General features: G+C 40.8%; 5 protein-coding genes across 16 annotated transcripts in view; 2 read left to right on the forward strand and 3 right to left on the reverse strand.

Annotated features, from left to right (window-relative positions):
* Window positions 1-2,952: 2,952 nt before the first annotated feature.
* Window positions 2,953-40,148, reverse strand: PIP5K1C (phosphatidylinositol-4-phosphate 5-kinase type 1 gamma). Of its 6 annotated transcripts, none has more exons than XR_011847895.1 (20): window positions 39,988-40,148; window positions 32,101-32,129; window positions 31,891-31,956; window positions 31,677-31,807; window positions 31,483-31,600; window positions 30,348-30,500; window positions 29,768-30,067; window positions 29,271-29,476; window positions 27,098-27,181; window positions 24,614-24,662; window positions 23,635-23,719; window positions 22,357-22,518; window positions 20,043-20,181; window positions 19,684-19,716; window positions 18,030-18,134; window positions 17,822-17,912; window positions 9,366-9,396; window positions 8,779-8,853; window positions 8,510-8,593; window positions 2,953-5,172 (listed from the first exon to the last, which is right to left on the reverse strand). XR_011847895.1 is itself a non-coding variant. In XM_072113038.1 (19 exons), the coding sequence occupies exons 1-19, from the start codon at window positions 40,067-40,069 to the stop codon at window positions 5,170-5,172; spliced, it is 1,995 nt and encodes a 664-aa protein (XP_071969139.1). In that variant the 5' UTR covers window positions 40,070-40,148; the 3' UTR covers window positions 2,953-5,169. The 6 variants fall into 6 exon arrangements, 4 of the variants coding, with proteins under 4 accessions (XP_071969139.1, XP_071969153.1, XP_071969159.1 ...); XR_011847894.1 differs by having other exon boundaries at window positions 8,779-8,856; XM_072113038.1 differs by lacking the exon at window positions 9,366-9,396.
* A 145-nt stretch (window positions 40,149-40,293) lies between these two features.
* Window positions 40,294-86,236, forward strand: TJP3 (tight junction protein 3). 3 transcript variants are annotated; one of them, XM_072113020.1, is made up of 21 exons: window positions 40,294-40,566; window positions 62,832-62,888; window positions 66,225-66,349; window positions 66,547-66,649; window positions 67,145-67,718; window positions 67,826-67,929; window positions 68,049-68,217; window positions 68,794-68,893; window positions 68,994-69,055; window positions 69,270-69,354; window positions 71,034-71,190; window positions 77,021-77,129; window positions 77,214-77,433; window positions 77,521-77,708; window positions 80,852-80,947; window positions 81,503-81,573; window positions 82,979-83,189; window positions 83,299-83,399; window positions 83,471-83,836; window positions 84,133-84,173; window positions 86,032-86,236. In XM_072113020.1, exons 2-21 carry the CDS (start codon window positions 62,841-62,843, stop codon window positions 86,132-86,134), a joined length of 3,033 nt encoding a protein of 1,010 aa, XP_071969121.1. In that variant the 5' UTR covers window positions 40,294-40,566; window positions 62,832-62,840; the 3' UTR covers window positions 86,135-86,236. The 3 variants fall into 3 exon arrangements, with proteins under 3 accessions (XP_071969121.1, XP_071969129.1, XP_071969113.1); XM_072113028.1 differs by lacking the exon at window positions 40,294-40,566 and adding an exon at window positions 41,498-41,615; XM_072113012.1 differs by lacking the exon at window positions 40,294-40,566 and adding an exon at window positions 62,285-62,409.
* Window positions 86,237-100,029: 13,793 nt separating this feature from the next.
* Window positions 100,030-110,879, reverse strand: APBA3 (amyloid beta precursor protein binding family A member 3). The gene is made up of 10 exons (XM_072113060.1): window positions 109,873-110,879; window positions 108,863-108,902; window positions 107,334-107,479; window positions 107,154-107,240; window positions 106,709-106,867; window positions 104,954-105,118; window positions 101,390-101,602; window positions 100,991-101,110; window positions 100,634-100,774; window positions 100,030-100,559 (listed from the first exon to the last, which is right to left on the reverse strand). The coding sequence occupies exons 1-10, from the start codon at window positions 110,548-110,550 to the stop codon at window positions 100,488-100,490; spliced, it is 1,821 nt and encodes a 606-aa protein (XP_071969161.1). The 5' UTR covers window positions 110,551-110,879; the 3' UTR covers window positions 100,030-100,487.
* An 11-nt stretch (window positions 110,880-110,890) lies between these two features.
* MRPL54 (mitochondrial ribosomal protein L54) lies at window positions 110,891-128,612 on the forward strand. Its single transcript, XM_072113098.1, has 3 exons — window positions 110,891-111,099; window positions 119,109-119,265; window positions 128,431-128,612. Exons 1-3 carry the CDS (start codon window positions 111,012-111,014, stop codon window positions 128,561-128,563), a joined length of 378 nt encoding a protein of 125 aa, XP_071969199.1. The 5' UTR covers window positions 110,891-111,011; the 3' UTR covers window positions 128,564-128,612.
* A 1,345-nt stretch (window positions 128,613-129,957) lies between these two features.
* The window catches only part of RAX2 (retina and anterior neural fold homeobox 2), a 52,775-nt gene continuing 38,553 nt past the window's right edge, over window positions 129,958-144,179 (reverse strand). The window contains exons 1-4 of one of the 5 annotated variants that reach the window (XM_072113081.1): window positions 141,352-141,431; window positions 140,362-140,509; window positions 133,026-133,276; window positions 129,958-130,673 (exon numbers count right to left, since the gene is read on the reverse strand). In XM_072113081.1, coding sequence (XP_071969182.1) covers window positions 130,233-130,673; window positions 133,026-133,268 — 684 coding nt within the window. In that variant the 5' untranslated portion in view covers window positions 133,269-133,276; window positions 140,362-140,509; window positions 141,352-141,431 and the 3' untranslated portion in view covers window positions 129,958-130,232. Of the gene's footprint in view, window positions 130,674-133,025; window positions 133,277-134,128; window positions 134,294-134,887; window positions 135,242-140,052; window positions 140,185-140,361; window positions 140,510-141,351; window positions 141,432-144,179 lie in introns of those variants that run through there. The other 4 variants (XM_072113082.1, XM_072113077.1, XM_072113061.1 and 1 more) reach the window with 4 other exon arrangements.

Below are 144,179 nucleotides of genomic sequence, written 5' to 3' on the forward strand. Positions count from 1 at the left end.
CCGACTGGCCAAGTTAGAGGCCCTCTTTTCCAAGTTCATCTTGTCATCTTCTGAACCTAGGGTACCTAGATCAATCTTAGCTAGAAATAAAGATGACAGGGGTCTTGGCACTCCGAACTGTAGGGCTTACTATATTTCTAGGATTCTAGATTGCTTCTGACGTCCTCTGACAAAATTCTGGGTGCTGTTAGCTCAAGCTCTCTCGGAAGTCCCTCTGTCAAACCTCCCATTGCTCCCTCTGCATATAAACCTTTAAAAATTCCTTTTGCCGAGTTCCAAACAATGCTAACTCTCAGGTTGCAGGCGGAGTTGTACTCCCCATTCTCAAGGCAGTCCCCTTACCCCAATTTCCAGAAATCTTTCATTTCAACCTAGCATGTCGATGGGATTTCTGAACAAACAATCTGATGACCCTCCGGTAACTTTTTTGTGCCTGACTACAACTATGGACCTAAAGCCCCTGGAGTCTCTTCCGGCTGGTCAACCAAGCTCTTTTTAAGAGCGAGTGGGAGTATCGCCAACTTGGTCACCTCTACAAAGTCTCTAAAGCCCTCCTGAAACTGTATAGGAACCTACTAGACGTTAAACTAGACACCGACCTACGAGCTCTCTGATAAGTCACCTGTTGGCAGTGGCAAGGACTGTGATCCCAAGAAGGTGAAAAACGGTAGTTGCACATGGGCCTTCTACCATGAATGTTGGGCCCCTTGAATTGCTTTTTAACAATCTTCTAAATTCTTTATCCTTTCTCTTCTTACCCAGCCTTCCTACCCATCTCCCCTCTATTTGTTCCCCTTCTCTCCTATATTAAAGGATTGGTTGCTGAACTGCAAGATACTTTGTACCTATATGATAACGTTATCTGTATATTTTAGCTTTTTGATGCCTACTGATGTTCTTGGTAACATGTCTTTTTGTAATCTATTGCATGATTCCCTGATTACATTATCCTATGGTCATTACCTTGCCTGTGTGTATCTACATGCATTGAATGATCAATAAAGCTTTCAAACAAAAAACAAAAACAGGAGGCTTTGCTACTACAAAAAGAATCGCCAGCATTTCCTAATCTAGGCTTATACTCCAGTTACTACGTTTTCCCAGGGTTTTTTTGTGGTAAAATTAGATACCTTGAACTATGAACAGTTATATATGATATATTTTTTTTTAACTCATAGTGAAAGACAAGGAGACATTGTAGGTGTGTGGGGGGCTATACAAAAAGGGTTAGTGTTATAATCGCCCCTTTTCTGTAGCCCCATCTGAGCACTGTCAGCTCGGGCTACAGAAAAGAGGCAGGTCCAGGAAAGGGGGCTGTTTAGACTTGGGACTGTTGGAAATGGCACATTATATGGCAGGGATCATGTGTGACCAGCTTCTCTATAGATTTTGTGATCTGTGGGTACCACAATTGAATATTTTACCACTAAGCACAGTATATAACTTTTTGACCTGGGAAAGGGAGGGGGGTGTCTTTCTATAATATCTATCACTCTGTGATATGGGAGACGACTGTATATAAGGTGAATAAGGTATAAGGTGAAAAAATGTCAATTGAAACAAATGGACCCGAGTCTTTGAATACATACATATACATTTTCATTAACTTCATACTTAATAATGTGGGAATAAAGTGGGAACCTGATGAGGGGCAAAGTTAGAGATGGGTGGGCTGCAGTCTCAACAATTTTTTTTGTACATATAAGATTAGTTTGGTTTTAATGTGACCTCGGCCTAAGGTTGTGTTCAGTTGTTTTTTTTTTGTTTGTTTTTTTTAATGCCATTTTCAAAGGTCCTCTTTTTTCACTCCATTCCTGGTTTAGAGATCATAAACTGCATATGGAAAAACTGCATTTATGGTCCGCTCTTGGTGCATTTTAAAATGCATGTTTACATTGTATTTGACTGGTTTGAATCAGTTTTGCCTTCATTTCAGGAAGTGTAAGCAGCGGTTACATTTTCATAGCAGCTTACATTTTCCAGAAATTAAGAAAAAAATATTTAAACGAGCCAAACATATGGTAAACATGCAAAAATGCATGCATTTTAGAACAAATGCCTTTACAGTGCATTTAAAAATGCCACAAGAAATCGCTATGTGACCGTGTTTTGTAGACACAAATTTTAACAGCAATTTAGGCAAATCTCTCTTCATCTTTTGCATTGCGATTTAAAACGCATGAATTAAAGGCCTCAGATCACGTTCACATGCTGCGTTTTGGTTTCCCAATTACATAACTGTTAACATTTGCAAAACACTATGTAAAAGCAATGTTAAAACATAGGTTAACAATCCATTACCATGTGTTTTGTTAAGATCAAGTTAACAGTTGCAGTTTGTAAATGCAAATCTTAACAGTAATGTATTTCAACAACTGAGGAGAGGAGATTTGTTTAATTACATTTCTAAACACAACCAAAACACGTGTGAACGCACCCTCAAGAGCTTCACAGCTTGTTACACAATTGCTCCTGGCTACAGAAATAAAGCACACATGGTCATAAACTCACTGTGAGGCTGAAAGGGAAGGAGTGGCAATTTGTTTTAAGGTTCTGGTCACACAGGGCATTTTTGAAAGCATTGCAAAGCGCATACATTTTAAATTGTATGCGTTTTTGCCATGTACCATGCCATTGGCTGGTTTAAATCTGTTTATTAATGAATATAATGAAAAATGTTAACACAGCTTCTTACAACTCCAGAAATGAAGAAAATGGATTTAAACCAGCCAAAGTGCACCTTGTCATCGTAGCCTAATAGAACCTCCATCATCTCTGTGAAGCCTCTTCTCCTGCTTTTGACTAACAAAACTAAAGAAAAACAAAAAAAAAACCAGCTAAATAATTTAGGTGCAACTGGACCCAATGTGTTCATCAGTCCCATTGTGTGTGTGTGGATTATGACATGACAGACCATAGTGCATAAGGAAAATAAAACAATGACACGAGACACAGCAGCGGAATGCTTTAATACAGTATGATAATTTTGATAAATTCACTCTATTATAGCAGCCATCAGAAGAAAAAGACACAGCCACAAGAAAACACAAAGTCAAACATTATTTACATCCATTTACAACCCGCTTACAACTATGTCCAACCTTTATTTCTCAGTTACATCAATGATACTAAAACACAACACAATTCTAAATAAAAAATAAAACATTATGCACAGTAAAGAAGATGAATACTTAAAATGTAACAGAACAAAAAAACACAGTTCTATAGTGCACCTCATTTACAGGAGCCAAGAAGAATCCTAGTCATGATGGAGATCACAGACATGAGTTTTCAATTTTTACCATCTCATGGAATAAAAAGGACACATTCTTAAACCTAAAATGCTTATATAGCAGTATCAGGGCACACATACTGTTCACATGTTGTAATTTACACATCCATATATCCATATATATAATTAGATATAGATATATATCTCAAAACAGTTTAAAAATATTGACATCATAAGAATGAAAGCTGATTAGTGACTGATGTCTTCCTTCTTCAGGTAGCCCCAGCACCTAACAAGACTCCTAAGTATCCCAGCATGTGTAAACAGTGCATGGAATGATCTAGAAGAACAAGAACCTGTATCCCGCATGGAGATTACTTAGCAATCACAAATGGACATATAATAAACAAGGTGCATGGAGAAAATCCAACCAAGTGAGATTACTTTTCTAAATGTTTCAGTGACAGAGGATCAAGAAAGCTAAAAAACAACATAAGAGTCTATGCTAATAGTACTGGCCTTTTCTTGCAGGGATATCCGTGATGGGCTAAGATCACACTAAACCAATCCTCCTCCATGAATCTATGCTATATAAAGACTGCATTTCATTTTTTGGAATTATCCAGTTGGTGACATTTTCTGACAACTTTCCTCAACTCCTTTGTAATACTTATGTCCGTTATCTTCATTGGTCAATATGTGCAAATATTTAAAATATAACATTGAAGTTGAATGGTAAAAAAAAAAAAAAACACAAGCAGCTTGAATATGCCACAGTAAAAAGTAGATGAAGAGATTGTGAGCAAGAGGGGATGTTGCTCTCAACTGACCCAATAATTCTACATTTATTTAATGATAAAAACAATATTCCATAATGATAATGCCAATAACCTCTGTGTTTATACAGTATATGTGACTGCAGAGGGGCCAATAGGAATGTGTCAACACTGGCTGTTGACTCAAGAAAATCGAACTGCTTATTATGCAGTAGATTATTAAATAGGAATAAAAAGATCTTTAATATTTACATAAAAATATAGAAAGTAGACTGTTCTCAAAAACAAACCAGAAAACAAGATGTGCCTGAAATGTGGCCATGTGCCTGAAATAAAACACAAACATGGATGGAAAACATTTTCATTGTCTAGAAAAAGAAGTCTTTATCCCCAATAAAGACCGCTTTAAGATAAACTTACAGATCATCATGGAAGCTATTCAAGAATAAAAATAAAATACAGCCAGCATTTCACATGGCTTCATATTCCTCAGGTCTGGCTTGATCTTTTATGCCATCAGACTCCAGTAGTCCATGCCACAAATATATATGTGGCAGTGCAAATGACAAGACAAAACCAAAATATTTATATATCCTGAGTGATCCGGTCTAAATCCAAATCACTGAACCAGTCTTACAATGTAAACAGTAAACAGGTAAAATGCAGATAGTCTTTAAATACTCCTATCACCAGTTTACTCCACACAATATAAATAATACTAAAAAGGATTAAATATCAAAATATACAAAACAAGTGTTAAAATGAGCCAGAGATGCAGCATAGTAGGTCCAACCAGGTGCTTTACATCTGTAGTGTACAGGAACTTTTCACCATCACCAGAGTGAATAAGCCTCGTGTATAAATAGTTCCCGATTCCCATGCCAGATGCAGCAGATGAGCTTCTCTCCCAAGTCGAGGCCAGACTAGGCATCTGGCAAGGAAATTAATTTGACGGAAAACAAGAGGGAATGTTTGGCAAAGCACTCGCACATCAGGAAAGAGATAATACTACAAATACACATAACAGCATAGTAGATTCTAGGAGTCCAGTAACTGGTCACAACTTTGTATCCATGGTTGATCTTCACTCTTCTATAGTTTGTTTCTGAGGCTGGGTTGGAGGGAGACACAGGGATTCCTTATCAGGTATCTGCATAGTAATTACTGGAAGGAGAAGAAAATTGTCACCTAAAAGCCGGATAAGCAGTCTGGAGACATGAACACATTTCTGTAGAAGAATAAGGCAACTGTAAGTGTACATCTGTGTTGCAGTTCCTCACAGATGAAAGTCCAGTCAGCAGGACTATCACTAAGAAAAATGAAGCCCGTTGTACCCCACTGTGGTCAGTTAAATAAATTTTTGTTTCACAAATAGTGTTTCACAAATAGTGAATACATGGAAGTCCCAAACAACAAAAGCTCCTGTGCAAATATGCACATAGTGCTTCCACAAAGTTTGAAAAAAGTCAAGGCAAAGGACAATATTTTGTATGACAATATTGCCCCTTACGGATCGGACATCACCATATTTGGGATTCTTTGTATTTGGATCAGACATACAGCACCCAAAGATCGGCAAAACGCATCCTGCCACTGGCTATATTATCTGTTACAATGAAACAACATTGAGAAAGGACCTTGTGAGTGCCGGGTGCAAAAATTTGTCTAGGAGCCTTTTCCATTAACATAAATGAACAAAATACTGTACATTACTGGGTGGTGAAAATTTGCAATCAAACAAGCCATCCATTCAACTGAGCTAATCTACATGTGGCCCACTGGACAGAATCTGCCATGATAATTGACATGTCAGTTCCCCTTCCACACTCACAGAAAATTTCAAATCCATATGCAGCTCCCGATTTTTCAAGCATGGACGTATTCAGCAAATGCTTAGGAAATTCTTACATTTGAGGAGTGGATTTCCACACGGTACAAGTTAAACTTCTTATCCGATCACTGTAAGCCCCCTGTCTTAAACCCCTGGTAATTGACAGATATTAGCAGTAGAACTCTGTATAGTACCTTCCTCTGAAGCAGGTACTAGATGGGTGATCGAGAAAGGGTGCCCCAAAATGTAGCACAGGTGTGACAAATGGCCAGTCCTGTCTAGCAAACCAACTTCCCTGATGGACACTACTTCTGAGATTGCAAGTTAAGGATTTTATGGCTTCTATCTATCTCATGTTATGATGATGCAGCTTATGAGTCAATACAAGTTTAAAATATACTAAAGCATTGGAAAAGAAACTTAGAGAGCATTATCTTTTTTGTTATCTAACCCAATATTATTTATGTGTTTTTTTTTTATTATTATATTGTAGAGTGAGACCTTTGAATACACAACCCAAATTTGTACAGAAAAAAATTTCAAGGGCTTATCTGCTACAATACAAATCAAGAATACATAATACATGATAAAGAGTCCAATGGAGTCAGCAAACATGTACACTAACCAAAACACAAAAATAATGATAAAAAGGACCATAGTCAGAACACAGTTGTTCCACTGGAGCAATGATGCCAACAGGCCACATGTGAGTAGGTTATCACGTTTATTGGCCTCACAGCACAGAGGAAGATGAGAATAGGAAAACTGCTGGGGAATATGGAAAGGTTAGTAGCATAATGGAGGCCCTAAGTCCATTATCTTAAGATTGAGTTGAGTACTTCAAGAGCTTCTGAAGCGTCTCCTCCCTGAACACAGACATGTTTAGATCTAAATGCCTGTGTTTAGCAAGTTGCAATAAGTGTCTTTACTACATACCGGACACAAGCATTAAGGTCTAAACCCTAAATTGTGAAAATGGCCATAGGCTGTGCTCATGCAATGTGTTTGCATCTCAAAATAATTAGCATTTTTTAACCTGATGTCCTTTGTGATGCATTTTGGCGTAATGCGTTCACTGTGCCTTTCTAATGCAATGGCCCCCAATCTGACCCATATAGGGTCCCTAATCATTTTATACCAACAACATAAAAAATTAATTGCGCAGAATTTACCCGGAACCAAGACTGATACAAGTACAGACAATACTATGAACTAGAAAATGGATAGGTCTCCATGACAGAGGAAAAAAAAAAAAATTGCCATGGACTATGGGTCTGTGTTGGGATGACTTGTTTAGGGATGGCTTTCATACTTTCGCAATTTTGCTCTAAATATCTTAGTCCACCACACGGCTCATGAATAGCAATTGTTCCGGTGACTTCTTGTTTCTAGGCCCCAAAGTGCCCGAAACATTCTCTGACATGCCTTCCCTCTCATTTCTGAGAACTCACATGGTTCAATTATCTTTTCTGGACCTAAGCATGGCTGATCTCCACTGCCAGATGGGCAGAGACAGGCTTGCTGCCCCAGCAGAATGAAAACCATTCGACTAGACTATTGTATAATGAAACTACCAAGCCTACTGAGGAGGAGAAAATATTGATAAGGTTGGGAATGATGGGTACCACAGACAAAACCATTTTAGGTTACATGTACACATGTGATTGGTTCCAAATCAACTTCTGTAAAATTAGGTATTACTTTTAAATTGTGGTTCACCAGAAAAAAAAGTTAGACTGGTCTGGACAAAAATGATGCTAGGAGTATGTGTTCATGGGGGTCATAAAAGGTCAGTTTTCAAAAGTTTACAAAATGGCCAATTATTTATTGTAGGCTACTGTATAAAATTTCAGATTAATGGAGACTTTTCACATATATTGGCATTAAAACTGCGTGCTCAACTCTTTCTCAACTACTTTTCTAGAAGTTAAATGTAGAAAACAACGCACAACTGTGAGATAATGGTGTCAGACCAGGGAAAATATTAAAAAACAGAAAACAAAAAGAAGGCACTTACCCTGCTCCCTGTTCCTGTAACAAAGCCTCTGGTCACTACTTATTTTAGGGTACTTAATGGGGGTTCAACATTTGCATAGGGTATTAATATTATGCTACCTGACAGTCTCAAAGCCAAGCCCTCAATTATTGTGGATTAAAACCACTGATGGCTAACTTTCACAGCAATTTTGAATGGAAATCCCATTTTCATGCTGCATACCAAACACCTGAAGAGGAAAATGATTAGAGTTGTAGGTTTTGAATCCATATGTTAAATATTGCTGAGGATTCTCCTCCCGGATTCCTCCGCAAATCATGGGCTGCAGTGAAATAACAGCTGAACGAGGTGGCAAAAAGGTTGTTTTTCAGTTGGTTTTTGCCATGGCAGAAATAACTCCACAATGTAAAATTCTGCAATGAAGCTGACCAGTGTGTCCCCAGCAATAAAGTGTTTTATAGAAGATATTGTTAGAAAAAGACACAGGTCCATCAAGTCCAACCAAAACCACAAACTGAATTATCACAGGATCAGCTCTCTATTCCTAAAAGGTACTCTGCTTTCTAACCAATGAACATAATTTAATGTCAAATTTTTTATGTCATTTTGACACTTAAATTATGCGAAGACAAAAACACAGAACAAGAGCTAATGTGCTTCCTTAATGAACTTACTGTGTCACTCTCCTCGTCCGAGACAGACTGAACCTGGGGACTATAGTGGAGTGGAGAATAAACCCAGCTCCGGTCATCTGGAGGCTACACAAGTGTTGAGGAGAAAAGTTAAGGTAGAAGAGGAAGTGGGAAGGGGGGGGAAAGACAGAAGAAAATAAGAACAAAATAAAATATGCATACTGGTGGCCCCTCTAACACTGCTATAGAAGATACTTGTTTAAGACTCAGGTCATCATCTTAAATGAAATGATTGGACCGATCGTACTCACAGAGTCAGTGGATGATGAAGGAGAATGCATCCTGCTGAGGCGGGGGGAATACACCCAGTATCGCCCATCCGTGAACTACTTGAAGGGTGAGATGCAGCCAACACACAGAGGTAAGAGATAGATGAATGAAGTGATTCAGAGAATGGGATGAGATTGCCATAAATAACATGATACATAGCCAGGAAGAGCACAGAATCTCTTCTATTCACAAGCAATTTCAAATGTATTCAAGACAAGGGGTGTAAGGGTGCATGCAATAAAGGAGAAGAGAAATGAAATGACGGATTATGAGAACCGTAGGACATGCCAAATCATAAAATAAGCCAAATGCTTGCAGTACCGATGAGTCAACTATGTTTGTTACATTAAAATGCTTGGATTTATTTAAAACTAGGATCACAATAGATTGATTGGTGCAATTAGATTTACACAAAAGAAAAAAAAGTTAGAAATGATCTCTCAAAATCTGGAAAATCTCAAATATTGTCAAACCATTGTTAAAAGAGCATCAATGGTGTTTTTGTAAATAGAAAAGGTTAATTGAACAGCCAGGCACTGCACACGTATGACAAGTATATAGCACTTACGTGTGCCAGGGAGTAGCATTAGTGTCAGTGTCTGTAGGATGGTAAAATGAAAGATGTAGCCTGCATATACACTGCGTTATTATACACAGAAATAATATTACAAAAATGCTTACAATATCAGATATAAAAGCCAAAGCAATAACAAAAGAACATTGCTTCAAGCTCTTCCGTCACAAGCAACTTACAAGTATATAAAAAAAAATGAATGAAGATATTTCTGTATTGCATATAAGAATATGAAACAATCATGAAAATCATAGAAATATAGTAGTTAACACTTTACAGAAACTTGCAGGTCCATAATATATGATCTGTTTCACACGTTGAAAAGGCACATTCTGTAGAGAGCGCTCCTCCCCCTCCACTGAAAGCTGAGCATCCGCGCCTCACATCACAGAAATTATATATGTTCTATATTTTGTGGCACAGTTTCCCAGCTCAGTCATGGACAGTATGTGCTTACCAGACCATAACCAGGTGCCAGAGACTGATCTGGCCACAATTCATGCTGTGGGATCATGGCCACGTGAATAGGGCTTCAACAGGATAATTAAGTAGTCCACACTGACTGCAAGTATTTTATAACGTGAAGGACAGCAACTCGTAGGGTGCTCCTATTGTAACACTGAGGCTAGTTGCCCATGAAAGTGTAAATTCATCCAATTCTGTAAAAATTATCCAATTTTTTGATATCCAAAACAACTCCAACTGCATACCAATCAACAGAAAGTATCAGAAACAGCACTTACCATACACTACAACATACAGTAGGTACAGTCACCAATTACACTCAGAGTCACCAAGACTGTGAGAGTGGTAAGCAGGGCAGAAAGCTTTCTAGGAGTCCTGGTTTTTTTTTTCTTTTTAAACAAAATCATAGCTCATCTACGATGCCCAATCATAAGAGGATAGAAGTTCTGACATTACGATTATCAGAAGGCAGACGGTCAGCCATACATTTAGATTGCTTGTGTGAACATTTATTTAAAAAATAAATAAATGAAGGGGCGTGGCCTGGCTTCCTGCAACTAGAAGAAGCTCCCTTACTTAGCCAGCTTTTCCCCATCATCCTGCCGATATGTCACCGGAAAACAGACCTGACCCGAAGCTTAGAAGGTCCTCCCAACGGGGTGCTGCTAAAAATATGCAAATCCAGATGCTCCAGTGTGGTGGAGGAGCTCAAAGAATATGCTAGATGCGGTCAATCCCAAGATGGCGTGGGCGCACCGGGAGACGGCCGCGATGCAGATGATGACATAGCAACTAATACAGATCCGGAGCTGGAGCCAACACCAAAAGAGATGTCAGTACAACTGCTTTCAGTGATACAAAAGTCTACTACCTCCCTGACCACCAAGATTGAAGAAATCCGAGTGGATGTGGGTTTAATAAGACATGACATGCAAAAGCTATGGGACCGGGTGAAAGACAGCGCATATCCTAAATAGAGGATGACACAGCCCAGGTTCCCGCAGAAATAGCCAGTCTAGATAGAGCAGCGCAATTATAGTCACAGAAAGTGGATGACCTAGAAAATTGCCTTCGGTGTAACAATGTACACATATTGAGCCTTTCGGAGAGGGTGGAGGGAGCAGACCACAAAAGCTTCATGGATCCTGGATACAAGAGGTACTGCCCATCTTAAGAGTAGTATATGCTGAAAAAGGTGTCATTTTTTTACTTCACCGGTAGTTGTAATTGCTGCAAGTTATGGTACTATGCCTGGGAGATTTTAATTGTCTGCACAACGCAAGTACGGACAAGTATAATCCTGATACTGTTCACCTGTACACAATTAGCTATTTTCTCAAAAATTGGCTGAATAAATTTATGGAGAGTGTCATCCCACAAATCGTGAATACACCTGCCATACCCCAGGGCGAGGCTTCTTATCCCGCATAGATTATATATGATGTGGTAACTCAATAGCTGTAATAAGTGACAAAGTTTTCCCCACTTTCTCCAGAGAGCAACGTGAGATGTTAGACGCCAAGATCACCTGCAATGGCTAAGGGAAAGGTGTCCGGCCCAAACGTGGATAAAATATCAGGAGGAACTATTACCTGCTATGCTAGCATTGTTACAGGCCTCATTTGATAACGGTGCCTTGCCATTCTTAAACCAGATAAAGAACCTACGGAATGTGGATCGTACAGACCCATTTTGCTATTGAATATGGAATATAAAATACTTATAAAAGTCTTGGCAATGCGTCTAAACAAGGTGGTAACATCCTTCGTACAATGCAACCAATCTGGCTTTATCCCAGGCAGAAGTACCTCAGATAATTCGAGACAAGCCCAGATAATAGCAAAGGTGGGATATAATTGGCAGGAGGATTGGGCCTTGGTTTCGTTGGACGCAGCCAAGGCCTTTGACTCCGTTGAGTGGAATTTTCTTCCAGCTGTACTGGGAAAATTTGGTATAGGTTACAGGGATCACTGAATGGGTTTCCCTTTGCTATTCGGGCTCGAGGGCAAATATACAAATTAATAGTAACCTATCAGACTCCTCTACCTTGGCCCGGGGCACCCACTAGGGCTGCCCTTTATCACCGCTTCTTTTCATGCTAGCTATAGAGCCTCTTGCAATTAGACTAAGAACTGACACCCTATATGTAGGGGTGCCACATGATCTTCTCCTGTTCATGTCGCACCCATCTTTACCCAGAGCTATAGAACTGATGGGATATGGGAACTTCTCAGGTTTACATATAAACTGGGGGAAATCTTGTCTTATGTAACAGGACAACATTAACAACAGGAGAGCAGCAGAGTCACCATCTCAGATTCATGATATAGCAGTAGTGGACAAGTATATGGACATCAAGGTTTCTGGTGGTTGTCTGGAAATAATAGAGGTTAACATCATCTCCCTGTTGGGCCTCTTTAGAGATAAGTTTAAGGTATGGGTGTCATTACCCCTCTCTGTAGCAGGTAGAATCAATTTTGTAAAAATGGTGGTGCTACCCAAATGATTATATGTATTCCAACTACACGATTCCTAAGTGTTTCTTCAAAAATCTGGATTCTATGATTATATCATTACTGTATGCCCTACAGCCATCCTGTTGTAATCAACGCGGAAGCCAGTTAGTCATGCAGGACTCAATAGTGCATGTCTGACCACCGCTGCCAGAGTGTGGGGTGGTCGTATCCGAGGAAGCTATCTTGTTTCTAAGGGACAACATGGCTACATTTATGAAATTTTTTTACACAGGAATATTTTATTTTTAATAACATCCAATTTAAATGTTTACATATGGCAGATGAATTAAATTAAATGTAAATGCCCAGATGGGAATACCCCTTTAACCCCTGGCACCCCCCCCCCCCCCACACCACAAGAGTAGGCTAGCTGAATATTTAGGATAGACCAAAGGCATTTGGCATCCGACGACAGAGTGGCGAACAAAATAATTACTTCCTGTCCATAAGGTGGCTAAGACTGTGTGGAAAGAGGCAGGAGCCCTATGTCCATTCAATGAGATTCCTGAGGAGACCCCACAATGGTATAAGGATGGCTTACCACAGCTAAAACAGTTACGTGTTACCAGACTTGTGGCAGACCTTAGGAGTACAATATCAATATCCGGTAACTGCCACCCCACTGATTTGCCTCTTTGGTCTCACCTCCAACCTGCTCACAATGGAAGAAAAAGGTCAACCAAATTGTCCCATATAACAAAATAGTTTATAAAAAAAAAATAAAAAAAAATAGTGGGCGGCCAGATAAATTTAATAAAGTATGGGGGAAATGGCGTGACTCCCCACTAACATCTTATACCACAGCCGAAGTTCAACACAGCTAAGGCTTGTTATAGGCACCCTGAGCCTTAATCTCAATTTGCAATTCAAGAGTAGAGCTCCTCACCCCCATGGACCACACCCCCTACATTGCTGTTAAGAGGGCATGTTGCTTCAACTTTTTATGCTAGATCTTAAGGATGTAAGGCACTATGCTAGAATTAGGCTTTTATAACTGTCAGATGCTTGTATTACTTCATAGTCTATTGCAGCGGTGGCGAACCTATGGCACGCGTGCCAGAGAGGGCACGCAGAGCCCTCACTGCTGGCACGCGCCCCATCCCCCAAACCACTGCCAGGTGCGGACAGGCAATGTGTCAGTGCCGACTGAACACTGGTCGCTAAGGCAGCTGTTCTTTCTGTCCCTAAGGTACCTGCTCTCTACCAAATTTACTGCAGGCTCCGTAGCGCTGCTGTCTTCTCACAGATTAACGCACGTTACAAGAATTTATGCAGGCAGCAGCACGGAGCCCGTCACAGGTCAGAGGTTGTGTGGGAGGAATCACTGACGCTGGATACTCACCCAGCGTCTGCTTTATGGTTCCTTTCCACGTGCTGTCAGAACGATCTACAGATGATTTGAACTGCAGGACAGAGTTCTGGCTGTGAGAAGGTGAGCGGGTGAGCTTTCAGATCTGCTCAATCTCCTGTGTCCTGTTTGGCCATCTGTGTCACTCGACCCTACAATCTGCCCTGATCTCAGTCATTGAGTGTATAAATGACTGCTGTAAACCAAGCTCAGACAGTCCTGTGTAAAACTTTACCTTATCATACTTGATTACACAGGACTACCTCCTTATGTGTAGGAAAAAGCACCAGTCCTATGTAAGAACATAAGACTGCTGCCTCTTCCTACCATAAATGTCAGACAGTCCTGTTTAAGTAACACTGTAAAATTTTACACAGCACTGTGATTCAGGGAACTACAACAGTCCTTAGTAAGTGTGTGGTCACAAATACCACCAGGCTTTGGTCCGATTGCGCATGTGTTTCTATGGAAATGCAAGTGATCGGTAACCAGAACCCAGTGTAATGCATTGTTTTAATGGACGACACCATGTTCTGGTTACTGATTGCATGCGTTTCCATAGAAATGCATCTGGATCAGGCCAAAGCCTGCCCCCATACTGTAGTGCTGCGTTTGTATATGCAGCGCTAGCAGTCTGCATTAATAGGGCTGCTGCCTCTTCTTCAATGTCACACGTATGAAACAAATATAGGAGTTTTGAAATGCAAATAAAACGCAATGGGAGGGAACCTACCTCTGATTGGGAATGTATAATTTTATTGATTCTAAACTAAACCGTCAGTTTTTAGGTTAAATTGCCGTACTGGCACTTTGCGATAAGTAATTAGGTTTTGGGTTGCAGTTTGGGCACTCGGTCTCTAAAAGGTTCGCCATCACTGGTCTATTGTAACATGATGCAGAAGATGTAAGACACTGAAAGCAACTGTGACATTGTTGCTTTATTGATTTAAATTGTATTGTACAGTCATAGATCGTTCAATAAACAGTTTAAAAAAATAAATAAATGAAATTACTGTGCTTGCACATAATGTAGAACGATGAGCTGTGATTGGTCAATCATGCCTCGGTACAGATGAAAGAACTCCACCATGACAGATCACCTATGAAGAGACTGTAGTCTGCTGTTGGCCATTGTAAAAAATGGTTGGTTTAAAACTATTAAAACTGTGGTGCGCAAAAATGATCAACATCATTCATTTCAGCTAACTTTCATGTTTTGTTATCTAGCATAACATTTCCTTCCAAAAATCTTACACTAACCATAATAAGGCTGGGTTCAAACTTATTACCCTCTGTTGTAAGATTCTTGACGTGTCATTACACCAGCGGGAGAAGCCGTATCTCGCTGTATGAAAGTACAGTCGTATACATAATTCTGTACCTCCCCCTGGAAGTGGGAGGAGCGAACATCGGCATTAGCAGATGAATGTCGAATCAGGAAGTTTCCCTTAGTGATGTCACAGTGACATAACAGGGGAACTCCCTCTGCTAAGAGATGCATGCACTCAGCGTAGGACAAAGTATTGCATCCATCCCCACAGGCTCAAATGGCGTCTGCTCGGCGTATTTGGAACTCAGCAAGAGAAAGCAGGACGGAGAGATGCAGCTAGCTACGTCTTTTTATTCTGTGTTTATTCCACAGTGGCTCATGTTTTCTGTATGTATATATTCTACAGTGCCATTACTGTCCACGTATACGCTCAGCATATATACCAGGAGCTTACCTGGTATATAAGCCAAGTATGAGGTGCAGATGTTTCCTAAATTGAATTTAATGTATTTTCTCTCTACAAAAATGCACCTCTGACAGGGTTCCCAGTCAGTGTTTTTATGTGGCCCCAGCAATGTTCCATAGTCCCAGGTCTAGCTTCTCACATCAAACCAATGACTGTGGGACAACACTGTTCAGCCACATGCTTCCCACCTCATAACAAAGATTGTGTGCACCATTGGAGCTGCAATGTTAGAACTGGAGGGAAATAAGGAAAAAAAAACCTCACTCGGGCAACCCCGTTAAAAGATTATTTGCAAAAAGTATAGACTAATCTGATATAGGACTTATGATCTGATACATGATTTAGTATGCAGTCAGGCGTCATAGGTAATATATAGGTATTACATCAGGGCATTTGTGACACCAAAATAGTACAGGTCCTTGACTCAAATTCTATAAAACTTGAGTATAATCAAGAATATACAACTTCCATACAGTTCTTTGAATTTTGCACTGCTAAGAAACTGCTATAGAAATGACGCAAAGCCATTAGTCATATATTGGATTTTGTTATGGTATATGAGTGAGGATCTCTCTCTTCTGGTAAAGGCAAGAAATGTTGACAACTGCAGGCATGCAGACAGACAGACAGATGAAAGGGGGGACAGATTATATGAATAAACAAAATGAAAAACTGAAGCGGATGAGAAACCTGCAACATTAGGCGTTAAATGGAAAGGAGAAATTTTTCTAAAGAAATTTAAAAATTATAGGCATTTATTTACACCAACAAAACTCATATGTAATAAATATTTTTTATTTATTGCCAACTTGTTTCCACTTTAACCCAATTCAGGAGTTTCATCATCTACAACCAACTCAGATATTTACCTATTAAGCTCCTGTAAGCGGTCTGTGCATACAAATCTGTGGGTCAGTTTAGTTATAATTGGTTTTAAGTTATGTGTAGTGTGTACACAAAGACCAAGTTGGAAGTGTATGCTCAAAACAGGGAAAAGGTTTGCATAAATCATGAATAATTGTGCTTTGTCCCGTTTTCTTACCCTTGAAGCTAGCCACTTTACACAGAGAATAGTTTTCAATAGGAAATTAAAAAGGTGGTTGGGGTATAAAGTTAGCACGGGCCAGACAATTCTGTTAGGCTCTGCATGATAAATGTGGAGCACAGTTCGACTGTGCACTGGAAGACCCATTTCAGTGACAAAACTTGTCTTGCATGAAGAATAGTGCAGCCGCGACACAAAAGGGTCAAGTGCGACACATAAGTGGCACGGGCATTTCTTAAATATATGTGCAAGGTCCATAGTATACGTGCCCCAAGGTTCCTGACAGTTGCTGAACCCCCACTACTTTTATTGATATTGACAGTAGGGGTATGGAACTAAGAGACATTTTGTATAGGATGGTCTTAACATGGACTCATCAACTTCTGTTCTACTAATGAAGATATTTGTGGAGCATAATTTTTTAGAATCCTCCCTGTGAATCTACAAGGAACTGGGCTTAATATTTCCCATGTAAAAAAAGCGTGTGACATTTTGTTGTTCACTGTCGGATTTGTGCAAAGACCAACCTGAGACATAGAGCACATGAACCCCCAGGTCTCAATTCATTCATTCCTTTCGAGTTGTAGTAAAATTTACAATTAAAATATTTTTCTAAAACCAACATGTTAGGAGAGCAGATCAGTCATCTTTATATGAATCATGGATAAAGGGCAGATCTACCAAAAACCACACCAGAGTATGTCCAGTGAAATTTGCACTGCATCCACCCTACTGAGGTGGGCACCTACAGTTAAATATATCGCAGTCAACAATTTTCCGTTTAAGTGCTACCAAGTAGAGTGCCACCCGAGTGTGCTTGTGTGGCGTAAGTTAACATTATAACCTAAAGAGCTGGGTACGCACACTGCCATGATCGAAAAGCAAATCTCAAAGGAAAAGGGGAAAGGTACGATCATTCCTTTTCTACAAGTAAACCTTGCTGCGTAGTCATGTTTTAATACTATGGTTAGTGCTCTTCCAGGTCAATCTGAGCATACAAGTATAAAAATCCCAAAGATACTGACCCAAAGTATACAGTATCATTAATTTCTTGTTCAACATTTATGTTTATATACACAGATTTCTAGATGTCTAGAACAAAATGCCTAAAACTCTTTATAAGGGTACCTGCAATCCTGACGGGATGCAAGTGTAAGAGACGGCACCCTTTTGGTGCTTGACCAGATTTCTTTGCCAGTTAAAACGCATATATTTATTGACAAAGAATTTTAAAATGTTAAATGTATTAACATTACAAAGAAAGTTATCTGTCCCAGCACCGATCAAAAGGTGTATTTTATTTTCAAGTCTTAGCTAAAACAAAAGTAATAAGAACTTACAAAATAAATGTCAGTCACAGGCACCTCCTCATCTTCCTCAGATCGTTGACTTCCCGTTTCCTCAACTGGACATGAACAGCCCGAGGCTTCACTGTGTGGTGAAAGAGCCATAGTAAATTCATTGGAAAAAATACTCCCCTATATCAATTTTTATATCAAATTCTCCTTTTGAAGATAAATCACCCATGCATTGGTTTGTCTTCCTTACCCATGCTTTTCCTCCTCCGGTAGAATCACAGTTTCAGATGGTCTATGCTCTACCTCTACTGAAATCTGCTGAATGTCTTCTTCTGCCCGTGTCTCCTCATAGGTCCTTAACAGAAACACAGAGTATAGGTCATTGATTTCAGAGTATTAAAACATGTACCAACAATTGTTGGGGTTATCCACGATTAGAAAATTCAATATATATGGCTTGGGTGAGGTGCAGTGGCAGTTTGGTGGTGGTGCTGTCCGTTACGGCCGAGCCTTTGTATACAATCAACATGCATCTTAAATTTTCCATTCTTTGCAGTCTTAAAAGGGGTTGTCAAGTCTTTTAACCAGAGATCTTTTGCACTTTATACTACAATGCACCTAAACCAAAAAGGAACTCGGCAGATTTGAAAAGAAAGTCAATACTCACCTTTTCTGACACCCCCACAAGTTGTCTTTTCTTCCATCCGGCGGCAGCAGGTCCATGCAATGTTGCGTGGCCAGCTGGACGACTATACACGGAGGACATGCTATATATTGGGACAGTGGGCTGGGGCTGACCAGACTTTTTTTTTTTTTTAATTTAAACAGATTGATCTTTATTAATTTTATAATTTTTTCCAAACATGACAACAAACAAGAAAAACCCCATTTGGGGAAAAACATCCCCTCCCAACCTAGGATGAGTCTTGTGCGCTAATTCCCAACTCATAAGGTAGGTCATGCCCCAGCCCTTCAGGTCTTATCAAAACATACGAAATCACTCATACCCCGACACTAGGGCTGACCAGACTAAGAAGCTGGTCAGTATTTTCGTGTATGAATGCTGTCATATACTCTAATATTCACATGTGTCTTAAACAGGAATAGAGATCTAGCAAAAAGGGGAGCACAGTGCGCCTCCAATATAGAGATATCAGTGTATTTGCTTGGCTCAAACCTTTCCCAATTCTGGGGGCCGGGAGTCCCAAAGGAAATGCGACTAGGTCTCTGGTCATTCCAACCCCTAAAATTGCCTCCAGCACCAAGCGAACATTCTCCCAGGAAGGTTGTATGGCTACCCAATCTGAGATAATATGGTATATAGTGGCCTCAGGGGCGTCACATCTTTAACAGATATGAGGGATGAGCGGGTTCAGCTTGTGTAGGAGCCCCGGGGTGTGGTACCAGTTCATCAGAATCTTGTATTGATCCAACTACCTCTATAAATGCCTGTATCTACAGTTATATAGTACACATACCTAATGCAATCTAAAAGGAGAGATTCTCATCTCTTAAAGCATGGTTCTAGGTTACAACACTGCAACCCTATTGGGAAAATGGGCTGCAGGATACTGCATGGAACCTCTATAGCCTTCTTTCAATTTTAATTTTCGCAAGTAAGCATTATTATTCACTAACATTCTAATCATTTTCATATCGAATCATTACATTTACAAATACAACGTTTAATTCTGTTACACCAAACTCCCTTCTGTACGGCCTGAAGAGGTTTTCAAATATGCACAAATAAAGAATACAAACCACAGTGCCTGCGGATCCATTTGTTCATTACAACAACTCTTTCCTGGTACATTATTTTTATTTTGGGCAAGGAGTGCATCTATATGTACAAACAAATATACACATATATCCAGCCACACATATGCTGTGCAGAGCGCACTTACCTGACATCATATCCCGATGACTGAGTACGCCTTCTGTTAGCAGGGAGACAAATATTAAACACAGTAAATTTAGACCTTCAAAATACTAGCAAGTCTACAAATACTAGTCAGCAAAACCCATTATAACACATCCAGCAGGAGAATTTTTGAAGTTCTAGTTTTGTTATAATAAGGAGGGTAATTTTTGTGTCACAGATGCCATTGTACACTACTCAGTTGTTATTATTATTGTATACATCAAAAAATATTAGAATGAACTGTAACTTGGAAAAACTACTTTTTATTATTTTTGTATGTGGGATACCCGTCATGAAAGGCAGTTTACATAAGCAGCTTTGGACACACACAACCAAACTTACCGGTAACGGGGGTGTTCTGAGGTTTCAGATGGAGAACGTTCAGGAATAGACAGAGAGGTGGAAGACAGCGTTGTAGCAATAGAAGCAGTAGTGGCCTCCTCAAATGACGGAGGTGTGCAGGGCAGTAAATCTGCACGACCTGAGGGAACAATGATATGATTGTAAACACAAATATATATATACACATACATACATACATACATATATATATATATTTATTTATATTACACTCACCAGCCACTTTATTAGGTACACCTGTCCAACTGCTCATTAACACTTAATTTCTAATCAGCCAATCGCATAACGGCAACTAGACATTTAGGCATGTAGACATGGTCAAGACAATCTCCTGCAGTTCAAACCGAGCATCAGTATGGGGAAGAAAGGTGATTTGAGTGCCTTTGAACGTGGCATGGTTGTTGGTGCCAGAAGGGCTGGTCTGAGTATTTCAGAAACTGCTGATCTACTGGAATTTTCACGCACAACCATCTCTAGGGTTTACAGAGAATGGTCCGAAAAAGAAAAAGCATCCAGTGAGCGGCAGTTCTGTGGGCAGAAATGCCTTGTTGATGCCAGAGGTCAGAGGAGAATGGGCAAACTGGTTTGAGCTGATAGAAAGGCAACAGTGACTCAAATCGCCACCCGTTACGACCAAGGTAGGCAGAAGAGCATCTCTGAACGCACAGTACGTCGAACTTTGAGGCAGATGGGCTACAGCAGCAGAAGACCACACTGGGTGCCACTCCTTTCAGCTAAGAACAGGAAACTGAGGCTACAATTTGCACAAGCTCATCGAAATTGGACAGTAGAAGATTGGAAAAACCTTGCCTGGTCTGATGAGTCTCGATTTCTGCTGCGACATTCGGATGGTAGGGTCAGAATTTGGCGTCAACAACATGAAAGCATGGATCCGTCTTGCCTTGTATCAACGGTTCAGGCTGGTGGTGGTGGTGTCATGGTGTGGGGAATATTTTCTTGGCAATCTTTGGGCCCCTTGGTACCAATTGAGCATCGTTGCATTGCCACAGCCTACCTGAGTATTGTTGCTGACCATGTCCATCCCTTTATGACCACAATGTACCCAACATCTGATGGCTACTTTCAGCAGGATAATGCGCCATGTCATAAAGCTGGAATCATCTTAGACTGGTTTCTTGAACATGACAATGAGTTCACTGTACTCAAATGGCCTCCACAGTCACCAGATCTCAATCCAATAGAGCATCTTTGGGATGTGGTGGAACGGGAGATTCGCATCATGGATGTGCAGCCGACAAATCTGCGGCAACTGTGTGATGCCATCATGTCAATATGGACCAAAATCTCTGAGGAATGCTTCCAGCACCTTTTTGAATCTATGCCACGAAGAATTGAGGCAGTTCTAAAGGCAAAAGGGGGTCCAACCTGTTACTAGCATTGTGTACCTAATAAAGTGGCCGGTGAGTGATATATATATTAAATTCTGCTTGGTAAAACATTTCAACTCCATCTTTAACAGAAGAGAAGATTTAAATTCTGTATTCACTTCTCTTTCACTGGGTTTTAAAAGGTTTATTATTTCTGTCCATCATGTCATTTTCAAGATATCCCAAGTTTACGGCTATTTCTGCCTAAATTAAAGGGGTTGGCACCTTACCTAATGTTTTTGTAACCTATATGCAAGTGTGGGGGAAGGGTATTAGGTAATTTACCAATAGACATCTATTAAGAGTTCTGCTCTTCTTCCCTGCCAAGTAAAGTGAAGCATCCTGTCTTTTCCCATATGAGCCAGACCAAATGGCCAAAATGGCTGCAAATCTGTCCATGCACAATGGCCCTGTCAGGACTGATCAGATCACATAATCCTCCATCCATTTTATGGTTAGGATTGTCTGGCTTTTAATAGATGTACATTGGTAAAGTGGCCAACTCCTTTAGGTCCCACCATTACAGTTTCCAATGCCTCTAGCGGAAGGAGCTGGAGCAGTTTTGCAATGAGGAGTGGGAAAAAAGAGACTCATCAATATCTATGGTATCAATGTATGGCAATGCAGCTGAAATTGTCAAATGGTGGCTCTACAAAGTACTGATTTGTTTGCTTCAAAATAAAAATTTCAAAGTTTTAATCAGACCTTCAATGTTATCCTCTAACATTTTGCTCCATTAGTTGCTGGTGTCGAGAGCTAACCCACTGCAGCACAAACCATTGGATACATGGTTCCAGTGAATTTACAGAATGCCTGCTTTGCATACAAGTATGCTGTGAAAAGCAGTTAAGGAATTTTGTCTACAAAAAAAAAAAAAAAAAAAAACACAACCACAATAAATACTTTACCATCATCCTCTAATGTAGGGTAGCTGCGCACTCCTCGTAGGTCATAATTGCCTTCTTCTTGTTCTGTAGGAATTTGTCCTGCGGAAAATGCGGCAGTTGGTCCCAAGGGTCGAGGTACTAGTAGAGCGCTTCTACCCTTCTTAGAAGGAGAAGACTTCAGGGCTGCAAAGCCAAAACAGAAAGCTATATGTATATGTAAAACCGAAAAGCTCTAAGGAGAAGCAAAAGGACAATAATAATAATAATAATAATAATAATAATAAATAGTTCTTTATTAATAAAGCGCACACGCAACGTTGCACAAATTGGTCCCTGTCCCCATGAGGCTCACAATTTAAACAACCTAACAGTATGTTTTGGAGTGTTGGAAGAAACCGGAGTACCCGGAGGAAACCCACGCAAACATGGAGAGAACATACAAACTCTTTGCAGATGTTGACCTGGGTGGGATTCGAACCCAGGTCCCCAGGGCTGCAAAGCAGAAGTGCTACTCACTCAGCCACCTTGCCACCAATCACCCTTTACAACAGAGGTGTTTACCACTCTATAAAATGCCCCCAGCAGTGCTCCTCACCCAATAAAATGCCCCCGAAAGTGCTCCCACACCCCGTGAAATGCCCCCAACTGTGCTTCCCCCCACCCCCATTAAAATGTCCACAGCGAAGACCCCAAAAAAATTAATAAAGACAATGCTTACCTCCGGTGCTCTTCTTCAACCCATGGCTCAGACTTAATCTCTCTGCTTATGTACAAACGTTATGATGCGGCCGTGTCTCCCGTTGATTACATCACAGCGGGTCTCTGCTGGCAGACAGCAGATACGTGCCTTGGTCCAGAACATGAAGAGAGATGAAGTCAGAGTCGTGGGATGAAGAGGAGCGCCGAGGCAAGCACTGATTTCTCTTCTCCCCTCTTCAGCTGTGCTCCGGCAATTGGGGACTGCTGGCTTAGATTACAGAAAAGGCCAAGCTGTCAATCTTATACTGTTTTGTTAAATTAAATTAACAGAACTGGAAGTGGAGTTACAGAAACAGTGTAGCTTACGGAGCTACCCAGTATGTGCAACTACCTTTTACTTATGAGAGCAATGGAAATGGCGTATAATAGATTGCTCATTCCCGACCACCTCAAGCAGTTTCAGAGAGGTGGAGAGGTGCTTTCAAGACGAAGTTAAGAATTCCACTTTATGGTCTCAAGTACGAGGGCACGCAAACACTCATGTTTTGGCATTTGCAGGAATAAGAGGCAAGTAATTAATAGGAGTCAAAAGTTACTTACAGGATGTTTTTCGGAACACTGTGTTGGTCATAAACTTAAAAAATCGTTCAGCATAAAAACCAGGTCGATGTACAGACACTGTGTCCTATAAGAAAAAAAAAAGTTACCTTTAAAAGGTAATCAGACAGTAGTGAAAAGTGCGAGTAAGGTATATTGTGCCAGTGCCTCTCTTTCCCCCTATAAGTCTCTCATCTGCCTCTACTCACTGCCAACCCCTTCACTGGTGAACCATAACTTACAAAGCCATCCACAACCTGCCACTTCCAGACCTTCTGCTTGAGGGTGCAGTCACACATTGCAGTTAAAACTGCATCGCAATCAGGTTTGAGGTCGTTTTAGGTGCAGTTTTTTCAATTTAATAGGTGAAAGACATGAACTGAACGAGTTAATTTGATTTTGAAGGGGAAACCTGCTCCACAAATGTCATTCTCTCGTTCAGTTCATGTCTTTCACCTGTTAAATTGAAAAAACTGCAGCTAAAACCACCTCAAAGTTGATTGCGATGCAGTTTTAACTGCAACGTGTGATCGCACCCTCACTCTCAAACTCACTCTAACCTCCATATAGTGCGAGAGCCCTCAACGGCGGTGTGCTCCCTCCACTTCTTCAAGATCACTATAGTTCTGCATCTTTTGTACTTTTATTTATGGAATGTAGGACAACATAAAATCAAAAGGAACACTCCACCACAGCGGATTCATTGAATTATACATGGTGCAGGGTCTAATGGGAGGAGCAGGATTCTAGATTCTAGCAAGGTTCTAGGAATACAGTGAAAATTAGTTATACTCCTCCCTTCAGGGCCTGCACCATGCATGATTCAATGAATTAGCTGTAAATGGAGTGTTCCTTTGATGGTGCTCTATAAATTAATAATTTCAAGACTGCTGATTTTACATGCATGGCCCTTCTAGGAACCTTAGCGTTATTTCACTACTGGTGAAAAAGGAAGCAATACTATTACATGGCTTCCACTCACCCCATCATGGACAAGAGCTTTCCATGTGTGTTCTAGCTTCTTTATTAACCTGTAAAAAACAAAAACAAAAATGTACACATGTAAGCATTTCTGTATCTAATAATATATAGAAGCTTACACTAGGGGTATATGAAAGTGCTGTATGAATTCTATGGTTTTATGCATCAGTCTCATCATTTTGGAGAAATTATGGCATACATTGCACACATATATGTTGGTTCCGTTAATTAGTTCACCGAGATGGTGGCCATTTGTTTATGCTCCACTAGGCTATATATAGTCATTTTGCCTATACCCCAAGCAGATACCACGCTTGGGGCTGTGTCCCACTTTCTGATCATATCTTCTGAACTGTGGCACATAGAAACACAGTTCTGGTGTCAAATTAAAAGGGAACACTAGGTGCCACAGTTCCAGAAATATGATAGTTTGAAGCGAGTCCCCATCCAGCCTGTCAGAAAGTATAAGGAGCTGCAGGAGACACTTTGCCGCTGAAGCTGGAAAATGGTGAGAATATACAATATACATGTTTCTAACATTTGGTAAAGGTTTATAAAATTTTACTGCTTATTAAAATAAAATTTAATAGGAAAATGATGACTAATAATGTGAAAAAAATATGTTTTTTTTATTTGTTTGCTAATTGTATAAAAAAAGTGTTAAAGCAATTGTTAAATAAATTTCTAATCTTACATATTATTTAAAAAAAAAAAAAAAAATTCATTCCATTACATTGCTGTGACAGAATGGTCTGTGTAGACATGCCTGTTGCAGCGGCTGGCAATGGACCTCTGCTATCAGTCCTTTGCTGGTGACTGGAGAGTGTTGGTTGTCCATGACAGCAGATCTCCCTGTTAACGGACACTGTCCGAAAAAACAGCGAGACCGTGAACCTACAGTCCCTGCACCGATGCTGACAATAGACCATTAGCTGCGGCCCATTGCCAGTGAGCGTGGAGTGTCAGCAGTCACAGGTGCACTCCGGGAGACAGGACGTTATAGTACATCCTGGTGCGCACTCACCAGGACATACTATAACATCCAGGTGCATGTAGGGGGTTAATGTCCTTTTTCAATTTGGTTGAGGTCTGGCCTTTGGCATTACAACATCACAATTCTGCTGTAGGTTTTCTGGTGTGCTTAACCCCTTAAGGACCAGGCCCTTTTGTTTTTGCGTTTTTATTTTTCACTCCCCACCTTAAAAAATCTATAACTTTTTAATTTTTCCATGTAAAGAGCTGTGTGGCGGCTTATTTTCTGCGTAACAAATAGCACTTCGTAGTGGTAGTATTCAATATTACATGCTATGTACTGGGAACCGGGAAAAAAATTCTAAATGCAGTGAAAATGATGAAAAAACACATTTGCGCCGTTTCTTATGGGCTTGGTTTTTACAGCTTTCACTGTGCGCCCCAAAGTCTACTTCATTCATTGGGTCAATACGATCACGGGGATACCAAATTTGTATAGGTTTTAAATTGTTTTCATACATTTACAAAAATTAAAATTCTTCATTTTGCCATATTCTTGCGCTTATAACTTTTTCATACTTTTTCATGTACGGATCTGTGGGTGGTGTCATTTTTTGCGACTTTTGATGACGTTTTCAATGCTTTTATTTTTAGGACTGTCCGACCTTTTGATCACTTTTTATAGAATTTTTTCTATTTTTCATAATGGCAAAAAAATGCCATTTGCGACTTCGGGCGCCATTTTCCGTTACGGGGTTAAACGCAGTGAAAAACGGTTATTATTTTTTGATAGATCGGGCATTTTAGGACGCGGTGATACCTAATGTGTTTATTATTTTTACTGTTTATTTATATTTATATCAGTTCTAGGGAAAAGGGGGTGATTTGAATTATGTTTTTTTAATATAATTTTTTTTTAACTTTTTTTAATTTATTTTTTTTTTACTATTTTTCAGACTCCCTAGGGTACTTTAACCCTAGGTTGTCTGATTGATCCTACTAACACTGCCATACTACAGTACGGCAGTATATGGGGATTTTGCTCACCATCTATTATAATGTGCAAATCGCACATTATAATAGATAGCCGAGATCATGATAGCCTCGGATCTTTGTGTGAAGTCACGGGGAGCGACGATCGGAGCCAAGATGGCGGCGCCCACGAACCGCCGGCTCTTTAATGCCGCCGGCAAAGCGATCAAAGGGTTAAAGGGCTAACCACATTTTTCAGCACACTATCTCACAGAACTAGAGGGAACATAATGCTTAGAAAGTCACTGCCCGCACTCTGGAATTTTACACTGACCAGCCTAATGAGTGATTGGAGCTAAAACCACAATAAAACGGGCGGTTAAAAATTATCGTTATTGTGTAATTATCACTTGGGGATTGAAATTTGCGAATTTTCTTTGATGAGCAACCCCTTTAAAGCCAATTGGCTGCTAGCCAAATGGAACTGCCTTATACGGCTTTACCTTGCTTCACACTTCTGAAGAGCAGACGACACGCTTACCTGTATGACTGCAGAATGTCAATAATTCCTATGTAGAGTAAAAGACGTTCCCCTTTGCCATTTACAGCTGGAATTCCGCCCATTCTGAAAAGATAGTTAAGCAGGTAGACTGATATTTGTGTACACACATTTAAGCAAATCTGTCAGGTTCCGATACCATATGCTATGCTGATTTTCTAAAAATGCCTTTGTCAGCATTCTGAATAATTTCAGTAGTTTATATATCTTCATATATATACACGTATATACTCGAGTATAAGCCTAGGGTGCAGCATACAGCCTGCCCCCGTGCAGCATACAGCCTGCCCCCGTGCAGCATACAGCCTGCCCCCGTGCAGCATACAGCCTGCCCCCGTGCAGCATACAGCCTGCCCCCGTGCAGCATACAGCCTGCCCCCGTGCAGCATACAGCCTGCCCCCGTGCAGCATACAGTCAAAAAAATAAATAAATAAACTTAATACTCACCCTCCGGTGTCCCCGGCGGCTTCTTCACTCTTCTAGCTTCTATCTTCTCTGGCCGGCAGATAGCGCCGGCCATCGCACACTGTGATGCATCACAGCGTGCGACGGCTGGCAGATTGAATGGACGCGACTCTGACGGCTAGAGAAGATAGAAGACAGAATAGGAGACACCGGGAGCCACAACAGGGATCGGGAGCCGTGACGAACATCGGGGACACCAGAGGCTGAGTATTTTTATTTTTTTTATCATTGACTCGTGTATAAGCCGAGGCGAGGTTTTTCAGCTGAAAAACTCGGCTTATACACGAGTATATACGGTAAGTTTAACTCACATGCTGCTGGCCGAGAGCCAGGTAATGTGTCTCCTCATGCATTCTTCCTTTACTACACACCATCCCACTCCCTTCCCTGCCTGCTCAATGCACATGACGGCGAAGAGAGGGCTGAGGGAGCTACACGAGTCAGGAGGAGAGGAGCTGTGCTCAACGTACCACGGACCTCTATGGGGGCCGTAATCTGGCCACAAATTGTGCGGTGAAATCAGTGCCCCCATACGTTTGTGTACATGAGGCCTTAGAATGAATAGATCATTACCAAAAAAGAAAATTGCCACTTTAACAATAAAAGATATAAAACTTTATTAGTATCTTATTAAAATACAAGAGATGACAATATGGATGGATACATAGAAAAGTGGTGTTGAGCAGCAGGTCAATGAAGGCATAGTTACATCATTGAATAGAATAGTATTTAGAAAAAAAGGACCTTGTACAAACACTAGTAGGATGTTGGTTACCATGGATGAATAAAGGCCTTTTGAACGAAACACGTGTCCGGGCTGATACTGTGCAGTGTGGTTTCCCTTAATTTATCATCTCTTATTCATCCAATGTCATCTATTTTAATAAGATACCAATAAACTTATACAGGCAGTCCACAGGTAAAGTACAGGATAGGTTCTGTTGGTTTGTTCTTAAGTTGAATTTGTATGTAAGTTGGAACTGTATATTTTATAATTTTAACCCCTGACAGGATTTTGGTCTCTGTGACAATTGGATTTTAATAATGTTGGATTGTCATAAGAACCAGGATTAAAAAAGATTAATTACAGACACCTTTGATAACTGTTAGAGCTGTTTATTGTAGCCAACGGCTAAAGTAATTGTGGCAATTCTCTCATTTTCTATTTTGTTAATAATGTCTCACGTTTGAGCCACTGTATATTGAGAACAGCCAATTTGCACCACTGAGTGCAGTACTTAACATTGTTTGCCATTGATTTCATTGTACTTAGGATGAATATATGCTGAATGCACATGCTAATTGTAAGAAAAACTTTATCAGAGCGTACTGTATTTTATTCAAGTACTTTTGCGGTTATATTCAGTGTATAAACACAAAGCTTTGACTTTAAACTGAGGTATTATCAGGTTATAATAGTAGAAGTTGTACTCGCCTCGGTACTCCTCACTTTCAGTGCAGTGCTCCATATACCTTGATTTCTGCTGATACCGAGGCAGCAGCAGTGACATGTTTGCAGCGCACAGCTTCCTACTTAAAGTACAACTACGTTCACCACTATTTATATGATTAATATAATGCATTATCAATATGATTATTCTCCCCCATGAACTAAACAGGTCAGCCAAAAGTTCTGTTTTTACGCTTTGATATTCACTTCAAAAAATAAAAAGTGAAAAATTTGCTCACGTGTCATCAGTATCTATGGACTCTCCGCGCGCTGCACCTCCCTGAATAGACTCCATTGCTGTGGAGTACAGTGCCTTCTGTGCCACGGGGCGCTTCTCATCTGCTTGACTCTGCGCTCCATCGGTTTGTCTCTCTTTTTCCTGTTGCTCCGTGTTGTGCACTCCTAGAAGAAGGCTGTAATCCATGATCTTGAAGCTTTCTAAGACCTGAGAACAGATAAAAGTAATACAATGATATTTGGTGCCTCAAGCAGGCAGCATTATCATTAACAATCCACTCCACAGAGGCCTAGCCGTGTAGATGCAGCCTAACAGTCATCAAAGCAAGAGGAATAAAAGTTGTTTTTAGAGAACATTGGAAACGTACGAAAACATTGGAATGCCTCTACACTGGTCTGTTTGGTGTTGTGCAAGGTTTAGCATAAATATTTGAGGTGACAGGTTCCCTTTTAGTAGTCATTTACATCCGCATACCCAGAAATATTAATGATTACTTACCAAGCAGTCTCTCTGAAGGGTTTTAACCAGTGCACTAAAGGTGTCATTATCGAGAAGCAAGCCCTCTGGAGAATCCTGCATGAAATCTAGGTCTTTGTACGTAGGACTGCGTTTCTCCCTTTCTTTCTTGGATGCACGTCTCTTGTAAGTGGAACCCTTCAGGTCATACTTGTAATGCATACGGACCACTCTCGGCAGGATATTGTTCATGACCACAACACGGATATTCTTTCCGCCAGACTGAACACAATATAAACCGTAGAACTTGGGCAAAAGTGTCCGTGGGTTCTGGTTCAGGTTCTGATTCAATATAACACAAAGACTTTAGTATATAAGCATAGAGGATATTCTGTTGAAATAATAAGGATTTGATATATTTTATGATGTAAGTATATGTGCCAATCAAATCTAAAATAAGGTTATAAATGGTTGGATACAAGTTAATACCAAACTAGGTGTAGGCATGGAGTGTATAGCTTAGTATCCATGGTCTATTTAATTGATGGGGTTTCTGCCCATCAATGGAGTGACTGCCCATTGTTGCAAAAGACCGTAAAATGAGCAGAAACAGCAGACTTACCATGTAATATCCAGGTAGCAGTTTCTGCAGGAACTCCGCTTCTTTATGCATAACCGTCTTGATAATGAACTCATCATCACTAGTTACATAAAACAGGGACCCACTTGCGCCAGGATTGGAAAGTTCAATGAGAGGCTCATTACACAGAGAATACTAGGGATGAAAGTGGCAAAGAAAAGATATTAAAAAAAATTGTAATTTACTTGCATTTAAAGCAAAGCTCAGATGGTAACTAGATCATATTTTTATATTTGGCATCTGTGGCCTCCATTGTTCTAAAATTAACTTTGAAAATTATGCTAATGAGTCAGAGGGACCCGGGTTATCAAAGCCTCCCCAGGATGCATCTTTACAGGCTGTTTAACTGTGCATAGAGCACTTGCCCCTCACACCACGTGCTGAAATGGTAATGCCCCCCAGAGCCATCCTGTCTCATTAACATAATATTAAAAGATGATTTTAGATGGAAGGAAGCCATAGATAACAAATATAAGATTACAAGTAAGTGAGGATTGCCTGGATCTATGAGTAAGTCTCCCTGGTTTATCACGCTTGATTTTGATTTTAGATTTCCTTTAAAATTACAAGCCCCCCACACACAATCTACAAAGAAGTGAATTATAGGAAACGTTATAGGTTTTAGGCCGAGCCACGTGCAGGAGAGAGGAGGGGCGAGTGCTCCTCACCCTTCCCCTCTCCATTCAAAGCCGAGCATTCATTGCCCTAACGCGGCAAAATGGAGGACATGTCCTATATTTCTTTGTTCGGCTGCCCAGTTCGGTCATGGTGCAATGAGACAGCATGTACTCACTGCGCTATGACATCTATGGGGGCCGTGATGAGGCAGCAAATTGTGTGGCAAAAGCAACGGCCCCATGTGTTTGCACGCAAGGGCCCTTACTCTGATGGACATAATCCTGTCATCCAGGACATTTATACAGATACATCTATTAGATAACCACATCCAAACTTCTAACAATGGTAGATGCCAAACAAGTAACAGCAGCAACTCTGGTGCTAGACAAAAAAGATCAAGGACATCTCTGGCTAGCAGAAGGATCATTATACTGGAATACAAGGTCACTTGCACATTCCTTTCCAATAGAGAAACAGTCTGTTATTCACTATGACTTACCAAATAGTCATCTGGGCGAATTCCAAAAAGTTCTCGAAAATATCGGAAAGCCACAGGGGCATAAGTCTTAAAGCGAAAGTCTGGGTAATGATGGGCAGGGGTAAGGTTACTGCCTTCACTGCAAATAACACAAAATGAGTCAAGATTAATAACTGGCTTAAGGAAACCCTACACCCTCAAGTCATTCACCTCACCTAGGAAAAAAGATGCTCTCAACCACGTAGAAATCTTGCATCAAGACATCCCTCTCAGGTTTGGAACTCAGATTCCCTACAGTATATCCAATACCCAATTGTATGGCACCTTTTAATGTGGTCGATGTAGTCTGTGGAAAACGTATGTGTGTGGTTACTGATATTGCATGAATGTCAGCTATTCATCTTGTTGCAGATATATAGGCACTCTAACCTTTTTATAGGTGGTCTCTCCTGAGGCATCAACTCCACGGTGCCCAATTTTCTTACCAGCTCCTGACTGCATGAATAAAGAAGAGACATAAGGTAAGACTCTAAGGTAGATGTAATACACGAATATCAGCCTAACTAAACTGAAAGACTTGAGGGCTCCAAAGTAATTTTTTTTTTTTACTGCATTATACCTAAAAAAAGAAATTCTTACCTCTGAAGCTACTCTCTTTGCAATTTCATCTATTAAGAAAGAAAAAAAAGAATTATTATCTTGTTTAAACTCTCTATAGATATCAATGATCAATGACCCTTGAAGCATCATTTTATGTCTTCTGTATTCATTCACAAATCTCCTGTTTAATATTAAATGAAAAGATAGTGCATGGCTTAAAGGGGTATTCCCATCAGGGCATTTACATTTAATTAAATTCATTTGACATATATAAACATTTCTTCAATTGGATGTTAATTAAAAAAATCTTCCTGTGTGAAGATAATTTCTCATAAATGTAGTCAAGTTGTCCCTTAGAAACGAGATAGCTTCCTCGGATACGACCACCCCACACTCTGGCAGCATTGGCCAGACTTGCGCTATAAAGCCCTGCCTGACCACCAGGATTCAGCTATCATTACCACAGGACGGCTGTGCGACATGTAGTAAGTCACGGACATTTCATATACAAAAACTTTTTGTTTCTTTGTGCAATCTCTCCAGCAGAGGTGGCCGTATCCGAGGAAGCTATCTCGTTTCTAAGGGACAACATGGCTACAATTATGGGAAATTATCTTCACAGAGGAACATTTTGTTTTAAATAACATCCAATTGAAAAAATGTTTATATATAGCAGATTAATGAAACTGAATGTGAGTGCCCAGGTGAGGTCTGTTTCTAAAATGCTGAAAGATAGTCATTCTTAATGATAAAACAGTATGCAATATGGCATAATTTAACCACTGAACAGGTAATAATTGCTAGATGGATGAGAGTCAAGTCTTCCTTATACACTCCACAAAACCATTGAGAGTAGGAGTAAAATAGACAAGCTTTTTCAATAAAAGTCTGAGAAAGAAGGTCATGTGCTATCCACATCAATCCCATAGAGACAAAATTGAGTTTTACCTTTACCTAGAAACAGAGGTTTTAAATACACCTGAATGTGAATTTTGGATGTGTTCTAGCCACTGTTTTAACATGTCCCCATTCACCTCTATGGGCTCTTATCTAGAGCCCTGTGCACGAGGAGACTGCCCCAGTCGCAAAAGATTCTGCCCGCATTGCCACTTGGACAGGTTCTTGTTACTGTCACAGGAGCAAGAGTGGTGCTCACATCCCGATGACAATGGGCTACAATGAATGGTCCAACAAGCATTTATAAATTTGGTGCCTGTGGTACAAACTTCAGTCATATATGTTGCAATCAAAGTTATAAATGATGCTCGATTTTTAGAAATAAGGACTACACTTCAATTCTTGGCATAACTTTGGCGCATAGTATTGCATCTGAAGCCTCGCCTCTTAAGGAAAGCCCCAGCTATTTTTCTGATAAATCTCAGCCTCTGTGCTTAGCCTATAGATCAGTTTCTTACAGGGTTTTCCACTGGACAGGACATTATTTAATAGATAATGGTTGGGGCTTAACAGCAAGATACAACACAGATGGAGCTAAAAGAACTAGGCTCTATCCATGATGTGGTGGCTGCAGCTGCTCACTGTAGGCACTGCTCGCATATACTATTAATATGGCAGTGCCTTCAATGAGCTGTGTTCACCTGGCTCATTCTGTAGTGTAAAACAGCTGGTGGGTTTCCTGTGGGTCCTATGGTTTTCTCCCACACTCCAAAACATACTGGTAGGTTGATTAAATTGTGAGCCCCATTGGGGACAGGGACTGATTTGGCAAACTCTGTGCAGTGCTGCAGGATCTGTGCGCGCTATATAAATAAAGAATTATTAATTATTATTATTATTATTGGTAGGCTGCTAGGTGGGTAGCAGAAGCATCTTGAACACTGCTACCCTCCCAATCCAGGAAACTTCCTTATGCTCAATCTTTCTAATATCTTTATTCAGTACGTCTCTAAGAGCTTTATAATTGAGGCGGTACACATCTTTGCTGGCGTTTGAGCTAATTGTATCCCTAAGTGTTGTACACTTATCCAATTTCCAAAAGTATATCTGTATTTTAAGCTTATTTCATAGACTGTATAAATTCTAAAGCGCATATTAATTATTTTAAAAGAATACTGATAAAATTAGAAAACACTTTCAGATACCTGCAAGTTATTGGTGTTAATTTGGCACCCTATTAACAAATCCTAAACACAGGTTAGTACAATTCGTGATGGATGTACTCACTGGAAGCAGCACGCTGACCAATCTGTTTTTTTTTTTCACCTTAATCCATCTGGTCTTGTCGCAGACCAGACCCCAGAAAGAAGCCGCAGCCCACTTGTCTAACCCCAATAAGACACTTGAAAACTGCAGAAGCACATCTAGTTTTAGCCATGTAATTGTTTACTTTCCCCTACTGTTTCCATTAAGTTTTTGCACTGTGTATAGCTCGGTTTTGGCAGTTCAGCACTGAAAAGGGTATGGCTGGGGTAACACGTTCTGCTAGCATTGCGTTCATAACGCAACGCTAGTGCACAAGGGGTGGGCCTTGGCCTGATCGCATATGTATTTCTACTCGCCTTTGCAGAGAAGCATGTAGTGTGAACAGAGGAGAAGTGGTCAACACTCATACATTGTTCTCCAGTGTACATGTCCTGTACACATCCCTCAATATTAAGACAAAATTCCTATTATTACGTAATACAAGCATCTTTTCGAAAGATGATCTTTGTGGTGACACGGCCTAACAGCAAGTAAACTTTAATAATAAAAAAACATTAGGTTGGCATCTCATCTAGGGAAATTAAAAAGAGAAATCAAGTTCCCTTATGTTATTCCAAAAAGCCTTTATTTCTTTCTTTAATGAAAACCCATATTACCTCCTGACCATAAGCAGGAGAGAGCAGATGAGGAGGATTAGACGAGAAGAGATTTAGGAGGGGAAGTTCAGGATGGCAGTAGCTGGATTTAGTCTCAGGAAGGAGGGAGTATGAAAGATTAATCGGCTGATGACGTCATCTCTATATACAATCTGTATGCCCTGCTAAGTCTTATGTGCAGAGAGCAAGCTCTGCTGCCCACATGAAACCTGGGCAACAAAATGCATAGATGCTTACACTAAATATACCAGGCGACACCAAACCTGCTGGCATTACCAGTTACATCTTGTCATCCATTAGGTTAGGGCTTTCTTTTTTTAACATCTAAAGTCAATCTTAACTTGACTGGGTTTACATTTAGGATGCCACCCTTGGGAAAATGATAAGTGATGGAGTGTTAGGAATGAGACATATAAAACCTGACTTAAAACAGGGTTAGTCAGGTCCCATTGGTTTCCATCAGTGTACAAGAATATATACTTCACACAGACTCTCTATAGCAGGGATGAATTGTGCACAGGGACCAAGCCCTCACTGTGGATAACTTTACAGGAGCCCAGGACAAGGAAGCACTCCATAGCTGTGTGTCCAGAGAAAACTTCTGTTGTGCACAGGTTGTTATAGCTTTTATAAGCTACAATTGGAGATATAGAGCCATAATTACAGAAATGTGTTTACATGTCTAGCTAGAACAATCTGAAGCGGTAAAATACATAAATTCTTATAACTCGTGTACTGTTTCCTTTTATTCCTCACAAGAAAGTATCCATTAATTGACAATGTGGTATAAGAAGTTTTGTCTAACACCCCATTATCTATTTATTCACCATTTCAAGGAGATGTAGTAGAGGAATGAGAAGAAAAGATGCCCCAGATATTAAACAGATATTACAATAAATGTGAGGAAGGCGGGTAGGTGATGTGGTATCTTGCACCTTTTTGTTTATTACTGTAATGCACAAAATGTTGACAAATATCACACCATTTTGTGTTTCCAGCATCTCCACTGTTAGGCTTTATGCACATAGGAGTCTACTGGTAGAATGCCTGCTGTTTTTCCAGTAGCTAGCACAAAACCCCAGTACGCTCTATGGGCTCACTAGGGCTCATTCCCCGGTCCCATGTATAAGCCGACTGTTCAGGCCACAAAAGACTGAGGCCGCACTCACATGATGCGCTCTGTCACGTTTTTTGTTGAGTTTTCGACACATTCCAAAGGCTTGAATCGTGATCACATGCGGAGATTACATTGTGTTTTAGCAAATGCAGTGGACACGTTGCGGTCATGTTGCCTTGTTTGCAGGCCGCAAAGAGCACACCTTAGGCTGATGCCACACATGGCGTTTTGAAACCGTCTGTTTTTAAGCAATCCATTAAAAAATGCATCCGGCTTTTAAAAACGCATGGTTTTCCGAATTTGCACAATAAAAAAACTGACAAAAACGGATGCGGTTTCAAAAAACCCGCATGCGGTTTCAAAAAACCCGCATGCGGTTTCAAAAAACCCGCATGCGGTTTCAAAAAACCCGCATGCGGTTTCAAAAAACCCGCATGCGGTTTCAAAAAACCCGCATGCGGTTTCAAAAAACCCGCATGCGGTTTCAAAAAACCCGCATGCGGTTTCAAAAAACCCGCATGCGGTTTCAAAAAACCCGCATGCGGTTTCAAAAAACCCGCATGCGGTTTCAAAAAACCCGCATGCGGTTCCAAAAAACCCGCATGCGGTTTCAAAAAACCCGCATGCGGTTCCAAAAAACCCGCATGCGGTTTCAAAAAACCCGCATGCGGTTCCAAAAAACCCGCATGCGGTTTCAAAAAACCCGCATGCGGTTCCAAAAAACCCGCATGCGGTTTCAAAAAACCCGCATGCGGTTCCAAAAAACCCGCATGCGGTTTCAAAAAACCCGCATGCGGTTTCAAAAAACCCGCATGCGGTTCCAAAAACACATGCGGTTCAAAAAACGCATGCGGTTTCAAAAACGCATGCGGTTTCAAAAAACGCATGCGGTTTCAAAAACGCATGCGGTTTCAAAAAACGCATGCGGTTTCAAAAAACGCATGCGGTTTCAAAAAACGCATGCGGTTTCAAAAAACGCATGCGGTTTCAAAAACGGAGTGCTTTAAAAGGACCAAAAACTGTTTCAAAACGCCATGTGTGGCATCACCCTTCGGGTTTTGCCACATGTCGCGTTCTTGGACCAATTAAAAACACACGGTTTTGAATGTTTACCATATGTTGGGATGCTTTGATCCTGTTTATCTTCATTTCTAGAAGTGTAGGCGGCTGTGAAACAGATTAAAACCAGCCAAACGCATGGTAAGCTTACAAAAACGCATCCGTTTAAAAACGCATTCATTTTCAGTCTGTTTAAAAACGGTCCAAAAAACTGTTCAAGAATGTGACGTGTGGAATTTCATCAGATTTTTTAAGAAAATCATGTACAATCATATGTAACCCACACGTAGATGGCAATAGAAAAAGAATACTTGTCTCATGAACAATACCAAGGCATAAGCCCATAGAAGTAAATGGAGACACTTAAATAGAGCATCTGCTAGTCGTTGCAGTGGCTACTGCACCCTCAAAACCAGCACTAGGAGCTTACTAAAGTAAGCAGCTTCTAGTGGCAAAACAAATGCTAACTAACGCTAACTAGCATGCTGCGCTGTACACAACAAACACCGGACCGCCCTCAAAGCGGTCCAGCATATTCATGAGGGGGCGGGATTAGGGGAGCATGACCCCCGGCAGTCACCTTGGCCTATGGATAGGGCGGGGCAATTGGGGAAGAGGCGGTGCATCGGACCTCCCTCTCCGATAACGCTAACAAACACTTCTGCGCTGTACACTGGAAACACCAGACCGCTCTCAAAGCGGTCCGGCGTTTCCAGTGTACAGCGCAGAAGTGTTTGTTAGCGTTATCGGAGGTTTCCGAAAACGCTAACATTGTAACACTGCTGCATTTGTTTTAGCACTAGGATCTGCTTACTTTAGTAAGCAGCTCCTAATTGTGGTTTTTAGGGCAACAGGTCCTCTTTAAAGGGGTTATCCGGGTTTAAATTTTTTTTTATGTCCGGGCTGGGGAGGGCTAGTTAAACATAATAAACATGTACTTACCTCCTCCGGTGCTGCCGATGTCCCGCGCCGTGGCCCGTCTTCTCTGTGCGCCGTTTTCATTACACCGGCGCACAGGGAGCTTCCGGCCGGCCGGAAGCTCCCATGCGCACCATCTCTCAGCGCTTACAACGCTAAGAGATAGGGACGCATGGGAGGAGCCGTCCACATCGTGGACCGGAAGCTCCCTGTGCGCGGCTTCCGTGCCCCTGTAAACAAACAGGGGCACGGATCGAAGGGACCGCGGCGCGGGACATCGGCGGAGCCGGAGGGGGTAAGTACATGTTTATTATGTTTAACTAGCCTTCCCCAGCCCGGACATAAAAAAAAATTTAAACCCGGATAACCCCTTTAAATATTTGTCTGCATGAGGCCTTATGTGCGGATACTTACCCTTAGGCCTGTGCAGTTTTTTTTAAATTCATGTGCTCTTATTGCTCAGTTGCATTTTTAAAATGCAATGTTTGATGTGTTTTGAGTAAATCAGCATTAACATGTTCCCTTTATAAGATGCAGTTTTTGATGTCCAAAGCAAGAGTGGAGTTAAAAATGAGGAGGAGTAACTCTTCTCAATTGGTACCTATTATAATCCACACTTGCTTATGGCTTCAAAAACTGCATCTGAAAAAGCGAAACGCATGAATGCACGCTAAAAACACAGTGATCTTGTTCTCCCTGCTGTTTGTGCATGTAATTGCATTTTAAAATGCACCTCACAAGTGCAGATCTAAATAATGCAAGAGAGAAAATGCAAAGTTAAGACACTATCAAAAATCCCATTTAAAAAAGCCAAGATGCAAATCTCATGCGTTTTTTCAAGAATGGAAAAACACAATGACAAAACACATCAAAAATGCCACGTGTAACAAACCGCACAGGAAAATAAACAAAAATTAAATGGCCCTGTACTGTTTAACCACTAGAAAGGCAACTGTAAACCTGTATAACAATAAGATAAAACAAAATAATTCCATTTATGGAGTCCTGTTATTTTGTGTACAAAACGGGAAGATGATATATCTGTAAGGTCACAAGTCTACATTTACACTTTATCGATTTCCCATTCCTTCATGACAAGACGTCGATCTGTAAAGTGAAATGTCTAGGGAAATGATCTGGAGGCCAGAGGAGCATCTTCTTTCCTATACTGGACACAGGGCAGGCAGACAGTCCAATAAACAGGGGACCTATGGCTGGATACCCTCATACTACTAAACCAAACACTGAAACATCACATCAGTCAGGGCCCAGCTTTTTTTTTTTATTAGATTCTGTATGTGATCCCAGGCATGTCAGCCCAGGAAATACATGCAGGGTGCATTCACATGTGGCAGAAAGGGTGCACAAGTTTCAGAGACTGACAACCACATCTAGTAACATGTAATAAATTACCAAAAGACATGCATTCCTGCAGGTACCATTCACATCAGAATGATCACAGCAGACATTTCAGCAACAGATTTACCATGTGTGAATAGTAATTTTGTAATGACTCAGTATAAAAACACTCCTACTGTTCTAAACTTGCTGGTCCAGTGATATTCTGATATAGGGCCACCCACTATAGGACCTCGTATCAGGACATCCCGACTGGTGTATGGACATCCCTTTGATCTCATCTAAATCAAGGTGGTATGACACATCTACTAAAGGACTGATACATGGAACAAAGTTAGAAAACCACCGTTTTGAACATTATTATTATAATACATTGCAGAAGTGACATGGATGGATGTGGGTACATAGAGCACAGCTGTAAGAAAGGATGGAGATAGAGGGCACACAAGATTCCATAGGAATGCCTAGAGCGCTCCTCCAGAAGTTTCATAGTGTTGCCCGGTGCTCCCGGGCCTCGCTTGGCATCCGGATTAATCGCCTGCCGTAATACGTGCCCTATCACCGGTGTGTGTAACTTGCACCTGCCGTCCTGCCTAATCAATGTCTATGTCAGCCGGGAGCGGAGCCGCGCTCTTACACAAGACGTCAGCTCACCTTCACCAAACTCCGCTGTGGACGCCCCAGCCGCCCGCTCCGGGCTTTCCCCGCACCCCTCCTCCTCTTCGGGCTCCTCCATCCTCTCGATCCTCTATGCCGTTCTCTTGACAGCTCCGCCAGAGGTCTTGCCGCTTACGCCATTACGTTGTACGGAGGTTTACGTCACTAGTCAGAAGAGTTCCCCGTTCTAGAGGTTGGGGTTTAGGAGTTCCTTTCCGCCATCTTTGTTATGGGCAAAATTGTTCCCGAACTATCGAAAGAGTTATTTAGTTATTATTATTATTCTTCATGTAACGTGCAGGGGATTCCGATGTAGTTCATGTGGATGTGTAATGTGTCCAATAATGAGAAATGGCCCCGTAACACATATGTATGTATGGCAGCCGGAGTCACTTTATGAATGTTTGAATAAAACCTGTGTGACAAACTCTGACAGTGGTAATAGTGAGGGTGCGCAGTCCCTGCGGCACGGACAGGGTTAACCTGCTTGAGAGTCTCAGGCGATACCAGGAAATGCACAGACACTGGAGGCACCTGTAGAGAGCGAGCACCTGCGGAGCCGAGGACACTGACCAGGTACACACTCAACACGGGGACAATCTATTATATCTTACCATCATTGCCAGTCTAATCTCTATGTGCAATAAGCTGAATGCAGGCTAGTGTTCTCTGTTATCAACCATGCCTTACTAAGTGGGAACACAGAAGGGAACTTTAGCGAATCCCTTTCCCTGTGATCCACACTTTATTGGGGTTGATTTTTTTTTTTTTTTCGCTCTAATTTGTTGTTGTTGTCTGGGTTCTTTGTTAAATCAGTTTTTTTGGGCGAGTAAATCGTGCACCATCATCAGGCAAAATACAAAGACCAATACGGCAAAAAACAGGCATACTCATACATTGCGAACTCCTGTGCATGATGGATTTTGTCACCTATAATTGCCCAAATACCACAATTCGCCTTAGGCTGTGTGCATATGTGGCGTTTACGTTGCGTTTTGAAACAAAATACAACAGCTGAGGAAAGGAGATTTGCCTAAATACATTGCTGTTAACATTTATTTTTACAAAAGGCAATGCATTAACAAAATGTCTTTGTGCATTTAACGGGCAAATCTCCTCTTTCAATACGCAATGTAAATGCCACATGTGAACGCAGCCTAAGAAGTCACTGCATATGTGAGTGGATGCTTAAGAGCCCTAGGGAGCTACAATACATTTTTGGTTGCGTATAGCAGGGCTGATACAGATTTTGTGTTAGGGTCCAACATATTTTGATTATGCCTCTTGGTCAGGTGCCAATACATTCTTGTGAGTTTTGTTTGCGTTGAGTCTTCCATTTGTCTTGGTGGTGACCTGCTGGGCAGTGCAGTGCTTCTTGCCAGCCTCCCCTTTTGTACACTTCCTGTGGGCAGCAGAGTTGGCCTCTCCACATGAAAAGCGCCCCCTCCTTATGTAAATAGAAGAGTCAAACAAAGGCACCTCACATGCTGCATGACAATTTCTGAACCTGATCTCCCCCCTACACTTCACTGTGACCAGGCTTGTTGTATGACCACCCCCTAACTAACATCACTCCCCAATCCAGAGAGCCAGCTCTAGTGCTGTGCCCATTCAGTGCCTGCAGGGTGAGTTTCGGTGGAATGTTTATCAGGACTCATTGTAACTAGTCAAACCAGCTGGGGAGGTTCTGTTCCCTGTGTTTCTCTGCCCTCCTAGTCATGAAAGTTTGCGCCACAATTTATACTTTTTATAGTGTAATGCTGTAAATAAGGCTCAGGAATGTGGCATTGTTAAACTTTAATAGGACTAGTAGAGATGTGCAAGGACTATAAACTGCTGTACGTGTCCTCGCCAGTCCCTAGACCGTGCTATTATGTGTGGCTTTTCACTGTCACTTATTCTTTCTGTAATGGTATGTCATTCTGTAAGGTTTTCAAGATGCTTCTTTGTATGATATAGAAAGTGAAAACCATTGACATTTCATAACCACTTCAGGCCACTGGTATGGTTTATATGCATGAAGGGGATTCCACTGCCCTGAACGGTTACTAAGTGCTTATATTTGGCATAGTATAACAGGGCCTATCCAATGGGACAGATCTGTTTCAGTTATCTGACCTGAATAAAATTTTCTGCATGTTCTGCGAATGAATTCACTCATCACAATCATACCCACACACATCTTGTATTACACGCAGAGTTAAAATCTCTATATACAATTGATGTTGCATCTATGCTTGAAAACTCTCAAGTAGTGTGTGATCCTGCTTTGCCTAAATGTTATACAACATTGTTTGAAATAGTACATAATGGGGCAGATTTATCAAGCTGTCTGAAAGTCAGAATATTTCTAGTTGCCCATGGCAACCAATCACAGCTCCCCTTTGAAATATTCATGAGCATTGGTAAAATGAAAGCTGAGCTGTGATTGGTTGCCATGGGCAACTAGAAATATTCTGACTTTCAGACAGCTTGATAAATCTGCCCCAATGTGTTCTTAGAAAAGGGAACTCAGACGCTGAAGTTTGCTAGTCTGTTCAAAGTCAAATATTGATAAGAAAAAAAGTATTAAAACGCAAATAAATTCCACTTAATCCACACAGGAGTTAGGAACATAGACAGCTTGTACTTACAGATAGTAGTATTGATTCCGACTTGTGTCCATGGACCTCTATATACGTTGCGTCCCGGAGGTTTTCCACAAGGTCCGGACAATGTCGGGTTCTTGCGCCTGTGTAGTAACACTATTTTGCGCATGCATGGTAGATGTGTCAGCTATACTGCAAGTACTAGGAAGACCTGCTTCCTGCTGAGCGGTTGGTAAGTGTATAGGGTCCTTGTAACAGGTTCCAAAAGTAATTTTTGGTTTTCAATGGTGGACAGGCCAATCCATAGTATATACTGTAAAGCTATATTGATTTTACCAAATTATTATGTGTGATTTCCCCTTTAAAAACAAACTGAACTATGCATACTTTGTGCTGCTCACCCTTTTCTTTCCAAAGTTATGGCATTTTCTCTTCTGAAAGTGCTTGACAAAAATCCTTCAAACTTGAGGTGAAGTGGACGGAGACTAATATCTGTCAATCTAGGCCAGCTAGCTTGCCCACAGATCCCATGATCATCCCATGATGATCTTTCCCTGTGTGTGCCGTCTTGCGCCGCTGTTCTCCATGGAGGGGTCACCTCCTCCACAAAGGTATGCCGGGCGGGATGTGCCCTAACGCTGTGGGGTTTTGTGACGGATTGCATAGTGTGCCATTCATTTTTCTTACAGCGTTAAGATCACAACCGCAAACGAGGGTGGCTAGAACACTGAGGTACTTGGCCATGTGTTTTGCGTAAAAAAGTTTAAAAAAGTAAATGTAAGGGCACGTTCACACATTGCGTTTTGTCCTGCGTTTTCATTGTGTTTGAAGCGCATTACAACAGCTGAGGAGAGGTGATTTGCCTAATTACATTACTGTTAACATTTCCATTTACAAAACACCCTAAAACGTGCTTGTTATCGATCGTATTAGTTGAAACGCATGTGTGATCTGGCCAAGCCCTTCCCTGTTCCAGTTTCTAAATGCAAGTGCACTTTTGGGTGTGAAGACAGTATGACCGTTTTCTTTTTAGGTCAGGGATGTACAAAGACTATTTATGGATATGTTGCCATTAACCTCTAAAAGTGGTATTCCCACGAAGACAAGTTTATTATATGTGCTCAGCATATCAAAATAACACGTTCTCTAATTCACTGTTATTAACAAAAATACAGCATTTCACAGATATAATTCCAACCTGTCTCTATCAGTCCTGGTGTACACAATTTCAGTTGCCCCTAGATCCCACCCTGTAACCTCAGATTTGGTGTCGGGCACATGTTGATTTTTGTGTGAGATCGTGCAGATGAGATTTCTATGGGCCTTATTTACTGAGAGTCGCAGATCACACTTTTGTCGGACTGTTGGCTGATTTTGGGATTTGCGCGGCTGTGACGGGTATTTAACAATTGTCTGTGCTGGGATTGTGTAGCACACTATCGGATTTTGGCACAGCTGCGCTGACTTTCATGCGACTTTCATTGTACAGCTAACACCAGGCGAGTATGAAGAGGGTTCCCTGCTTTCGCTACAGGACATTCAGGAACGTCCAAATGTGGTAAGGGTTTAACCCCTTCCCGCCGCAGCCCTTTTTTGTTTTTTTGTTTTCATTTTTCACTCCCCACCTTCAAAAATCTATAACTTTTTTTTTTATTTTTTCATATACAGAGCTGTGCTATGGATTATATTTTCTGCAAAACAAATTACACTTCAAAATGGTGATATTTATGCGGATTTCACTGTGCACCCCAAATGACGTGTCTACTTTATTCTTTTGGTCGGAACGATTACGGGGATACCAAATGTGTATAGGTTTTATAATGTTTTCATACATTTACAAAAATGAAAAACTCTTGCACTAAATTTTTTTGGGGGATTTTGTCATCTTCTGGCGCTAATAACTTTTTTAGATTTTAGTATACAGAGCTTTGAGAGGTGTTGTTTTTAGCGGCTTTTGATGACGTTTACAATGTTGTCATTTTTAGGACTGTACGTCCTTTTGATCACTTTTTATAGAATTTTCTTTTAAATGGCAAAAAAGTGCCATTTTTAATTTTGGGCTCCATTTTTTCCGTTACAGGGTTAAAGGCTGTGAAAAACCGTTATTTTACTGTCTATTTATATCAGTTGTAGGGAAAGGGGGGTGATTTGGGTTTCATGTTTTTTTTAATTATATATTTTTTTTTTTACTATTTTTCAGACTCCCTAGGGTACTTTAACCCTAGGCTGTCTGTATGATCCTATCATATACTGCCATACCACAGTATGGCAGTATATGGGGATCTTCCTCCTCATTCATTATAATGTGCTGATGCACATTGTAATGAATGGGTTAACGTGGAGACCCGAGGCTGTCATGGCGACGGATCGACGCTCCCCGATGACGTCACTGGGAGCGATGATCCCCGGGAATACGGTGGTGCTGGCGGCGATCAGCGGGAAAACCCGCGATATGGCAATATGCAGCAAAGACTTACCAGCTATGGAGAAGGCTCAGCCCGTAAGCCCCCTCCATGCACCCAAACCCGGCATGTGATGTAGTATTACGTCACATGTCGGTAAGGGTTAAACGGGTTTGCCACCAAAGAAATTTTAAAATTTCAATCCTTTAGTGATGTTTACACAATAAAGATCATTTTACTTTACAATTTTACTCAGTTTTATTACTGTTTTAGCTCCTATAACCCAGTGACACAGATTCCGGGCACTCGCCGGACCGCGGGGCTAAAGCACACCGGGGGGTCCGATCCACGGTGGGGACACTTACACTCCGCAGTCATGCTTGACCGTGGCGTGAAAGGGGTTAGACACCCGGTACCAGAGTTTTTCCGATCCCGAGTGTTAGTGCCGGGTCTGGCACTATACTGACCCGATGTCCCTAAATCTTCTACTGACGCGCCGCCATAGAAACGCGTTGCGTCAGAAGAAGTACCCTTAATGACCGCCGTAAAAAGCCGATAGGGCGGTCATTAAGGGGTTAAAGATCCCAGGGAGGATGACATGTCCATTAAACCCCCTGATAAGAGCCCCAGTACACAATATTTTTTCTCATCAAATGATCTACAGGATTTGCTTAACCGCTTAACGCTCTGCGCAGTAGCTCTACAGAGTCCTCTTCATACAAGGGTGGGGGTTGTTGTCCCCTCCGGTGGCATTTAAAAGACGGCGGCGCGTGGGCGCCTCCATCTTTGTTCCGATCGTTACTCCCCGAACGTCATCGGTTGCCATGGTAGCCTCAAGTCATCGTTTGACCCAAGGCTAAATGGCTTCTGCAGTGGCTCATTGTAACGAATACAATGCAAAAAAGCCTTATTTTGCAATACAGAAGTATTGCAGTATATGGTAGGAACGATCAGACCATCCAGGGTTAATGCACCCTAGATGGTCTAAGAAATAGTGAAAAAATGTAAAAAATTTATAAAATTTTAAAAATTCAAATCACCCCCCTTTCCCTAGAACTGATATAAAACATAATAAACAGTAAAAATCACAGATACATTGGGTATCGCCGCGTCCCAAAATGCCCAATCTATCAAAATATAAAACCGGTTACGGCCGGCGATGACCTCCGAGACGGGAAATGGCGCCCAAATTACATCACATAAAAAATGGAATAAAAAGTGATCAAAATGTCTAACAGACCTCAAAATGGTAGCTATGAAAACATCGGCTCATTTTGCAAAAAATGACACCTCACACAGCTCTATATACCAAAGTATGAAAAAGTTATCAGCGTCATAAGATTGCAAAAAATTTTTTTTGCTTTTTGTACACATTCGTTTAATTTTTGAAAATGTATTAAAACGCCATAAAACCTATATAAATTTGGTATCACTGCGATCGTACCGAACCAAAGAATAAAGTAGAGGTGTTATTTGTAGCGCCTAGTCAAAGTCGTAAAAACTAAGCCCACAAGAACGTGCATTTTTTTTTTTTTCAATTTTTCCACATTTGGAATTTGTTTTCAGCTTCGCAGTACACGGCATGTTAAAATAAAAAAACATTACAGGAAAGTAAAATGTGTTACGCACCAAATAAGCAGGTCTGTACACGTAAAAATGAAAAAGTTATGGATTTTTGAAGGTGGAGAGCTAGAAATGAGCGAAAAAACCCTGCATCCTTAAGGGGTTAAAGCTGTGCGGGATACTCTAAACTTAGAAGATGTTGTCTAGCCAAAATCCATACAGGTCGAGTTGTTTGGAGGGTTTAGGGATATGAAAAGACTTTTTTTCCTGTTAATGATGCACTTAAAGAGTTAATCAATCAAGAGTGGAAAGAAAAAAATTATCGGTCTCTAAAGAGTTCAGAAACAGGTTTTTATTTGAAGATAAAGAGATTTGGGACCTACAACGGAGTGTGGATGGTTCATTAACCACAATGACCAAAAAACTGATTTGCCTTTGAAGATTGGGCACAATTGAAAGATCCCATGGATCGAAAGTGTGACGCCCTGTTAAAACGTGCCTGGGAATCGGCTATTACAAACTTCCACACTAGCGTCTTTCATGCCCGAGTTCTGCGCGTGATTTTGACGCGCAGAACTTGCATTGCATTATGTCCCATTGTTTCCAATGGGCTTGTCCTTATTTGCATTTTTTTTCACGCGCGTGCATGCGTTTGTTTTGACGCGCGTCAAAATCGCAGCATGCTCTACTGTTGCGTTTCACGGGTGTTTTTCCCGCCCCATTCAAGTCTATGGAGACGCATCAAAAACGCATTGCACTCGCAATTATTGCGAGTGCAATGCGTTTTAAACGGATGGGTTGCTAGGTAAATAATTCCCCTGCTCGAGATCGAGCATTTAATTAAAAAAACACAATGAAGAACAGTGAAGAATAGAATAAAAACAGTGAACACATGATCATTTAAGTGAAAAACAGTGAAAAACACAGTGAAGAATAGATTGCAGATGTTCGGCACATCTGCTTACTTGTCGGGAGATACGCGCGGAATGGTGCAAACAAAATAGTATGTGAAGAACACATTGCAGATGTATGGAAACATAAGCAAATGTGCCGAACATCTGCAATCTATTCTTCACTGTGTTTTTCACTTAAATGATCCTGTGTTCACTGTGTTCAGTTTTTATTCTATTCTTCACTGTTCTTCACATCTGCTAACTTGTCGGGAGATAATATACGCTCGGAACAGTGAAGAATAGATTACAGATGTTTGGATACATCTGCTAACTTATCAGAAAACATTCTTTTTCAATTAAATAAGACATTTTATTCCCGAACCATGGTCCCTTTGAAAAATGCTCGAGTCTCCCATTGACTTAAGAAAAATGAAAAATGCACCGAAAACGCTAATGACTCCAAGGAAAAATGGAACACAAACGCAGCCAAAAACGTCATTTTTTCATGCATTGCACTCTGACGTGAAATGCAACGCTAGTGTGGAAGGGGACTTAAAGTTGAACGTAGTCGAATCCATCGTAATGACAGCCTCGGATCTTCAGAAGAAGCTTCATATTAACCTATTCATTACACTGTGCTATCAATGAGGAGCAAAATCCCCATATGCTGCCATACTGTAGTATGGCAGTATATGATAGGATCTTACAGACAACCGGGAGTTAAAGTCCCCTAGGGAGTCTGGAAAAAAGTAAAAATTAAAAAAAAAAGTTTAAAAACATAAAAATTCTAATCATCCCCTTTCCCTAGAACTGATATAAATAAACAGTAAAAAATCATAAACACATTTGGTATCGCCGCATCCGAAATTGCCCGGTCTAGGAAAATATAATAACAGTTTTTCACTGTGTTTAAACCTGTAACGGAAAGTCAAAAATGGCACTTTTTTGCCATTTTAAAAAATAAAAAAAAATCAGTGATCAAAAGGTCGTACAGTCCTAAAAATGATAACATTGAAAACGTCATCAAAAGTCGCAAAAAAAACATCTCCCATAGCTCTGTATACAAAAGTATAAAAAAGTTATTAGCGCCAGAAAATGGCAAAATCCCCCAAAAATTTTTGTGTAATTTATGTAAATGTATGAAAACATTACAAAACCTATACAAATTTGGCATCCCCGTAGTCGTACCGACCCAAAGAATAAAGTAGACCTGTCATTTGGGGCGTACAGTGAAATTCACCAATTTAACTGCATTTGGAATTTTTTTCCCGCTTCCCAGTACACGGCATGAAATATTAAATACCACCATTTTGAAGTGTAATTTTTTACGCAGAAAATAAGTAATAACAAAGCTCTGTACATGGAAAAAGTTATAGATTTTTGAAGGTGGGCAGTGAAAAATGAAAACGCAAAAACGGTGGGAAGGGGTTAAGACAGTGGGAAGGTGATTTCAAGTCTAAGAACAAATTATGTGGCATCTCCTACCAGGGTAATTTATTGTTTGGGCTGGAGTTGGAATCTATTATTGAAAGAGTTTCCAACAAGAAAAAAGGTTTTCCTGAAAATAAAACAAATAAAAAGTAAGTTTTTTCCCCCTTTAGGAAAAAATAAAGATACTTTCATGGGGAGTGTAAGTCAGAGGTCATAAAGGTTGGGGGGGGGGGCTTCTACCATTTGCTCCAGTCTGAGAGGACATGACACAAAACTCATGGGTCTTGAACATCCCTGGATTGGAAGATTCATGAAAAGGATGCCTTCAACTTAAGCCTACAATTAGAAATACAGTCCCTCCTTGGGACCTGAAACTTGCTTTGGAAGCCCTAACAAATCCGCCATTTGAGCCAATACTGGATATAGATCTTAAACACCTCACCTTTTTTAAGAGTGTTTTTCTTGTAGTGATTACAACGGCTCGCAGACGCGATGAACTACAGGCCTTATCATGTTAATACCTATTTTTACGTATTTTTGATGAAAGAATTATCCTAAAATTTGACAATTTTTTTTCTTCCAAAAGTGGTGTAATAGTAAGAAATAGTCTTGCCGTCTTTTTACAGTGATCCATTCTCAGGAGAAATGGAGTTGTTTGGACGTTAGAAGATAAGTCATGCAGTATCTAGAAGCAACAAAGAGCTGTAGGACGGACTCTAATCTCTTTCTTCAGTCTTCAGTTCACAGAGAAAAGCAAAGGCGCCAAAGCCTCTAAAAGATCAATTGCAAGATGGCTGAAGTTAAACTGTTAGGGAATGGTACAGGTTATCAAATGTACCTTCTCAAGACTCACTGAAAGCACATTCTACTAGGACAGTGGCAGCCTCCTGGGCGGAGTACCTGGGGTCTGCTATTATCGCTGGGATGTGGAGTCTTCAAAGAATCTAGCCTTTGGAAAAAAGATTCTTCAAGCTTTTTTGATCTTTATTATTTTTATGGTGTTTTTTGTGTGATTGGATGCCCAAAAATGCATAGACTGACAGTTGCAGTTCTTGCTCCGACCCAGAAGGCAGTAAGACAAGGCAGCGATGCGGTCCTTCATCTGACCCCAGGATTGCCATGGAAGCAATCAGCACCCCCATACCGGGGAGGGGGGGGCGATAGGTGGCCGATCGCTGGCTGAAGAGGTGGGTGGGTGCTTTGGTCATGTTTGACTATCGCGATCCCGGCTGCTTGTCTGCTGGCTCTGCTGTCAAGTACAGCTGGCCTCCTGCACGGGTTGTACAGGATCTGCAACATCGTGATCCCTGTGACGTTGGGTAACGTCATGGTGGTGCAAACAGAAGCTCAGCATGATGTTCCCCAACATCACGGTGGCTTAAGGGGTTAAGGGCTTCTTCTGCAGGTATGTGGATACCTGCAGCCATTGAGCTCCACCCGGGGGATTCTAGGAAATATACAAATACATTTTCCCGGATGGAATACGGAAAACAAAAATAGAAGTCTATAATGTGTAAAAGCATCCATTTTACGTATACATGTGTGGTGGTGAATACATAGAAACTCAAAATGGCAAGATTCATTCCATCTAAATAAACTCCCAAGGAATTTTACCGTATATACTCGTGTATAAGCCGAGTTTTTCAGCACAAAAAATGTGCTGAAAAACATCCCCTCGGCTTATACACGAGTCTATTACAAAAAATTTACCCACTTAAAAAAATAAACTTATATACTCACCCTCCGATGTCAGCGCGTCCCGTCTTCTTTCTTCTCAGCGGCTCCTGTTCTTTCTTCTTGCTTCTCTCATGCGCCTGCTAGAAGAAAACATGGGGGGCAGGCTGTATACTACTAGGGGCAGGCTGTATACTACTAGGGGCAGGCTGTATACTACTAGGGGCAGGCTGTATACTACTAGGGGCAGGCTGTATACTACTAGGGGCAGGCTGTATACTACTAGGGCTCTGGCAGGCTGTATACTACTAGGGGGCTGGCAGGCAGGCTGTATACTACTAGGGGGCTGGCAGGCTGGCTGTATACTACATGGGGGCTGGCAGGCTGGCTGTATACTACATGGGGGCTGGCAGGCTGGCTGTATACTACATGGGGGCTGGCAGGCTGGCTGTATACTACATGGGGGCTGGCAGGCTGGCTGTATACTACATGGGGGCTGGCAGGCTGGCTGTATACTACATGGGGGATGGCAGGCTGGCTGTATACTACATGGGGGCTGGCAGGCTGGCTGTATACTACATGGGGCCTGGCAGGCTGGCTGTATACTACATGGGGGCTGGCAGGCTGGCTGTATACTACATGGGGGCTGGCAGGCTGGCTGTATACTGGGGGGGGGGCTGTGACCAATGCAATTCCCACCCTCGGCTTATACTCGAGTCAATAGTTTTTCCCAGTTTTTGGTGGTAAAATTGGGGGTCTCGGCTTCTACTCGGGTCGGCTTATACTCCAGTATATACGGTAATTAAAAATGACAGTTTCACATATACAGTACACACCCTGGTGTAACTTTGAGAGGCTGATCCCTATGGATGACGCCTTCATGACCCTCCCCCTAAAAAAAAAACCCATTCAAACACATTTTATACAATTTTATCAATTACATACATTTATGTAGTTATATACACACATATTCATACTTGGTCATGTGCAATCATATACATTTATACATTCATACGTGGTTTATGTACATTCACACATTTATACACAACATTGCGTAGAGGGGGTATAAGTCGCAATTCTTGGCCTATTCCCGGTACAGGTGTATAATAAATAATGCTAAATGTGCTCCGTTCTGCGTATACATACATATAGCATATAAATACAGTATATAGACATCATGCACACATACACAGCATATATACACCATATACACTCATACACCATATAAATGCATACAGAGAGAAGGACTGGAACGAGTGGTCCGCAGCTGGAATGGGTGGGCCTCACCGCAGATTAGAAGAGCGAGCAGGCACAGATGGAAAGGAGGGACATGCAGCTGCAGATGTAAACGGTGAACCCGGCTGCAGGGTCTCAGATGAAAGGTGCTTGGCAGGCATCTGCAGATGGGATGGGCGGCCGAGCGGGTGCGGATGGAACTAGTGGGCCTGACCGCGGATGAGTTGGGCGGGCAGCCGCAAATGGAACGGAAGGTCGGGGTGGCCGTAGATGTGAAGGGAGGGTGTCACCGCAGATGTGAAGGGCAGGCCCAGCTGCAGATGATACGGATGGGCAGCCGGAGATGTAACGGGCGGGCCCGGCTGTGGATGACATGGGAGAGGCGCGGGCGGCCGCACATGGATAAGGCAGGATGGGCTGTTGTTACGCCTCTGCTCCACGACCTTTATGCTGTGGTTTCCTGGAAGAGGAGAGGAGTGACAGCTACACAGAGGATAAAGTAACACAGCCCCCCTTCTCCCCTTACTGCTGTTCTCCTCATTTCTGTGCCGAGTTGCCAGGACTGCCACACTGTTTCTGTAGTAGAAAAGGGGGAAGCAGAGCCAGATCGCAGTCCAGAGCTCTCAGAGCTGCCTGTAAATTGGGCAACTGGCTCAGGCGACCCAGAGAGCCGATCGGAGAGACAGTTGTTACCCTTACAAAGGGATATATCACAATTCTTTAGAAAATACAAGGCTAGAGATTTTTTTTTTTTTACCAGAGAAGGCTGGGAAATACAAGGGGATCAGACAGAAGTCTTTCCCTACAATTTATGTAGGAAAGCATAAGGATGAGCAGTAGTCAATGAGAAGAGCCAGTAGTTAATAGTCGGCCTCTCTCTGTTAGGCTGTGGATATCAACGAACAATGGGTGGCATTCACCTACCCTGCAAATGGCCAGCATGTCATCATCCCTTAATATTAGATGAGTGATAATACTTTGCTGTTTACTATATACCAAGGGTTGGGTGTGTGTATTAACACCTTAACCCTTTCACACCTACCATATGGCTACATAAGAGGCGTAGCTTTGGGTTCAGCATAGGGGGGGGGGACAAAACTCACCCAAGTGGGCCCCCAACTCAAGTATACCAGTATTGCACCATAGAGTGACAGATATTGGATCTCCTCAAGCCTTAATAATCATAGTATACAACAACGTAGTGACTTATAGGAGACCTTGTTGTACTATACACATTTCCTGTCTCATGCCGCTCTGACAGAGCCTCTCTGATTTCTACCAGCGGGATCTTGGGATTGTTGAAGAGAATTTGTCAGTTGGATTTGGGACACTTAAATAGTCACAGGTCCTTATGGGGTGTTTTTACTTATCTGGAGCCCTTGCGTCTTCTCATGTTTCACTGAAGGTACATCATAGTACATGCTGCATATCTACAGCGCTTGTGCAGTGAAGCCAGGATATACTACTCCGGCGTCACTATCAGTATCACACAGGCACTGAGAGCCCCGGACCAAGGAATTTTTTTTTTAATGCCTTTATGGACAGTAATCACACATTGTGATTTGGAACACTAAACCATTAGTCCATAAAGACCTGTGGGTGGTTTAGTGTCCCAAATCCACCTGACTAGTTTCCTGTAAGTTTATGACAAAATATATCTATTGAAAGTCGTTACTTTAATGTTACAGGTCTGTGCATGATGACAAATATAAAAGGAAAATCTTTATATCCATCAACCTTGATTATCATTACTTGTACTGTTCCCATATATACAGGATATGAGTAGTAGTACGGAGCTGTGCTGTGCCCATATATACAGAGTAGGAGTAGTAGTACTGATCTGTGTTCCTTCTCCTCCTCAACCCCGCCTCTCCCAATAATGTGGCCCCTCTACTCTCCCCCGCCCCTCTTGCACCTTTTCATACATCTCCCTCACATGTCTCACCACAGTGTGACCCAGCTGTGTGGAATTTCTGTAAAGGATGGAGCAGGCCCTATTCCAATTTGCGGCACAGTCGCAAAGCTTTCATGGAAATGGGAGGTGTGAGGAGCCCATCTCCAACTGACCTCTAAATTATCATGCTTGCGGCCCATGTGAAGCTCATGGTCATATACACTTAGCATTGCACATTGGTTTTAATTCTGATTAATTTGGATTGACTACATTTGAATGGCAGACCCATAACTGTTCTCACGTTAGATCATACCAGCTCTTGTTATGTTCATGTTTTCAAAATTGTGTAAAAATACTTTTATAAGTGTCTGTATTCGAATTTTTTTTTTTTTTTTTTTTTTGCTGAATGAGCACGTGCAGGTTATTTGTAAATGTCATGTGATCACACCCTCAAGGACTTGTTAAAACACACTGGGGGGAATATATTAATGTGTCGCTAGCTCCCACAGTGCAGAGCTCAACAAGTCTTTTGCAACAAATTCATTGTGATGATGAATCTATCGAGTTCTACTTTTAGGGTATGGTCACCCGGGGTGAGGATCCGCACGATCAAATCTGAGTTTTCATTCAATGACCTGGTGTTTTGTATTTACAAGTAAAACACTGGGGGCTTGAAACGCTGATGTGATCGGGCCTAGCTCCACCACCTTTGTAAACCCATTGCAAGCGCTGTATGTGACTTTCCCCTATGTTCAAAAAGTTTTAAAAGTAAATTTAAAAAAAAAGGTCTTAAAGCCTTCATAAATGTTTTGGAAGGCATTCTTTTTTTACAGCAAGTTACTTTGGGTGTGTTAAAACGTTTTCATATGCAGTTTTTCAAACCAAAAGCAGGAGTGGCTCACAATGGGTGAGAACATATCACTGAGAGAAGCTGCTCCTTCTCTCTTTCTACTCCACTCCTGGTATGGACATAGAAAACTGCATCTGAAAAACTGAATGAACGAATGCACCCTCCAAAGTGGCTTAATGAATTCCCCATTATCTGCCTACACCCATAAAATGTTAAACACTTATGGTATCTAGTGTATATTGCCATTGTTATAGCTCACAGCAATCTGCTGTTTGAGACCCTAATACAAATCTTGGCTTGGCTTAATGCAAAAATACGTTCCTGAACGTCCTGTAGCGGAGGGGGGAGTATAAGGGCGGTGGCACAGGTAGCGTTTTGAACCTGTTTTTAGGCCGTTTTTAAGTAGTCCATTAAAAAAACGTATTCATTTTTGAAAGCGCATCAATTTTTGACCGTTTTTCCCAATTATCAAAAATGCATGCATTTAACACACTGCTTAAAAACTGACTAAAAGCGCCATGTGTGTCCCCACCCTAAAGCGGCCTCTTCATGCTCAATGGGTGTTTGCTGCACAATGGAGCAAACACTCGTTGCTAAAACCCGCGATTGGTGCTAGAACCGATTGCGGGTGTTAACCCTTTGATCGCATTAACAAGCCTGGAGGCACGCATCACCGCCATCTTGGCTCTGATCCGTCACTCCCCATTGCCATGACAGCCTCGGGTCACACAAAGATCAAAGGCTGTCATGTTTTAGGCTATCTATTACAATGTGCAAAATCCCTATATACTGTAATATGGCAGTATATGGTAGGATCGATCAGACAACCTAGGGTTAAAGTACCTTAAGGGGTGCAAAAAATAGTAAAAAAATTAAAATAAAAAAAACTTTTAAAATTTTAAATTAAATTTAAAAACCTAAAAATTCTAATCCCTCCCCTTTTTCAAGAACTGATATAAAAAACATTGAAAATCATAAACATTTTCTAAATCGCCGCGTCCCAATGGGTGATGCCACATGTGGCGTTTTGGCCCGTTTTTAAGCATGCATTTTCAGTCCGTTTTCCCTTACGTCCCCATGACGGCCCACCTGGAGGATGACCCCTTGACCTCTGTAGGGACAGGAAGCAGAGAAGTTAAAAGGCCCCACCCCGGCATCCGTACTCCAGTGTCTTCCTGTCCCTACACAGGGCAGGGAGCAGAGATAGATCTCTCCTCACGGGCCTTCTCCAGGGGGGCAGTGGGGGGAGCACAAGTCTGCAGGCACGGGCCGACCCTTACCCTGCCAGTTCCCGGACCTCGCCTCGGCGCATCGCGCGTCCTCCCTGGCTCCGTGGGGAACTGTTGTGCCGGCTCTACCCCCGACTCCGCGTAGTTCCAGGGTACCCGGAAGTCGGAGCACGCGTGGTGGCTCCGGTCACGTGCTCCGACGCTTCGTTGGTGAACTTCCGGTCGCACCGGAAGTGACGATTGGAGTCACTGATTGGCCGAGGCCGGATCACGTGCTGCGGCACACGAATTACAGGACTTCCGGTCGCACCGGAAGTGACGTTTGGGGGCTCGGCGGCGCCAAAATTTAAAAGTTTGGTCGCAGGTAGTCACTCTGACTCTGAGGTCTAGATCGCCTACCACTACGCCGATAAGGTACTGTACACTAGGCTGATGTGTTAATGTACTTGATTCTTCATATATTGTACTGCTGTATGTGAATAAGCCCCCCTTACCTATGATTATAGGACCCATGGAAGTATCTATCTTTTCTAGCGAGGTCCTGGCCATGGAATCTTCTGTATCAGATCCCCTGTCTACAGGCTCTGTGAGTGTCTTAAAGATTAATGGGGCAGGGGCTCTATTCATATATATGTTATATCCCCTGTAAATACTAAGCTGTCACTTATCTCTTGGCAGGAGCCGAAAGAGAAAGTGAGGAGCAAAGATCCCTCTAAAGATGGGAAGAAATCAGCCTATCGTAAATGCAACATGTGCAATACAAGGCTTAATTCTAATTATAAAAAACCAGTATGCAAGGAATGTCTGGATAACCTTCTAAAAGAAGAGCGAACAGGCTTTAGGGAAGAGATACGTGCTTTCATTAAAGAAGAAGTCCATTTTTCTGTAGCCTCCTCCATAGCCTCACTTAGCCTCCCTGGGCCCCCACCCAAAAGGGCCTTAATATGTGCCTCAGAATCAGACCCTGACTCAGAGGATAATTCCTCCTTTAAGGATTCTCTAGAATTGGAGCCATCCACTTCTCTATCCGCTTCAAAAATGGAATCCAGATATCTGTTTTCCTCTGACGACTTAGACCAATTGCTTAAAGCCATTCGTGATACTCTAAAAATTGAAGAAGTGGAAGAAGCTAGATCCATTCAGGATGAGCTGTTTGGCATCCTTAGATCCCAGAAAAAGAGAGTATTCCCCATTAACGATACTCTCAAACAACTCATTCAGGAAGAGTGGAGAGATCCAGAAAAGAGGATTTCTGTGTCTAAGGAATTCAGGAATCGTCTATTATTTGACGAAAATGATACTAAATTCTGGAATTCACCTCCCAAGGTTGATGTCCAGGTAACAAAATTAACAAAGCGCACTGACCTGCCCTTTGAAGACTCTATCCAGCTAAAAGATCCTATGGATAGGAAAGCTGACTGTTTACTTAAAAAAGCTTGGGAGTCTGCTATGCTTAATCTAAAAGCGAATGTAGCCACTACCTCGGTTGCCCGTACGATGTACTTCTGGCTATCTGAGCTGGAAAATCACATTAGGGAAGGCACTCCCAGAGAACTCCTGTTAGAGACTCTTCCAACTTTAAAGTCGGCTACTGCCTTTATTGCCGATGCATCTGGTGAATCCGTCAGGTTCTCTGCAAAAGAAGGAGCATTGTCCATTGCAACTAGAAGAGCGCTATGGCTAAGGCAATGGTGTGGGGATTTCAGGATAAAGTCCAAACTTTGCAGCATTCCATTTGAGGGAGAATTTGTGTTTGGTCCTGAACTTGACTCTATTCTGGAGAAGGCGGCGGACAAAAAGAAAGGGTTTCCTGAGGTTAAAAAACCACCCAGAAAACAGCCCTTTCAGGACTTTAGAGATCGAAAAAATTCATACAGAGGCAAAGGCAAGCAAGGGCGCTGGAGCCATCCGAAAGGAGGTAGAGGTAGAGGCTTCCTCCTCAGCTCCAGTAATTCAACCTCATTTGGGAGACAATGACGCCAGAGTGGGAGGAAGGTTACTAGGGTTCCTTGCACGATGGTCCCAGATCACATCCAACCCTTGGATTCTGGACATAATAAAGCAAGGGTACAAGCTAGAATTAACATCTCTTCCTCCCCAAAAGTTTATCCTGACCAGGCTGGGGTCTCAAAAGTTGACTGCTTTAATTTTTCAGGAAGTCCAGAAACTCATTCAGATGGATGTAATTACACCTGTTCCAGAAGAAAAGTGGAAGGGCGGTCACTTCTCCCCCTTGTTCCTCATCCAAAAGCCAAATGGATCCCACAGGATGATTTGCAACCTCAAAGGTTTGAACCAGCATCTCTTGTACAGGAAGTTCAAGATGGAGTCAATAAAGTCTGCAGTAACACTGATCCATCCAGGAGCCTACATGTGCACGATAGACCTGAAGGATGCGTATTACCACGTCCCTATCTACCTTCCGTCTCAAAAGTTTTTGAGGTTTGCAATAGTCTCACCACAGGGGAAAAAACTATGCTTCCAATACAGGTCTCTACCCTTCGGGATAGCATCAGCGCCAAGAGTGTTTTCAAAAATCATCATAGAGGTCGTAGCCTTCTTAAGAACACATCAAGTCCTGGTCGTTCCATACCTGGACGACTTACTCATAATAGCGAAAAATCGAGAAGAACTTATTCTACACCGAGACTTTACAATCCAAACGCTACAGAATCTGGGATGGATTATAAACTGGGAGAAGTCTGCCTTGCATCCAGATACTCAGATCCTTTTCCTGGGAACCCTCCTGGACTCTGTGAACCAGAAATCTTATCTTCCCAGAGAAAAGTCAGAACGCCTGGTAGGTCAGGTCAACGTTTTTCTCCATCGCCAGAGATGCTCGATAAGAGATGCTATGAAGCTCCTGGGGCAGTTAACATCTTGCATCCAGTGTGTCCAGTGGGCACAGAACCATACGAGAGTCCTGCAAGGTTGGATACTACAATCATGGGACAAAGATCCCCTACATCTGGACAATTGCATCAGCATTACTCCTGCGGTCAAACAGTCCTTAGTGTGGTGGACCATTCCTACACACCTACAGAGGGGAGTTCCATGGCATCCTTGGCCCCTATCTATAGTCCAGACAGATGCAAGTCAAAAGGGCTGGGGTGCGAACATAGCAGGGTCCTTCTTCCAGGGAAGTTGGCCTCCTCATATCCAAAGAATGTCGTCCAACTATCGAGAACTGAGGGCAGTCCTGGAAACCCTGAAGACAGCCAATCATCTTCTGGTGGGACAACACGTGAAAGTCCTATCGGACAACTCAACGACAATAGCCTACCTACAGCATCAAGGGGGTACAAGATCTCCAGACCTTTCAGACCTCTCGAGCGAAATATTCTCATGGGCAGAATTGAACATCAAGTCTCTATCAGCAGTTCATCTGAGAGGGAAGGACAACAAGGTGGCAGATTTTCTGAGCAGGAAAAAACTAGACCACAACGAATGGTGTCTGAACCAAAAAGTATTCCAGCTTCTAACCCAGATGTGGGGAATACCTGTAGTGGATCTGTTTGCCACCAGGGAAAATACGAAAGCGGAACTTTTCTACTCTCTGTTATTCAGAGACCACCTCGAAGTTAGATGCATTCAGCCACAAGTGGGACGCTCCTCTGGCATATGCCTTTCCTCCTCTGCCTATAATTGCAAGAGTTCTCCGGAAAATTCAAAGAGACGAATCCAAGGTCATTCTCATTGTTCCCTTCTGGCCCAAAAAGAGCTGGTTTCCGCTCCTAAAAAAGATGGCTCTAGCAGAACCTCTAATGCTACCCATTCAGGAAGATCTCCTCCATCAAGGGCCGCTTTTTCATCCGAAGCCACAGGATCTCAAGCTCTCAGCCTGGATCCTGAAAGGAGCTTTTTGAGGGCAAAAGGCCTTTCGGACAAGGTAATCTCTACTCTACAGTCCAGTAGAAAACCAGTTACCTCAGCTATATACCTGAAGATATGGAAGAAGTTTATTTCTTTCTGTGGTCCAGCAGTTCCCAATCAATCTTCTCCTAATATCTTACAGATCTTAGAATTCCTGCAAGCTGGGTTCGACATGGGCCTTAAGACTAGTACCCTTAAAGTCCAGATTGCAGCACTAAGTGTGTTCTTTGATTCATCCCTGGCGGATCATAGATGGATAAAGAGGTTTGTAAAAGCAACTGTCCGAATCAGGCCCTCAGTGAAACCTTCAGTAGCTCCCTGGGACTTATCCTTAGTGCTAAATTTTCTTACTGGACCTCAGTTTGAACCAATTGAATCTGTAAGCCTTAGAAACCTTACCTTGAAAACTGCCTTCTTAATTGCAATCACTACTGCAAGAAGGATTGGCGAGATTCAGGCTCTATCTATAAATGAACCTTATTGTTTAATTTCAGATGACAGGATCATTTTAACGCTTGACCCAAACTTTGTCCCCAAGGTTTGCACAGCTTTCCACCGAAACCAGGAAGTGGTCCTACCTTCATTTTGCCAGAATCCAAGAGCCGCTAAGGAAATCAGCTGGCATTCCCTGGATGTAAGAAGAATAGTACTCAGGTACATAGAAGTCTCTAAGAGCTGGCGGAAGGACTCTAATATTCTTCTCCAATTCCAAGGGAAAAACAAAGGGAAGAAGGCCTCAAAATCGTCCTTATCCAGATGGATAAAAACCGTCATCAAAGAGGCTTATGAGGCTCTGAAAATGGCTGTGCCAGATACCATAAAAGCCCATTCCACAAGAGCGATGGCTACCTCCTGGGCTGAAAGAAGAGGAGCCACAATTGAGCAGATATGTAAAGCGGCTACCTGGTCTTCTTCACTTACCTTCGCTAAACATTACAGATTGGACATTCCGAATAACATGGACCTTTCCTTTGGGAGAAAGATACTACAGGCCGTAGTCCCTCCCTAAAAAATAATTCATCTGGTATATCTCCAGGTGGGCCGTCATGGGGACGTAAGGGAAAAAGTGAATTAGTCTTACCGGTAATTCCATTTCCTTAGTCCACCATGACGGCCCATATATTTTTTCCCACCCTAGATATGTCATTTAATGTATTTAAAATCTTGCTTGATTTATTTGTTTGTGCATATTAACAGGCAATAAATCGGGTTGCATCCAAGCCGGTGTAGTTATTTGGTAGACACTGGAGTACGGATGCCGGGGTGGGGCCTTTTAACTTCTCTGCTTCCTGTCCCTACAGAGGTCAAGGGGTCATCCTCCAGGTGGGCCGTCATGGTGGACTAAGGAAATGGAATTACCGGTAAGACTAATTCACTTTTTTTTTACCATTTACCATGCGTTTGGCTGCTTTGAACCTGTTTATCTATTAAGATAAACCGGTTCTAAGCAGCCAAACGCATGGTAGACGGTTAAAAAACGGATGTGGTTTAAAAACGGACTGAAAACACATGCTTAATACCGGGTCAAAAATGCCACATGTGGCATCACCGAATATGTCCGCTCTATCAAAATATAATAATGTTTTTTCCCAGCGTAAAACTCTGTAACGGAAAATAGCGGCCAAAGTCGAAATTTGTAACTTTTTTTTCCATTTTGCAAAATATAAGAAATTCAATAAAAAGTGATCACAAGGTCGTACAGTCCTCAAAATGGAAATGTCATCAAAAGTTGGAAAAATTACACCACCCAAAGCTCCATACATGAAGTATTAAAAAGTTATTAGCAGCCAGAAGATGGCAAAACGAAGAATTGTTTTTTGTACAGGAGGTTTTAATTTTTGTAAATGTATGAAAACATTGTAAAAAAACCTATACAAATATCATATCTCCATGATCGTACTAACCCCAAAGAATGAAGTACACATGTCATTTGGGGGGCTTAGTGAAAGACGTAAAATCCAAGCCCACTAGAAAATGGTGCAAATGCGTTTTTTTTTTTTCATTTTCACTGCATTGATTTTTTTTTTTCCCGCTTCCCAGTACACGGCATGGAATATTAGATACAGTCACTGTGAATTGACTGAAAACAAGCCCATAAACAGCTCTTTACATGAAAAAAATCAAAAAAGTTATAGATTTTTGAATTGGGGAGTGAAAAATGAAAACGCAAAAAACAAAAAAGGTCTGGTCCTTAAGGGGTTAATGTATTGCGAGTTCTCCCTTTTATCAGCCACCATAGGCTACAGCAAAGTAAACCGGAACCAATCCTTGACACATATCAATCACTGATAACCTTGACTTGTATAAGCTGGAGTGGTCCTTTAACTGCAATGCATAATGTTACATAATAACTATACTGTAGAATATCATACATAACTGTCCAAAAGAAAACTTTTGATCTCTGTATTAATCAAAAAGGCTTCTGGTTTTAATGATTTTATCCTATCAGTATAGGTAAATGTAAAGCTTCTGTATGACCTAACCTAGTGTGTCTGAGAAGTGACTAACCACATAGACATGTCACTATAGCCCTAGGAAGACACCTTATCCCTCCTTATTTACTGTGTTTTCCACCTGCTTCCCGTCCTGATTCCCCGCCTTCTTAATATGCCTTCCTGTGTCACTGTGGGAGGGCACTTTTGGGAGAAAAACAGCAGTGCACAGGTGAGCCTGGAAGAAGCCCTCCCGCCCTCCCCCAGTGTAGCTGTGCTGACCCCTGTGTACAGCATCACGCAGGCTGTCAGCACTATTTGCTTGAGGTTTCGGGCATGGCTGTAAGGTTTCAGGTACGTAATATAAGAAGCAAGTAGCATGTAATAGAAAGTATATTGTTCATAGCACAGGTCGTGACATAACATTGTGTGTTTATTTGCTGTATATATTATTTCAGCTTCTTTTTATGCAGTTTTTCTCACCATTTTTTAGTAAATTAAGCATCTTTCTGTGTAGTTTTCTCTCTGGTTTAAAGAGGTAACTGCTCTTAATAATATAATACCATCAGTTTACAGTTGTTATGGGGTATGGGCTTTAAGCAAAGTATGAGAAGGTTTTCCCACAATTGTATGTGATAATAATGAAGGAATATTACAGGAAGATAGATCATGCCCTTCCTTGTATTTTATTTCGTTTATGATGAAACTGTATTGCAAGTATGTAGCGAAGTACAGCTCGCCTCTCTGAATGGGTATTGTATTACTTTTCTTACCAGGTGTCTGAAATGGAGGAGATGACCATATGGGAGCAGTATACAGTCACACTGAACAGGGTGAGTTTGCTCTTCTCATAATATTTTAGACGGTGAGATTTTGTTGTCTTGTACACTGCTTTATGGAGATCATTAGTTGTGCCTGAACCACCACTCACCCTTACAAGGTTAAGATGCCTTCACCTTGGAGCACATGACAATACAAAATGATGCTGTGACATCCCAGTGAAACAGGTGATGGCCATTCCCCATGGGTTCTAGTCTCTTACAGGTTTGTACACATAATGGCAGTCACTTTTTCCACTGGGGTATATTGTTTTCATCCAGGCTGTGTTCACACCTTTTGTTTAAATTGTTTAGAAATGCAACATGTGAACATGGCCTTAAAGGGTTTTTCCTTCCAAAATTATAATTGAATGAGCTGTCTGTTGTAATGAAGCTGAATTGTTTTCCCTGAGGCCACCTTTTAAATGCCAGTGATTTGATCTTTTCTAGTCATTTCATTTTATTTACATATCATGGATATTCCGGCATTACAAAATTAGGTTTATTTATTTTTTTTTATTTTTTTTTGTGTGTGTGTGTCCATAACCTGAACAGGACAGATGAAACAATGAAGATCCCTAATGAATAGAAGCAAAATGTTAATAACTATTATTTTACTGAATGCATAATCTGCTCTGTTATACTTGCTTCTACAAGTATACATAAAGTACTGCGGCAGAAATACCAGGCGTAGGTCAAACCACCTAGTGTCAACAGGATTGTGATAAATAGTTATGTAGCTAGGTAGTTATGTATAGATAGCATTGACTAATTTTCTAACTACAGATCCCAAGTTACAGCCTTTTAGACTTGTATTTGTTATTCCACAAAAGCTGTCTATATATTTTAAGTAGCTGTCTTTCTATTATATATATGTGTACATATATCTATTTATTGGGCTATGTCACAAATGCAGATATTCAATGTGTAGAGGGTGATAAACCCCTACAAGGCATCTTTGGGGATCACTTATGTCCCTTTGGAAGAAAATGATAAGGCATGTTGAAATCCATCACATTCAATCCTTTGTTCTCATAAGATTTGCAAAAACAAACTTTAGCTGGGTCCTACTAATTCTAAGGTGATTAGTTGCTATAAGGCTTTGTTCAGTGCCAAGTGTTGAATATGTGATGAGAATGCTCCCAGCATATACCAAGTGTTTATCTATAAAGGCCTTGATGTATGACAAAAGATGGCATTTCTATAATTTCCTAAATTGTAAAACACTTTAAAATCTCCTGTATGCACAAGCCAAAAAATGGTAAGGGTCCTAAACCCAGAAATCGTAGTTTGACTATATATGAGGCATGAATGGTGCCCCCATATGCTTTTTGCACCTTTTCTGTTGTTTTTTTTCATTAAACGGCTGTAAATTTTTTAGTTAGTCACTACCTAAGCCTGAACTGGAAGAATAGATGGTGGGTGTGTCTGATGCTTTGACAGCTACTTTACAGAAGTATTTGGCTATTTTAGGAGGGACCCAAAAGAAATTAAACCAAACATTGATTAAAGGGATACTGTCACTAGATTTTACCCCATTAAGACAATACCCACTTCAGGTAGGATAGGAAATATTATTATATATACAGGCGGTCCCCTACTTAAGGACACCCGACTTACAGACAACCCATAGTTACAGACGGACCCCTCTGCCCACTGTGACCTCTGGTGAAGCTCTCTGGATGCTTTGCTATAGTCCCAGATTGCAATAATCAGCTTAAAAGTGTCTGTAATGAAGGTTTATTGAGAATCCTTGGTCCCATTACAGCAAACAAAATTAAACTCCAATTGTTACTGGGGCAAAAAAAAATTTGTCTGGATCTACAATTATAAAATATACAGTTTCGACTTACATACAAATTCAACTTAAGAACAAACCTATGGACCCTATCTTGTACATAACCCGGGGACTGCCTGTATATGTATATATATATAATATATATATATATATATATATATATATTTTACACACATATATTTATTTTTATTATTTATTTATTTTATTTTTTTTTAAATTCCCTCTTTTTTTTGTGCATTTTCACCAATTTGTCATATTTTGCCAGTGGTGAGTCATGTTTAGAGGCAACCGGGAAATTGTGACTTCAGACACCTTTATCTTTGATTCTATAGGACAGTGATGGCGAACCTTTTAGCGGCCGAGTGCCCAAACTGAACCCAAAACCCCCCTTATTTATCACGAGGTGCCAACTAAAAATTAAAGCAGTAACTTATTGCTCCCTGTTAAACAACTTTCAATCATATTGGCCTCCTGAGAACAGCAACACTGTAGAAAGATGGAAAATTTACATCACTTCTTTTCAGTGTACCTCTGTACACAGAGAATCATGGGGCCAGCAGGAGGTTCTCCAAAGATAATTCAGCCCTGTCTACTCATTCCCCCTCTATCTACAGTCCCAAGTAGCGAAGGAAGTATCAAAATATGACTGAAAGCAGCATCTTTTAAGTTGCTTGGAACTACAGGAAGATTCTTTGAGTCCTGTCTGGTGTGCTGGGACGATGGACCGGGTGCCCACAAAAAGGGCTCGGAGTGCCGCCTCTGGCACCCGTGCCATAGGTTCGCCATCACTGCTATAGGACCTACAAACAAATAATGCATCTTGTGACCTTTTAAGCTACCACAAATGGGGCCGAACAGAAAGCATATATGTTGGCTATTTAAGCCTGATAAATTGTCATATTATGATATTTGGGTGGAGGGATGGTTTAACTTGCCATTTGAGACCTTATTATGTTTCCGGTGTGCATCTGTTGCGTTTTTCATTAGTAGCTGGGTATCAATATATTTATTTGTAAGCCATAAAAATGATAAAGCAGGGACACTTGCTCAAAGATCCAGGCACCATGAGCATGGTAATCTTCTCATATTTGTTACACATGGCCCCTTTCCTTAAATAGAAGCCTGTAGGGCTCTAGTGGTAATGTCCTTTTGCTCGTTATTACAATGAGCAGAGTCAGTCTCCTTCCCCTTCCTGCTGCTGCTGGTTTACATAGGCGGAGCGGAGGAGGGAGAGAGCAGAGGGAGGCTTATTGTAACAGCCTGTAAAGCTGCAGCACTGAGGGGCTCTGGAAACACCCACCGTAGCACCTCAGGTTCAAAAGCATCATTTTAAAAGTTAATTTTTGAAGGAGAGAAGCCATGGATAACAAATATAAGAACATAGCCACATTCATGGTGCCTGGATCTATGCGTAAGTGTCCCTGGCTTGATTTTCATGGTAGATTTCCTTTAAATAATTGCCATAGTTTTGCTTACATTTATTTTCACTATTTATTATATTCACTGTATTGAACAGAATGTGATTTCTTTTATAACCTGCCATCTGTCTATAGGACGCTCGGAGAGGATTTGGTATTGCTGTCTCTGGAGGCAGAGATCGACCATCAAGAACAGATGGAGATAACTCTGTCATTGTGTCAGATGTTGTACGCAGTGGGCCTGCTGATGGTAGATTACAGTAGGTCTTTTTCTATATTACCGACAAACTTTGTAATGGTTGAAAGGTCTACCAATAGAGGGAATGACAGGACTGGGTGATTGACAATCTCTCAAAGCTTTAGCTAGAATAGGCACATGTTCTTGTTCTCACAATTCCACGTTAAGTTTTCCCTCTTAATTTTGCTCTGATCTAACTATAAAATTTGGATTCTGCAGGACCAGAGATCGCATAGTAATGGTGAATGGTGTATCTATGGAAAATGTGACTTCATCTTTTGCAATACACACTCTGAAATCCTGTGCCAAAACTGCCAATGTGGTAAGCAACCATTTCTTTCCATCGTGTATGTTTAGGCATGTTTATGAAAATATCACTTAATCTTTTTTCACTGAAGACTGCAGTGTGATTGGTTTACTGGCTGCAAAGTTAGTTCTGTTGGAAAGTTTTGATAAATGTGGGGGTTACCTTGCCTATATTAACTGGATTTCAATAGTGTCTTTCCCTTTGTGCTAATTGTAAGCATGTTAGCCATATTGACTGACTTCTGACTTATACACTGAATATAATTACTATTTAGTGCATTGGGCAATGACTATGGTTTGTCACTTTGGTCTGGAAGTCAATATTATTCATTATAAATAAATATATAGTGAAATAATAATAATAATTCTTTATATAGCGCACACATATTACGCAGCGCAGCACAAAGCATGTCAAATTGGTCATATATAATATATATATATATATATATATATATATAATATTAGATTTCTGTCAAATCTTTTATATACCCTATTTGTGTTCCTGCTACAGACAGTAAAACGACCACGAAAAATTCAAATTCCTGTGAGCAACTCTATGCCAGCCTCTACGGGACCCTTGCGAACAACAAACTCCTCAGACCGCTTATCTGAATCCTATGTTAGGGACGAAGAATACCAGCCAGAGTCTCCTGTAGAGTGGAGAGAAAGATATGCAAGCTCCAGCAGAGAGCCCAATGAGGATACTGCACAGGGCTACGAAGGAGATTCTTCTAGTGGAAGGAGCTCTGCGGGCTCTCGCACACCATCTTCATACCGTGCCAGACATCGCCGAACGCGGGATGGGGGAAGCGACATAGGAAATTATTCAAGGAGGAGGACTGGTAAAGAGAGATATGCCTCTGGCAGTGATATGAGGGCTTCCAGTAGAATGAAGGACAATGGTAGTGTGCTGGAGGGTTCTGCAAGTGAGGCAGGAGACTACTCAAGGAGGGGATCGGGCAGCGAGCCAGAGGAAAGAGATCATAATGGCTTACAGCTGGTGTCTGGGTTCAAACGCCTTCCCATTCAGGATGTACCATCCAAACCTGTTAAAACTGTACTGGTGAAACGTGTGGAAAATCAAGGTATGCTGCAGGCATGTGCAATGTATAATAGTTAATTCTCTACTATTAATATTAGTGCATTTGTTTTACTGTACTATGTTTCTTTCTCATTTACATTTCCCTTACAGAATATGGCTTGAAGCTGGGCAGTCAGATATTCATTAAACATATTACAGAGACTGGTCTGGCAGCTCAGGAAAAATCTCTCCAGGAGGGCGACCTCATTCTCAAGGTTATTGACTCCTCGCTTACCCTTTTCACCCTCCTGCTTCTCTCGCTAACTTGCTTTAATCTTTGTTTCTGTTTGGGCTTTTCACTTTAAAATAAAGTATATTTTCTATAAATTTCCAGATAAATGGTGTGGCTAGTGAGAATATGTCTTTGGTAGACACACGCCGGCTAATTGAGAAGTCAAAGGGCAAACTTACTCTCACTGTTTTGAGGGATAATCGGCAGTTCCTGGTCAACATTCCAGAAGTAAGGGACAGTGAGAGTGAAGATAGGAGCTCCATCCCAGATGGTAAGTGGTTGTATACATCCTACATATGTACTATAACAGAATACATGTCAGATAAATACTTTAGACAAGAAGCATTGTACAGAATTTGGAAATCATCCTCACAGTAAATGCTAATCATATCACAGGAAATTGACAAAATATTGGTGTTTTAAAAAAAGTAACTACATACATTTTTCAAAGTCTGTTGGGACTCTCCGCAACTCCAAGAATCATGGGTGTAGGTCCCCTGAAGTCTCACATTTGAAGGCCCTATGATAGAAGAAACAATGATCTACGGGAATCTGTTTTATATTTTAAAATGGTTGTGACAAGTATACATTCTGAGGATAGACATAACCATATAATGCTGGGAGGAGAGGTTCCACCATCTATATGGAGGTTGTGTAAGTTCTGTAAGTGAGCTGCCACTCCTTCTCAATGGGACAATCAGATTTAGGTGTCTTTGTCTGCAGCTGATAACAGATAATTCATAGATTTCAGGTGGCCAGCCAGTGTCTACAGCAGCTTGATACATTTTCAGTTGCCACAATTTTTATGTCAGACCATTAAGTGTAACTTTATTTTTCATTATAACAGATATTTCTGAGATGAGCTCAGATCCACCACCTTCTCATCCTCCCCCTCCCCCGACTGGACCAACCCATAGGAGCTCCTCTGAGAGTCTTGAAAACCCTGCGTAAGAGCCATTGGATATAGCCTTTAAAAATGCTTATTTGTTGTTTTTTTGTTTGGAGCCATTTTTTTTTATCTCTTTTTGTGTATTTTATGTTTTGCAGGGAGAGTAATTCATTTAATGGAGCACCAAGCCCACAGATAGAGACAGTAGAACTGGAAAATGGTAAGACGCCATGGTCTCTGATGTACTACTGTTGTAGGTATCTATTGTATTTGTACTCATCATGGAATGTAATGTCGCTGGTCTTTTCCATCATACATTATTAGTGTCGTTTCAATACCTGGTTTTGGTTCATAGTAACCAATTCAAAAATCAGCGCTAATGTGAGAGCTGTTCATGAGTATTTTAGTGCTTCCTAATTTGTTTTACTTTTCAGTTAACAGTGAACCTCCAATGGATACCAAATACAGGGAAGAAATTGAGCCACCTATGGCCAAGGACATTGATGACCTAAGAGTCGGGTATAGTATATTTTGTTTTCCTTCTAAATGGCGCACATTTATTTAACCCCTTAACAACCCATACAGTTGCTGTGCCAGGAACCCTCACCATAACAGGGTCTGGGATGTATACAGATCCAGTAATTTTCTATTATACCTCAATATTTCTAGATTGGTGACCAAATCCCTTAGGAGTCAAGTAAAAAAATCACCACATCCCAAAATGCTCAGTCTATCATAATATAACAATGATTATTCCCGCTGGTGAATCCCGTAACCAAAAATGGGTCCAAATTTCAGAATCTCCACTTTTTCACCGTTTCACAACACATAATGATTGAAATCAATTAAAAATTTATCAAAAGTTCATATATTCCCAAAAATAATAGCACTGAAAAATGTCAGTTCATCCTGCAAAAAATGACACAGATCTTTGCACCAAAGTATGAAAGTTATTGGTGTTAAAGTTTCGTTGTTTCACCATATTCTGTTTGTATAAAAGATATACATTTTATAAATGTACTAAAACATAATAAAAACTATATAAATCTCTCTGATCGTACAAACCCAAAGAGTAAAGTAGAGCCGTCATTTGGAGCGCACAGTGAAAGTTGTGCCATTTTCTTAGAGGCATCATATTTACAACAGTGGATTTTTGTCATTTTTGTCTTCTTTCCAGCCTTTCGCAATAAATATTTAATACTGCCACTTGCACAGATAACAAGCCCTCATACAAACTAAAATAATAAAATAAACAAAAAATTATGGCTCTTGGAAGGTGGGGAGTGAAAAATGGAAACACAAAAAAGGTTTGCAGTAATTCTGGTTAAAGGGTTAAGTTCATTCACTTTCTTTACTCATTATTAAAATGTTACAAACAGGAAACAAGTCCAAATGTAGAAAAACCTCAAACTATTTAAGGATACATATAAACGCATTAAGAACAAATGCATGAATAAAGAAACAAAATAATGACCACTATCAATGTACGGAAACTCACAAACACTCATATATAAGCCAAAAAGTAGGAGAAATTTATGGAAAATAATTATATAGTGTGACATTTCGAAAATAAAAAAAATACTTTATATTCTAATATAAACATAACATGAGTAGAAAAACAATAAATACATAATATATAGCCTTTAAATCCACAATGAATAGAAATATTTCCCATTAAGTTAAGCTTCTGTTCCTATGTGAGACTCATGCATGGCACTATGAAAGTTTTATATTGTAAATAATTTTGGACCTAATGGGTTTTAACTTCCTACCCTGATGTCTATATACTGTAATTCAATTGGCATATTGTCTGGGTGTTCTTTACCAGGGCAGGTAACTGGAGGGCATGAATGGGGCTGTGAACTACCTAAATCTTGTACCAGGAAGTGGTGCAGGCTACAGTGCAATTCTGTGCCAGGCAGGACCTGGCTTAGAACTGCCCTGCTGGGTATATCGGGAGGTCAGAGCCTCTCATTATATGCGTTGCATTCCTCTTTCAATGTCCCTCAAATCCAAGCATTCTTTTAGTAGATTTGGGGCCTTCAGGAAAATACAAATACTTTGTGTAAAATAATGTTAAAACAAATGTTAGTTCACATTTGCTATGGAACTGGAAAATGAATAAAGGGGTATTAGAGAACAGGTGGATCATGTCCGTTGCAACCTTGAGTTATTTTTTAAACTACTACTATTTTTAGGTATAGTCCTGATGCACGCCTAGTCCAGTTTCAGAAGGAAAGAAGTATTGGACTTCGCCTTGCTGGAGGAAATGATGTTGGAATATTTGTTGCAGCAGTACAGGAAGGTAGCCCTGCAGCTAGAGAAGGGATGAAAGAGGGTGACCAAATCCTACAGGTGATTGTCTTTCGTAACATTTGATAAATCTGCTCATTCAGCCCTTTATTAAACCTCATTCACATTGTGCAGTCTTTGATCTGTTGAATCAGGGGTATTCTAGTATTTATTTTTTTGCTCACCTATCATGAAGTTATCCCTATATCAGGTTGTCTGAAATCTAACACCTGATACCCCTTCAGTCACAGGAGGTAATCTTCGGCTCACAGCTCCTGGTAGCTGCACGCCCTCGTCAAAGTCCCCCGGCTACTGCGCATGCGCAGTAGTTCCGGCCCCAGAGCCGCGCAGCCGAAGGCAGGGGACCCGGACGAGGGCGCGCAGCTACCAGGAGCTGCGCGCTGAAGTTTACCTACTAGGCGGAGTAACGTGGCTACTGGGGCGTGTAGTAGCCGCGACTAGTAGCCTCATGTCCGGCTACTCCACGCCCCAGTAGCCGCATAAAAAAATTAGCATATAACTGCAATAAAGTTTTATAAAAGACACCCGGGATGTGGGGATTAGCCCAAAAAAGGGCTCTCCTCACGTCCCATCCATCCACCTACCACCCCTTCTACCTTTATAGGTAGAATCGGGGTGGTAGGTTCCCTTTAATGGAGGAAGTTTACATGGTTTTAACATAAATAAAACGGGAGATTTATCAGAATTGTCTGAGAACAGAACTGTTCTAGTTGCCCAAGGCAACCAATCATAGCTCAGCAATAATTTTATAAACTCAAAATAAATAATTTCTTTATTTCATCATTTAAAATTGAGATCGATGCACAGGAGAGGATATGCAGTCCTAGCGCTGCATCCTAGCGCTTCATCTTGCCTATCTTTCACTACGCAGCTATGCATGTCCTCAATCAAAAGGCAGGTGAGGATGCCGAACGGTGTCACTATGTAACACAGTCACACCTGCAACTTAAAAACATTTCATTGGTTTAAAACTTAAAAACCTTGTATTTAGGTTGTCCAATCGCATGCAAGGTGGGCAGATCTTGGTGAACACAGTACCTGACCAATTCCTTTTTAATAGGCGGGTTTCTATCAAAAGTTAAGTTGGACAAGAGAAGAAACGTCTATAATTTGTCCAATCCCATCATGGATTGGAGGACCCTAGACAAGGGGATCCAATCAAAGCTAAAGGTATTCTTTGACTCTCCCTTCGTGTTTATTACTGGATTATATTCCTAGCACAAACGAATATATGTGTCTATGAAGTGATCATAACATTATTCTTTTATTCTTTACATAAAATGGATCGATCCCACCACTTCTATTCCGCCTAAGAATAATAGAATCCTTTGCTAGATCTTATATGAAGGCACTTATGCCTCCTATTGGACAGTCATATTCTTACCGCAAACTCTTATATTATGCAATTCAGAGAACCTTGGGCATACATTTGTTAGGATATTAATTTAAAAAGATAAATGCCATAATGCTTTCACAGTATACCATCCATTTAGACAAGTTTATATACTGATCACAATTAGTACATTCTTAGATTTTAATGGGCAGCATGGCATGGCTACAAGAAGATCCCATCATGGATGGGCGGACCCTTAACAAAAAGGATCCAATCAAAGCTAAAGGTATTCTTTTACTATCGCTACGTGTTCATTCCTGGATTTTATTCCTATCACGTACGAATATATGTGTCTCTAGAAGTGATCATAATTAGTACATTCTTAGATTGTAACGGGCAGCGGGGATGTACGTGTTACAAGACGACTCCCATGTCATTTTTATCATCTAACCCTAGCACTTCCAGAGCTTCTTTTCACATAATCCACCACCCTTCTCTTCAAAATAGACCTATTCAAAGATATAAGAAAGATGAAGCTAAAAAAATGGTTTGCAACACGCAATTCAAAAAAAAGTAAAGATAAGAAAAAGGGAGAAAGTTCCATAAATATAGGTCCATTAGGTTTTTTTGTCCATAATCCCTCCAACTCTGCACTTACTGAATCCGAAGGTACGAAAGAAGGAGAAATATAACCCTTCAAAGGAGGTAATCCATCCCCCTTTATTCCCCCAGTTACACCACGTAGTGGCCTTGATTTATTTCAACAAAGAGTAGTATGAGATGTGAAAGCACTGATACATGATACATGACAAAGAAAATATCTCGGTAAAAGAAAAAGAGGCTATTGAATGGTTAGAAAGTGGCGAAACATGTCGGGGGGGGGGGGGGCTAGTCTGCATTCTACTTTTTTAGATTCAGCAGTGTGCTAAAGCGTTTCGCAATTCAGCGACTACACAAGTTGTATGTGTGATGGAATGATTGGAGACCAACCATAGGGCAAGATATATGAATTTTACTCCCCCCTCCCCTCCTCCCCTTAGCTGGTTGAGGCTATGTATTAGGAGTGATGTTGGGCTTTGAAAGTGCCGTACCATAGCTTACATACAGGAGGCTTGAGGGGTCATATTGGAGTGAGACTACCCAGCTGGGAAACAAATTGATGACCCGGACGGTTCATACATGGACCTATATATAATAGAACTTACTACTATTTTCCCTATATGCCCCACACCGCTCTATCCGCTGTGCACGACTGTCTGTTAGTTTTAAAATTTCACTTATAGTCAAATGATCTCTGATCCATCCCTTTATTTTTAAAGAAAATTAGAAATAAAAGTTAAATTTTATGTGACAAATGGGTGGTACTGTCCCCATAGGACAAACCTTTTTCTCCCTTTGATACTGAACTATACACCCAGTCACTTTGGTCAAATAAGTAGCTTTATTATCTTTCTCGTGATCCCTAGAATGTGCACCTACTGCATATCCTCTCCTCTGTAAAGATAATGGGGGTCATTTACTAAGGGCCCGATTCGCGTTTTCCCGACGTGTTACCCGAATTTTTCCGATTTGCGCCGATTGTACCTGAATTGCCCTGGGATTTTGGCGCACGCGATCGGATTGTGGCGCATCGGCGCCGGCATGCGCGCGACGGAAATCGGGGGGTGTGGCTGAACGAAAACCCGACGTATTCGGAAAAAACGCCGCATTTAAAAAACGAAAAAGTGTCGCTCGGGAAGCGCTTACCTTCACCTGGTCCGAGGTGGTGCATTCCGGCGCGTTGAGATGATTTTCAGCGCAGCAGCGCCACCTGGTGGACGGCGGAGGAACTACATTCATAAATCCCGGCCGGACCCGAATCCTGTGCAGAGAATGCGCCGCTGGATCGCGATTGGGCCGGGTAAGTAAATGTGCCCCAATCTGTGAGTGCCAACTTTTCTTCTCTACTTGCGATGACTATATAAAAACTTTATAAATGGACTCTTGTATAACTTAGGACATTACTGAAGAGACTAGTAAGATGGTCACATCTTAAGGCCTATATTCCCGAAAAAGGACATGCTCCAGCATTAATAATGATGATATTGCCCCTTTGAACAATTCTAGACTATACACTCACCGGCCACTTTATTAGGTACACCTGTCCAACTGCTCGTTAACACTTAATTTCTAATCAGCCAATCACATGGCGGCAACTCAGTGCATTTAGGCATGTAGACATGGTCAAGACAATTTCCTGCAGTTCAAACCGAGCATGGTCCGAAAAAGAAAAAACATCTAGTGAGCGGCAGTTCTGTGGGTGGAAATGCCTTGTTGATGCCAGAGTGGCCACATCGGGTGCCACTTCTTTCAGCTAAGAACAGGAAATTCAGGCTACAATTTGCACAAGCTCATCGAAATTGGACAGTAGAAGATTGGAAAAACCTTGCCTTGTCTGATGAGTCTCGATTTCTGCTGCGACATTCGGATGGTAGGGTCAGAATTTGGCGTCAACAACCTGAAAGCATGGATCCATCCTGCCTTCTATCAACGGTTCAGGCTGGTGGTGGTGGTGTCATGGTGTGGGGAATATTTTCTTGGCACTCTTTGGGCCCCTTGGTACCAATTGAGCAACGCCACAGCCTACCTGAGTATTGTTGCTGACCATGTCCATCCCTTTATGACCCCAATGTACCCAACATCTGATGGCTACTTTCAGCAGGATAATGCGCCATGTCATAAAGCTGGAATCATCTCAGACTGGTTTCTTGATCATGACAATGAGTTCACTGTACACAAATGGCCTCCACAGTCACCAGATCTCAATCCAATAGAGCATCTTTGGGATGTGGTGGAAAGGGAGATTCGCATCATGGATGTGCAGCCGACAAATCTGCGGCAACTGTGTGATGCCATCATGTCAATATGGGCCAAAATCTCTGAGGAATGCTTCCAGCACCTTGTTGAATCTATGCCACGAAGAATTGAGGCAGTTCTGAAGGGGTCCAACCCGTTACTAGCATGGTGTACCTAATAAAGTGGCCGGTGAGTGTATATCAGTGGTGGCGAACCTATGGCACGGGTGCCAGAGGCGGCACTCAGGGCCCTTTCTGTGGGCACCCGGGCCATCGCCCCAGCACACCAGACAGAACTCAAAGAATCTTCCTGCAGTTGCAAGCCACTTAAAAGAGGCTGCTTTCAGACATATTTTGATACTTGCTTCTCTACTTCGAACTGTAGGAATAGGGAGAATGAGTAGACGGGGCCGAATTATCTTTGGAGGATTCTCTGTGTACAGAGGGACACTGGAAAGAAGCTAAAGTGATGCAAATTTTCCATCTTTCTACTGTGTTGCTGTCCTCAGGAGGCCAATCTGATTGAAAGTTGTTGAAAAACAGTGAGCAATAACTTGCTGCTTTAATTTTTGGTTGGCACCTCGCGATAAATAAGGGGGGTTTGGGTTGCAGTTTGGGCACTCGGTCGCTAAAAGGTTTGCCATCACTGCTATATATCAACATCATTTTAGTAGTAGCTGTTTTCATGGGCAACTAGAACAGTTCTGCTCTGACACTGCTGATAAATCTTCCCCAATGTACGGTATTTATATCCATGGTAAGAAATTAATGAAAATTTCCTCCTACAGAATATAGTTTCCAGAACAGCGGTAGTTTTATAGGCCATGCATGTTAGCTAACTTAGTGGAGGTGGCTACCTTGTCATGTTTCTCCTCCAACCAGCTAAACCCCAGACTGTACTATACAGACAACTGTACAGGTGTCTGAATATTTCTAATATGATTCATGTATGATGCAGCTTGATGCAAGCTTAAGCAGCTGTAAGGAGGCGCAGGGAGCTACTCAAGCTTGCATCAAGCTGTATCATACATAAATCAGATAGGACCTTCATGCCTCCAGCCCTCACTTCTTTCCAGCATGATACTTCCGCGCATGCTCAGTACACCAAAACATCATGAGTACTGCGCATGCACAGGATTTTCAAACTAGAGAGTAGTGGCATAGGGCTGGAAGCACAGCGGAGGTCCAATCTGGAGCGCCCCTGAGGAAGTTAGGTGCTTGACTAAATCAAAAAGCTCTCCCGCTTCCTTGATACAAAACATGGGACAAAAAGTTGTTTTTACACCACAGCTACATTGTACATGAACCAAATTGGAAACATTCAGACACCTGTATAGTTATATATAAGCTACTGTTTGGATTTCTTAAGTTGGTTGAAGGTGACAGGTTCCCTTTTTAACAGTCCCAGCAGCATGGTTAAGGATTTAAGCCAAAGGAAAGCACCTAATTGCAAACCGCTCCTTCAGTAACACCTGCTTAACAAGGTGAGGTGCTTTTAAAAAGAATATCAGGGGTATTGTTTCTCCATATGGTGATTGAATGAAGGCATATTTGGAATAGAAATATTGATATTTGAGATGCGTGAATCGCCTATTACAAAACAATACCTGTTGTGACCATTTCTCTGTAAGGTATACTCCAGACTGGTACCAAATGGGTGTTCTCTTGATTCCAGCATGCAACTACTTACTGTTGCCATTTGCAGGTAAATGAAACCAGTTTTCACAACATGACACGTGAAGATGCTGTCCAATATCTGATGAACCTGCCACAGAATGAAGACGTTATAATACTAACACAGGGCAAGGAAGACAGTAAGTTAAGCAATGTGGCTGCATTTTTTATTGTACTTGTGTGTTTTAAAATGTCGGACACACAATATACGCTGTTTCTTTTAGTTTACCGGAAGATGATAAAGTCCAATGTGGGTGATTCCTTCTACATTCGTACACACTTTGAATATGAGGCAGATACACCATCCAGCCTGAGCTTTACTCGGGGTGAGATTTTCCATGTTCTGGACACAATGTACCGTGGGAAGCTAGGGAGTTGGCTTGCTGTACGTGTTGCTCGGGATTTTAACGAGAAGGACAAGGGAATTTTACCAAATCGTAATCGGTAAGAAGTTTGCAACGATAATTACACAACCTTGCCTTTTATTGGTTTTCCAAGTCGATCTTAAAGTTTCCATTCACACTTTCACAGGGCAGAACAGTACGCCAGCTTAGAAAATGTCCTAAAGCAACCATCATCTTCAGGACCACGTGCTGAGTTTTGGAAGCTGAGAGGTCTGAGAGGAGCCAAAAAAATATTAAAGAAAAGTAGAGAGGATTTGTCAGCAATTACGAGCAAAGCAAAGTATCCGCCGTATGAGAAAGTGGTGCTTCGGGAAGGTAAATCACCAATCCATTTTTACTCTCTCTTTTCTAATCATATCTTGTAATACCGTACCCCAAGTAGTTATTCTGCTTCACCTAATGTAAGAAAATAGCAATAACATAAGTACATTTGCCAAGTCTAGACTTTTTTTTTTTGTGAAAGAAAGAAATATTGAATTGTGCAGCTATTAAATATTGTATTAATTATTATTTTATTGCCATGCCTCATAAATGACCTCATTGGTTTGATGATCCGTGTTAAATGCACAGATTTATCGATTTATCGTATATACACTCCTGTATAAGCTGAGTTTTTCAGCACAGAAAATGTGCTGAAAGTCTCACCTCGGCTTATACAGGAGTCAATAAAAAAATAAACTTACATACTCACCTTTCCGGCTCCTCTTCTAAATTCTCTCTGCTGTAACAGCTGGCAGAGGCGTGACCATACACTCTGCTGGTGCACACTATGATGCAGTGGTGTCGCCGCTGATGACATCATAGTATGCGCCTGTTACAGCAAAGAGAAGACAGAAGGGTAGCCGCAGGGAGCCACGTTGCGATTCAGGAAGCCGTGCTAAGCACCAGGGGCGCCGGAAGGTAAGTATGTAAGTTTATTTATTTTTTTTATATCTGCTGGGGAAACTGGGGCTGGCTGGCTACTAAAGGGGGCGGGCTGGCTGTATACTACTGGGAGGCTGTGACCAAAGCATATCCTACCATCGGCTTATACTTAAGTCCAATAGGTTTTTTCAGTTTTTGGTGGTAAAATCAAGGGCCTCGGCTTATACTAGAGTATATACGGTAGTGCTGCTAAAAAAGTATTGATTTATGATGTAGCAAGTTGGTGTGTACATTTTGAGACTCATTAGTGCGATGGGATGGATTTGTAAGGGCTAATAAAAAAAACAAGCAACAAACCAACATTTCCTTGTTTATCAACTAATACTGGTCACCTTTGCACGGATCAAGAACTGGGCATGTGTTGTAGCAAACCCATGAAAAAACCACAGTATATGAAAGCCTTCTACCTCCCCCATCCCACCTCCTTCTTATGTCCAAGGAAAACAAATTACTACCGTTTAATCATTGTTTTTTAGTTGAAAGGAATGGGCTTTGACTCACCCTTCAAGACAATAAACCAGTTGTTTCAGCTTTTTAGATTATGTTTAGGAAAACGGGAAGAAAATCCATAGCATGCTCACAATGAGATGAGCTTGTCATTTTCTGCTTGTTTTCTGTCCACAATATGCACCACAAATCTGCACAAAGTCTGAACCTGGGCTCAAAATGTGCAGTGGCATGATTAGAGTAGACTTGTAGCTCCGTGTGTGAGCCCAATGGCCCCTGAGCTATGTGATGAGTGCAGAGTTCACTCTCTCAATTTGAGATGAAAGCAGCTTCATCAAATTGTAAATAGCCTTTCTCGTTAGGTGTAACTATTGGAAGCACTGGACTGTGACACATTATATTAACTGCAACATCATTGTCCTTCGTCTATTCCACTCCATACCTGCATTGCAAAGCTTTACCCATGGCTAAAAGTTCAAAAGTCAATTGCATGTCATATGACTTGGATGGAGATCAGAATTTTTGTAGAATGTTGATGTGTATAAGAATAAGACTTTTTTGAGGAGGTATGTGAATCTGTTTTTGGCTGGGTTAATGAACTGCTGCTGGTAAATGAATTTCTGTCAGGCCTGTATTATAGAAACGCTTTGCATACTTCCTCCTAACAAAGCTCCCTTAGTCTGACATGATAAACCCAGTCTTTGTATTACTACACTGGGTGCATTGGACCTATTCCACCTTGAATTCCACATAATGTCAGTACAGAGTTAACATGGTCTTGTTATTTCTCACATTCGTTATCACACTTCTTTGTGCAAGGTGAGTTTCTACTGACCAATTTCATCCATGATTTTAGCTAGGGCTCATATTAACAAAAGGGGTTGTCCAGGATCCTGGTTGTAAAGAGAAAGTCCTGTGGTTTCTTTACTTTATACCAAGTACATAATTGTAAATTATACAATGGTTATGTTCAAAGCATCAGCTCAGCCCTATTAACTAGAATGCAACGGTCTGTGATACACAAGTGGATCTCATCAGCTTATCATGACTATTGCAGGGAGACAGGGATTGGCAGGGTTGCCAGATATGGGACCCCCATGAATTTTTCTCTCTTGGTGTTGACGTCTAACTGCCCCCCCCCCCCCCAACATCCTAAAACTGAAAAGTCAAATTACATTAGATACATTTCTCATACTGTGTAGAATTAGTGACATTCCTTTTTTTATTGAAATACCATTTATTCTTCTATATATATGATCATCACTGTATGGTTTTATAAGTTGGCATCTTTTTCCAACCTTATCTACTACGAAACTTTGACTATTATTTGCTATATTTTTATAAACTCCACAAAGAAATGCTATGCAGGCCATTACAGTCTTTGGTCCTAATAAGACTGTAAGGGCCTGCATAATACTTTGGTCTGTATAAGAGATCTGTACATATAAATCAGAGATATAACAAATTATTGTAATTATTACCACCAGGATGAAGGATTGTAAACCAAGCACACTGACATACTGGTTTGTGCCCCCTCTGACAGAAGATGCTCTTCTTCTTGTAGCTTTGTATTTGCTGATGAGTCTTCAGGGCTCCAAGCTCCATTGACATCTATGGAGTCTGGAGCCCCTGAGGCTCACTTGCATAATTTGTGAACCCTTTTCATTGTAAAAACATGGTCCTAAGAAGCTAAAAGAAAAGCAGAACCTGCCAGAGGGGGCACTAACCAGTATGTCATTGTGCTTGGTTTACAATCCTTCATCCTGGTGGTAGATATATATATATATATATATATATATATATATATATATATATATATATATATATATATATATATATATATATATATATATATATATATATATATATATATATATATATATATATAATAAATAAATAAATAGGCGGCACTCCAAAATTAAATATATATAATACTTTTACACTCCAAACATGTTTTCATTTCTCTCTCGTTATAGATATATATAATAAGTATTCAATCTTTTACACACCTTCCTGCCCTTTTCTTTTCCATCTTTTCTCTTATTACACGTATATTTGTTTATTTTTAATGTAAATGTTTTCTGCAGCAAGCTTCAAAAGACCAGTTGTAATCCTCGGTCCTATATCAGACATTGCGCATATGAAGCTTTGTGCCGAGATGCCACAGGAGTTTGAATCTGCAGGTAAGTTTGTGCTGGAAATAACTAGATTTAATTTCCAATGCAATATGGCTGTGGCCATGTGAGGCAAACACACTAACGAATTTCTGCAAAAAAAAAGGAACTTTTCTGTCCCTTCCATCCCTCCCCCTCTTCTATTTTCCCCTTTTAACCCCACTCCCCTCTCTCTCTCCCCATATAATTTAAAATTTGTATTATTGCATTTTTAATTGCATCTGTGCGCTCTTGTTATCCTGGGGGTTCTTCGGGATCATTAATTCCCTGTATTGTATAATTCGGTTTAAACCCAATAAACATTTTATGTAAAAAAAAATATTGTACAGAAAAGGTTAATATTTCCGGTATTAACTTATTGCTGCAGGTTTAACACTCTACAGATTACTTTGTCCTTCAGGTTTTTGTTAGAGCAAGTGACTTAAATTTGTAACTCTCATCCAGTATGTTGCCACCATATGCTGGGTCAACTTGCTGTCATTACTGCCAATGTAGCCTCAACTTTTATCTCTATTGGAAAATGCATGGTGCAGGACAATCACTGGAAGTCTTTTCTGTTTGCAGACAGTGTTTCACGAGATGAAGGTGGTTCCAAAGTCATCAAACTGCAGCTTGTGAAAGAGATTGCAGAACGGGTGAGAAGTTTGATGGAACTTGTGTGTCTGATAAGAATATTCAGATGTTGTGGTTAGACTTCTAATTGCAATGAAAAATGTGTCCTAAGACGCTAGTATTAAAGGGGTTTTCCAGGAATGTTTAACTTATAATATCGGTGGCCTGTCCTATAAATGCTGCACACTCTTTTATTGTTTAGCACATATGCACATACACAGTATACTGGTTAATATGTTGGTAGTCTCTTTTTCTGGTCCTCAACCAATCAAGACTTTTACATGTTACATTAGAAAGTTTACTAAAAACTCTCAATTGTTTACAAAAACTTATCTATGTTTCATTTTAATTTAATGTCATGGGTGTTTTTTTTGAGAAATTAAAGTTATAACTAGTATAAAAATATATTCTAAAATGAATCTGCACACCAGCAAGGTAAATGTATTGCACTCTGTAGTCCTCTGTTGTAAACTTGTACTATTGTTAATGTTCAGCAGCTCATTGTAGCTGTAGAGGTCAGATACGCCCTAACCACATGATCCTATATATACTGTATATTCGGTACCAAAGAACCCTCCCGTAACTAGCAGTTGGTTCATATAAATGACATATTTTGTACAATATGGGTAAGTAAAAAAAAAAATGTAGCCATGAGGGTATTTTGTTTCAATGCAAAACTATTGCCTATAACACATGAGCAATATACTACTAATTCAGTTTTGTCAGGCCATGGCATTTGTGTTCTTTTTTGAAACACAATGCAAAGGATCTTCACGGTACCCCTTGGTTCATAAATCACATAAATCTTGCTCAACTTATTTACATACAGTTGATCCTGCGCTAGATCTCCTGTGGTCATGGTTTCATAGAAACTTGTCCTCAATCCTGTCTGATTGGAACACCTTTCCTCAGCCACTCTTAGGATTTGGGCATCATCACTATAACCAAGCAGAGGTGCAGAGCACATTTAAAGGTCCAAGGCTGGATCACATTTGTGGACCATGGGGCAATTGAAGTGAACCTAATTACAGGTTCCCATAGCCATTTAAATACAAATCCCCATTCTGCTTTTATAATTAACATTACTGCTTCCACTTACTTTTAAATGCTGATAAAAGTATTCCTGGTTCCCTGCCAGAAAACTGCATCTAGCCATCATCATTATTTGCAGACTGCTCTCACAACTCCACTTCCTGCAAACAGGAGCGGAGCAGGTAGGAAGAAGTAGAGTTGTACGAGCAGTCTGCAGATAATGATTGACTTTTTTTTTTTAACTTCGATAATTACTTTAAAATATTTTTTTTTTAAATTGTTAACAAAGAGTTATTTATATTACGTTTAGTTGCATTCATCCAATTAATTGGATAAAAACTATTTCAATGGTAAAATTCTTTGTTCTTAAAGCTAAAAGATTCCATTATTCTTTAGAATAAACATGCACTCTTGGACATTACACCTGCGGCTGTGGAACGCTTAAATTATGTGCAGTTCTACCCAATTGTGGTTTTCTGCAACCCAGAAAACAGACAAGGGGTAAAGGCAATGCGACAATGGCTTCTTCCAGAATCCAAAAAGAGTTCACGGCGTTTGTATGCTCAAGCTGTGAAACTGCGCAAGAACAGTTCTCATCTTTTTACAGGTGACCTCATTTTTCTTTCTCCCTTCTTCATGTTGTCTTGTATTGCTATCATTATATTATCTATTTATGTAATATATTTATTTATGAATGATTGTTTTTTTTTTTTAAGCCACCATTAACTTGAGTGGAGCCAGTGACTCATGGCTTCCCAGCTTGAAAGAGATTATCAGAACAGAGCAAGCAAGACCCATATGGACTACTGAGGAAAAGGTAACATTTTTAGACTAGAGCAACACTTGCCGTTTCATTTGAGAGATCTAAAAGGTATTATAATTTTTCAGGCGGAGACTGCAGTTAATGAACCTCTGGATCTTATGAATGGCTCAGCAGTTGGGTCTACAGACTACCTGAGCTGTGACAGCCGTGCCAACAGTGACTATGAGGAGACTGATGGTGAAGGTGGTGCTTACACTGATCAGGAGCTGGAAGAAGAATTTGATGAACCTGCACTCGCCCGATCTTCGGAACCAGTTGTTGAGCATTCTCCTTCTTACCATGGCGTTGGCACGCCTTATGATTCTTCATACAACTACAAAGGCCAATCATCTATTGAAACTTCTTCTTACCATGAAAACCAGTCACCGACTGAACCGTCTTCTTATTACCAAGGTCAATCACTATCTCCAAGTGCTTACAGCCCTCCAAAGGTAAGCATTATTATATTTTGTCACCTTTTGACTTAAGCAATCAAACTTTAATAGTGAATAAGGAAAAGGAGAAAAGCTTTTTCCCTATGTTGAAATTGGTGGACTGTAAAGTCACAAATTAATTAGAGCCTGATGTATTATGAAATGCTGAACTAAAAACTTAGATCTCCAAATAAGCAACCAAAAATAAAAAGTTTAACTGGAGGTGTCTCATACAGGATCTGTTTGTATAATCATGTGTGAGCAGTTTAGTTTTATACAATACCTGTTAAATGTATTATTCCTTTATGTTGCAGGAAGCAGCTATGCAACCCCGTCCTCAGTGGAATCAAAGCAGGTACCATAGAATAACATATGTAAAAGCACTTATTTTATTCTCATCCCTGTGATTCTCTTATATACAAATTAGCTAAAGTAGTTTCAAGAAACATTAACATCACATAGTTGGGGTTTGATCAGTATTTGTATGCCAAAACCAGAAGTGAACCTACAAAGAGAAAAGGTATGAATGATCTGTTTCAGTTTTGGGTTACAAATACCGATGAAAATTACACACGAAATCCTGACCATGTGCAGATACCCTAATGGAGATTTCTAAATGCTGGTCTAGTGAATACGCCAGGCTCCTTAATAGGCTTGACACATAGGACTAGTTCTATGGAGTCCTAAGTAAATTTGCACATTGATGGGTACATGACTAATTTGCATAATGTAGGGGTTCAGCTCACTGGTGAGAGCAAAGACAGTTCACAGAAGCACAGAGACAAACTTATAGTTCCAAAACTGGTGCATCTTCCAGTCTTTATTAGCGGTTGCAGTCACAGGCCCAATATTTTGTAAAAACAAAATACAAACAAAAGACCTGCTCATCTGAGCCCTAGTGAACACGGTAGGTTTCCTTAACTACTAAACACACAAAACTCTCTCCGTGGTAATCTGTACCTTGGGTTTGCTTGTGTGCTTCCTCCCAGCATAACTATGTCTAGAGAAGAGACCTTCCCATGGTACAGACAGGTTATAAAGCCCTGGTCCAGGTGCAGGCTAAAACTGAGACCGTCTACATCAAACAGAAATCTTAATAAATTATAGTCTATTGTGCTTTACACATGTATTTCACTGTGCCTTGATCTGATCAAAGAAAAAAAATGCAATGTGCACTACACTAAGCAGTGGTGCCTGAAAGAAAACTGATGACAATAGGCAGCCAACCTAGTATGGGCAGATTTTCACAAATATGTTTTAGTCCCTTGATGACCGTCATATCGGGTTTTTGCGGTGGCAATTTAAGGGTGCTTCTACTGAAGCGCCTCCTTTCTACATCAGTGCGTCAGAAGCAGACCACAGGACCTAGTGTCTTGCTAGTGCCAGGCTGTGTCATCACAGCCCAGACCCAGCACTAACTCAGCGGATCAAAAAACGCAAGGTTGAGGATGACTGCGGCAAGTTAGTGTAATGCCCCTGGATCAGAACCCACCTTGTGAGCTTATCGGGTGATCTGGCCTCTGTCTGCCGAATTCTGCCTCCTGACAAGACCCAGCTGTAACTAACTGAACATGCTTCAGCATGCTCAGTTACTTACATTACATTACACTGAAATGTATATGTATATTGCTGTGTTTAAGGCCTTAAACAAGCGATTGGATGAATGCTTGTTCAAGCCCAAGTGTGGGAAAAAATAAAAAAAATTAAGGTAAAAATTAATTTTATAATAATAAATAAATAAGTTAGAAGTCCACTAATCACCACAGTTGCATATAAAAAACAAAGTATATAAAACTCCAAAACACAAAAAAAGTACATATTTGGTATCGCTTTGTCTGTATTAATCTGTACAATAAATCAAAAGCAATATTGAACTCGCACAGTGAATGGCAGAAATAAAAACGTGAAAAAAAACTTGCCGTAATATATATTCATCAAATACACTGACAAAAAAGGTTAAAATAATACGACTAAAAAGAAGAACTCTTTTTGCGAAAAATAAGCCCTCAACCAAAAAGTTGAATACAGCCTCTGAGCCAGGGAGAAACAGTTGGATCTCAGCCTTGGTTTTGGGTTATTTTTATTATTTTTGGAGGTAAAATGAGAAATCGCTTTACCTCAAAATCAATACAGTAAAAGACCTCTGGTGTCACAATTTAACAAAAATGTTATAAAAATGTTTTATATGCAAAATAACTGATTGTCTTCTGCAGGGAATATGAGCATGACGCACTGCGCAAAAAATTTAATCGGGCAAGAAGTTCCAGCTCAGAGGATGAAGAGTACAGCTGGGGTGGACCAGCCACAGACCTGTAAATCTAACAGCTAAATTCTTATATACTACAATTAAATGCTGTCTAAGATAGTTTCATTTGGAACAAACCACTTTCATATTCTACATATTTTTGTTTTTGCAGCATGTAAAATAAATAGTTTTTTTTTTTCATATGTGTCCATTTATTGGTTTCAGCTAACTAAAAGTAGGAATCCAAACAAGATGTCCTAAAAAATGGTTGACCACTTCATGCTGGACCGACCATTGGACATTTAAATATTTAGACTGTTTTGATCCAATAACCACTTCAGGGCAGATAGAGTAGCACCTATTCACTTTTGCCAGATTTGTTGTAGACAGTCCTTTTTTTTCCCTTTTTAATTAGATTTTTTTTTTTCGGAAAGCCCCTGAAAAAATTCAGTAAAAAATCTGCTTTATGTAAATTCCCCTTTACTTTTGGTCCATTTTGGAACTACCGTATATACTTGTGTAGAAGCCAAGTTTTTCAGCACAAAAAATGTGCTGAAAAACGTCCCCTCGGCTTATACACGAGTCAATACGTGCTGAAAAAACTTAAAAAATACTTAAAAAATAATAAACTTATATACCCACCCTCCGGTGGCCCGATGTGCAGCGCTGCTCCCCCGATGTCCGTACGGGTCCTCTTCTGGCTTCCGCGCCCGTCTTCTGTAAGATCGTGCTGGGTGGCGCCATTGCACTCTCCCGGGCGGCGCCTAGTATGACGTCAGCAGCGGCGCGTCATACTATGCGCCTGTTGGCCGGGAGAGAGCAATGGCGGCACCCAGCACGATCTTACAGAAGACGGGCGCGGAAGTCAGAAGAGGAGCAGCGGTGCACATCGGGGCCACCGGAGGGTGAGTATATAAGTTAATTTTTTTTTTTTTTTAATGGGGGGCAGGCTGGACTGTGCTGTATACTACTGGGGGCAGGCTGAGGTGGCTGTATACTACTGGGGGCAGGCTGGGCTGTGCTGTATACTACTGGGGGCAGGCTGGGCAGTCTGTATACTACTGGGGGCAGGGTGAGGTGGCTGTATACTACAGGGGGCAGGCTTGGGTGGCTGTATACTACTGGGGGCAAGCTGGGCTGGCTGTATACTACAGGGGGCAGGCTGTATACAACTGGGGGGAGGCTGGGCTGGCTGTATACTGGGGGGGGGGAGTCTGTGACCAGTGCATTTCCCACCCTCGGCTTATACTCGAGTCAATAGGTTTTCCCATATTTTGGTGGTAAAATTAGGGGTCTCGGCTTATACTCAGGTCGGCTTATACTCAAGTATATACGGTACTCAAAACCTCAACTCAAATAACTGAATTAACTTTTCCTGCATACATTGCGTATTATGTGAAGATTTGCTGCAGTGTTAAGCAGCATGCACCTTTCTACAAGTCCCTTGTGTCATCACCAATGACAATAATAAAAAAAGGCTAGGAACAGGCAGGAATAGGAACTGCTCTATCTTTTGCAGGCTGGGCAGTCGGCTCATGCATAGGCTGTGAAAACCATAGCCTTGTGCATGAGCAAATATGAATTGAAGTAGCATGTGTGCTAGGTGTCAAAGCTACTTCGGAATTCGACCAGTTAATTCGAAAGTTAGAAAGTAGAGAAAAGGTATGTATTTCCCACATGAGGTTGGGTAAGGAAACCTGTGGATTTGAGATGAAAAAGAGCAGGTCATCAGCATAGGCTGCTATTTTGAGAGTTGACCCTTTAATCGTAATGCCCAAAACTTCTGGATTGTTGTGAATCCTGCGCAAAAAAGGCTTCCATCGACAAAACAAATAGTAAACGGGAGAGTGGGCCCCCCTGTCATGTACCATTTTGAATGCAGAAGCTATCTGATAAAATGCCATTCACGTGTATCGAACCCAAAGGAGAGGAGTACAGAGACAACACACGACCAAAGTACACATGGCAAAGTACTTCAGACATGAAAGACCAGTTGACTCTACAGATGCTGAGAAAACATTTGATAGAGAGAAGCATGAGAGGAAGTTTCTCTAAATGAGCTTTGTGTATCAAATTTATTGCCTTGGTGGTCTCTGGCCTCCCTCCCCAATATAAATCCAGCCTGGTGTGAGTGGACGGTCCGTTTCAACAGAAGGGCCAGTCTTGTCGCTAAGACCATCGAAAATAGTTTAAGGTCCTGATTCAGTAATGAAATTGGTCGACAGCTAGAACACAGAGTCGCATCTTTCCCTGGTTTGGCTATGATGGTAATTGTGGCGTGCAGTGCCTCACTTGGGAGAGGGGAGCCAGCAGCTACTAAGTTAAAGGCTTTTGTCCAATGGGGCTCAAGCAGCTTTGCAAACGTTTTCCAGTAAGGTACAAAAGAAAGAATGAACCTTGCACAGCCAATTGTAACGCCAAGTAAAAGTACTGATCGACACACTCAAAACAAGTAATCAAAAAACCAGAAAAAGCAGTGTGTCACTGACAAAATGGGTTCAGAAAAATACAGCAAATTTTATTTATATCAAGCACTGAACACAAACACATATCTAAAATCAATTAAAAATGTACCAGAGTACATACAATTCTCTACCATGTTGTGCACTGTGGTTGGTGCAGAAACAAGACACCTCCTGAGTGGGCAAAATGTACCCAAGCCACCCCTAAGTATTGAGAAAACAGATATAAAGTGCAAATGCATATATCAAGCTGCCATACAGGTAAATACTAAGTAAATGGATGCCTAAAATGCAATCATGGTATACATTAGATACAAGTAATGGAGGCAAACCCTAGTGCAAAATACAGGTAACCTGGCAGCGAGCCAGTAAAATAGCAGCATACAAACGGGGTGGAAAGGTGGTCAGGAGGTGGAGGGCTCCCCACGCGTTACGTCTCCAACTGGAGACTTCCTCAGGGGTAAAAGATCTTTTCTAATGTATACCATGATTGCATTTTAGGCATCCATTTACTTAGTATTTACCTGTATGGCAGCTTGATATATGCCTTTGCACTTTATATCTGTTTTCTCAATACTTAGGGGTGGCTTGGGTACATTTTGCCCATTCAGGAGGTGTCTTGTTTCTGCACCAACCACAGTGCACAACATGGTAGAGAATTGTATGTACTCTGGTACAATTTTAATTGATTTTAGATATGTGTTTATGTTCAGTGCTTGATATAAATAAAATTTGCTATATTTTTCTGAACCCATTTTGTCAGTGACACACTGCTTTTTCTGGTTTTTTGTTTTCCAGTAAGGTAACAAGAAACCATATGGGCCAGGGGCCTTGCTGGTCTGTTTTTCCTGTAGAGCCTTTTTAAATTCAAGCCCCATTATAGGGGTCTCGAGGGCCTCTGCCTCTTCGTCTGTCAAAGCTAGTAGTCCAGACACTGTTATGTAAGAATGTATTTTACGTCTGAATACTTCTCTGGACCGTTGAGATGTCGATTGTGGTAAATTGTATAATCCCTGAAGGTTGCTGCTATTTCTTGGCTAAGGTGTAAGAATGCTCCTGACGGGAAAGTGATTTTGGGGACATATGTGTGGGATCGTTGGTCCCTCAAGACCCTGGTCAGGGTTCTGCCGCACTTATTACTATATTCATAGAAGTGTCTTCTACATTTAACTAAGGTGCTTTTAGCCTTATCAATCAAAAGGGTTTGCAGAGATTCCCTAGCTGAGAGAAAAGCTGACCTAATATCAGGCGTAGGTGATCTCTTATGCGAACGCTCCGGAGATTTAATGCGATCTAGTAATGCGGCAATGGCTTGAGCCCTCTCTCTCTTACCGTGACTCTGCTTTATTTATTTAGCTTTTCACCAATCCTCAAACTATAGTCTGTGATTAGTGAAAAATCCGTTTTGACTAGGACATGCTCTACTCCTTAGGCCTCATGCACACAACCCTATGCCGAAACAGGCCACAAACGGGAAGGTTTCAGCCAGGTAGAGATGAGGCTCGACCCAACACTGTCAGTAATAAGACCTGCCCTGTAATTTGCGGTGCAGGCACGAGGCACTGTAACACGACCCTGCAAAATAAACCTCAATAGGGGTCCCCATCTGTGACGCACGGCAATTTCTGTCGGCTCCATTGAGATTTATGGAGCAGAACTGTAATGCTTGGCAGTCGGCTCCATTACTCTCATGGAGCGATGAGGGATCCGACTGAACGTGGGACCCCATCGGACCCCTTGTTTTTGTGATCTGTAAGGGTCTCATCACTGAGGCCCTCACCGATCAGCAAGTTAGTTTAATTTGATTTTGTGGGGAAACCCCTTTGTCAACCTTTTTGTTTTATCAATCTTTATGTTCGTTGAGTTGCTTCCCTTTGGCTGTAAATTTATGGCAGTCTCTAGTAGCCTTGCACGTCTTAACTCTGGATCCACTGGGGCTCATTTACTAAGGGTCCGCGGAGCGCATTTTCGTCAGGTCTCCCGATGATTTCCGTTTTGCACCATATCAGGCCGGGGATTGTGTCACACCGATCGATTTTGGCGCATCGGCGCCGGCTTGCACGCGACAGAAATCAGGGGGTGTGCCGTTTTAACATTTAGAATTGTGTCGCAAGACACCCACTTACATGCACCAGGAAGAAGGTGTACTCCGGCGGACCTCGGCGGGGAAGCTATGGATGCAGGAACTCGGGCGCACGATCTTCAAGAATTTCGCCGGACCGTCCGAATCGGGGATCGCGACTGGACCAGGTAAATAAATTTGCTCCACTGTCTCCGACAGGGAGAAGAGAGAGACTCCATGTATAATGCATTGTGTGAGGAGTCCGGGCACGAGCGACGGTGCCCTCGCACATAGTCTCTCCCACCTGGCACTGAAGCTCCAGCAGTGTGCCAGATTCAATTTGGCTGCGCAGTTAGGGTGGGTTTGCATAGGCTACTAGGGCATGGAGTAGCCTCTCCAGAAAGTTATAGGGTTATGGAAGGATATTTAAGGATTTAGGATAATAATGGGAAACTACCATCAGATCTACCATAATAGGTAGATTCCTAACATTAGGTTTCCTTTAATTTACATAAATATATGAATGGTCCATAAAAAAATTATGGTGGAAAGTTGTTCCAAGTCTAATCGAATCAAAAGACTATCTCTGACTGGAGAAAACAAGGTTTAATCATCAGATGTGACTGAGCTTTTTTTTACTATGAAAACTGTCAATCTGTCAAATAGCCTGCCGCAGGCGCAGTAGGAACACCAGACACCCTCAAGAAGGGTCTTGATGCCTTTTTACATCAAAATAACTGTTATGTTAGAATTGTTTCCCTTAAATCCCTTCCTCATCCAATCTCTTCCCCTTCCATGGTTGAATTTGGACATAATGGGGCAGATTTACTTACCAGTCCCTGCGCGATCCCCGAGGTGACACCTCCAGACAGTATCAACATTGTCCGGTTGTGCTAAGTATATCATACATGTTATACTATGGGCAAATCATCATTTAATTATGTTCTCTGGGTCTCGACTATTTATAACAACCATTTGTGATTGGCCATTAATCACATAGTATGGATGTATTACTTTCTATAAGGCCCCTGCTGCTCTGTTTGCCAAGTGATTGAATGATCAAAAACAGGAAACGTCAAACCAAATAACTTGGTGCAGGTAAGTCTTATACGCAACCAGGTATAGCAGCAAAGGTTAAATAACCACAATGGCGTAAAACACACAGTAATATCCAGATTTAACATACAGTGGGGGAAAAAGTATTTACTCAGCCACCAATTGTGCAAATTTTCCCAATAAAAAGGTGAGAGAATTACATCATAGTCCTCAACTATCTGAGAGAAAATGTGAAAACATCGAGAAAAATCTGTTTTGTTTTAAGAATTTATTTGTACATATATTATGGTGGAAAATAAATATTTGGTCAATAACAAAAGTTCATCTCAATACTTTGTGATATCATTTGTTGGAAATGACACAGGTCAAATGTTTTCGTAAGTCTTCATCAGGTTGGCACAAGTTGTTGCTGGTATGTTGGCCCACTCCTCCATGCAGATCTCTTCTTGAGTAGTGATGTCTTGGGGCTGTCGTTGGGCAACATGGACTTTCAACTGCCTCCAAAGGTTCTCAATGGGGTTAAGATCGGGAAACTGGCTAAACCACTCCAGTATCTTGAAATGCTTCTTACAAAGTAGCTCCTTTGTTGCCCTGAAAGTGTGCTGTCAGATCATTGTCATGCTGAAAGATCCAGTCATATTTCATCTTCAATGCCCTTGCTGATAGAAAGAGGTTTGCATTTAAAATATCATGATACATGGCCCCACTCTTTCATGTACACAGATCAGTTGTCCTAATACCTTCAGAGAGAAACAGCCCCAAAGCATGTTGCTGCCAACCCCACCCCAACCCCATGCTTTACAGCAGGTATGGTGTTCTTTGGATGCAACTCGGCATTTACTCTACAGTACTCCAAACACAATGAGTTGTGTTCTACAAAACAGTTCTACTTTGGTTTCATCATCATACCATATGACATTCTCCAAAAACTGTTCTGGTACATCCAAATGCTCTTTAGCAACCTTTTAGATGGGCCCAGATATGTACTTAAAAATGGGAAACATCTGGCACTGAGGGTCTGAGTCCCGGGCTGTGTAGTGTGTTACTGACGGTAGCCTTTGTTACATTGGTCCCAGCTTTCTGTAGATCATTTCCTTCCCACCCCCCCACTTACTTTCTTGTGATCACTTTGACCCCACGGGGAGAGATCTTTTGTGGAGCCCCTGATTGAGGGAGATTGTCAGTGGTCTTGTATGTCTTTCATTTTCTAATTATTGCTACAGGTAATGAGTGGAGGACAGAGAAGCCTCTTAAAAAAGAAGTTACAGGTCTGTGAGAACCAGAAATCTTGCTTGTTTGTAGGTGACCAAATTTTCAACCAAAATTTGATAATAAATTCTTTAAAGAGAACCCGTCAGGCAAAATAACCCCTCTAAACTAAATATATACTCATAAACCTCCATTAGAGAGCATTGCCTCTATCCCTTCTTTGTCCCTCTACATGCCTGTAAACCTAAGCAATGAGGTCCCAAAGCTGTATGCAAATAACCTGAGAGATGTCCAGTGAGTCATTATCATATTCAAGCTGTCCAGCTCCCAGTGCTTGACTGACAGCCTGTATAATGATGTAATGTCTCCTCCGTGTTCTTCCTGGTGCTGGCGCCCCCTGCAGCCTGTGTGTGTGTGTGTGTATAGGAGAGATACAACAGCTCCAGGCAGCCATGTTATAGCAGAACATGTCAGGTACTTGTATAACTGATGTCTGTCTCACACATGTGTATGGGAGGACAGAGCATATCAGCAGATAAAGCAGACACTGAGCGCCCCAAATGACATGTCTACTTTATTCTTTGGGTCGGTACGATTAAGGGGATACCAAATTTGTATAGGTTTTATAATGTTTTCATACATTTACAAAAATTAAAACCTCCTGTACAAAAATAATTTTTTGGATTTTGCCAACTTCTGGCGCTAATAACTTTTTTTATACTATGGTGTACGGAGCTGTGGGTGGTGTCATTTTTTTGCGAAATTTGATAATATGTTCAATGATATCATTTTTAGGACTGTACGACCTTTTGATCACTTTTTATAGATTTTTTTAGATTTTTCAAAATGGCAAAAAAGTGCCATTTTCGACTTTGGGCGCTATTTTCCGTTACGGGGTTAAACGCATTGAAAAACAGTTATCATATTTTGATAGATCGGGCATTTTCGGACGCGTCGATACCTGATGTGTTTATGATTTTTACTGTTTATATTTATGTCAGTTCTAGGGAAAGGGGGGCGATTTGAAATTTTAGGTTTTTTAATTATAATTTTTTTAACTTTTTTTTTTATTTTTATTTATACTATTTTTCAGACTCCCTAGGGTACTTTAACCCTAGGTTGTCTGATCTATCCTATCATATACTGCCATACTACAGTATGGCAATATATGGGGATTTTCTTCCTCATTCATTACAATGTGCTATCAGCACATTGTAATGAAGGGGTTAAAACTCAATAGCCTCGGGTCTTCGGAAGACCCGAGGCTACCATGGAGACGGATCGCCGCCCCCCGATGACGTCACGGGGAGCGGCGATCCCAGGTAAGATGGCGGCGCCCATGCGCTGCTATCTGTTTGAGGCTGCCGGCAGCTTTGCCGGCAGCCCATGCTGTGAAAACACCCGCGATTGGTGCTAGCACCGATCGCGGATGTTACCGGTAAGCATTTGCTGCAATATGCAGCAAAGACTTACCGGCTATGGAGAGGGCTCAGCCCGTGAGCCCTCTCCATGCAGCGCGACGCGACCGCCGCCGTGAATACACGGCGGGCGGTCGCGAACCGGTTAATTGTAATACAGGGGTCAAGACAAAATCATGTGCAATTTTGAAAATTACATTTTTTTGTGGGGGGGGGGGGGGGCGGGGTTCAAAACTGTTTCACAACTTCTACTAAGTATACCACTACATATAGGGTAATGGCAAACTGATGTATGGGAACTCCATGGAATTGAATGGAAGCTGCGCCATTCACTGCAGATTTGCATTGTCACTTATTAGGCTATACAATCTATTTTTTTGGGCATAGAAGGGCTTATTTCCAGTGAGATGATTGTTGTTGAGGATTTTCTTTTCCTCAATACTAGGGTTGCACTGATGAGTGCAATACGATACCCAGAAAAGTATTGCTATACTCGATACTTTTAAGTGTAAAAAAAAAAGTTATCTGAATGGTTAGAGTGCTGTGACAAGGGGGCGTTTACATTGCGTTTAGAAATGCACTGAAAACATCTGGGGACGGAGCAGTCTGATCGCATTTTCATTTCCTTTGAAACACATGTGATCAGTAATGGTCAGCCAGTGATTTGCCAGGAGAAGCTTTAGTGCTGCAAGTATAGTATATGTGTTGTGAAGGTTGACCTGGTACTGTTAACATAAAATAGTATACTAAATAGAATAATTTAGAGCTCATGTAGACAGGTGTTTTTGATGTCTGTGTGCGATCATTTATTTTGCAGATGGCAAACAGACCCAATGTTTCTTATGGGTCCGTTCACATGTCCTTTCACGCCTGTCTGAATGAACCCTTATTTTTGGCCTTTTTGTCATTAATTTAAATCAATCATATCCCTCTCAATATACCAGTGCATGGAGCCTGTATGACAGTGAAGCTCACTACATAAAATCCTCCCATAGACAACCATTAACCCCTTAAGGACGCAGCCATTTTGTAGCTTAAGGCTCAGCCCGATTTTTTGGATTCTGACTTGCTTCGCTTTATATGGTTATAACTTTTGAACACTGTTACTTATCAAAACGATTCTGAGAGTTTTTTTTCCCCACGTTGTACTTCATTTTAGTGGTAAATTTTGGCTAAGTTTTGCGTTTATTTACAAAAAAAAGAAGAAAATATGATAAATTTTTTGAAAAATTTGCCATTTTCGAAATTCTAAATCATTGCGTTTTCAGGCAGATAGATTTACCACCTAAATAAGTTGCTGAATAACATTTCCCATTTGTCTACTTTACATTTTCATAATTTCTGAAATGTCTGGATAATTTATTTTGATGTCACGCGGCTTACAAATAGAATAGCGCTTTTCCGGATTTTCAGAATTGACTATTTTGGGGATAAATACAGTTGTGAATGAAATTTTACATATTTAGCATCAAAACCCCTTATATAACCAACCCATTTTCAAATCTGCACCCCTCAAGCTATCAGAAACAGCTTTTACGAAGATTGTTAACCCCTTGAGATCTTCATAGTAATTGAATCAAAATGGAGGTGAAATTTAGAATGGTCAAATTGTTCCCTTATACGTTCATTTAGCACTAAAATTTACACATTTCCAAAATATAAAAAGAGAAAACTCACCATACAATTTGTTCTGCAATTTCTCCTGAGTACAAAGACCCCCCACTGTGAATTGTTTTATGGGCGCACGGTGAGGCGCAGAAGGGAAGGAGGGCGCTGCAGCTGCCAGGATTTTAGTTTCCTCATTGGCCCCTTTTGAAGGCTATAAAATTTTCGCTTTTGCGCTATTAGGGCCATGTGACGGCACTTTTTATGCGGGATGAGATGCTTTTTCCATTGTTACCATTTTGGGGTTGGTATCACCTATTGTTGAAAATTTAGGAATTTTTTTTGAGGGCAGGAGTAGAAAAGCATCAATTCTGTACTTTTTTTTTTTGGTGTTCACCGCATAGACTAATAATCATGTTATCTTTATTCTATGGGTCGATACGATTACGGGGATACCAGACATGAATATATTTTCTTACGTTTTACTAAATTTGTCAAACAAAACCCTAATGTGGGGAAAAAAAAATCTATCATTTATGTATTGCCATCTTCCAAGTGGCATAACATTGTTACTTTTTTGGCTACGGAGCTGGTTGATGGCTTGTTTTTTGCGGGACATGTTGTAGTTTGCACCAGTATCATGTCTGAGTACATATGGTTTTTTGAACGCATTTTATAGCATTTTTTGTGGGATTGAAAAGGTAAAAATCATAATTTTTGGAGGGTTTATAACAGTTTTTTTACGGCGTTTATCGTGGGGGTTCAATAATGATTTACTTTTATTCTACGGGTTGTTACGGACGCGGTGATACTATATATGTAGGGTTTGTGTTATGATTTAGACTTTTTGAGTTATATGTCTCTTTATATGTTTTGGGGCATTTTTAGTGATTTAGGACTTTATTTTTTTTATTGAATAACTTTTTTTTTTTTTAATTTTTTCACTTTTATACCATGGGACATGAACAAGCAATCATCTGATTGCTTCTTCATGATAATATTCTGCAATACTGATGTATTGCAGAGTATTATCAGTGTCAGCCTATACACTTGCATAGGCTGGCACTGTGCCAGTAAGATGACGTCACAGACGCCATCTTACCGGCAATTCTTGCAAGTAACTCTGGGGTCCAGATCGGACCCCAGAGTTGCTATAGCAACGATCGGCACCCCCGAAAACAGTTCGGGGGGGCCGATCGTGGGGGAAAGATCCCCCAGATGCATGTTAGATGCCGCGGTCGCGCTGACCGCGGCATTTAACGGGTTAAGCACCCGCGATCGGAGACAACTCCGATCGCGGGTGTTACACTGGGGTGCCGGCTATTAGTTACAGCCGGCACCCCGTGTTTCCCGATGCCAGTTCGGCTCTGATCCAGAGCCGAGCCGGCATAAGCGCCGTGGCGGATATATCCGCCACTGAGCGCTAAGTCACTGCGCTTCGTGGCGGATATATCCGCCACGGAGCGTGAAGGGGTTAAGCCCATAGCCTCTAGTGGATAGACGCTTTGTCCTGTCTCTCTATGGCAGGTGGAGTGTGGAGGTTGTGGGTTTAAATCCTGGGCTGGGCAAAAAATTTAATTGAATTAAAACAGAGAACTTGTGTCCAGGGAAGCCCTGGGAGATGTAGATACCATATATGGACAGATGGCAATGTCTCCCTGATGACGTGGTCCCTGTTCTGCCACTTAGCCGATACTTCTCTCAAAAGGATTCCCTGCCAGATGTCTGCTCTGCACACAGATACAAGAAGTTTGTGGAATCATTCAGTACCACACCTAAAAGAAGCCTGGTATTGGACCGTTCTGGATTTGAAAGTTATGTACAAGTACCGTGATTTCAATGCATAGTGCAACCCTACTCAATACAATAAAGAGTTTAAAAAAAAATGCAGTAAATCCGAAACCAGCAATTGTGTTTAAGACTTTCACTGCACCATAAATATAATAAGACTATATTTAACTATACAAAACTAATATAAAGAAAATCTAATTTTAGTATTTGTCGGTTGACAGAGCTGGTTTAGGGCTTTACATAGAGTTCTTTTAAGTGGTACCATTTTGGAACACAACTTTTTTTTTTAATCACTTTTCGTGAAGGGATTTTTGAAAAAAAAAAAAAAGTTCTTTAATGTTAGGAGGATTGTTTTTTTAATAAAAAATAAAGTATTAATGGGATGTAATAGTATCTTTTTAATTATACTGTAAGGCATTAAAGTTACAGTTGGGAATTAAGATCTGTATTTACTTTTTTACTGTAACTTTAACAGTGGATATCTCCAGCTCGGTTTCACTGATATGAGCAAGACTGTTTCTAGGTTTACAGTTAGCATGTGTATATGTTATGACTGGCAATCTGCACAGGCATGTGCAAAGAGGACGTATACAGCAGTTTGGCAGTTGTGAAGCAGTTAAAGGGGTATTCTGGGAATATGAATGTCTGGCACAAAAACCCATGATGATATAAATGAATACAACAATACTCAATATCATTAGTCACAAAACGATGCTTAAATAATTTGATTTTATGATTTACAAAATTTCTTGCTTCTCTAAAGTAGGTAGAGTTATCACCAAGATGGCCGCCACTTGAAACTACAAGTTTCATGATACTTTAGTTCTCAGTAACTCCTCCTGCCTCTTATGCTCTTCTCCCGGTGATGTAACAGACTGTCCTGCACTATTACCATAGTAATGATGTGTAACTGCCATCCCTGCACAACACCACAACATTGGCCATACTGGATGCACTGCAACCAACTGACTATAGCCAAACGTAGTGGTGATCACATGACCTGCCCAGGCAGGTGCAGGACATGTGATGTGGACAAGTGACCAGCGGCCATCTTCTGTTCTGTGTCTGCTCCAAAACGGACTGTGCAGAAGAAATTATCGGACTGATTAAAGGGCCAGTAGCATTTTAATTCTCCATCACAGTGTATGTCACCAGCATTTTCTGCTAAGGGGAGCAAAATTTTAAATTTTAATTACACATTAGCTCCTGGAATACCCCTTTATAGATCTTTCACATAGTGCCATATGTGTTTAAAAGCTATGGGCACCCAAGTTCCTGAAGAGAAAAAAAAAAAAAAAAGGATAGAGGAGCAACAGGACTAAGCTGTCTACTTTGAGATGGGAAGAACATGTATATATGTAGGACGTGCTGGAGTTCGTACATGGAGAGAGGGAGTTTACCATCCAAATCCTGCTGTGACAGATGAGGGGAATCTGTGCATAGCCATCCATGCAATCTGCCCAGCGCAAAGAGTAATACAACCCTAGCACTAAAATCATGGGGGAGATTTATCATTAGGCAGGATTTTGCGCAGATGTCTGTGTTAGACTGACAGGTTTCCAACAGTCTAATTTATAGTGTGGTGTATGCCTTATGCGAGTATTAGCGGTGTGTGAATAGACTGCACCAGCCACTGATCAATTCCTACCTTTTTGGGATGTTTTTGCACAGGAAATTCTCAGATGCCTTAAAACGTTAAACTGAGCAAAAAAATAAAATCTTTTTTCCTTCTGTTTGTCTGATTTATTTTCAGTGATATATAGCACTATCCACTCAAAAACATTGTGCAGATAGCATTGCTGGCCTCGGCCAGCCAGCCTGTGCTCTGTAAGCTGCTTAGAGTATGTACATTCTAGCGCCAGCACAAGTTTAAAAACGCTGAAAATAAAATCAGGCGAACACAAGGAAAAAACTGTGCAAAAAGAGAAAACCCAAGCTCGCGGCAGAAAAACAGGCCAAAGAAAATCCGGCAGAAATATAACCAAGTAATGTGCAAAAAAAAAAAAAACCCAACCAAAATAAATTAGGATAAACTCTCCCCCCTGTTGTATGAATGGATCCACATACACCACCTCCTATGTGGTGTAGTTTTGCAATTAAATTTGCGTTCTTCTAAAAATTCTCAGTTGATAAATCTGGTATTGCACACCCAAGTAAGCGAATATATACCTCTGTAATGTATTTTTTCCACCATTGCGCAACTTGAGTTGTGTTTTGTGTGATTTGCAACAATTATACGCCAAGAAACTACATAGGACTAAATGGTAAATCTTGATAAGTACAAGAGTCCTACTCTAACATGAGTAGATTACAAAGCATTTCCAAAATCATAGTCTATTAAATAAATCTAAAGCCATGGGACATTCATTCAAAACATTTTAATAAAAATAGAACAGTGTATGCAGCCAATAACCTATACTAGAAATGAGTGCAGTAAAAATCTGACCCTGAAAGTTACTTTGTTATTGCACTTTTCCCATAAATAAGGTTTCCCGTTATTCCTGGAGCTAAAAACCAGTAGAAAAGTAATTGGATGAAGTCTCCAGTACAACCGAATGTTTTACAAACATTAGAAAAGTCACTGAGCTCCCACATTGCCGAGTATCTTGTGGAGACACCTCAGCAGAGTCACATTCTTACTTGCTTCTTAGTCTTGGTGGACGCACATGAAGGACATCAGAAATTTATACCAGACACATACGGAGACTTGAATAAAACGGACATTCACCATAAAAAGGCACAACGTGGTTGCGGACAGCAAAATCCCCTTGACGTATAAAGATTGTTCCCTCTGGACAAGCAAAGTCTGTAAAAACACTCCTCAGAGATATAGTGGGGTCTCCTGACCAGTGAGCAGTCTGTAGGTGGAGGCTGGCATGGTCTTTATATGGACCTGTAAATAGATACAAGTGATCTGAACTCTTAAAATCTAAAAAGCTTCATTAGAGGTACATAGAAAGTTCTTACCTCCCCTGTAGCATCCAACAGTGTCTGAATAATCTTGTCATGTGCTGTGGCCACCACACTTTGTCCATTTATCTCAATGATTCGATGCCCCACTCTGATACCTCCTCGTTCAGCAATGCCTCCGCGCACAAGGCTACAGATCTGTATGCACAAGGTTAATACAAAACTCTTAACAACCCCTACACATGACCACAATCACAGCGTGATTCAAAGCCCGGCCTGAACCCTGGCGACCAGAACTGAACTGGCATGCAGAGTTCTGGTTGCTCATCACACACTAGACGCATCAGACTCAGTGTGTAAGGAGACTTATAGGGTTAATACCCAACACTTTCTTAGTAGCCGCTTGACACTCACCACTCCATCTTCTACACAGAAGCCTAGCTGGTAGGTTGCATCAGGCCTGTGAATAATAGCTGTAACCACTGGGGGGCAGCGCACAATGCTTAGGACCACCGCAGACTGACCCTTCAGTTCCTGAAAGAGACGTTTAAACTTTCTATCACATATACACCTTTTGTCATACGCTGCTGGTGGGGATTCATGTAGTGTGAAATAAAGATTTATGAAGTAGTGGATCTATACATCTCTCATTCCTGGTGACAGGTTAGCGGTAAAATTAACAGAATACCAAAACCACATTTTAAAACTGATGCGTCTCCCCATGCAAGAAAAATGTGTGAAACAAGCCTTTTTTTGTGAACCAATTCTAACCCAACTGACAAAGTTTAAAAGGTTTCAGTAACATTTACTTACCCGGATTAATCCCTGGCATGTAGGGAATGGAAGACCAACCAAACTTGTTCCATTGACACTGGTCACATGATCCCCAATGCTCAGTTCTCCACTTCGCTCTGCTGGTCCTCCATGCATTAAATTGGCAATGACTACAGTAGGGAGTAAGGATCCCCAACCAGACTCCACCACAGCTACACCCAACATCTCTCCCCTCTCTTTCTGGATAAACACCTATAGAAAAACCAAGAAAAAAACCCACACATTTAAGCTAACAGTTTCTGTAAATTAGATAAAACGCAAGTGAGGAGAGGCAAACACCACACGACCGCAAATAGAAGCCAATAGGCCTTTATTTCTACATAGTAACAAATTCACACTCCTGAGCTTTAGATCACCATTTAAGTTTTTACAATGGAAAAATCCCAGTACCACAAATAAAAGCCAATAATCCTTTATTTCTTCATTTCCAACTGGTGCCCCATATTGAAGCTGAAATATTAAAAATGTAATGTATTGCAGACACTCTCCCCTGCCCACTCCGTCTCTGTCCTGACTGAAGTGTAAGTTTCACAGCAGTATAAACTATGAAGTTCTGCATTCTATGTGCACAGCCTGGCAGAATTAGATTGTGATTTAAATAAGGGAGGGGGGGGGGGCACTAGTTGCAGCACATATATACTACCATAGCGGAATATGCAGACGTCTGAATTTGGAAACAGCCAACCTCTACAGGGCTAGGAAATCATTTGCAGATTTTAAAAAGCCTGCCCGAAATTTTAAACGTCCCTTTCTTACAGTGGGTCGGTCATACCAGTCCCAGGGACAGGCAGTGACTATTCCCATGGACCTTACAAGAAGAAGGAGTCAGCCAAGGTAAGAGGCTCCTCCTCAGCCAGAGGTAGTGCCTTCAGAAGGAGGTAAATTGGAACACCGTTCATTGCAGGGCATATTTAAGTGACTGGGAGCAGTTCAATACAGATCGTTGGGAGTCATAAAACATGGTCTAAATCTGCCTTTGAAAAAAAATAAAAAAATTTCCCTTCCAGAGGAAAAAACCCCACTTCACCACAAGCGAAGAATTGAACAAGGTGCTGGATTCAGCATTAAGAGAAATTTAGCACATTTAGCACACTGCCATACTGTAGTATGCTGTAGGGGGGTGGCTGCCTTCCAAAGACCAAAGCTCAGTTTGCAGGAATCTATGGTCTGGGGAATAAAAAAACCACACCGAGTAACAGGGTCAAGCAATCCCAGATCTTCAAATGGCAAAGAAGTCTTTCTGGGTATTTGTGCCATCAATCCAACCACTTTGGGCACCAAATCCCAAAGGCTTGGATCTTCTTCCACAAAAAAGGGGAGTGAAGCATTTCCTTTTCAAATTTTCTGGATCCTTCTACTTTTTTTGATTAGTTCATCTACATTTTTATGTAATGGAAGATTCTAATCTTCTCACCCAAAGAAAGAATTGATCCTGGATTAAGAGTCCAAATCTGTCTCATCTGGCATAGATTTTGTCCATTTCAACTTCATCCTGTATTTTAGGTTAAGGAATATTTATAGGAATAGGGGTCATCCATGATGTGGAAGGTGAAGTTCTGCAGAAGGCAACTTCAGTTATACAAAAGCATCTATCCTCCCATGAGGGGGGGGGAAATGGCATGAACCAGGAGTTTCAGAGGAATCCATTGGCTGAAGTACATCAGGATTTACAGCAGGAGCAGAGCAGGATGCCAAGAGCACTTTAAACCTTTGAATTTGGTGCCATCTCCTGATGACAGAACACGTCATAGCCCAACCTCTTATACACTGGAGAATCTTGAAGGAAGAAGCCCCCCTGCATCTACCCTGCGCTGGGTCCTGCACTTAACTCTCCATGTTGGCACAGATCAACACGGTTGTCGAATTTGACGATTGCTTCCAAGGTCAGGGGAAGGGGGGGGGGACATTTCATACACTATCAGAGGGGGGTTAGTAGTTTAATAGGGCAAAACCTGGTGACAGGTTCTCTTTAAAAGGTGGCAAATTATTGGCCCAAGTATCCTGCAGTCTGGGGAACTGAAATTAAATACTCCTCGTAAAAATAAATAATAACTATCCATCTCACAATAAACAAAATGCAGCCATGCACACCTATCCAAGATGGCGTATTTATGTAACAAATTTACTCCCCTCCTACCAAATTCCCCTCCCTTATATGAACTTATAATTCTAGATACTCAAAATGAACATATAATAATTAGACATGCCAATACCCAAGTTAACAAAAGGTAACAATCTCTTTAGAAAATACAGGTTCTTTAAGGGCGATGCCACACATGGTGTTTTGAACCAATTTTTGGTCCGTTTTAAGCAGTCCGTCCAAAAACGCATAGTTTAGTTGGCAAAACCTGTCAAAAACACATGCGTTTTCATAAAACGAATGCGTTTAACAGACTGCTTAGAAAACGCCACATGTGGCATCACCCTTAGACTACAAGTAAAGGCATATTAAGTGTAACAGCGGTATTCCCATTAAAGCCAATTACATGCTATTGTTTGCATGATGAAAAGTTAGTAAATTGGAAAAATTGTATTTCTGTATCAATTCCTCAGTTTTTCCAGATCTCAGCTTGCCTTCATTTCATAGAGAGCTTCTAGGTTTACTACAGGTGCACAGCTCATTATAACGCACATCTTTGATTACTCGGTTATAACGAGCCATGCACCCGTGTGACCATGGTAAGATTTCTGCTCACTGGAAGCAAATCTAGAAGTTGGAAAAACCGTAAGGAATGGATACAGAAAATAAATTGGAAAATTGTATAAGTTATCATACAAGCAACATTAATTTGCTGAAGTGGGAATACCCCTTTAATGACGCACGCCATAATAGTATGGCGTACGTCGGATGCATGGAGAGGGCTCATGGGTTGAGCCCTCTCCATAGCCAGCAAGTCTTTGCTGTATACTGCAGCAAAGACTTACCTGTAAGGGTGGTGTCACATGTGGCGTTTTGAACCCGTTTTTGGTCATGTGTTTTCAGTCCTTTAAAAACGCATCTTTTTCCCCCCCAATTAGCTTTATTAAAAACTGATAAAATGGGATATGATTTTTTTTCACGGACGAAAAACGGATGACTAAAAGCGGGTTCAAGATGCCACGTGTGACACCACCCTAACACCCGCAATTGGTGCTAATAAATCCACCGCCAGAATGTGACAGTCGCCATGACAGCCCCGGGTCTTGCGAAGATCCAAGGCGTTCTCATTTTAACAATTTCATTACAATGTGCAATTTGAACATTGTAATGAATGAGGAGGAAAATACCTATATACTGCTATACTATAGTATGGCAGTATACGATAGGATCGATCAGACAACTTAGGGTTAAAGTAAAAAATGTATAATAAAATAAAAAAATTCTTATCCCTAGAACTGATATAAATATACAGTACAAATCATAAACACATTCGGCATCGTTTAACACATAGATATGGTCATATACTTGAAATAGGTTTGTGATAAAGAATGGCAAGCCACAATATTTTCCCTTAATACATTAGAAATTTCTTTTTCTGTAGGATTTTGGGAATTTCATCTTACCTCCCTTATGTTTTCTTTATTGGTGAAGTGGGCAAGGTCTGCATTGTATAATTGTTCTGTAACACGTGTATTGTCTAAGCGTTCAGGTTCCAAACCTTCAGATTGCAGAAAGTTCTGGTATGCCAAACCAAAAGCCTGACCGATTGCCTGGGCAATGAGGTGAGCCTAAAGTGGGAAATACATTTGTCAAGTAATTTATTGCATTAGGTTTTCATCTTTCACTCATTTAATGTTTATCTGCTTGATTTCCTTTAAAAAAATTAAAATAAAAAATAACCCTACAAATACTCACCTCCGCTCCTCTTCACCTTGATCCCGGCGCTGTCCATCGCTAAGCTTAACATACCACTTCTGGCGCGGGAGAGGGAGGTGCGGTGGGCATGCATTTTGTTTTAGGCGATGGCGCGTCAATATTAGCAAAGGACAGCGCTGGGAACAAGGTGAAGAGGAGCAGAGGCGAGTATTTGTAGGTTTTTTGTTTTCTATCTGGTTGATTTCCTTTAAGCATATGCCAAAAGATAGCTACATGTAAAGATGAACAAATAGTACAGTAATATGGTCCAACCAAAGATGGCAATGACAGAACCAAGAGCTAACAAGAGCAAGAAGGTGGTTGTGCTTTTCAGTACAGTCCTTTCGCTGTTATATTAATGCATCCACATATGTACTAGGGCAGCGATGGCGAATCTTATAAAGACCAAGTGCCCAAAAAGACCAAAAACCCAAAAAGATATTGCAAAGTGCCAACATGGTAACTTAAAAGGGGTTGCAAACCTTAATCAAATAATTGCTAATGTGCAATGAAGAGTTATACAATTTTGCAATATACTTTCTGTATCAATTCCTCATGGTTTTCTGAATCTGTGCTTCATGTGTTTCTATAGAAATATTCTATGTTTATTTCCAGTGGATATAAATTGTTACATAGTCTTTTTGATGGACACAGGTGTATGAAGCGTTATTATCACACATTACTCTGATAATAATGCGCAGCTGTATATCCATCACAAGACCATTGACAGATTTATATCCACTGGAAGTAAATTGAAAAGCATGAGGAATTGATACAGAAAGTATATTGGAAAATTGTATAAAACTTTTTATTGCACAATCAATATTAATTATTTTCTGTGACAGCGCTTACTGCGCTGTCACATCCTTCAATTGTCTCAGCATCATGAAGACACCAATACAGTAGAAAAAATAAAAAGTGGTGAAATTTGGGGGAATCATTGTAGATTACCCTCATAGTCCCCTAAACAACAGGAAACATGGGTTCTAGAGAAAAAGCTCCAATGGCAAACCAGCTCTATCCCCCAATTCTCCCTCCTGCAGTCCAAGGATGTGTCACTTTAAATAAAACCGAGCAATGCACATCTTGGGCTTCCTTGTACTTCAGGTGGAGTTATCTGCTGAATTCTTTGCTGGGCTGACAGCTTGGGTGCCCACAGGAGATTTTATAAATCCCATACACTACACTGCTACTGTGCAAAATAATCTACATAATTGTATCCGGGGACAAGGCAGGAAAAAAAAATGGTGTTGGTATAAAACTACACTGTGGTTAGTCTTACCAGCAAGATGCCCCTTAAATCACACTTTAGACTAAAATAGACACTCAAATCATATAAGTACCGGTAATTAAATATGCCAAAGCTCTTTGTTTTGTTACTTTCCCCATATTGGACAAATTGTATTTTCAGAAGACACCAGTAAGGATTAAAGGCTTCAATGTCATTAACAACCCAGGCTTACATCAACTGTCTGGAAGACGTGGCACAGCATTTTATGTGGCCGTTTCTGTGATGGTTGGTCCAAACTACGTGGGGATTTTCTACGTGCCATGATTACCACTATATTGCCAATATCAGCTGTATAGGAAATTGTCTGCAGAGGGTGATCCATAAGGGCTTCCTAAAATAAAAGATAAAGGAAGTGTAAAACACCATACATCACTTAGACATTAATAATTTAGGCCTTCAACACACAGCCCTGATTACATGTATCAAGCTTGTTCTCCTCTAGAACAATCGTTCAGTTTTAATTTGCCTGAATTTTTAACAAACTCTGAACGTGGCTGAAGAGTTACAGAAATGCCACATACACATAAATCATTGTCCTTAGATAGTTTAAAATATTACAAGTCAAGACAAACATGTGAATGAGACCTTAAACATAGTTAAATTACATAAGAGCCGACCTGAGTGTCTGCAGTGAGGACTTTAACCCGCTGTGTTGATATCAAGACATCCACCTCTGTCATAGGCTGAGATTCCCCTTCTGGTGCCTAGGGTGTAAAACAGAAAAAAAATTCCATACAAGACAGAACATCTTCACTTCCCATGGTCTTATGCATCCATTAGTCCATCCATCGTCTCACCTTAACCCTATCCACTGCCTCTTGCGCCTGTCGCATACGTGTGCCAGCAACCTGATGTCTCTCACACTGCAACTGTGTTGACCCCAGATATTTGGCCCCAAAAATCACCCCATCCAGTAAATCCTCCAGTTCACAAGGACCAGGCACTGATATAGAAAAACAGAACAGCATTAACATTCAGTGTACTGAAAATAAAAACAATACAACTTTACAAATCACTCCACAAAACAACCGCCGAATGCAATGCGATCCCGTTTACTGCCTAGAATAACTCCTTTCCCCTCTGGTCCCTTCTTATGCGGAAGAAGCAGCCTCTTCTCATTATATAGAAACTTATTCCATTTAGAGCACTGGGTTGTTGTGGTGATACACATTGCAGCTGAATAGGGGTGGGAATGGTTCTATAGATGTGTACTAGTCAGGAGGGTTTATTGGGTAGATTTGTGAAGTTAATTCACAAATACAACTTTTTGGATGGTAGCTGCACCATGCTGGACTGAAAGAGAAAAACCCAAAATGAAGCACTTGAAATAAATCCAATGATTGGATTCATATGCCCCTTCAAAGGAGAAGGATTCAGGATTTTATAAGAATAACAAAATTGACAATAGACAGCTTCAAGGAACTGGATGGATGTGCTATTTGTTTTTAAGTAGGGGGCAATGAGAAATAATTAGAGGCAACAAAGTAGGATGAAATTTGAAGGACAATGGGGCCGGCAAGAGAAAAGGCAGAAAAACAGAGGGTGAAGAGAAAAAGGGCCAACGAGCCATAAACAGTGTGGGGAAAAGAGACGGGAAGATGCAACAGAGAAAATGGGGGCATAAACAAAATACGGGGGAAATCTAGAGAAGCTGAGCATACATGGGGGACGGGGGAAATAGCAATTTTACTTTTAGCCAAAACTACCCCACCCAACTTAAGAGGATTAACTCACATTGAATAGAGCGTCAACAATTTTGGTCTTTGATATCAAACATATCAACCCCATAACGGGTTGACACAAACATCCTACCCATTTTCTAGATCCAGTAGTTTCCTAAAAAACTTTGTAAATTATATTAATTCAAGGACTATCGAATATTCAGTTAATATTAAAAGAATCCATAGCTTATTTCTTTATTAGATCAATTTCAAAAAAGGAGCTGGAATCTTGCCAAAAGACTGACCAGGTGACAATGGGGACATGTTCTCTTCAACTCTCACAGCTCCCTCACGCCTCAGGAATTAGGGAGGGGGAAATGAGGGAGCCACTGGCAGAGTCATTGTCTCTGAAGGGAAATTCCTGAGGGAGGTGAGAACGAGGAAGTCATCGAAGAAAGGAAAACATGAGACAGTGTGAAGGTGCCAGATACTTTAATAGAGTTAATAACAATGAGATATGGATTTTTAAATGGGAAAATAAATAATGAATGAGAAACCCTGAGATAATTTCTGTGGCTACTTGTAATTAGGTTTGATAGTGAAAACCTGATGACAGGTTCCCTTTAAATTCACATTAAACAATCAACCTTCACACATGCACATACCTTTTGGAGGGGCTTGATAATTCTGAGGAAGTGGCAAGGTCTATGGGGAAAAAAAAAAAAAATAAAATAAAATGTTCACTTATTATTAAAAATTGCACAGGCATGCCCCGTGGCAGAGAAGCACTGATAAATCTCCCCCAATAAGCCTGCAAGTTTTTGGTACCAATTTCCTTTCCAGTGGAGCACCTTTAAACTTGCACATGCCTATATAACGTGCTACCAGCCTGCAAAATCCCCCAGCTTTTTGAACCCATCTCCTGCTTTGTTTTACATTCTCTTCTCACAGAGCCTGTTTGAGACAGGTTACAGAAGCCCATTACACCTGCATTGCATATATGCATTTCTGCCTTCTCTAAGCATTTACATTACAATATAATGTGTGTTAGAACTTACCTTGCACCCTGAAAGAATCCTCTGCTTAGTCCTAGGGGTTGGGCTTTGCTTTGGATAAATTTCAGAAAACAGAATGTGACTGGTGTGTGCTGCTCACTCCTCAGTTCTTAGCCCCCCCATCTTTGTGCTCTTGTTCAGCCCTCTCTCCCACACTGATGTCAGCTCACAAGCCTGTGAGAAGAGAGGAGCTGTACAGGAGCACAAAGGTGGGGGCTGAGAGCAGAGGAGTGAACAGCACAGACAAATCAAATATTGTTTTTTGAAAAGCATCCAAACTAAAGCCCAAACCCTGGGACTACACAGAGGATTCTGTCAGGGTGCATGGCAAATTAGAACACAATTTTATTGTAAGGAAAATGCTTACAGAAACTGAGGTCCCTGGTGACAGGTTCCCTTTGAAGCCTAGATATAAAAGAAGGACATGCATAGCCAGTCAGACTACCCCCCCCCCCCCCAAATAATATGCAATCATCTATAATTCTGCCTAGTGTGAATCAGGCCCTCCGATCACTATTACTTGAGACACTCCAATAAAAGAACAGAAACAATTGTGCAACTACCAATATTTACATTCTTTTCTATTGGACTGCAGGTTTTGCAAGCAATCATGTGCCCACCTCCTGAGATGGCTGGGGCTCTTGTTCCCCTAGGCTACATGAAGACACTTCTCTGCTGTGTCCAGAAGACAATGATGAGGTTTCGTCTTCTTCCAGCCCCGCAGCACCTGGGTACTGTTCATTGCTAGATATGCCCTCCATCCTAGCCAAGGGCATCCGGGTGTCTGCCGGTGATAAGGTTCCCTCCTCACACTGGAAGAGGGTGAACATCTTCTCTTTGTCACGCTCTGTGTGGAAGAGTCCATGGCCGTCAGCTGATAACATGCTGGATTCTGGCACCTGCTGCAGACCCTTCCCCATGGCAATATGCAGTAGGCACGGCTGGCATTCATGGGGGGCTGCCCCTAGGCGTTCCTCCTCCTCACAGTGATTCCCATTAGAGGGGCATGCCATAGAGGGAAGCTGCCTCAGAAGCTCCTGCATGTGGAAGGCATTCCTGTCTGTCGTAGTGTCCACATGGGACTCCATGCCCATTACCTCTGGTGGGGGTCTGGTGTCCATGTCTGGACAGCTGTCTACACGTGGGGGCGCTCTACCACTAATTTCTGCGGTACCGCAGCATTCACCAAGGCTAAGACCCTGAGACTCCAAGTCCATCTGGGGGGCCTCCAAACTGTTCCCGGACAGATAAACGTGCAGCGGGGGCGTCTGTCTGTGGAACTCCATCCCGCTGTCCATGATGTGCTGGCAAGATACACAGACACAGCGTGTCGCCCTGCGATGAGAACAGACCCCCGTTCACACAGTGCAGCGGCTATGGAAGCCTGGACCCTGCCACTCTGCTTCCCACCATTCCTTCCTGTCAGTTATGTTGTGTGCACCCCTGACCCGGTGTCAACTCCTTAGTTTCCCCGGCTTCCGTTCCAAGTAACTTGCGGGATCCCAGTGTAGTCCCCAGCACAAGGCCCCGATGGAGTCCACGCCGGTAACAGAACCGTGCTGGAAGGCGAGCAGCCGGAGCGGACACACAGTTACACCGCACCCGGGCTACAGAGGCCACGTCTAGCTAGTGACACGGCTTTGTATAGGGCATTATATTGCTTGACAGGCTCGGAGAGGTGGGGCGTCCGCGCGGAGGGAACTACAGGTCCCGAAATGCAATGCGCTCCTAGTGCCCCGGAACTGGCAGCACGTGTGAGATGGCTGGCAGAGCAGCTCTGAGGGTAGTAGGCACCTTTATCAGCCGACCCGGGGCACTGCAGCTACGTGGCTACGCCAAGAAGCCGGGTGAGAAGAGTTTTTATTTAGACCAGAAAGTGGTAAATGCTGTAATGTACGACATTGCTTTACGGCGTGTCCTTGGAGATGCTACAGGACCTTGTATATAGTAGTGGGGTGACGAGGAGGCTTCCTCACAAGTGACTGTCATGGGGATTTGGCTCTTTTCATTTGGCAGTCGGTGTAGCTAACATTGTATGCCAGGGCTATATCACCTTGGTGTAACCTTGCTGTTCCCTTCTGGGCATTGAGTGTAGTGCACATCAGAAGAAACGCTGCATCTGCATACGTGTAGCTGTGGTGAATGTGGGGTGCAGGAGCATCACCCCAGCGATACAGATGTCCTTTGTAGTAGCTTACCAGCCTCTATAGACTGAAAATACCTCTGGGAATACAAGTTGCCTGCAGCTGACCTGTACTGCTGAGGACTTGTGTCATTGCTTTGCTCCATGAGCCTTCCTAGTACAGGCAGTCCCCGGGTTACATACAAGATAAGAACAAACCTACAGAACCTAAGTTGAGTTGTAAGTCGGAACTGTATACTTTATCATTGTAAGCCCAGTCAATATTTTTTGGTCTCTGTGACAATTAGATTTTAAAAATGTTGGATTGTCATAAGAACCAGGATTAATAATAAATCTTAATTACAGGCACCATTGATAACTGTTACAGCTGTTTATTGTAGCCTAGGACTAAAGTACAGTAAATTACCAAAATCCAGAGGTCCGTTTGTAACTAGGGGTCGTATGTAAGTCAGGTGTTCTTAAGTAGGGGACCGCCTGTAGTTCTGATAGAAATCACTGGAGAGCAGAGTGAGATGTCATATGTATCATTTATTACATAAATCACATAACTTTACGCTTCCTGCGGGATCCACATCCGCCATACTGGTTCCGTGTTTGAGATAACTGAACATCACGCATAAAGGATTGTCTTCAGTTAAGAAAGCCACTTGTACTTTGGACAAACATGGAATAGCTCAAAGTAGAAAATAAATGTAATAGATGAACATAGAATATTCATACATATCCCATAGTTATATGTCTACATTAATACATCATCATAATATTACTAAAACTATTATAACCAAAAATCTGAAAGCGAGCACAAGCATCAAAATAAAGCAAATAAACACATTAAAACATAAATGTACCCCTAAAAACTATATATTTTTATGAAACTAGACAACCTGGTAACTGCATTTGTCTTGATCAACAGTCAGCCTGTACAACCCTCTCACAACTTTGTGACAAGCTTAAATAATTAAAAAAAAAAATAAATCATTAAGCATAAAATTCCCATCAAAGCGGAGATTTACACCCTAGTAGGAAGTGGGCAGTTATACACTCACCGGCCACTTTATTAGGTACACCTGTCCAACTGCTCGTTAACACTTAATTTCTAATCAGCCAATCACATGGCATTTAGGCATGTAAACATGGTCAAGACAATCTCCTGCAGTTCAAACCGAGCATCAGTATGGGGAAGAAAGGTGACTTGAGTGCCTTTGAACGTGGCATGGTTGTTGGTGCCAGAAGGGCTGGTCTGAGTATTTCAGAAACTGCTGATCTACTGGGATTTTCGCGCACAACCATCTCTAGGTTTTACAGAGAATGGTCTGAAAAAGAAAAAACATCCAGTGAGCTGCAGTTCTGTGGGCGGAAATGCCTTGTTGATGTCAGAGGAGAATGGGCAGACTGGTTCGAGCTGATAGAAAGGCAACAGTGACTCAAATCGCCACCCGTTACAACCAAGGTAGGCAGAAGAGCATCTCTGAACGCACAGTACGTCGAACTTTGAGGCAGATGGGCTACAGCAGCAGAAGACCACACCGGGTGCCACTCCTTTCAGCTAAGAACAGGAAACTGAGGCTACAATTTGCACAAGCTCATCGAAATTGGACAGTAGAAGACTGGAAAAACGTTGCCTGGTCTGATGAGTCTCGATTTCTGCTGCGACATTCGGATGGTAGGGTCAGAATTTGGCGTCGACAACGTGAAAGCATGGATCCATCCTGCCTTGTATCAACGGTTCAGGCTGGTGGTGGTGGTGTCATGGTGTGGGGAATATTTTCTTGGCACTCTTTCGGCCCCTTAGTACCAATTGAGCATCGTTGCAACGCCACAGCCTACCTGAGTATTGTTGCTGACCATGTCCATCCCTTTATGACCACAATGTACCCAACATCTGATGGCTACTTTCAGCAAGATAATGCGCCATGTCATAAAGCTGGAATCATCTCAGACTGGTTTCCTGAACATGACAATGAGTTCACTGTACTCAAATGGCCTCCACAGTCACCAGATCTCAATCCAATAGAGCATCTTTGGGATGTGGTAGAACGGGAGATTCGCATCATGGATGTGCAGCCGACAAATCTGCGGCAACTGTGTGATGCCATCATGTCAATATGGAGCAAAATCTCTGAGGAATGCTTCCAGCACCTTGTTGAATCTATGCCACGAAGAATTGAGGCAGTTCTGAAGGCAAAAGGGGGTCCAACCCGTTACTAGCATGGTGTACCTAATAAAGTGGCCGGTGAGTGTATATGTCTATAACGTGTGGACTCCTACAGGTATAAGTGTGCAACACTTTATTACAGTTTTATAGATTTTTATATATACAAAATTTTCAACATAAACAAAATGAACACTTCCAAAAATACTAAAACAAAGACCATTTTTTGATTGTAATTTTGAAGGAAATCTACCATCAATATCGATCATAAACCAACAACATTTACTCATAGATCCAGGCACCCTGGCAGTCGTAATCCTTTTTTTTTTTTTTTTTTATAATTTCTTTATTTGAGCAGAGCAGAGCAGATTACAACAACATGAGTTCACATAGTGTTTACAGAGCAGAAGCTGTCAAGCAGAAGAAAATCTAAAAGCTAAGTGCCAAAGGATGAGTAGTGACTATAGGATACAATAATGAGAGAGGTTTCTGCACTTTATTGTGAGGTTCAGCGTCAAAAATTGTGTAATCACATTGAATCTGCCTGTCCGTCCTTCTATTATTCTCCAGCGAGGGGAGAGTTAGAACAGTAGGCCCTAACGTGGCCCCATAGTGGCCTGCCAGGGGCACGAAGAATAAGAAGTAGAGAAGGAAAAGTTCTGCATTTTGCCAGGAAAGGCCGGCAAAGGTGCGGGGGGAACATTGAATAAGGGTATTGGAGGAAGAGAGAGGTGATAAAGGAAGGGAGTGAGGGGAAAGGGGCTGGGTTGTCTCGACCAGGAGGGATGAGGGTCACGCAATGCTTTACAGTAGCTCCCTATATTCGGGAGATAACTTAAATTGGATCCAGGGTTGCCATGTTTTGAGAAACTTATCATGTGCACCATGCACCGAAGAGGTGAGATCTTCCATATACATCAGATCGTTCACCTTCGCTGTCCACATAGCCATCGTCGGTGGTACCGTTTGCTTCCATAAAAGTGGGATGCAGGCCCTCGCAGCAATGATGAGGAAACGAACAAGAGATTTCTTGTATCGCTGCACAGACATCACATTGATGGAAGAGGGCTGGTTCCAACACGATTGACTCTCCGCACAAGCGGGATATTACATTTCCCAGATCGAGCCAGAGCTGTGATAGAACTCTACAGGACCAGAACATATGTAGGAAAGAGCCTCCTCCTCGTAACGTCTCCAGCAGATATCAGAGACTTGAGGAAACATCGTGTGTAGCCTAGTGGGTACTCTGTACCATCTTGCCAATAATTTGTAACCCGCTTCCTGGTAGCGAGAACGTTGCGTAGTGACAGAGTTCATAGATCCTGCCTTTTCGTTCGTCCGTCAAAGAGATGTCTAGATCTTCCTCCCAACGCTGGAGGTAAGGAGAGCCTGGGTCATTTGGGATTGAAAGTAGGCATGAGTAGGATGAAGATAGTGTATGTCTCAGGCCACGTAATCTTTTTATATATGTTATCCACAGGCTCCTTCCTTCTAAAATCAACTTTTAAAATTATTTTGATAAGACCAAGGGGCCCTCAGTGATGTTGATGTCTTTTCACTCTTTACAATGAACAAAAGATGTCTCAACCTCCCCCCCTGCTTTCTTCCCCTACCTCTGCCTGTGTAATATAGCAGCAGGAAATGGGGTGGGACCTGCTCTGCTCATTGATACAGTAAAAGTTGAATTTAGGAGGAAGGGAGCAATGAATGACAAATATCATAAGTTTACCGCAGTCACTTTCCTGGATCTATTGGTAAGTTAGAGGGCAGCATGGTTGCTCAGTAGTTGAAGCGTAGCTCTACAGCCTTGCAGCGCTGGGGTCCTGGGTTCAAGTCGCATCCAGGTCAACATCTGCAAAGAGTTTGTATGTTCTCTCTGTTTGCGTGATGTCGGTATCTACTGAGGGGCTCCTGGCCTCTTGGTAAATAGGGGTGTAAACTCTGCCGGTTCTGACTTTTTTGCTCTACTTTCACTGGATCGCTGGGGGAGACTTTAGTAAACGTGAGGGGCTCAGCATTCCCCAGTGCACCAGCTTGCCCACTCTATTCCCTGTCATGCCCATAGTGGAATTTGGGTCATAGAAACCCAAAAAGTGGTAGGGAAAGGGAGATTAATACGGTATCTCTATCAGAAAACTAGCGGAGACCAGCGGTTGACATGGGAAACCATATAGTACAGTTAGAGACGAAATGAGGCCCAGAAGTGTGCTAAACACTTTTTGTACAAAATTCCACTGAGGATCACACAGATATATTATTTATCACTCCTTTACACAACTCAGTAAATTAAACACACACTTTAAGATGCGTTTAATATGTGCACCATCGTTTAGCAATGCAGAGGTACCCTCTGCGATTTGAAAGAATTAGTGTGAATTCCAAAACTTGGGTATAAATAGTTCAGTTCCGTTGTAAAATTAAAAAAAAACATATCCAGGAATGCGTGTTTTACATATTTATCGGCAAGTTTTTGGACAAGTTCTGGTTCATGGTGTTAAAGGAAATCTACCATCAAAATAAAGCATGATAAACTAGGGACACTGACTCATAGATCCAGAAATTCAGACTACAGTAATCTTCTTATGTTTATCTAAATAAAACTTAAAAAATCATGCTAATAAGCGGAAAGAACTACTGGAGGTGCTACCAGAGCCACTCTGATTACATCCTGCAGAGGGAGGTGTAAAATGCTGAGGGAGAGCAGGGGGGCGGTTTAAAGGGGTTCTCCGAGTTTTGCTAAAAAAATATATGTGGCCGGGAGCGGGCTGACTAAAATAATAAAGCTGTACTTACCTCCCGGTGCCCTCCCGTATCCAACGCTGCTGTCGCTCCGGTCCGGGCGCCATGTAAACAAACATGGCCGCCGGAGCAGCGCTGCATTCAGCTTCCGGCCGGACACGACAACCTTCCGGCCCCCATACACAATGCTGTGTATAAGGACGGATAGGCGTACCCGGCCACGGCCGGCCGGAAGCTGAATGTAGCGCTGCTCCGGCGGCCATGTTTGTTTACATTTTTTTAAACTCGGACAACCCCTTTAACATCTACACTTCATGTACCTACCTTCAGCACACACTTCTAGCTAGCTCTAGCTCTAGCTGCTCCCTCTCTGCACCCTCTCATTTTCCTCTCTGCTCCATGCCAGCTAAAAGGCTGCTGAGGTGGCACCTATGAGAGGACAATAACTTTAGATCAGTGACACAATTCTAATAAAGACTTCTCCTATTTCATATGAAAGGAGATATTAACTGTTAAAGTGACAGTCAGGAGTGGTGTCTATATATTAAGATTGTACGCTCAAATTTCCCCTTTAACGGTGATAGGTAACACGAAGGCAGAGTGCCGAAACACACGTTGAGGTACTTGTTCATCTTGGTGGTCACGTGTATCCTGGTGCCTAGGTAATACGAATATTGGTTTGTCATACTTTGTCATTTGATACATTAGACTTAATTATTATACCGTTGTTTGTGCCTTGATATGGCCTCTCTATAGGCCCAGGAGATAGACTATATGTTACTGTGTACTGACATCTTTACGTCATCATGCCACCTCGATGTTTTATGTTACCTGTCCAGTATTAGCTACCACCTCCCTTGTATAAAACGTCTGTTTCATGTTTTTTACTGTGCATGTTTTTTCAATGTCATTATAATTGATCAAATAAAATTTTGTCACATGTTTTTTCAATAACATAGTTTCTGTGTATATCTGGTGTTCGTTTTTTGAGTAGGTAAAATTCCAGAGTGTAGGTGGGAACTCTCTAAGCAGACACTTTATGATCCCTGTAGTGCTATGAGATGCTGTGTGCTGACAATGTGCTTAGATCATTAGGGCAGGTTTCAGCTACACTTTAATTTAGCTTCTGAACATACACTAGTATCACTAGAGATGAGACTGATCAGAGATGATGAGATGGATATAAAACACAATGACGCTCTCAGTTCTGCTACATCTCGGCTATAACACACACACATACAGCCTGCACTGCTAAACCTTCTTCCCCTGCTATAAAGATCTTCTCTTATCTGTAGTTTCACACTGCTGCTTGCTGACAGGAAGTTTTTGTGTCGGAGATATTCTTGTAATGCAGGGGGAGGGGCCGGATGCGAGAGGAGAAGCTAGTCAGAAGATTTATAATCCGATCCCGGGGTGACCAAAATTCCATACACCAGAACTGATCGGCAGGCTGGAATTATATCTGTGAAATGCTGTATTTTTCGTTAATAACAGTGAATTATTTTGTTATCCTGAGTATATTTAAAAATCTTGTCTTTGTGGGAATACTCCTTTAACATTGGCCAAGGAGGCCTCTGAGATTACGGTGTACACTTTTATGATGAAAACTTGGATAAAAAAAAAGTAAATTTTCTGAAATTGAGGACTTTGAAGCTTATCAACTGTGACCTGCCTTTTGTGTAGTTTTGTTTTTTTTTTAAAAATGTATAATGGGTCATTATACTTCTAAATTGTATTCCTAAAGGTAACAAGTTTGTTGGTTTGGCAGTAATCGTTTGTGGTCAATGATTCCTACTCAGAATGGTCACCAGTTATAAGTGGTGTACCACAGTGCTCTGCCCACTATTTAATTTATAAATAATAAAGAGGTAGGGATTTATAGCACTGCATCTATTTTTGCAGATGACATCAAGCTGTATAGTGTAATACAGTCTGTGGAGGAAGTTCATAGGCTGCAAGGGTGACTTGGACAAACTGAGTGGCAGATGACTTGGCAAATGAGTTTCAATGTGGACAAATGTAAGGTTAGGCACCTGGGGGCTAATAATTCACATGAAACCTATGTCCTTGGGGGAATAAATCCGGGAGAGTCCCTTGTTGAGAAAGACCTCGGTGTACTAATACATCATAAATTAAATAACAGCATGCAATGTCAATTAGCTGCCTATCAAGCCAGCAATATCTTGTCATGTATCAAAAGTGGTATGGAGTCTCGGGATAGGGATGTAATATTACCACTGTACAAGGCATTGGTTGGACCTCACCTGGAATATTCTGTCCAGTTCTGGGCACCGGTCCATAAAAAGGATGCCCAGAAACTATAGAGGGTAGAGCCACAAATATAAGGGGTTACAAGGGTTTCAGTTATGAGAAAAGATAAAAACAACTAGATTTATTTAGTCTTGAAAAGAGACTGAGGGGACTTGATGAATAAATATATGAATGGTCCACACAAAGGATAAGGTGGAAAGTTGTTCCAAGTTAAATCAAATCAAAAGACAAGGGGACACTGTCTGAGTCTGGAGAAAACAAAGTTTAATCACCAGAGCCGGCAGGTTTTCCATACTGTGTGAACTGTCAATCTGTGGGATAGCCTGCCTCAAGCCTGGTCACAGTAGGAACAGCAGAGACCTTCAAGAAGGGTTTAGATGCCCTTTTTACATCTAAATATCATTGATAGTTATGTGATAATACAGAGTTGTTTCTCTTAATTCCCTTCATCATCCAATCCCTTCCCTTCCTTGGTTAAACTTTTGACATGTCTTCTTTCAACCGTTTAAACCATGTATTAATAAATTGGTGACTCTACACCTTCTTCACAGTTGCTAAAGGAAAAGGAAAAGGATTTGTTAAAGAAGTTCAGAAAGGACCTGAAGTATGTAAAGACCCGGCTATCCTGACGACACATGCTATGGGTGTGAATATATACAAGGCTGCATCTGATGTTAAGCTGAAAGATGATTCCGAGTATCCTGAATGGTAATTCACAATGTTTTTCTTCTATAGTTTTATTGTTTGTTTGTTTGTTTTAACACTGTGAGAAATATAGGGGGAAATGTATGATACGCCGACGATCGTGCACTGGCATATGATAGTGCCTATAACACACACGGTCAGCTCTTGTATACATCCCTCCCGGTTAAAGACCTTATCTGTCTGTAGCTAGTAGAGTAAATCTCTGTACACTGCTGCTTCATGGCAGGAAGTGCCTGTGTCTGAGCTGCTCTTGAAATGCAGGGGGGAGGGGTAGGAAGAAGAGAGCACTGAAGCCATGCAGACATGAGAAGCTATTCTTGAGAAGAATCCGACCATAGTCAGGAGATTCACGGTCGGATCCAGGGGCAACCAAACTGTAAACATCAGGTCTGATAGAGGTTGAAATTATATTTGTGAAATACTGTATTTTTGTTAATAACAGTGAATTAATACAATGCATTGTTTTGTTATCCTGAGTACATTTAAGTCTTCTTGGGAATACACCTTTAAAAGCTATGATCAGAGTTATTGTGGGTGTTACAGAAGAAGGCTGTTTCCAGGCCTCTGTTCTAAAGCGACTGTACAGTTTTATGTCCATTGTTGGGAAGAGATAATCACCTATCCTTAGAAAAGGTGATCAATAAAACTTAATTATGTGACTGTCAATCATGTGTGTTGCTGCATCTTTCAGATGCTCCCTTGGAAAGCCCATCAATAATAGATTAACGGGGAGGGGGAGAGTCTGTGCCCCCCAGTAAGGGGCACTGTTCTGTATGTATTCTGCTATATAGGTAAGATGGGGTACACAGCAAATTTATGAAAGAAGGTGTTTAGGCAAATTTCACTTATTTAACACTGTGTGGAAGAAAGCCAACTCTGCTCATCAACCTAAATAGACCATCCCAATCATGAAGTATGGTGGTGACACCGTCGTGCTATGGGAATGCTTTGCTTGCAGCAGAGACTGGAAAGATGGTCAGAGTTGATGGGAAGATGAATGTTGTTAAATACATAGGAATTCTGGTGGAAAAACTGTTAGGCTAGGTAGGTTTACCTTTCAGCAGGACAGCGACTCCAATCATACAGTCAAAGCTACAACATAGTGGTTTACATCAAGGCAAATTCATATGGTCCAGTCACAGTCCAAACATAAATCGCATTGAGAATCTGTGAATTGGTGCTCACAAACATTCTCCAACCAATTTAACTGATCAATTACTACAATTGAATATTTATGAATTATGGGAACAATTTATTGGATAGAACAATTTTTATAATTTTGTCATATACAAATAAAACTTAAAAATTACAGCTTAAAGAATCCTACTAAACCCAATCTTTTTTGAAAGCAGACACTTTTCTAATTTTCAAAATTAGGAGGTTATAAACACAGGCACATGCATGCAATTTTGTTTCAAAGTATAGTATTTTATATATACCGTATATACTCGTGTATAAACCGAGTTTTTCAGCACAAAAAATGTGCTGAAAAACGTCCTCTCGGCTTATACACGAGTCTATTACAAAAAAAATTACCCACTCAAAAAAAATAAACTTAAATACTCACCATCTGATGTCAGCGCTGCTCCCCGATGTCGGCACTGCTTACCGATGTCAGCGTGTTCTGTCTTCTTTCTTCTCCGCGGCTCTTCTCCTTTCTTCCGGCATGGACGCGGCCATGTTTATTTCGTGGCCGCACATACTATTACGTCAGCAGCGGCCGCGTCATAGTATGTGCATGCTAGAAGAAAACATGGACGCGTCCATGCTGGAAGAGAGAAGAGGAGCCGCGGAGAAGAAAGAAGACGGGACGCGCTGACATCGGAGGGTGAGTATTTAAGTTTATTTTTTTAAGGGCCGTGGGGGCAGGCTGCTGAATACTACTAGGGGCTGGCTGAATACTACTAGGGGCTGGCTGAATACTACTAGGGGCTGGCTGAATACTACTAGGGGCTGGCTGAATACTACTAGGGCCTTTCTGTATACTACTAGGGCCTTTCTGTATACTACTAGGGCCTTTCTGTATACTACTAGGGGCTGGCTGTATTCCCACCCTCGGCTTATAGTCGAGTCAGTCGTTTTTCTCAGTTTTGGTGGTAAAATTAGGGGTCTCGGCTTATACTCGGGTCGGCTTATACTCGAGTATATACGGTAAATGTTTTTATTATATTAAAAAATGCATAAAAATTTACTTTGGCCAAAAATGTGCCCTAAACAGAAAAGTATTTACCTCTTAACTGTAATAGATGACAGATGACCTCTTACTCATATGATTTTCTAAAATGAGAAAAATCATCATAAAATCACCAGTAATGTGCTTTTCAGCTACAAATTTTAAGATATGCTTTTCTGTATAAAACTTGCGTCAAAGTTGAGGTGTACACACAAATAGGGATTTAAAAAATACGTCAAAGTGAGTAGGTTTATGTATACCACACTACACAACTTCAAAAAGAATTCACACTCCCAAAAATACTAAAAAAAGACATTTGGTTGTAATCCATAAATGTGTTAAAAGGGGTTGTCCCAAGCCCACCTGTCCCCTTATTACAGCGCCCCGGCTACATAGCTTGGGCAACTCCTTCAAAAATATATTATACGTAAAGTAAAAAGCTCCTATACTGTCAAAATGTAAGATGTGAGGAGTTTATGTATACGCCACAGGTGTATATTCACCAAAATACGCAGCAAAGGGATTGTTAAATCTGCTAGGTGTGCCAAACTAATTTTGCAGAAAATTGCATTGACTTTTAAGAGAGAGATTATTTTATACTCCAATATCAAAGTCTTTCTTAATGTGTTGCACACTTGGCCCTTAGGAGCTAACAACGGCTCAGGACTGGTCCATAAAAGTCCCACAGTTAAAACAAAGGAAAGGAGAAAAATTACTCTGACCGGAGCTCCAAAGTTCTTTATTTGTTCCTTCCGATCCAATGAATAACAGATCAGTTGCTTGGTGGTTTAGTTTTCTCTCACAAAACTTCGCATATTTCCACAGAACCTCCGACAGGAAAAGGTCACCATTCAGACCAACACCATTGCGTTTTTATCCTCCTTTTCTTGCCATTATTCCTCATAGCAAATCACTAGAAGAAATTATGTGTATGGATAGGGTAGTATGTTCTTTATATTTAAAATTTATTCAGATAAAATATACTCACAAAATATCTGTAATGCGCATATCTAGGTACAAACAGGACTCCAGTCTCGCATATCTGCCCGACCCTGGGTTGGTGAACCCAAAGCGAAAGTTGAAAAAAAGCTAACAAGAATATGAGGAAAATGTGTTTTCTTGTCAATTTCACAGCATTTGGAATTTTCTTCCACTAACCAGTATACGACATGGAGTATAAAATACCGTCACTAGGAAGTAAAATTTGATATGCAGAAAAGAAGCCCTTCTGTACACAGAAAAATGTAACCTTTTTCGGGGATTGGACTACGTCACAGGCTGCGGCGGTGCCAGAAGCTGCGGGTTTGGCTGTATATTATAGCCGACACCCACCACTAACGCCCACGATCAGAGATTCCTTAAAGTGAAAGTCCACTAAACACCAACATTCCCTATACATACAAATAAAGTACAAAGAACCCAAAATCATGAAAAACCTCACATATTTAGTATCGCCGCATCCGTAACAGTCTGTACAATAAATCTGTAACCTTTTATTGAAACCGCTCGATGAACGCCCTAAAAACAATACCTGAAAAACTTGCCAAAAATGTACATATTTCACAAAATCATTTCACAAAAATGTTCCAAAAAGTGATTTAAAAAAAAAATGTGCGCCAAAATGGTACCACTGAAAAGGACAACTCAACACGTAACAAATAACCCTTAAACTAGCTCTGTCAACCAAATGATAAAAAAGTTATGTCTCCAAAAAGATGGCGATACGAAAATAAATTACATTTTCTCTTTATTAGTTTTTCTTCAGTAAAATTGTAAAAATACATTAAAAAACTATACAAATGAGGTATCGCTGTTATCCTAGTGATCTATAGAATACAGATAATATGTTACTTTTATGGTATGGTGAACGGCCCCAAAAAAATACAAGAAGAAAGGAAACCAAAATTTACTATTTTCTTTCCCTAAAAACATTTTAAGAGTTAATAAAATACCATCAATAAGCTAATGACCAACTAAAATGAAGTATTTGTAAAGTCCATCTAATGTTGCAGAAAATAAGCCCTTATACGTCCAAATTGCCAAAAAAATAAATATTGTATAGCTGTTTAAAAGGGACAATGCTCTGAAATAATAATAATAAAATAATCTGCTCTGCTTCCCTTCAATGCCCTGGTGTGTGCCCATACAGTGGGTTACTACCACATGTGTGGTATTGGTGTACTCAGGAGAAATTGGGTTTCAAACCTTGTGGAGAGATTTGGTATTTTATCCACTGAGAATTTGTACATTTTTTGAAAAACACATTCATTTAGCCAAAACATGTAAAATTTCAAAATCACGCACAATTTTGTTTTATCCCCTGTAAAACAATTAAAGGGTTCACAAACTTCATGAAAGTTGTTTTACATTTGTTAAGGTATTAAGGTGTAGTTTCTATAATGGGGTAATTTATGGGGTTTTACTTTATTTAGGTCTCTTACAGTGACTTGAAATCTGAGCAGGTCCCTCAATAGAAGGGTTTTGCGGTTTTTATAAAAATTTGAAAAATTGCACCTAAAGCCCCGCAACATCTTACAAAAATGAGAGGATGCCTAAAAAACCATGTCAACATAAACCAGACATTCGGTTAATGTTCGTTATCAAGGTTTTTTTTTGCTGTTATGACTATGTGTGGAAAAAGTAGAACATTTTGAATTTCGAAAATTGAGTTTTTTTCATAAATAAACGCAAAACATACCACCAAAATTTTTCAACTAACATAAAGTACAAAGTGTCCTAAGAGAACTGTTTCAAAAGCACTTGGATGTGTTAAAGTGTTCCAAAGTTATAACCACTCATAGTGACACAGGTCAGATTTAAAAAAATCGGGCCGTGTCAGGAAGGTGAAATGTGACTTCAGCTTTAAAGGGAACCTACCACCATGAATCTACCTATAAAGGTAGATCGGGTAGTAGGTGGATGTAAGGGACGTGAGGATTAGCTCTTTTTAGAGCTAATCCTCACGTCCCTGCTAACTTTTGGTACACTTTATTGACCTAATATGTAAATTTCGTTATGCGGCTACTGGGGCGTGGAGTAGGCGGCACGAGGCTACACAGCGTGGCTACTCCACGCCCCAGTAGCCACATTACTCCTCCTACCCTGTTGCGTGCGGCGCGCAGCTCCTCGTAGCTGTGCGCCCTCGTCCGTCATGATGGCGTTCTGCGCACGGCCGACGGCTGAGCAGTCCCAGCTCCGAGGCCGGAGCTACTGCGCATGCACAGTAGCCGGCTTGTCGGACGAGGGCGCGCAGCTACGAGGAGCTGCGCGCCGCATGCAACAGGGTAGGAGGAGTAATGTTGCTACTGGGGCATGGAGTAGCCGCGCTGTGTAGCCTCGTGCCGGCTACTCCACGGCCCAGTAGCCGCATAACGAAATTTACATATTAGGTTAATAAAGTGTATCAAAAGTTAGCGGGGACGTGAGGATTAGCTCTAAAAAGAGCTATCCTCACGTCCCTTACATCCACCTACCACCCGATCTACCTTTTTAGGTAGATGCGTGGTGGTAGGTTCTCTTTAACCCCTTAGCGCTCTGCGCCGTAGCTGTACTGCGCTGAGTCCCGCGAATAGCGCTCGGCGCAGTACAGCTACTGCGCTGAGACGATGCCGATTCAGCGCTGCATAGCAGCCGAACCGGCACCGTTAGCCGCGGGATTTCAACGGTAATCTACCGTTGACATCCCCGGCTAACACCCACGGTCGGAGTGGGCTCCGATCGCGGGCGTTAAACCCGTTAAATGCCGCGGTCAACGCGACCGCGGCATTTAACATGCCTTCCGGGGGTCTTTACCCCACGATCTCCGTCTGTGACGTCATCTTAAAGGCAAAGTGTCAGCCTATGCATCTGCATAGGCTGGTACTGCTAATACCCTGCAATACATTAGTATTGCAGAGTATTATAATGAACAAGCAATCAGATGATTGCTTGTTCATATCCCATGGTGGATCAAGTAAAAAATGTAAAAAAAAAATGTTTTTCAATAAAAAAATTACTTTATAAATCACTAAAAATACCCATAAGCCCCAAAACATATAAAGAGACATATAACACTCAAAAAAGTCTAAATCATAACACAAACCCCACATATATAGTATCACCGCGTCCGTAACAATCCATAGAATAAAACTATTGAACCCATATGATGAATGCCGTAAAAAAAAAAAACGTTAAAAACCCGCCCAAAATCAACAAAACATATGTACTCCAGAATGATACTGTTGCAAAGAACAACATGTCCCGCATAAAACAAGCCATCAACCAGCTCTGTAGCCAAAAACGTAACAATGTTATGCCACTTGGAAGATGGCGATGCAAAAATGATAGATTTTTCCCCACATTAGGGTTTTATTTGGCAAATTTAGTAAAACATAAGAAAAAATATTCATGTCCCCGTAATCGTATCGACCCATAGAATAAAGATAACATGATTATTAGGCTATACGGTGAACACGAAAAAAAAAAAAGTAAAAAATCCAGTACAGAATTGATGCTTTTCTACTCATGACCTCAAAAAAGTTCCTAAATTTTCAACAATAGGTGATACCAACCCCAAAATGGTAACACTGGAAAAAGCATCTCATCCCGCAAAAACAAATGCCGTCACATGGCCCAAATAACGGAAAAGCGAAAATTTTATAGCCTTCAAAAGGGGGCAACGAAGAAACTAAAATCCTGGCAGCTGCAGGGTGCTCCTTCCCTTCTGCGCCTCGCTGTGCCCCCATAACACAAGTAATGTCCAAATGTGGGGGGTCGCTGCACTCAGGAGAAATTGTAGAACAAATTTTATGGTGGGTTTTCTCTTTTTATCTTTTGGAAATGTGTAAATTTTAGGGCTAAATGAACGTATAACCGACAAAATTTGACCATTCTAAATTTCACCGCCATTTTGATTCAATTACTATGAAGATCTCAAGGGGTTAACAATCTTTGTAAATGCTGTTTTCTGATAGTTTGTGGGGTGCAGATTTGAAAATGGGTTGGTTATATAGGGGGTTTTTGTTGCTAAATATGTAAAATTTAATTTCAAACAGTATTTATCCCCAAAATAGTCAATTCAGAAAATACGCAAAATCGCTATTCGATTTGTAGGCCGCGTGACGTCAAAATAAATTATCCAAACATTTCAAAAATTATGAAAATGTAAAGTAGACAAATGGGAAATGTTATTCGGCAAGTTATTTAGGTGGTAAATCGATCTGCCTGAAAACGCGGTGATTTTGAATTTCAAAAATGGCAAATTTTTCTAAAAATTCATCATTTTTTTTTCCTTTTTTTTGTAAATAAACGCAAAACTTATCAGCCAAAATTTACCACTAAAATGAAGTACAACATGTGGGGAAAAAACAATCTCAGAATCGCTTTGATAAGTAAAAGTGTTCAAAAGTTATAACCATATAAAGAGACGCAGGTCAGAATCCAAAAAATGGGACTGAGCCTTAAGCTGTAAAATGGCTGCGTCCTTAAGGGGTTAAAAAACGTATGGAATTTTGCAGGTGGGGACCGAAAAAAAGAAGTGTCAAACTGTACTCCTTTGGTAAATAGTTTACAAAGTGGAGTCATTCTCTCTTGGGGAATGGGTTTCGGTACCTCAGAAGCTCTTCCCTTCTGCACCTTGCAATGCGCCCAGATAACAGGTTACATCCACGTGTGGGGTGTCCTTGTACTCGGATCCACAAGATTTGTAAATGCATGTTCTATTTTTATTCAGCTTGTGTGGGTAGATTTAAGTTTTAATAACGAAGTTAGAAAATTCCAAATGAAACCTTCATTTTGTTTTAATTTCTGTAAAATACTTAACAAACTTGCTATGTGCAGTTTTGAATAGTTTTAGGGATTATTTGTGGTGGTTTCTATTCATATGACGTCAAAAACCCCTAATAGAAATGGTCCCTAAAATAATTAGTTATAAAATTTTCTTGAAAATTAGAAAAAATTATTTTCAATTTGTAATCTTTCTAGCATCGTAATAAAATGAAAGGACACTTATAAAATGACCCAAACACAAAGCCGAGATATGGTAAATGTAAGTTAGTAACTAATTTGGGTAGTAGGATTATCCATTTGAAAAACTGAACATTTTGAAAATAGCTTTTTGTTTGCCTTTTAACATGATTGTTAGTTTTATTAATTGGCATTAATTGTTTTATTAATTGTCATTTTTCCCATTGAAGTTTTTTAATTTTTTAATTGGTGGTGAAATTTAATACATATTTTTAACATCTTTTGGTAAATACTTATGGTGTCAATCCATTGACCTTCCTAGTGTTTAACTAAGGATGCAGGGTGTGCATGTACTGTTTCAAACTGTAATCGATGGCTCATGCAGCAAATTCTCCATTCTACTCTCGGCTGACAGGCTAGAGGGGGGGGGGGGCATACTTCAAATGTCTATATTTTATGCTGTGGCACATAGAAACACTGGTCTAGTATCATATTAAAAAGGAGAATCCGCCCTTTTAATATGATACCTGCAGTTTTTGTTTCTAGTCAGAAATGACAAGCTGTATAAGCCAATCAAATTTTTTACTGCAACTTTAACAGTGGATATCTCCAGTTCTTTGGTACCTAGAAACACAAACTAGATATTTGAAGTTTCTAGGTTCCACAGTTCTAAAGTTATAACAGTTAGAAGTGGGCCACAGTCATGACGTTTATATACGTGCTATCTGCAGATAGGACATATACAGCCAAATGGCAGTTGTGAAGGAGTTAAATAATGTTGCTGATGTTTTATGAAGTACTGCGTTGGCTTCTGTCCATGTGCCAGGTGTCTACTTTCAGAAAATATATGTGACACCTGTGGTCTAGATTTGCATTATTTGTGCATGTCGGGATGGAAGGTGAATATGGTTCTTTTAACCAAATGTGCAAAATATCCAAAAACCCTGACAATAAAAGTCAAATGAAAAGTATATAGATACATGTTCTAAGGAGAACAGCCATGTTCCCAGCTTCTCATTTCTCAAATGTCACCTTCTATTGTGTTCCCTTAGGCTTTTTCAGTTGGATTTGGGACCTCCCAAACCTTTGGCAGAAAGAAGTCCAGATACTCCTGAATACTGGAAGCTTCTACGAAAGTTACACATGTGGAGAAACAATCGTCTAGCTAAGACGAAGAAGTTTTAAAAATCGGCCTAGTAACCTCTGATAATCACTAATAAATTATTTGTTTATATATGTGTTCAGTTTGTTCATACTATGAAATAGAAAGCAAAGCTATATGTTTTGAGAATTATACAGAGGAAGAGAAAAAATAAATTGGAAGTCTGAGACTCTGTGTCAGATATGTCCCAGACATGGAATGTCCTCTTAAATTGTTTGACTGACGCTATCGCCAAGACCCCTGTGGTCACCCTGTTCAAGCCTAATTAATTCCAGTTTGTTAGACCTGAATGGGAAGGGGGTCATTTATCTAAACTTGGTTTGAGGGTTTTTTTTTCCCTTTAAGTTATAGACAGTGATTTACACGCTTAATTTGGACTTTTATGCATGTAGGTGCATGGTCCCTCCAAGTCGTATGAGGGCAGGTGCTTAAGAGAACTATCAACCACAAGAAAAATCAATAATAAAAATAGTAAGTGGCTAAATAGAGGACCATTTAACTAATAAGTAACCAAAAAGAAACCTCAGTAGCACTGAGTAAAGTGACCAATGCTTTATATGGTACACTTTAATGAAGATTAATTGTGTGTACCATAAGAAGCATTGGTCACTTTACTCAGTGCTACTGAGGTTTCTTTTTGGTTATGCTTAAGAGAAGTAACTGACGTGTACATAATGTATTAAGTAATGTGAAAATCTGTAGTGACAGCCTGTACTGCACTCAAGCATTCTGCATCACTACCGAATGTAGCATTCCTTCCTGATGCACATCATCATGTATATTTTTCAGATTTAATTTTTTTTTTATTAATAGAAGTAAAGCACGGGTGTCAAACTCAAGGCCAGCGGGGCACATCTTTGTGTTATCTGGTCCAGCTCTGGCAGGGTACTCCGATGCTCACCTTTCCCTGCTCCCACGAAGCAGCAGCAGTGTTCTTTAGTCCTGTTTGCAGCGGCTGTACCTGCCGGCTCTGAAACCAGGAAACCCCATGTGAAGACATCAGAGCCGACACTAAAAACCGTCGTGCACAGGATATAAGAAGAAGCCTGTTGTTGCTTTGGGGTAGCAGGGAAGATTTAGTAAGTGTGTTTTTTTTTTTTTTTTTTTTTACAACAGCAGGACATGCATCTTGGGAGGGGCAGTGGCTGCTGCTTGCTGTGGATTCCCTCCAGCAGCTAGGGGGCACTCTGGATGCTGGATGGAGGCACTATTGTTTACTGTAGAGACCATGGCAGTGTCTCAGATTATTTAACAATATGTTCAGCTTTGTGTTTGCCTCTTATATGGCTGATTGTCGGCCCCTTTATGGCAACTTCAAGACTAATGTGGCCCCAGGGGAAAATGAGTTTGAGACCCCGAAATAGTGCATTGTATTTAAGGATAACCACTGTAAAAGTTAAAAATGTTGCACAACATTTAAACTTTAGATTTTTCTTTATTTTAGTAAAAAATATTTTTGGAAAATGATTAAAAAGCACAGAGTATTTCTGAATCACCTTTATGGGGTTGAGGACCAGTTAAATATTGCAGAAGTTCCAAAATTCCATTCTACAATTTTCAGATCTTTGACTCCTCATGCTAAATAGTCCTAAGTCAGTCTTCAGTTTTTTATAGTCGATTACAATTGAAGGGATGGTCTGTCTTTATAGTGAGTTCTTTCATTTAGCCTGAGTGAAGACAAGCGGCTGCGGATCAGATGGGCTGCCAAGTCTTATCTATGGTCTGAATATGTTCCTTTGCCTTCATTCGAAGAGCAGCGATGCTGGAGCTCCTTTGATCTAACTCGTCCAGCGGAAACTTGTCCACAAAGGTGCCCATGCACTGGTAAGGACCACTACTTAGAGGCTGTATAGATGTCATTGGATTTGCACTGTTGAGAAAAGTGTGGCCAGTGTATGGCGATTGAAGATTTTGGGAAGGAGCTATAAATCCTTGCATGCTGTGCACTGTTGTAGCTGCTGATATGGGTGAAGTAAGCCAGGGGTCCAAGGGCAAAGAAGTGCTTAATGGACCAACAGTTGTAGTTATAGGTGTCCTTGAAAATGAGAGAAGCGGGGAGTCGTGAAGTTTTGCTGAGGAAGATTCCAATTTTTCTTGTCGTCTCCATTTAGCCCTCCTATTCTGGAACCAAACCTGTGTCAGAAAAGAAATAGGGATTTGTAAGGGATTGGAAGGCATCATTCTATAAACAAGTGTGGTGGCAGGTGTTATGGAGGAAAGAGCAAGATATCTGCCGCATTAGGATGAGCGCAATTAGCGTTGCCGGGACCAGATCCCCGATAATGATGATTCCATTAACGGCTCGAAGTGTCTGCTAATTGGATAGAGTAGTTTATGGATTAGTAGGGAGAGGGTGAAAAAAAAGCACATAGGGTAATAAGGGGCAGAAGTGATGTGGAAACTGAAAAGAACATGCAGCATGTATAATCTCAAAATAACTTTGTCACATGGGTCTAATAATCTTCTCATTACTTTAGTTCTCCCAATTAAGCATGTAGAGAAGTGACTAAAAATGTAAAATTAAAGAAAACAACCTACCATCACAAATACACAGTTGTTTTCAGTGTGTTTGCTCAGCAGTAATTCTGTGTATGCATGTTTAGTGATGTTATTGCACATTCTCCATTGGTCAGTAATAATTGGGTATTTCATAGGTCATTCTAGGTAACAATCTGTTAACACTGGATCATTTTGCTTGTAACCTCTGCCTTTGTATGCACCAAATGGATATCCCTGACATAATGCAACTAAGCAAAACAGGTGCATATGTCACCTATAGAATCAAAGCTCTCTTGGTATATGTGTAGTCTGGCTGCATAGGAAAGCACATAGGAAAGGTTCAGTCTCATTTAGAGTGTAAGAAATTAATGTACAGGCATCTTACGCCTTGAAATGCATTGTAAATAGGCTATTAGACAGATTTATTTAGAATATCTAAAAGAAAGCCGTAGATGTTGGAGTGCAGCTTTGATTTTGTATTGGGATCTTCAAAAAGATTAAAGCTGCACTGTGATTTGGTTGTTATGGACAACTCCTTTTTAAGTCAAGGCTGCGCATGGCCAGGAGTGTGCAATATAATTCATATTCATTCTGCATCTATCTCTGCCTGACTGTGTGTGCCACTGTTCTGAAAGTGCCATTCACTCTGTCCATCAACATGTAGCATACAAGTGCACCCTGGCAAATGTCACAAGTCATACCATATACAAAAATCTACATACCATCTACAAATAGGCTGAAGATGCACATGCAGATGTACGCCGACATTTTTAAGCATCTATTCTGACAGAATGGGTTCAAAAGGAATGGGATGTAAGGAAATTTTCGAGGCTCATTCACACATTAGTTTATTTTTCTCCGTATTTTATCTGTGATTTCCATCTTTTTCCAATGGGTCTGTGGTCTGCTGGAAATATTTTGAATCGTGACCTACTTTTTCACATTTGCAAAACAGACTCCAATAGAAGTCGGTGAGACCACAAAAAGATTACATTTATGTGCAGCACTCAGAAGATGCAGGGAACCAAGTGTTTCGCCTTCTAAGTACTGTAAATTTTATGCTGTAGGGTTTTTTTTTGGGGGGGGGGGGTTGTTTTTTTATATCTAGATCCAGTACACTATACTGCTATTATAAATTTCAGCGCATTATCCAACAGATTTACATTTCGGGTAAACGTCAGCAATTTCACTGTACTTCTGGCCAAAGATGGATTTCGTACATTTCTCCCCGGTTCCTTAAGGGGGTATTCCCACTTTGGCAAATTAATGTTATTGTTTGTATGATGAAAAATACTACAATTTTCCAATATACTTTCTGTATCAATGACTAAGTTTTCTAGATCTCTATAGAAAGCTTCATTGCTTACTTCAAAGTGGACAGAAATCTGACCCGTGTCACACAGGTGCACAGCTCCTTAGTATTATAGAGAGTAAACAGAGCTGTGCGATATAACGAGCCGTGCACTTGTGTGACCATGGACAGATCTCTGTCTAATGGAAATAAACAAGGGACTTCCTACAGAATGACAGCAAGCAGAGATCAAGAAAACTTTAAGGAATTGATACAGAAAGTATATTGGAAATTTGTAGAACTTTTCTTTATGCAAACCATATCAAATACTTGCTGAAATGGGAATACACCTTTAAGGAATAGTCTACTACATGGTTTCATGCACAAATTCCACTCTAAAGTGCAGAAAATTAAAAAGTTGGTGCTCTCAATCTAATTTTGTTAGGATTGTTTAAAAATATGTACATAGCACTGCAAATAAAACTAATTATGGAAATAACATTGTTTTAAATGTTTTGTGTTCAACTTTTCCATCATAACATAGTAGTAATTTCACAACCGTAAATATGGCAAAAAGTAAAGTGGTGTTAATGGCTAATATTTGGATAAAGAGGACTATTGTTGTTAAACTTTCATACACTATTATTTAAAATATATCGATCAATCCCTGATTTATGATCATGCATCTGTCTCACCTGTACACGGACTTCTGGAAGGCTAACTTTCATAGCCAGCTCCTCCCGGCTGTATACATCTGGGTAGTGGGAACGCTCAAATGCACGTTCTAACTCATGTAGTTGGTAAGTGGTGAAAGTTGTTCGGTTTCTGCGATGCTTTTTCTTTGGGAGCTCATCTTCGTCTCCTTCTGGGGGGCATAATGTTGGGGTGTTATCACCTCTTAAGTCACACAGGTCTCCTTCGCATTTGTCTAGAAACATCCTGAATGCTATAAAATAAAAAGGACACCAAATACGCATGAGCCATTTATCTTCTGTGATTTAAAAGTTAGTGATGTACTAGGTAACCTTCTATTAAGTACAACTTGACCACATTATTATTGGGATTACAACTATGCTGCTTCTGCAGTAAATTGCGCACTATAATCTAGAAAAAATATGTAGAAAATTATGTAAAGTAAATGTAGAAAAAATGTTTGGCCGTATTTTTATGTGCACAAATCACATTTTATAATAGTGGTAATATATACCAGACACCACTGGAGTCTCTTTATTAGATAAACAAGTGGAAATGATGAAATCGATAACAGTCTCCTCCGCTATGTCCCTGGTGTGAGGTAGGATGGGGATACTGACAAGGGGACCACTCATGCTGCTGTTAGCTCATGGTATATCAGCTAAGCTCCTTATCTGTAGATTTGCTCTACTGTTGAGGGATTAGCAGGGTTTCTGTCTTGTTACAACTTTGTAAGCAACATGGAGGTTTTCCAGAAAGAAACACCTCCGAAGACATCAAATAGATCAAACAATGTAACATAGCAATGGCTTCTGAAATGGTGTCAAGTATTTTAATGTGCAAGTTTTAGTTCAGATATGTTTCCTAATTGTAGACCACTGCAGCTTCCATTTCATGAAAAAGAAAATTTGTGAGATTCAGAATTATAGAAGTACCATTTTTGTATACCTGATAGGATGATATCCAACATCTTGTTGAGCAGTCCAGACGTTTAAATCCTATATCTTACATTGATTTAAAGCTGTACATCTTAGTTTAGTTGTCAATAACACAGAATTGCCAAATAAAGAAATATCCATGCTTTTCGGTTTGACCTAAGACGCACCTGGAAACAGCTGCTGCCAGGACTACTTTTTACATTTGCAGATCAAAATGGAATAGCTGGTATGCACTTTGGGTTGGTTTAGCCACATGTTAACATCTGTATTGTAATGCCTAGGGGAAATATTCTCCTTAATGGATATCAATGCACGACCTTATAGAGACCCAAGTGTGGGACCCATTATCTGGTAATAATAAAAATGTTTATTTTATATTAATTATATTTAATTTTGCTTTGAGTTATAATCTTTCCTATTCAGAGGCTATGTATTTGGGAGATATACAATAAAAATCCCCACAAATAAGACACCAGAATGTATGGATTCACTTATGGATTCAGAATGTGGAACAATTCATTCTAGCCTTTTCTTTCATTTGTATCTGTACCACACAGCATAAATTTCCATGGCAGATGCTACAGTTCTCAGAGGGAATTATGTTTCCTTAGTAGTACACTCAAGATTTACTTTTCATTCTTAACCTATACAGGCTCAATATATGCAACACTGGATCTCAGTTGTACGAGTTTACCATGTCAGAAGTAAAATGTATGCAACATTTACATCCCATCTCGTTTACCATATAAAAGTGGGCTACAGGCCTGCTGTTAGGGTAAAAGGGTTAACGAGGATCATTGTAGCGTAAAACAGCAATCCTTTTATTTCTGTTACATTAATAAGGGTCAACAAACCGTAAAAAATATCATTTAGTAAGAAATAAAGAAATGTAAGTAGACCGTATATCCACTGACATTTAGGTTTACCTGTTTTAGTTGTCTACTTTAGTTTTGCGCCCTTTCTTCCGCGGGTTAGGATACCTGGCAGCGGCTCCTTGTGCTGCACTTAACTGCTAGCAAACAAACGGATCAGTCCCAAAATAAGATCCAGGCTTTGAAGACTTAAGCGGTGGTGGCTGGGAAGGGGGGGCCAGCTTCAGTCAGGGATGAAGAACGCAAAGGAGAGGGAATCTTGGTGAAATCTTCACAGATGTCCACAAGACTGAAGGAAGATTCAGGAGCCGTAGGGGGATTACTTGACTTTATTAAAAGGGTGACCTCCCACTCCTAATGATGATTGGCACTACCCAAGACATGTAGGGAGAAGTGCTAAGAGAGATTTTTACTGATTTATATACCTGGTATTCGGATTCACTAGCATCTCAATCAATTATGAAAGAATTTGTTTAATAGACTGCTGTCTTAATAAAAAAAATCCAAATTAATGCAATAATCCCAAATTATTCACCAACAGTTTCCTTGCAGTGTGCCCTGTGAATGCCATGCATACAGGGATTTTGGTCATACATACTGGAAAGAGATATTTGAAGCTTTTTTTTGTCATCTACATAAGAAATTTTGTATTGAGATATTTTTCACATAAAGCGCTGTGTAACAAATTATCTATTACATTGAATACAGCACCAGGGAACATATACTTACAATCTGAGCAATGTTAAACAAATTTACAGTTTCTTAATGTTTTGTTTACTTAAAATAATAACAAGGTTTGTTTGTATATACAATGCCAATAAATGAATTTGAATTTTTTTATTGCATTTGTGTTGATGCGTGTATTTTGTTTTTCATAGTTTTTTTTTTTATACATCTGTTCAACAAAGCCTTACAATTGATTACTGATTTTTTTTCTTTTACTTGGCCAATAAAAGCACTATTCCATCATTTTGCATTTTGTATCAGGAAATAATTGTGGTGTTTCCCAACACTTCACTAGCAGCTCATGAAATTAGACAATGAAAAAAAAAAAAACCCCTATTAAGACACACTGAGGAACCATGCTAGCAATTTGTATTACATGGTTAACAAACTGATTTCAATAATTTCCATGTAATGTTTGATTTTAGAAAATGAGTACTATAGCCCACACATCCAGGCGGTCAACCCCTTTCTCCTCTTCATTTCGATTTCTTAAGTTTCATTTTGTTAACAGTACAACTGAGCGCCATCTACATGGCAAATAAGATGGCAAATTGCATACGTGAAAAAATTGAATTGTAACGCTATATGGTACAGTAGAGCAGGTATAAAACGGTCAAATATGACGCCTCTTTTGTTCTTTAGCATCTGCCTATGGTAAGGAACTAGATCTTTATCTGCAGCTTGCATTTCCAACTGTCTTTAACTACATGACACCAAAAGCATAGTTTAAGATATTTCAGGAGAGATGGCATGTCAATGCTTTAGCTGGAATAGGCTACTCAATTACTAAAGTGGTAGTAACTAATATAAACCATTATACAAGCATGTTTAAGACACTGATACAATTGATTATCATAGCATAATGGCCCGGGATCTTTCCCATGCATGCACCCTAAAATGCCACCTTTATCAGGTGCCAGAACGTGCAGGCGTTAGGTGGAGGCAAGTTAATTTGAGTTTATTCTTGCCCATGTAAAAAGAAATGTATCGGCTATTTCATAGAATTATAACATCACTGCTCAAAAAGAATAAAGGGAACATTAAATACCACATTGCAGATCTCAATGAATGATATATTGCAATTGCAATTCCATATTCATTGCACAGTGGAATACATTGAAAAACAATAAAAATGATCAGTGAGAATCAAAATGAATATCCCATGAAGGTCTGGAATTAGAATGATACTCAGAATGAAAGTCGCAAAACAAATTTCAGGATGATCCAACTTCATTCGAAATGCCTCAGGAGCCACGAGGAAACGAGGCTCACTAGTGTGTTCAGCCTTCACAAGCCTGTATGACTTCCTTAAAATGCCTTGGCATGTTTCTAATGAGTTGGCGGATGGTCTCCTGAGGCATTTCCCCTGAAGCATCAGTCAAATCCTGGACAGGTGGTGCAATGTGGCATTAATGGATGTAAATAGACACTGGGCAACCTTTACTAAAACCCTGTGACCGTTTTCTGTTGGACTGGCCACATATGTGTCGCATGCCACTTATTTGTGTCTTGGCTGCACTATACCTGGAGCAACACAAATTTCTGCACATAAAGGGGCTTTCAGTCGCACAGTTGGACCCCCCCCCCATTTAACATGCAGAGTCCGACAGAAGTGTGTTGCACTTCCTATGTTGAAGGTTCAACAAAAAAAGCAGTGCGGGGAGGGCCAGATTCCTGAATCTGACACACCCTCTTCACAGACAAACTGCACATGTTTTTGATAAATATGTCCATTATGTCCCAGAGGTGCTTTATTGGATTCCCGTTTGGGATTGTCCATAGCATCACTGCTGACAAAATACTGCCACATGAGACCTAACATTGTCACGTTGGCATATGGTGAAAGCAATGATAGAAAAGTGACTAAAACAGCAGCCAAAAAGGATGAGAACAGACTGAAATCCCCAAATCTTTACAAGACATACATAAACTTCCACACCCAGAGAGAATGGGATGACTGGGAGTTATTTTTGCATTTTATGCACATATTTGCAAAAATGTATTGGAGGCACAATTGTATTCCATTTCATACACTTCGGTTGGCGGACCACAAACTATAAGTTACTGCTGGCTTAAACACAACACCAGTCATCCTTTAACTATAACATTCTCAATCTTATAATTAATTATATGGGAGCGGACCCGTGTCAGTAGAAAATTCTGGTATCCTCTTTCCTTAGTCATAGTGATTTATTAAAGTACATTTTTTACTGCTGTGATTTTGACAAGTCATCTTTAGTAGTTTGTTTAAAGCCAACTGCTATTTTCTAGTCAGGTTGCCATTTTGCCAATTTTGTGGTAATTTCTAGAATTCATCAACAGTTATTTGGATGAACATTTGCACCTCCGGATTAAAGGTGAAGATCGTAGTGGACATGGGACTTTTGCAGTACTTTTCCCCCCTGTTTATCCACAAAGGACTCTAATATCCTGAGCATTTCCAGATCCTTCTGGGCTGATAACTGACAAGAGGTTTCAGCTTTAGCACAAGCTTTTTTATTTAATCCCAAAGTACAGATGTAATAAAGGACAGATGTAAAACATTGAATCAATTAATTGCCTGCAACTGTCCAAGTGACTTCTTAAATTATTGAATTTACATTTCATTGGTGTGCTTAGGTTTCCATATCTAATTGGTCTATGTTCTTGTTCACTTCATGCACCGATGTCCAAAAAAGAGGAGGATCCAGATCTTTTCAGAGAGAATAGTCTGCAATTAATTACTGTTCAAATGTGTTAAAGCACTCAGGTAATAGGGTCTCCAATTTATTCTGTATAAGTACCAAGGATTTCTTTATAGCCTTCAATTATTTCTTTTGTATCTTAATAAATAGTTTAATGAGATACCATTGGCAGACTTGCGATTGCAGCTGCAGGTTATCGTTGAGTGACAGAGGGACAACTTAAACACTGCGGTCCACATTTGACTGTGGTATCTAAGGCATTAAACACCTAGGATGGCAGGACACTAGGTCATGCAATCTTCTTCTGATGCGGCACCATACGATGGTTGTTATGGTGTTAAGTGGTATGTCAAGGATATAGAAATCACAAGGAAAATATACAGTATAGACCAGTTTCCGTCGTAATAAAAAAAAAAAAACCCTTCATAAACGGTTAAAATATATATGACCAACAAACCCTAAAAACTTTTAAAAGCACACACATGTACTGGTAGTCAGAAGTCTAAAAATAATTACCATATCATAAATAGCAGGCAGCCATTAATTCACAAGTCATAATGTCTCAATCACTGTAGTAAAGGTAAAATCCCTAAGTGGTGACCCACATGAGTGCTGCATAATGCCTGGCAAATACAGAGAAAATGGGTCTGCCACAAGGCCTTAAGCACAGCTAAGTTGCGTTGAAGTTACCAGTTGGGTGCCACACAGGTGAGTATTGAGCTCTCTTCTTATAAATATTTTTATTAAAGACCCCATATAGGGTATACACAGTAAAGTTTCAATATTTGCAGATGATACTAAGCTTTTTAAAGTAATTATTACCGAGGACATATTGCATTTAAAAAGGGATTTATGGAAGCTGGAGAAATGGCTGTTGAGTTTAATGTAGATAAATGTAAGCGGGGCCAGCTACAGGTTTTAGTAGGCCCCTGGGTAACAGAGCCTCTGTGGGCCTCTTTGCAGGGAGCATTAAAAATTCAGAATTTAAAACAGACCCCTTCCCCTAAAATATTCTGTAGTTTATCATCTCAAACATCCCTGTCATGGTAATTGTTTATACAGCCCACTCATATTTTAACTATATACTGCCTCCTCATAGTTTATTTATATACATCCCCCTCATGGTTATATTATATACAGCCCTCCATGGATTCATTATATACCGCTCCCCTCACCAGGCACTACCAGGCTGCTGTGGATTGAGATTTAGCCATGTGGGCCCCCCAGCAGCTTGGGGCCCGACCCTTGCCCGAGTATAATGGGTGCTGGCCCTGAATGTAAGGTAATGCACTTGGGCCATGTAAACAAAAAGTACAATTGTGTTCCAGACAATATGTTGGACATGTTTTGCCCTTATACAGATCATTGGTCAGACCCCACATGGAATATATTTTTTTTTTATCAAATAAAGTTTTTATTGAAAACCAGACAATAGTTTTCCATTTTTTACATTGAAAAAGTATTAGCAATAAACAAAAACCTCCCTTCACCTGTTTGGTGGGTAGAATGTCCTGAAATCAAGACAGAACAAGCGTTCACATATAGCTTGTATTCGGTGCTTATCTGTTTGGTCGAATAAGCATCAGGAGAAAGTCCATTCAAGATACCTTTAAACCTCACCACATGGAATATTAAGTACAGTTTTGGGCACCAGTGTATAAAAAGGACATAGTAGAACTGGAGTGGGTGCAGAGGAGAGCAGCCAAGATTATTAGGGCGAATGGGGGGATTAGAATACAATGATTTTAATACATTTGTGATTATTTAGTTTAGAAAAAAGAAGGCTGAGGGGAGACAATGTATAAATACCTGAATAGGCAATACATGGATCTTTCCAAAGATCTTTTTATATCTAGGCCTGTGACCAGGACAAGGGGGCATCCTCTGCACCTAGAGGAGAGGCCTTTCTACCATCAACATAGACAAAGGATCCTTACTGTAAGAGCAGTGAGACTATGGAACTCTCTGCCGCAGGAGGTTGTTATGACGACTACTTTGTACAAATTCAAGAGAGGCCTGGATGCCTTTTTTAAGGGCAAAAATATCACAGATTATAGGGAAAAAACTTTTATTTAATTCTTAAAAGTCAGACTTAATGGACTTGTGTCTTTTTCTAACCTTATATGCTATGATACTGTGATACTATGATCTTTGAACCTGTTTACTAGGGTCATACATGCTCTATGCCCTTCATAGGGAGCCTTTCATAGATGTTTGTCTATTGTGAGCAGAAGGTGAAGGTCTTTTGTTCTCTTTCTGGAAGAGCCTAAAAGAAATAATAATGCTAATGTGAACATATTGTTGTAATGAAATTACTTTTATGCCTTATTTTTTTAATGAGTGGTTACCCATGTCAGGATCTGGGTCTAGATAAAACAGAGAATTACATTGCTCTGCAAGGTTAAGGAGAAATCAATTTTATCCAAACCATGCTGCATCAGTGATTTAGGTCACAGAAAAATTTGGTAGTTAATGGTTGAAGAACAGGTTGTTTGACCTGTGATAAATGGAATAAAGGGGAAACAAATTCATTCTGTGATGAAAATGGTTGCATAAGAAAATGGGGAGGATATGCAGATAAGTTTGTTTACTGGTCAGCTCAGTTCACAGAGGGTTAATATATTTAGGTGTTCTACTTATCTCTTAAAGCAACAGCTTTTCTTAATAAAGCTGTTAAGTCAATGGTAAAATATCACACATTAAACCCTTCTCCCCAATACTTACACGCCATGTCATAGTTCTCAAGTACTTATTGCAGAGAAAGAATTAACAGGTCTTTAGGGGGGTCCGTAGATCTCTGATCGGATTCATCACGTTAAAATATTAATGCAGAATGGCTCCATTCCACTAATTGGTGGTTAATTGGTTAAGAGGCAGCTCTTCGGCTGGTAGCAGTTTAATGACAGATTTAACCCCGATCCTATTAGGATCAAAGCAGCTCAATCTGCTAGATGCTGTGTCAGCTCCATCCGAGGGAAGGGGGGGGGGGTTCATAGGGGTAGTTGAGGGTGATCACAGTTTTATAATGATGTAAATATAGACTTATGTTGAAAGTACCAACAGTTAAAAATACATTCCTGGAGAATCCCTTCGAGAACAAAAACTCACCTTTTAAGCTTATTATTAGTGAAGTAGGAGGGAAACTTGGCATGGTTAGTCTGTCTTGCTTTTTGCATTCAAGATTTATAAAGTCTCAAAAAATAGTTGCAAATTCTCTGCAGTGAGTGAGTGTAGTAGTAAGTTCTAACATTTTAGGAAAGAAGGGCTAGACTTGTTCTAATTTTATTGGGCAACATTTGATCAATTTGGCACAAATTACTTGATTAGCAATTACAGGATTGGAAGGGACATCAGGGAGAATATCTGCTGGTGTGATGCTGGAACAGAAAAGTGATGTCATAGGCTCTCTTTACATCCAAATGGTTCAGAGGAAATGGGAGTCATGTTGATGTATAGTATAAGCGTGTTCGCCCCGGTTATGGCCTAGGCAAGCATATGTTTATGCCTTAAATTGTACATACATGTGATAAAAGCACACATAACACATGCACTTACATCAATAATGGCTTTAGATCATGCTGGATATTTGTCATCCAAATTGGGGCTTTGGATGACAATTGGGTCATCCAAGGCTAGGCTATTATCCCAGCCTTGCAGTTGAAATTTCAAAAGTGTGACTATGGAAACTGAATCCCTCAAGGAATCTAGGGTTATGAGGGACATTTTAACCCCACAGGTAGTTCCAGAATTTCCAATAAAACATAGCGTTAGTTCCAAAATTAAAATTTTCACTAAAATTTACCAAGGTTATGGTTAGCATTTTGGCCTTCCAGTTGCTTTTTAAAGGTCAATGTGAAACGGCTCAAATTGGGCTTCATATTGTAGTTTACACTGCATTGGGGAACAATTACAGAGGCTCAGATGTGGAATAAAAATATAATCCTAGAGATTTGTTGGCATCTGATAAACTACACTACTTAAAGGGAGCCTGTCAGCACAAATTGACCCACTTTGTGTGAAGCATCTTAACATGACCTAGGGTGGTGGCATCACCCAGAAAATAAACTTTTAAGTGACATGTCAATTGCTTGTGCAACATAATGGAGGGTAGAGATTTCAGCACTGAAGTCAAGCTCTCCCTGCATCCAGGTACATCAACTAAAGGGGTATTCCCATGAAGACAAGTTTCTTAAATATACTCAGGATAATACAAGAAATCATTCTCTAATTTGTTGTTATTAATAAAAATACAGCATTTTACAGATATTATTGCAACCTGTCTCTATCAGTCCTGTTGTATACAATTTTGGTGTCCCCTGGATCTGACCCTAAATCTTCTATCTTCTATGGTCAGCATGGCAGATTCTTCTCATGAATAGCTTCTCCTATCTGCAGGATGCAGTGTGCTCTCTGCCCCTTCCCCCCACCATTACAGGATGAGGCCACACCAGGGGTGTAACTAGGACATAGCAGGGCCCCCTCCCCACTTAAAAATAAACATATTACGCTCATATATACATGCACATTTATTTACCTATATATGTAAACATACAGTTCTTCACTCATGCACACATATTTATACACTATTCCACACATTTATACATTCTTACACACATACACACACACATATACATCATATACACATCAGGTGTACAAACACATACAGTGCCATATTCAGAAGTATAGCGTATATATACACACATACAGTATATACACACACCATATACTGTGGGTCCTGTAGCAGCTGTTATAGCTGCTACCACTCTAGTTACCTCCCTGGGTCACACTCACAGAGCCTTCCTGATGGCAAGCAGCAGCGTGAACATACCTACTTTACAAACTACAGACAAGAGGTCATTATAGCTAAGAAGCATATACCAGAGCTGACAGTGTGTGTTATAGCTGAGATATAGTATAACTGACAATGTGTGTCAGATACTAGTGAATGTTCAGAAGCCAAATGAAATTGTAGACAAACCCTGGACGCTGATAATCTAAGCACATTGTCAGCACACAGGGATCATAATGTGTTTGCTTAGAGAGTCCCCCGCCCACACTCTAGAATTTTACACTGACCATCACTGAGTTATAGGAGCTAAAACATCAATAAAACTAAGTAAAATGATAAAGTAATTGGGTTAACAATGATCTTTATTGTGTCTACAACTAAAGGGTTATAATTTGAGAGCTTTCTTTCCCGGGCAAAACCCTTTAAAGGTTCTCTTGTAGACTGGTGTATCATGTCCATCACATTCTAAGACAGGGAGGACATGATCATGTAGGTGTTTAGTTCCCTGACAACATACTGGTAGTGGTTTATTAGGTCAATTTCTTCTTATAGTTTCCCTTCAAGGACTTTTTTTTACTGGTTATAAATGTATTCCCTTAATTATGACATTAAGTTAGTAGGGGCGGCACGGTGGCTGAGTGAGTAACGGTTCGAATCCGACCAAGGTCAACATCTGCAAAGAGTTTGTATGTTCTCTCCGTGTTTGCGTGGGTTTCCTCCGGGTACTGCGGTTTCCTCCCACACTCCAAAACATACTGTTGTTTAGATTGTGAGCCCCATGGGGACACGGACCAATTTGACATGCTTTGTGCAGCGCTGCGTAATCTGTGTGCGCTATATAAATAAAGAATTATTATTATTATTAGTTACCTCTTTAACCCCTTATTAGTTCAACCCCGTATTAGTACGTCCCAAGCCAGCTGCTGGTGTATGGATAGAGCTCAAAGGCTGAGCACTCTCCATACAAGGTAACACCCCATAACACAATTGCCATCTTTTATCATGACAGTCTTGGGTCATACAAAGGCCTGAGGCTATCTATTACAATGTGCGATTTGCACATTGTAATAGATTATGTTGAAAATCCACATCTACTGCCATAAGGTAGGGACACTCATACAACCTAGTGTTAAAGTACCCTTTTGCA

This window comes from Engystomops pustulosus, chromosome 1, assembly GCF_040894005.1.
Source record: "Engystomops pustulosus chromosome 1, aEngPut4.maternal, whole genome shotgun sequence".
In the NCBI taxonomy this organism is placed as follows: Eukaryota; Metazoa; Chordata; class Amphibia; order Anura; family Leptodactylidae; genus Engystomops; species Engystomops pustulosus.

What these genes read in the sequence shown, in the direction of transcription:
- PIP5K1C (XM_072113038.1), bottom strand. Translation starts at nt 40,069, where the DNA reads ATGGAGGAGCCCGAAGAGGAGGAGGGGTGCGGGGAAAGCCCGGAGCGG. An exon ending in TGCTACCTGGATATTACATG is followed by an intron (nt 30,068 to 30,347) that starts GTAAGTCTGCTG and finishes ATATTGAATCAG; the next exon opens with AACCTGAACCAGAACCCACG. An exon ending in AAGCTCTTGTCCATGATGGG is followed by an intron (nt 23,720 to 24,613) that starts GTGAGTGGAAGC and finishes TTTTTCTTATAG; the next exon opens with GACACAGTGTCTGTACATCG.
- TJP3 (XM_072113012.1), top strand. An exon ending in GAAAGTGGTGCTTCGGGAAG is followed by an intron (nt 77,709 to 80,851) that starts GTAAATCACCAA and finishes TGTTTTCTGCAG; the next exon opens with CAAGCTTCAAAAGACCAGTT. An exon ending in ACAGGAGTTTGAATCTGCAG is followed by an intron (nt 80,948 to 81,502) that starts GTAAGTTTGTGC and finishes TTCTGTTTGCAG; the next exon opens with ACAGTGTTTCACGAGATGAA.
- APBA3 (XM_072113060.1), bottom strand. Translation starts at nt 110,550, where the DNA reads ATGGACAGCGGGATGGAGTTCCACAGACAGACGCCCCCGCTGCACGTT. An exon ending in TCCTCACTGCAGACACTCAG is followed by an intron (nt 106,868 to 107,153) that starts GTCGGCTCTTAT and finishes CTTTTATTTTAG; the next exon opens with GAAGCCCTTATGGATCACCC. An exon ending in TGTTGGATGCTACAGGGGAG is followed by an intron (nt 100,560 to 100,633) that starts GTAAGAACTTTC and finishes ATCTATTTACAG; the next exon opens with GTCCATATAAAGACCATGCC.
- MRPL54 (XM_072113098.1), top strand. Translation starts at nt 111,012, where the DNA reads ATGGCTGGCAGAGCAGCTCTGAGGGTAGTAGGCACCTTTATCAGCCGA. An exon ending in TGGCTACGCCAAGAAGCCGG is followed by an intron (nt 111,100 to 119,108) that starts GTGAGAAGAGTT and finishes CCTTCTTCACAG; the next exon opens with TTGCTAAAGGAAAAGGAAAA. An exon ending in GATTCCGAGTATCCTGAATG is followed by an intron (nt 119,266 to 128,430) that starts GTAATTCACAAT and finishes GTGTTCCCTTAG; the next exon opens with GCTTTTTCAGTTGGATTTGG.